The 137940-nt window shown below is 36.3% G+C and overlaps 13 protein-coding genes, 1 long non-coding RNA gene and 1 other non-coding gene across 27 annotated transcripts; 10 read left to right on the top strand and 5 right to left on the bottom strand.

The window, feature by feature from the left end:
• Window positions 1-2518: 2518 nt before the first annotated feature.
• LOC147544939 (uncharacterized) lies at window positions 2519-4630 on the top strand. The gene is made up of 2 exons (XR_015223093.1): window positions 2519-2911; window positions 4335-4630. It is a non-coding gene; the product is annotated as an uncharacterized LOC147544939 (long non-coding RNA).
• A 506-nt stretch (window positions 4631-5136) lies between these two features.
• Window positions 5137-10150, top strand: LOC147544940 (L-ascorbate oxidase homolog). Of its 2 annotated transcripts, none has more exons than XM_086632511.1 (8): window positions 5137-5863; window positions 5991-6100; window positions 6403-6673; window positions 8454-8556; window positions 8656-9001; window positions 9087-9455; window positions 9546-9624; window positions 9717-10150. In XM_086632511.1, the coding sequence occupies exons 1-8, from the start codon at window positions 5732-5734 to the stop codon at window positions 9915-9917; spliced, it is 1611 nt and encodes a 536-aa protein (XP_086488637.1). In that variant the 5' UTR covers window positions 5137-5731; the 3' UTR covers window positions 9918-10150. The 2 variants fall into 2 exon arrangements, with proteins under 2 accessions (XP_086488637.1, XP_086488638.1); XM_086632512.1 differs by having other exon boundaries at window positions 5156-5863; window positions 8463-8556.
• Window positions 10151-12922: 2772 nt separating this feature from the next.
• LOC147544941 (putative F-box protein At5g55150) lies at window positions 12923-18242 on the top strand. 3 transcript variants are annotated; one of them, XR_015223588.1, is made up of 3 exons: window positions 12923-13354; window positions 14707-14867; window positions 17258-18242. XR_015223588.1 is itself a non-coding variant. In XM_086635987.1 (3 exons), the coding sequence occupies exon 3, from the start codon at window positions 15909-15911 to the stop codon at window positions 16815-16817; it is 909 nt and encodes a 302-aa protein (XP_086492113.1). In that variant the 5' UTR covers window positions 12923-13354; window positions 14707-14867; window positions 15844-15908; the 3' UTR covers window positions 16818-17057. The 3 variants fall into 3 exon arrangements, 1 of the variants encoding a protein (XP_086492113.1); XR_015223587.1 differs by lacking the exon at window positions 17258-18242 and adding an exon at window positions 16504-17057; XM_086635987.1 differs by lacking the exon at window positions 17258-18242 and adding an exon at window positions 15844-17057.
• A 3754-nt stretch (window positions 18243-21996) lies between these two features.
• Window positions 21997-23440, top strand: LOC147544942 (F-box protein SKIP23-like). Its single transcript, XM_086635948.1, has one exon. The coding sequence runs from the start codon at window positions 22140-22142 to the stop codon at window positions 23319-23321; it is 1182 nt and encodes a 393-aa protein (XP_086492074.1). The 5' UTR covers window positions 21997-22139; the 3' UTR covers window positions 23322-23440.
• A 147-nt stretch (window positions 23441-23587) lies between these two features.
• On the top strand, window positions 23588-23745 carry LOC147544943 (U4 spliceosomal RNA). The gene has a single exon (XR_015224478.1). It is a non-coding gene; the product is annotated as a U4 spliceosomal RNA (small nuclear RNA).
• A 4079-nt stretch (window positions 23746-27824) lies between these two features.
• On the top strand, window positions 27825-32419 carry LOC147544944 (HMG (high mobility group) box protein with ARID/BRIGHT DNA-binding domain-containing protein). Its single transcript, XM_086635989.1, has 6 exons — window positions 27825-28487; window positions 28890-28968; window positions 29062-29224; window positions 29434-29568; window positions 31579-31973; window positions 32106-32419. The coding sequence occupies exons 1-6, from the start codon at window positions 28312-28314 to the stop codon at window positions 32208-32210; spliced, it is 1053 nt and encodes a 350-aa protein (XP_086492115.1). The 5' UTR covers window positions 27825-28311; the 3' UTR covers window positions 32211-32419.
• Window positions 32420-39297: 6878 nt separating this feature from the next.
• GGR (geranylgeranyl reductase) lies at window positions 39298-40911 on the top strand. The gene is made up of 2 exons (XM_086636720.1): window positions 39298-39879; window positions 40011-40911. Exons 1-2 carry the CDS (start codon window positions 39313-39315, stop codon window positions 40731-40733), a joined length of 1290 nt encoding a protein of 429 aa, XP_086492846.1. The 5' UTR covers window positions 39298-39312; the 3' UTR covers window positions 40734-40911.
• Window positions 40912-43291: 2380 nt separating this feature from the next.
• On the bottom strand, window positions 43292-47890 carry LOC147544946 (mechanosensitive ion channel protein 6-like). The gene is made up of 5 exons (XM_086673332.1): window positions 45508-47890; window positions 44896-45019; window positions 44510-44803; window positions 44204-44406; window positions 43292-44036 (listed from the first exon to the last, which is right to left on the bottom strand). The coding sequence occupies exons 1-5, from the start codon at window positions 47454-47456 to the stop codon at window positions 43748-43750; spliced, it is 2859 nt and encodes a 952-aa protein (XP_086529458.1). The 5' UTR covers window positions 47457-47890; the 3' UTR covers window positions 43292-43747.
• Window positions 47891-48721: 831 nt separating this feature from the next.
• STY46 (ACT-like protein tyrosine kinase family protein) lies at window positions 48722-69036 on the bottom strand. 3 transcript variants are annotated; one of them, XR_015239739.1, is made up of 17 exons: window positions 68419-69029; window positions 67910-68024; window positions 66786-66883; window positions 60379-60492; window positions 59697-59751; window positions 58817-58927; window positions 58155-58205; window positions 57637-57803; window positions 57451-57558; window positions 51469-51542; window positions 51181-51356; window positions 50961-51056; window positions 50278-50358; window positions 50099-50152; window positions 49827-49996; window positions 49451-49565; window positions 48722-49122 (listed from the first exon to the last, which is right to left on the bottom strand). XR_015239739.1 is itself a non-coding variant. In XM_086673333.1 (16 exons), the coding sequence occupies exons 1-16, from the start codon at window positions 68610-68612 to the stop codon at window positions 49502-49504; spliced, it is 1728 nt and encodes a 575-aa protein (XP_086529459.1). In that variant the 5' UTR covers window positions 68613-69036; the 3' UTR covers window positions 48722-49501. The 3 variants fall into 3 exon arrangements, 1 of the variants encoding a protein (XP_086529459.1); XR_015239738.1 differs by having other exon boundaries at window positions 48722-48999; window positions 68419-69026; XM_086673333.1 differs by having other exon boundaries at window positions 48722-49565; window positions 68419-69036.
• An 11878-nt stretch (window positions 69037-80914) lies between these two features.
• On the bottom strand, window positions 80915-83337 carry MEF9 (mitochondrial editing factor 9). The gene has a single exon (XM_086633437.1). The coding sequence runs from the start codon at window positions 83248-83250 to the stop codon at window positions 81160-81162; it is 2091 nt and encodes a 696-aa protein (XP_086489563.1). The 5' UTR covers window positions 83251-83337; the 3' UTR covers window positions 80915-81159.
• Window positions 83338-83485: 148 nt separating this feature from the next.
• Window positions 83486-96394, top strand: ATR (Ataxia telangiectasia-mutated and RAD3-like protein). 4 transcript variants are annotated; one of them, XM_086633441.1, is made up of 16 exons: window positions 83531-83751; window positions 83881-84025; window positions 84390-84502; window positions 85207-85532; window positions 85649-85745; window positions 85986-86130; window positions 86743-87166; window positions 87243-87315; window positions 87400-87469; window positions 87604-87910; window positions 88357-89604; window positions 90062-93455; window positions 93544-94113; window positions 94479-95102; window positions 95235-95429; window positions 96108-96394. In XM_086633441.1, the coding sequence occupies exons 8-16, from the start codon at window positions 87283-87285 to the stop codon at window positions 96273-96275; spliced, it is 6609 nt and encodes a 2202-aa protein (XP_086489567.1). In that variant the 5' UTR covers window positions 83531-83751; window positions 83881-84025; window positions 84390-84502; window positions 85207-85532; window positions 85649-85745; window positions 85986-86130; window positions 86743-87166; window positions 87243-87282; the 3' UTR covers window positions 96276-96394. The 4 variants fall into 4 exon arrangements, with proteins under 4 accessions (XP_086489564.1, XP_086489565.1, XP_086489567.1 ...); XM_086633440.1 differs by having other exon boundaries at window positions 83550-83751; window positions 85621-85745; XM_086633438.1 differs by having other exon boundaries at window positions 83486-83751; window positions 85621-85745; window positions 86743-87315.
• A 1157-nt stretch (window positions 96395-97551) lies between these two features.
• Window positions 97552-101321, bottom strand: LOC147544950 (Wound-responsive family protein). 2 transcript variants are annotated; one of them, XM_086633442.1, is made up of 10 exons: window positions 100901-101321; window positions 100275-100472; window positions 100110-100162; window positions 99974-100030; window positions 99558-99623; window positions 99347-99418; window positions 98827-98936; window positions 98315-98406; window positions 98049-98114; window positions 97552-97816 (listed from the first exon to the last, which is right to left on the bottom strand). In XM_086633442.1, exons 1-9 carry the CDS (start codon window positions 101184-101186, stop codon window positions 98062-98064), a joined length of 987 nt encoding a protein of 328 aa, XP_086489568.1. In that variant the 5' UTR covers window positions 101187-101321; the 3' UTR covers window positions 97552-97816; window positions 98049-98061. The 2 variants fall into 2 exon arrangements, with proteins under 2 accessions (XP_086489568.1, XP_086489569.1); XM_086633443.1 differs by having other exon boundaries at window positions 98329-98406; window positions 100901-101302.
• Window positions 101322-128475: 27154 nt separating this feature from the next.
• SMT3 (sterol methyltransferase 3) lies at window positions 128476-130059 on the top strand. The gene has a single exon (XM_086632743.1). It carries the CDS (start codon window positions 128666-128668, stop codon window positions 129758-129760), a length of 1095 nt encoding a protein of 364 aa, XP_086488869.1. The 5' UTR covers window positions 128476-128665; the 3' UTR covers window positions 129761-130059.
• Window positions 130060-130752: 693 nt separating this feature from the next.
• On the bottom strand, window positions 130753-132795 carry LOC147544952 (peroxidase 9-like). 4 transcript variants are annotated; one of them, XM_086632740.1, is made up of 5 exons: window positions 132396-132795; window positions 131941-132323; window positions 131657-131848; window positions 131393-131558; window positions 130753-131290 (listed from the first exon to the last, which is right to left on the bottom strand). In XM_086632740.1, the coding sequence occupies exons 1-5, from the start codon at window positions 132748-132750 to the stop codon at window positions 130872-130874; spliced, it is 1515 nt and encodes a 504-aa protein (XP_086488866.1). In that variant the 5' UTR covers window positions 132751-132795; the 3' UTR covers window positions 130753-130871. The 4 variants fall into 4 exon arrangements, with proteins under 4 accessions (XP_086488866.1, XP_086488867.1, XP_086488868.1 ...); XM_086632741.1 differs by having other exon boundaries at window positions 131941-132221; window positions 132324-132795; XM_086632742.1 differs by having other exon boundaries at window positions 132444-132794.
• Window positions 132796-133866: 1071 nt separating this feature from the next.
• CDSP32 (chloroplastic drought-induced stress protein of 32 kD) lies at window positions 133867-135247 on the top strand. The gene has a single exon (XM_086632744.1). It carries the CDS (start codon window positions 134224-134226, stop codon window positions 135148-135150), a length of 927 nt encoding a protein of 308 aa, XP_086488870.1. The 5' UTR covers window positions 133867-134223; the 3' UTR covers window positions 135151-135247.
• Window positions 135248-137940: the final 2693 nt, after the last annotated feature.

Consider the following 137940-nt stretch of genomic DNA (forward strand, 5'->3'; position numbering starts at 1 on the left):
ACATATCCAGTAGTATGCATGAAAAATTTAGTGGTTTTTGGACACCTCCTCATTAGGGAATTGAGAAAATATCATTAGATGTTATTTTCGACTATTTCCTTAAATCTTATTCTAAAGAGTGTTTTAGGAAACCTTTGAGAAGGTGTATTCTCATCAGGGTTCTATATAAACACTTTTAGGACAGAGAATAAGGTGTTGAATTTCTCTCTAAGCTTTCTTACTCTACCATATCAAGTAGAGAGGAGAAAGTGAGCCCATTCCCATTACCTATCTATCCAGTCAAGAAGAAAGGAGTTCTTCTTCCAACCACCATTGGTCTGCTAGCTAAACAATAAGGTGGGAGATCAAGTTGATTGCTCGTGTCCCAAGTAGAGGAGCTACGCTTGAAGCTCTTAGTCTTCTCATAAGCAATTGGAAAGGTTCGAGGGAAAACTAGCGAATAAGGTATTTATCTTTCTAGTTTTACTTAGTATTATTATGGGCTTATGCATGTGATCCTGGGAATACTAGTGTAGACATTAGATGTCTTATTTCCGCTATAAACACTAGTAGAAGGGTGTAAAACCCAACACTTCAATCACTCTCAATCTCTCTACATAATTTGTTATTAAATCACTCCATAAATCTTTGTTTTGATTTCAAGAGATTAAGAGCAACTCTAGTGTGGGTCGGGTTGAGGCCAAAATTTTAGCCTCAGCCCATTAATCCAACCACAGTCGGTAGGGCTCCGCCCCAACCGACTCCTTTAGTCGCCCTTAATATTAGGGGCGATTGAAGGGTCCCCAACGGTCATGTTGGGATGATCTTGGTCGTTGGATTATCCAACGGGCAGATCTTTTTTTTTGTAAACTAAAAATAACTTAAAAATTAAAACCAACATTAATAATAAAAATATATATTAATACAAACCGACTTTTGCATTAATAATCCAACGACCAAAACACATTGCTAATTTGATGTTTAGATCTTAAAATCTCAGGGTCCCTCTCTACGTCCTCTCGCTTCCTTCTTCCATAAACCCTAAAAAAGTTACGAATGGGAAGAGGGATTTATTTTGGGATGTGCTATAGGCGCTTGACTTTATTGCCAGAGGCACCCGATTTTATCGCTAGAGGCACCCCTCTGAGGTTAAAAATGTGGGTGCGTTTAGAAACTTCAATCGGATTTTCTCACCCTACCAAACAATAAAAATTGTACTTCTAACAAGAAAAAGATGGTTTTCTTTCCCACAAGAAAAAAACTGTTTGCCCATCCACGTGTTTTCTCACGTATTAAACGGACCCTAAAATTTATAAGTGAAAGGCACTTAGAGTGCCTATAATCAAATACAAAGCGCCAATAACCCAAAAGGAAGTTGTCAATAAAATCATCAGTACTAGTTCTTTTCTAGTCAGGAAGTTCTAAGGACAAGAGATGGTTTATTTCAACGAGTAACAGAGAGAGATCATCGGTTACGAAGGGGTTCCTTCACGGAATCTCCTTTACTATTGAGGGAGAGTTCCCTTATTTTAGTATTAATTTAGTTTTTCTTTTGTTTTTTACATCATTCTGAGGAAGAATAAAAGAGGCAATTTGGTATGATGGCGGTTCTTCGATCTTCATGGAGTTCTTCTTCTTCCATTTCACCAAATTGAAGATGTCTTACGGAAAAGAAAGAGAGATGGGCATCATACAACAATTTTGATTTGATCGTTAAACGAAAATGAAGGGAAAAGAAAAGATTGATATATCTTCGCTCAAGAAGATAAAGTTGTGAAATAACTCAATCTTCATCTTTAAAATCAAATGTCAATGTCTCTGGTGACATTCATAATTCTCCTCCAAGAAACTTGGTGGTGTTTTTTTATGCAAACGGCTTTCGTCTCTACTTGATTCATCCTTCTTCATTAAGTATAATAACGTTCACGATCTTCAGGGTTTTCTCATTCCTGATCTTTAGGATCATTTTATTTGTGACCTTTAGGATTCTTTATATTTATATTTTATTTTTGTAAGATTGTACTCTTTTCCCTTCATGTTGTCTTTACTTTTGTAAGTTTCATGTTGTAATTTACTTTAGTAAATCCACGTTGTATTCAAAGGAGTCAGGGTTTTCTCATTCCTGATCTTTAGGATCATTTTATTTGTGACCTTTAGGATTCTTTATATTTTTATTTTATTTTTGTAAGATTGTACTCTTTTCCCTTCATGTTGTCTTTACTTTTGTAAGTTTCATGTCGTAATTTACTTTAGTAAATCCATGTTGTATTCAAAGGAGTCAAATGACTCAAACCCATGTAATGTGTTGGATTTTGTTGGTACGTATGAAACTATGAATGAAATTCTGGGTTAACTCATAAAGAAAAAGTTAGGAAGTTCTAAAGGAGCCCATCATAATTGGGTTGGCGCCCAAATTACACATAAAGACGGAAAGACCCCACAAAATTTGCCTGTGAAGGGGTGCCAATAGAAGTTATTGAGGGCGTCTATTGACCCACCCGAATTTCATCTACACAATATTTCGGGAACTCATCTCTCCGGGTTTCTACTTTCTACGCAACTGAGGATCTGAGCCTCTGAGGTAATCGAAACTAACCCATGGCGTCTCCGTCGCCAAGCTCATCTTCAGGGTTTCAAAACCCTAAAAAACAAGTAGGGTTTATAGCAAACGCCATCAAAAGGAAAGACAGTTTCATTCAGCTATTCGCAATGGCAGGAATCTTACTTCTAAGTATGAGATCTCTTGGTCAAAAGTACCGTCTTTATGATCTTCAAGAAGATAACTATGCTCTTAGAGATGAACATGAAGCCCTTACTGAAAGAATGAAGAACATCAAACGTAGTCTTCTTGATGAAGCAGCTCTTGATCCTTCTGGTCTCTTAGCTTCCCGACTTCGCACCCTTTTTGCATCTGATGAAAACTGATCCAAAAGTGAGTCATTTTAGGGCTTTTCATTTTCTCTCCTTTAATGAACTTAGGGTTTTAATTGCATCTTTCATGAATGTAATGATACGTGATTCTTCACTTATTAAAACCTTTGAATGAAGTAGTTGAAAATTTTATAATAATTTGATGTCAGATTATCAATTGACCTGTTTTTTCCCTTCTAATTACATTGTTTCTATTAGAGTTTTATGCCCTTGATTATGAGTATTGAGTTAAACAATATTTTGAATAATTAGGGACAAAGTCATATCCTAACATTGATAAGCATTCAACTCAGATGGTTTAGGTTTAGGTACCTTATAGATGATAGAACATGAGTGCTTGTGGTGAAAGATTTAAGTTATCTTCTTGAATGAAATCGTTTGAGAGAGGCGAGGTTACTCATTTTCTTGACACTATATCCAATAATGATTCATGGGTTGTTAATCAATTATAGGTTGGATTCCTGATCATGAATTTCTTTGTGAATCCATGGGCTTCAAGAGAGTAATTTAACATCATTATGTGCTTAAGAAACGAAAGAAAGAACCCTGACGTGCATAATTAAGCTTCGCATATTTTGTAATTTTGTGACAGTTGGTTACCTTCTTGTTTGCAATTTGCTATACTAAAACTAGATGGAGAAAACACAAGCGAATTGAACTTGAAGTTAGAATAAGATCTTCATTGTTTGTCAATTGCTTTATCATTGAGGAGGATAATTAGGTGGAAACTCTTGAGTTAGCCCGAATAAGACGTCAAGCAAATAGAATTCAGGAGTTTATCTCATTGTGTTTAAATTCATTTCTCTGAACTTGAAATTAGTAGCTAATGCCTAATAGTCCGCATTCCTTCATTTTCATGTGCTATTGTCATTGTGTTGAACGTATAGTTACGCGTCTTTTCCTAGATCGTGAAAAGGTTACGAAGATGAACCCTGATAATTAATCACAGACTATTGATGTACAGTTTTTTGAAATGACGAATTAGTATTATATTAAAAAAAATGAGTATATACAAGTAAGAAGAAGTTAGAGAGAACTAACTTGTTGTAAACATAGCCTCCCGACTATAAACGAAATTTGGATAAGACGTTTTACCTCTACTCCTATAGTATAAGGTTCTCTTGATTAACAAAATGATAGGAGAGTAATCTATTGGTTTTCCTTCAAAGTAGCTTTGTTCCTTTCTTTCGAAATACACCATATGGTTGCATGGGGGATATGTTCATGCAGCTGCCTACTGCTCTTTGATGTCTTGATCTTCGTCCATTGAGCAAGTAGATTCTGAATATTGCCTGGCAAACACCACACACAATTCATAGTTTCAAAATGTGGAATTTGTCAGTCCTAGGTTGTATTTTCTTGGTTCAGATAAGCTTGAAGTTAAAGTTGCCTCTTGATCCTCTGCAACTAAAATTCTGTAGCAGGATTTCACCTGAGAAAAAGCCATACTGCGAAGAAGGGGTCCATGAGCAGCTATCATGGCTATTAGTTGGGGGAATACCATCAAGGATGCCTAGGAAGGAAGCCATAATCTCAGATTACTGATGTCCAGTTGATGTTCGGATTATTAGTAGACGATTATAATTTGAGGAAAGTTTGATAATCGTACATTTTGGTTGCAACAACTAGCGCTTGTCGATGATCACATTGTAATGCATTATCACTATAAAACTGTGCATCACATTTTCAGATTTCTTTTATATAAGTTTCTTTTTGTGGAGATCGGAGAATTATATGTTAGAAGATGGTGTCAAAGGCATGGCTTTCGCCATCCCTGCTGCCTCTCAAAAAGGTTCTATTTTGTATTCTGGCGCCACCGTCTTTCTCATTTAGGGCGTATTTGATTAGTAAAAACTATGTCTCTATATATTATGGGTGTCTCGCCTCCTCCAGCCACACACGGCCCTTAGTTTCCCACTCCTTTACCCCGCCATGTCTTTCTCCCATGACAACATTCAGATAATTACGTCTCCTGGCCCTAGACTCGTAGCTGACGACGGTGTTATGAGTATGGTCTATAAGTTCAATATAATCTTCTTGAAACTCTTTGTTATGGTAACTGTTTATATTATATAGATAGTATATATATTTGAACCAATCCACACATGAGGAATGGCTTGAAATGGTTACTTGTTTTTGTTGTTTATTTGGTGGTTGAGAGGCACAAACTCTGTGAATGTTTGCTTGATGAGTAAGGAACTCCTATAACTCTGTTCTGTTGAAAACAAACATTTCTCTGGTTAAAGTGTGGGCGAGCAAATGTCAACCGTCATCTCGCTCGGATTAATGTATTAATGTTCAATTTTTCGGGAATTGTAAACATCCTTATTGTTTTATACACGATTATAAACAATTGTCTTTTTGGCCATTTATACTACTTTTACTTATTTTGTTAATTTGTTCTAATAAGCACACAATATAACTACGTAAATACCCATATTTGGAGACTGGAGCGAACCACCAATATAAAACCGTTCGACGATTTGACGTCCACGCAGTGAAGTATCTTTTTATATGGCTAAAAATATGTAGGTATTTAATAGGTAGGATGAGTATGTTGGTGTAATTAGTCATTTCATACCAATGACACTACCCAACCGAAACCAATTTCCTTTCCCCACTCCTACTTTTGAACTGCATCTCAAATCATCTTCTCTCTAAACCAATTTTAAAATGCAAACTTTCCTGTTTTAAAGCATCTAATCTCTCATGATAAACAACCCACATAATTAACCCTCTTCTTCTTCTTCTCCTCCTCTCTCTCTCATTTGCAAGGAACCACCCTCTCTCTCTCTCTCTCTCTCTCTCTAAACTGAACAAGATGGAAGCATCCTCCATGGTGATTTCACTAATGTTGGTTTTACTCATAGTAGTGAGTGCAGAAGATCCTTATCGATATTTCGATTGGCGTATAAGTTATGGTGATATATATCCTCTCGGTGTTCGTCAACAGGCTTGTTTTCTTAATCTTTATCACTCAATTATTCACTTAAAAAATTCGAATTAGACTTCGAAAGTTTTATCTTTACAATCATCTTTTTTAATTTTATTTTAGAATTAAGTTTGTGGAATAAATGCAGGGAATATTGATCAATGGCCAATTTCCTGGTCCTGAAATCCATTCGGTTACTAATGATAATCTCATTATCAATGTCTTCAATGCTTTGCCTGAACCTTTCCTCATCTCTTGGTCTCTCTCTCATTTGAGCTTCAGTTATTAATTAGTTGTATTGGTAAAAAATAATAACTCCCTCCATGTTTAAAAGAAGTTTCTTAACTGCTAAATGGCACACTTAAAAGAAACATTCACTTTATTTTTCAAGAAATATTTGAGAAGCTCACTGAAAGCTAATGTGGCCGCCTCCCGCGGTTGAGGGATTTCCGGACTAATAGGAGTCGGCCACATCAGCTTTCAGGTTGTGGTCGTCCCCCATTTTTCTTTTCTTTGAGTACAAATTTTTCGCTAATAATTTGGGGATGTAATAAATATAGGAGTGGAATTCAACAAAGGAGGAATTCATGGGAAGATGGAGTATATGGGACTAATTGTCCCATCCCTCCAGGGAAGAACTTCACTTACAAAATTCAAGTAAAAGATCAAATTGGAAGCTTCTATTACTTTCCATCTCTTGATTTTCAAAAGGCAGCAGGAGGGTATGGAGCCATTAGGATTCTCAGTAGACCCAACATTCCTGTTCCTTTCCCTCAACCTCATGCTGATTACTCTGTTCTTATTGGAGATTGGTACTTTTATGATCACAAGGTCAATTTTCATCCGTAGTATTTATTTATGAGTTAATTCCTATATGGCCCCCTACTTTGTGACCAGCTTCCTTTATGGCCCCCTTTTTTTCGTAAATTCAAATATGGCCCCCTATTTTGAGGTAAATGTCCTGATTACCCTTCTTATTAATATTTTTTCAACATAAAAGAAAAAAAAAAATTTGAATTCCACCTCACTTCCTACTCCTCCACACATATCTCTCCACATCATCTCTCTCTCTCCATCTCACCTCTCTCTCTCTCCAACTCATCTCTCTCTCTAACTCACCTCTCTCTCTCTCTAACTCACCTCTCTCTCTCTCTCCAAGTCACTCCTTCTTCTCCGACCAAGGTCGCCGGCCGGAAAATTTTTCCGGCCGGCGACCTTAAAAAAAAAAAAAAAAAATTTTTTACTTCTCTCTCTCTCTCTAGAAACTCCGGCGAAGGTTTCCCCTTCGCCGGAGACGGTCTGTTCTTGAACAGACCTTCGTGGTCTGTTCCAGAACAGACCTTCGTGGTCTGTTCGTGAACAGATCTTCAAGATCTGTTCACGAACAGACCAGATCTGTTCACGAACAGATCTTGAAGATCTGTTCACGAACAGATCTGGTCTGTTCTTGAACAGACCTACTCCGGCGAAGGGGTTTCCCCTTCGCCGGAGTTTCTAGAGAGAGAGAGAGAGAGAAGTAAAAAAAAAAATTTTGTTTTTTTTTTTTTAAGGTCGCCGGCCGGAAAAAATTTCCGGCCGGCGACCTAGGTCGGAGAAGAAGGAGTGACTTGGAGAGAGAGAGAGAGGTGAGTTAGAGAGAGAGAGGTGAGTTAGAGAGAGAGAGGTGAGTTAGAGATGAGTTAGAGAGAGAGAGGTGAGTTAGAGAGAGAGATGAGTTGGAGAGAGAGAGAGAGGTGAGTTGGAGAGAGGGGTGACGTGGAGAGAGGGGTGACGTGGAGAGAGATGAGTGGTGGAGAAGGAAGTGAGGTGGAATTTAGGTTTTGTTTTTTATTTTATTTTGAAAATACATTAATCAGAGGGGTAGTAATGCCATTTGTCTAAAAATAGGGGGCCATATTTGAATTTACGAAAAAAAGGGGGCCATAAAGGAAGCTGGTCACAAAGTAGGGGGCCATATAGGAATTAACTCTTTATTTATTTATTTTTCGAAAACCAAAACTTGGATTTGAATTAAATAGGTTTACTTATTTGTGCACAAAAATCTGAAACCATTGCAGTTATATGCTGAGGCAAAAACGTTAAATTCCTAAAAATCTAGGCTTACCACAGGCCGAGAGTTAATGTGGTCGGCTGAAATCGGACGGACAAGTTAAAGAGAGAGAGAGAGAGAGAGGATCCCCGACCAATCTGGGCTAACCACATCAGCTCTCACTCTGTGGTCGGCCCAGATTTTTCGAGCCAATTATCAACTATGATACTACGGACTCTTGATTTCTTAGTGACACATTTCCACAGAAGGGAACTTATGTCGTCTAATTTTAAGTGACTCAGCCCCGCTTGATAGCTCGTGTGCACAAATTTTGTTGTGAGCGTCGTGTAACAGATAGTCAGCTGTGGTTGAAACACATTCAACTTAACTTTAGTGTTTTGGGAAGTTTCAACCTCTTCAGCTATAGTTTTCTACAAAGATTTACCCCTTATAAGTTTACGCCTAGCTCTATCAGATCAAGATTCATTAGTCATTAGGACCCCAAGAAGTCATTGTCTCGACTAGAATTACATTAATTTGCTAGATATAATTCCTAATGACAAAATCACTATGGCATTATAGCACTTGAAGGCAGTTTTAGATGATGGCATGCGTTTGGGTGTACCTAATGGAATTCTCATCAACGGCCATGGACCCACCGGTGAATCCTTCACGGTGGAACAAGGTACTTCAGTTGTTTACACTGAGAGTCATTATATTGATACAACAAAATTATTTTGAACCGATTCATTTTCACGGTTCGTGTTATTGGATATCAATGCAGGAAAAACTTATAGGTTCCGAATATCAAATGTGGGACTACAGAATACACTTAATTTGAGGATCGAAGGGCACAATATGAAGCTAATAGAAGTGGAAGGAACCCACACTCAACAGGTCACTTATTCTTCGGTGGATATCCACGTGGGGCAATCGTGTTCAGTTTTAGTGACAGCTGATCAACCAGTTAAGGACTACTATATTGCTGTATCAACTCGGTTCATCGGCACAGAACTTACTAGCACTGCCGTTCTTCATTATAGTAACTCTGTTATTCCAGTGTCTGGCACTCCCCCTCGTGGCCCTACCTCCAATTATGACTGGTCTCTTCGCCAAGCTCGCACTATTGGGTACCTCTTCTCTCTGTCATATGGAATTCGTCTCTTAGATCACTTGACTAATGTATATATGCACCATGTCTTATGTCTTGGCTAGGACCAACCTTACAGCCAGTGGACCTAGACCGAACCCACAAGGCTCATACCACTACGGTACTATCGACGTTACACGAACCATCCGCCTCTCAAATTCTGCAGGTGTAATCAATGGCAAACAACGGTACGCTGTTAATGGTGTCTCATTTGTACCTGCCGATACTCCTCTAAAACTTGCAGACCACTTCAACATTCAAGGCGTTTTCCATCTTGGAAGTATTCCTGATACCCCTTCCAACAATGGAATGATGCACTTAGACACATCGGTCATGGCTGCAGATTATAGATCATTTGTTGAGATTGTTTTTGAGAACCATGAAGGCATTGTTCAGAGTTGGCACCTTGATGGTTATTCTTTCTTCGTGGTTGGGTATGGACTTCTGTTTAAATACAGAGTGTATACATTAGTTTAATCATAATTGATTACCGAAGACATTATCGTTTGGGTTTTGTGATGCAGGATGGATGAAGGATCGTGGACTCCTTCTAGTAGGACACAATATAATCTTAGAGACGCAGTTTCACGCTGTACTATTCAGGTTCAATCATGTCTTAAAACTAAAAAATTATCATATTAGTACTAAACTATGCTAAATTTAACGACGGAATCCCAATTTTCTTGGATTTGCAGGTTTATCCAAATTCATGGACAGCTATTTATGTATCACTAGATAATGTTGGAATGTGGAACTTAAGAACGGAGCTTTGGTCGCGTCAATACCTTGGTCAACAATTTTATTTACGTGTTTATTCGCCAGTACAATCATCCAGAGACGAAAATCCCATCCCCCGTAATGCTCTTCTTTGTGGTAGGGCTACTCAGCTACTGTGATCCAAATTTTCGTCATGGTTCTAACTTGGAACTGTTTGAACGAATAGGTTACTCTTGTAAGCATAATTTGGGACTAAACTATCCTAAATCAAAAGGACGAAAAATGTAATTTTATAATAAGATGAAACCATTTTTAGTCATGGGACTACTACTTATGATTATAATCAGAATATAATTAGTTTGATATAATCCCTTAAAATAGAATTTGTGGAATAAATTTAATTTGACTCAAATTTTAGAATTTGAAAGAATTTGTATTATGTACAATTAGAAAAGAACATCATGATTGACACACATGTTATTACCTTGATAAAATATTAATTAGATTTCCTAATCAAGAGATACACAGGTTACTATCCAACTAAAACGGATTTGCTTCAAGAATAGGATGATAAGTATTTTTTCTAGTCAAGTATTATCACTATTTGACTCAACCTTGTTTAATTGAATGAAGGAAAATGATTGGGCTGCCAATGTCAAAACCAACTCTAGAAAGAATATGAAATCAACCATTCAACTATGGGTGGGTATGAAATCAACCATTCAACTATGGGTGGGAATCGGTCCAGGTCGGGCCGGTCGTATTCATATTATTCATTGAGTCGGGCCCATGGGCGGAGGTACTTGGAGACCATCCCTGACTGCAACCAGAGATGGTTTTTCCAAATATCTCAAAGATGATACTTAGTAACATGCAGCCAGGGATCCTTTTATCAAGTATCTCAAAAATTTCAGCCATGAAGTAAACAAATAGCTTAGTGGTGAAGCACTTACCGCCCACACATGAGGTCTTGAGTTCAAATCTCACCCCCAAATTCAAGTTTTTTTTATAAGAAAAGTGTTTCTACACTTATAAGTAATTCTTTTTACTAGTTATATTATTTCAAGTAATATTAAAGATAATTAAAACGAATAAATACTAGTATATATTTACATTGTAATATTTACTACGATCAATCAAGACTAATAAAAAGTAGTAGTATATTCGGCAGAGAGAGATGTGTGAAGATCAATTTTGTCAACTTTCAGTTTTGTTCCCGATGCATTAGTTCTTTAACGCTTTAATCAAAACTATATGCCGCTAATGAAATAAGATTGTACTGCATTTACTATGGATTCGTAAGGTTAACAAAATTACAGTAACGATAATCTCTACAGTTTAAATCATTGTTAAAAAATCCATTATTCTTAGGGTTAATAGAAGTTTTAGCGTTCTAAATTAATTACCGGCTGACTTTTGGCAAAAAATATTAGGATACATGCTCGTTAATTAACTTAGTTAGCCAATTGTAAATACACTAAACTTACGTCTTCCAAACAAGAGATCCACGAAAACAAAAAATTTCTTTTCAACCATTTGTTTTATAGTAATTTTAGGCTAGTCATGTGTGCTTTCAAATCCTGGCTCCGCCCTTGGTCGGGCTTTGAAACTTTCTATCCAGTCGGGCTTTCGCGTTTAATCGGGCGGGTTATTTTAAAAATCCTAGTGTCCAAAACCCGTCCAAGTCCGTCAAACTTTTCGGGTTTTTCGGGTTCCGGGCGGTCGAGTATCGGGTTTTCACCAGTTTCAAAATATCTCGGTCGAAATCACCAAAATATTTCTATTCCGATGGTACCGAAATTTCTATCGAAATAAAATTTAATTAAATTTCTCTTAACAATGTTGTGTCAAGGGCATTCCTCACTTGGACAACAATATATGTATATATATATTATACACTTGAAATACTTTAAAAATATATCTATATATATGTTATACATGCATACATTAATACATACAAGCAAGTATACATATAATGTGCATAGGTATTATCATATAAATGGATGACATTATTAAGCGGTTTATGTCGGGTAAAGATTATCGGGCGGGCTCGGGCGGGATGTCAGGTAGCATAGGCGGCGGATGTGTGACGTTTGGAGTTGTCGTTCGTGCACCTGTCCCCAATGGAAGAATGAGTGGTTAGTTCCCCTGCAGATCATGGCCTTACCACTCGGTCCCCGATGGCCAGCGGGGGATTCGGTATAGCAGCTCACGTTCGTTTGCGCTGCGCATTCCCGCCGTTGATTTTATCGGGTCGGTCGGGCTAAACCCGCCTTCGGGTTTCGGGTACCCGCGGGCTCTAACGCACTCGGGTACCCGCGACGGGTTTCGGGTTTGCGGACTTTTTCCCTTCCCTACATTCAACCGTCATGATTTGAGAGTCTATTCTATCTAAATTCGTGTATCACATCTCCGAAAATATTTTGACCGCTGATTTTCATTTTCTCTCCATACTCTTTTCACCTGTGGGAGGGTGTATGCCAGCAAAAATGATGGTATGCCCGCCAAGTATACCGGCGGGGGTACTTGGACGGGCATGATCTAGTGAGAGATTTGACTTCCTCTCACTAGATCATGCCCGTCCAATTACCTTGTCCGGGTTCGACCGGGGTACTTGTCGGGCGTACCATCATTTTTGTATTTTGTGATACAGGCACCCTCCAAAAAGTGAGAAGACTCTGGCATAGCCGTCCAAATACTCCGGTTGAGATTCGGTCAGGATACTTGTGGGGCGTACTAAGAGCAAGTCCAGCCCCAGCCGGCTGAGGCCATAATTTTGAAATTATGGCCTCAGCCACCCGCTCCAAGCCCAGCCGCTTGGAGCGGAGGCTGGGGCTCCTCCTTCAGTTGCCCCTAATGATAGGGGCGACTGAAGGCTCCCCAACATGACCGTTGGGGAGTCCCAACGGTCATGTTGGGGTGATCCTAGCCGTCGGATGAAATCCAACGGCTAGGATCTTCTCCAATTTTTTTTTTTTTATTTTTCTTTAATGTAAATAATAATTTTGTAATTTTAATTAGTTTTAATTCTTTTTAAAATTCTAGAAAAACTTAAATATTAATAATTAAAATATATCCCACCAAATGTCGGTCTCCGAATAATTTTTCAACCTTGGAAAAAAATTTATTTCGAAAATAGTTCAAACACGTGTTTTATATATACATAAAATCACACACTTTCTTCGCACACCAACTAAAAGTTCACACACGCGTTTCCCACATGAACAAATTTTTCGGCCTCAAGATAGACTGGAGCTGGAGCTGAATTTTAGAGGCTCATCTAATGTCAATAATTTTAGGTGAAAAACTGGTTTTTTCGGCCTAAGACAGGCTGGGATTGGACTTGCTCTAACACCGTTTGAATGAAATATGTATAGAGGATTTTTCCTCCTATCGTAATGGTCCAAAAACTCACGAAGTTGGTCGGAAGGAATTGTGATTTTGGTAGCTTCTGGGTAGATAATAATACAACCCACTGTCAAAATAATCCAAATTTTCATAGTTACTTTCCTTCTGTGTCTAGATTCATCTCTTCCAGGCTTCTGTGTCCCATTTACTGCTGACAATTGATTCTCTCTCAATAAGTTGGATCAAATGATTAAACTCAAAATATGAGGTAATGGAACTCTTTCCTTTTTTGGGTATTTGTTGTTTTGATGATTTTCTTGTTTCTTGGGTATTGAGTTTTCATGCCTTTTAAGTGTTTGATCAAATGCTTCAATGAAGTTATTACATGGTTGATTCAAGCTTATGAGTTTATCAGCTTGTTTTTGAATTATGGAAAGAACTGATAATTGATCTCCTTAAACCAAAATCTTTCCTCTGATTATCTCATTAGTGATTTTTCTAACTGATGAAATAATTGTATCTTTTACAAATGCCTAAAGTCTATACCATGAACTTTTGTGACCTCTAAAAAACAGAAGAGAAGAAGAAATGAATTGAGAAGTAGATACAGATACACAAATTGGGTGGAGTTTGTGTTTTTGGTCGTTTTCGAAAACCATGTTTACTTGTAAAAGTAGAAATAAAATCATTTATTGAGGCGATTCGTGTGATACAGTTATACACCATGTATCAATGTTGAACAAATTAATCTATTAGGAAAACTATAGGATGTATTTGCAGTTGTGATCTTCTTAACTTCTTGAAAGTAATAACAGGCTTTTGATATGGTGACCAGTCCTACCAATATCATATGAAACTTGTTTCACAGATTTGGAAACAATAAGTTTTAGCTTCTGGGCACTGGTCCATCCGTCCATGAAGATGGGACTCGAAGCGCAGAAACCTATTTAGAAAAAGAAAAGTGATTACTTCAAAATGAGCTAATAAAGTATAGTCCATGGGTTAGACACGAGTATGTTTCATGCTAACATCGTGACAAAGTTTTGTCCATTAAGTTCTACTCTTACTTATAGTGCAATCATTGTTACCGTGATGGTATGAACTGCATAATGGATGATGATATTCTTCGTTTTAACTTTAGACCCTCTGCAGAAGCTTGTTCTAATGCGGGGCGTTTGTCCAAACTCCAAACATTCCTCATACCTAAAATGAAGCATTTTTGTTTGTCGAACATGTGATCTTTTACTAAATTCTAAATTATTATCACGTCTCGTTCTTGATGCTATCTTTGAAATTGTCACTGTGCTTTTGTATTGTATCGGCATTAAGAGGTGATGGAAAGATAATATTGCAAATAACAGATCAACTTTCAACACAGAAATCAACAAGAATGCAAAGCTTATTTGAAAAGGATTAGTTTGTCTTCTTTTTTTCAAAAATGACTCTTAAAGAAGTTCTATTGTCCAAGCCAAAGGAGAATTGGATTTGGTTTTCGATGACTCTGATCATCTGTATTGAAAGCTGATTTGCTTATAAATCCCTTAAAGCGTATCTTTTCATCTAATGCGACTGGTCATTGTCACCGTATCTGATAGACTGATACCTCAAAAAATTGTGCAGGTGGTTGTTCGGGAATTGGATTCCTGAGCTTCATCCTTCTTGCAGTCTGTATACCAACCAACAACTTGAGTTAGCAATCTTTTGGTCATAGTCAAATTTCGCTGGTACAAGGGGAAAAAGAGTTCCTAGAATCCTAGTTGCTAATGCTGGAAAATCTACAGGTTAAGTTATTCAAGACTTTACCAAGTCCACAAAAAATAAAAATAAAATACATAAATGGTTCTCCTCTCACATCTTAATCATAAACTCTTTCCATTAGAGAAGGTTCAATTTCCCTCCGCGACTGCACAGAAACCAATAATTCTCGATTAAAAAAAGAAAATTTTTATTACAGCCACATGTAAGGGAAATCTTGAAAGAAATAAAGCTGGTCGTTGATTTTGTTGCTACTTTTAAAGTGGATTTTGATGAATTTGTTTAATCTTTACAACATTGTGGCCATATATTTATTACGTCCTTGGGCCAGTCTTTAAGATTATACTTTTAGTGAAATATACTTCACATCAACCTCATGTCTAATCTTGGTATTCCGGAGATATATATAGTAAATTATGTTTACAAACTATAGTTGTTTATATTAAGAAAAATGAATTGTAACCTTCTAGATGCATGTACCTTAATCGGGATTCTACCTACTGACGATATATATAGCACTATTGAGTTAGTATTACTAACTCCCAGTGTCAGTTGTTTCTCCTCCGTTTTGGTCGAAGGAATATATCTGTGGTTTGGGGTTAATGGCAGATTCGAATCGATCCACAACCAGTTGGTAGATCAAGATATTTTCTCTGTTTGCCCTTCATTAATCTAGATCTTTTCTCCTGATGGGTAATCCTCTTTCATTTACTGATTTTTTGAGCTCAATCAAGAAAGAAACCATGGTAGCGGATTTTTCTCAAACTCCACCTGACCTCTTAGATTTTATCTGTAATAAATTCACCAACTTAATTGATTATGTTAGATTTCGTGCCGTCTGTCCTAAATGGCGTTCCAGTACATCACCGATCCCCCGCAACCTACCTACACAAATCCCATGGATAATACTTCCATTTGATCCAAAAATTAAGAACTATCGTTGTCTCTTCAATCTTTCAGAAACGAGTATTTACTTGTCAAATCTACCGGAGCTATGTTCAGGTAGCAAGATTGCTTGCTGTGGGTCTTCGCAAGGGTGGCTTACTTTATTAGATATCGACGCAAACATGTTTCTCTTCAACCCCATCACAAGGAATCGAGTACAACTTCCACCTCTAACATCGTTCCCAAATATATTAGGTTTTGAAATTCGAAATGATGGTGGAGAGTACCTTCTCCAGAGTTCTCATTCCGGAGAAATTTATCCCCTTAATTTTTATGAGATGTGTGATGGATTCATTCAGAAAGTCGTTTTGTCTTCAAATCCTAATTCTTCAAACGAAGATTACATTGCTGTAGCAATCTTTCATTCACAGCGCGGACTGGCTTTCTGTAAAAAAGGCAGTGAAGTTTGGAACATGATACATGATGTTCCTGACAACAATTACATTCATGATGTCATATATTACAAAGATTTATTCTATGCTGTTTATCCTACAGGATCTCTAGTAACTTTAGATCTTATTAATGGGGTTACTAAACAAGTGCTTGTAAGATCATCACCAATCACGGGGTCTACTAGTGAGATCCTTTATCTCGTGGATGTGTTGGGAGATTTATTACTTGTTTGCCGGCATATTGAGAATTTACCTTGTAATAAGCTTAAGTATTTGCCTTTAGGCTTTGACAAAAGTTGCCTTAACAATTTTAGCTTTGAAACAGCTGGGTTTGATGTTTATACATTTGATTGGAGCGAGCACGAATGGGTAAAAGTTACCAACTTAGGAGATAGGGTATTGTTCGTCGGTGGTGGATTTTCGTCCATGTGTTTCTCAGCTACTGATAGCCCTGGATGTGAAGGAAACTGCATCTATTTCTCTGATGACTACTCAGGCATGTACGATGATGGACCTGGACACTATGATATGGGTGTGTTCAGCTTAGGGGATGGTAGTATTAAACCACTTCCATATCGTGTCCCCAAGACCTGGTTTAAAAGTCGTCCTCCCATTTGGTTTACACCTAATCCATGTTAAGTTTGAACCTTTGAAATTATGTTCATGGATGTTCGGTTCTTAGTCTCTAGCTTCAGATCTTATGTTGCGCTTCTAATAAATCAAGAAACAGCTTTCTTCATGTTGCTTAATTGTACTCTCTCTCTCTCTCTCTCATCAATTGAGTAATATGATGATAATCTCTGCTACCTGTTGTTTTATTTAATGAAGGCTGATGATTTCTTTAGCTGATTATACTTATTAAGTTAATTCTGATTGAAATGTTGGTTTGATTTTATTTCTAAAATTCTGTTTGTGCTAAAGGATGTTTAAGTCAATGAATGGATGTTATCTTGTACATGATCCTCCGGATTTCTCAGGTTTATGTTTTGACCCGAGTAAGCAGTTAGTACAAATAATCGTAGAGTTTGTTTATGTTCTCTAACCGACGCCTCAAGATGTGAAATATTTTCTACGTGCAGGAGATTGTTGTTGATATTGAGCTTCTACTTGCCAACAACATGAGACACCACCAAGGTAAGAGTTGAAGTTTCGCGTAAAAGCTTTAATATGAGATGAAATGGAGAGACTTCTCCCTACCCATTTTATCATTTTTCTTTGAATTGTGTCGTTATTTTGGTAGGCTGTTAGTATTGTGATCTTCTATATGATTGGAATATCTTATCTACGATCTAAATGATTTTGAGCGTTAGAACTTGGTGATATCGACTTTACTTGTGTTGACTCATTTACGAGGAACTAGATAGTGAGAATAGGTCTTACATATTGAGGACAACCAAGTTGGGATTTTCAGAACTTCCAGCTTATGAAACCATATTTGACGGTAAACAAACCGTTCTTTTTTATATATCACTTGTCTCACTACCAGTCATATTGTCCTTGATTTAATATTGAGGACAACCAAGTTGGGATTTTCAGAACTTCCAGCTTATGAAACCATATTTGACGGTAAACAAACCGTTCTTTTTTATATATCACTTGTCTCACTACCAGTCATATTGTCCTTGATTTAAGCCTCTCCGCCTTCATATGATATAAGGTTTTTGCCTTGTTATGAACTTGCGGCCGGAGGTCAAGGGGTTCTCTTTACCAATCTAGACGCCAAACCTACCTGAAAGGTTTCGTGAGTGTGTAACACAAGTTGTTGTGTAAGCAATTTAGGACTAAACGGCTTGGTTGTGAAAATTTTATTTCACTTTCTTGTTTTCATATTTTTTTTTCAATTTGATTTTAAAACAGTTTGTGTTGTAATTAGTAGGGATCTGAAATTATTCTCATTAGGTGGATTCTATTACATTAAAGAGAAGCGGTACAAGTATTACTCGAGATCTGAATTGACTCATGCGTTTAGTTTGTTAGAAGGGCTGAGTCAGGTCGATGTTCCTTCTAATATACTGTAAATGACTATTTTTTGTGAATCTAATTGACTATTTTGGGGGAGTTAAATTTGAGAATCAAAAACTAAAAAGTGAGAAAAAACATCAGCCTTGATGTCAAATTATTTGCTCTCCACTTTGAAGCCAGAGACCGACCAGCATTGATGACCTTTTTTTTTACTACGTCAAAAGCTATATCTTGTCTTCTTTCTCTAATTCTACTTCCTTTGTTGAAATATCTTTTTTTTAGGACCATTTCTAATTTGGTCCCTATTTGCGTCAGACTGAAAAGTTTGGTTCACATATTTGTCCAACAATGAAATTTAGTTTTGAAGATTATATTTTTGTTAGTTAAATTTAACTGTCAATGTTTTCTTTGTAGTTTTCCCTTGTCTGAAATTCTCTTGCTTGTTCTCTCCTTATGACTAAGCTCGAATGGGTTGCCAACCGATGGTTGACCGACCAACTTTTGGCAAGCTCTAATTTAAAAAGAAAACTCTTCCTACCATCACTACCATGGCCACCACAATATACGAGGAGAAAGAGAGAAATTAACAGTTGTTTTATATGCAATCCCACATTTAGATGGCTTATACTATGGTGGATACAAGTGATTGATAAGAGAACATTGACCGGCCAGCAACTCATAGTTCAGTTGGTAGGTCATGTATTTTGAAATTCTACAGGTCTTAGATTGGATTCCTAGCAGAAGTGAAATCCATGGCTTAGTGAACTTTGAATTATTAAAAATATAATGATGCATTAAATGTAATCTTTTATTTAGAACATCGTTGATGCAACAACATATTTTTGAAGTTCTGAGTGCCACGTAAAATTGTTTCAATCTTTTTAAAGTGAATTCTAATGTAAAAATCGATTTGGATTTGACATTGGTTAAATATAGATATCTAATTCATCATTTTTATATTTTGGATCAATAGGAAACAAAGTCTTTCATTTTCAAAACTTTCATCAAAAAAAAAGAAATTTGAAACACTAGCTGATTTTATTTACCGAAAATAAGAAGTTTTGCCCTTGTTTTACATAAACACCTTGATTTTCTTATGTTAGAACAACTAAGATAAAACTCTAGATAATCATTTTTGAGGCAAGAATTAAAGTAGTCGGCAATAAACTTTAGAGAGATTATCCTCAAAATATGAATTAGGGTAAGATGGTGACTCCTTTAACAAAAAGAAAAAGGTAGATGGTGACATTGCCTCTTCCTGTCTGGATTGCTCTTAAACTATATGTTGGTGCCGGCATTCTCCTTTGGCATTCTCGACCCAGACAAAATTGGAGATGGCTGTCACTAACAAAAACTAAACCCTAGACAAAATTGGAGATGGCTGCCTCTTCCTGTCTGGATTGCTCTTAATTTATTTTTTATTTTAATTCTTTATCTATCCCATGACTGACCTCTACATGTGATAATTATTCGAAGTGTAATGAATCTTTTTTTTCATTTTTGTCTTTTCTTTTGTGTTTTCGAGAAATATCTACATTTGTTACTACAAAACATTGATGTATCATCCAGATGTGATAAATACGATAATTGTCGAAATTAAACCACTTGGACAAATAAATATTGATATTTTTGTTGAAAGATTATAATTGTTATATATAAACGAACAAATTTCGACTTTGATGTAAGTCGTTTGTACATCTAGAAGCTAGAGAGACTGACTTTTTTGTATTCAAAGTTGAGAGACTGACTTGAGATCACTTACATACTCAATCGCATCGTTATCATATTTTTTTGGCCATTTTTTATATCAGATGTCAGGATATTATACCAAGACGGTTGAGATTGAAATCAATAATTTTCTTGCTTTAGTTTGGCAAAAATGATGGTAAACTCCAATATGTGGAGATACTATTCTCAAAACTTGATGAGTCACTCCAATTTGACTTGGTCCAGAGATAGAAGCAATCTCTGTAACTCCACATGTAACTAATATGCATCACAAAATAGATCATTGCAACAAAAAAACAAAAACAAAATAGAATCGCAAGATATCTATGAAAAGTCTTTCAAATTTGTGTGTTACTATCTGTCGGCAGCTGTCTAAATTTGCTTTAGTAAGTCGACAAAATAAAAATAAGAATGTTAACAACATTCTCACAAAAAATAGTTCTCAATACAAATCAAGTGACGTAGACACAATATATTTAAATAATTGAATTGAAATGAAAAACTGGATTAAAATAAAGAACATAATCAATATAAAGAAGGAAATTAAGAACTAAACTAAAATAAATAAATATGGTAACTGCAACCATGATAGTTTTGTGTTCATACATTTTATAGTCTCCCGAAAATCCTAATTGTAATCTAAGAAAATAGATGAATATAAGAACTTAGAAACAGCAAAACAATACAAATTTCTTTATTGCTAAACGGATAATTACTAACTTATAACACAAAAAAAAATCTCTTTACAGGTACGGCCAAGTTGAATGGCGTGTTAGACTTTTTTTCTGATAAAGGGCGCATTAGATGGTTTCCTTAATATTTTCAATTGATTTTAAGTTGGACATCTACAAACCTGATAATTTATGTGCTATTGAAACTAGGCTCATATGTGATATGTGGTATATATGTGCGAGGTTCAAAAGATGCCATAAATAAATGATTATGTAGTCTTACAAGGTCGTGTGGTGAGGATGCGGGTTGTACCTCCATACAAGCCCCCACCACATGTGGCTTCCAGTTTTATTCTTTGAGGTGTAGGTTTTACTGAATTGAGTCAAAAAATGTTACAAGTTAAGCATCAAAATGGTACTGATTCCATGGTTTGATGCTTACTTCCCACACGAAAGGTTCGTGTGGTCTCAGTTTGAGACCTACTATTGACGATCTTCTTTGTTTAAGAGCACGATATTTACCTGCTTGCTAGCTAGTTGTACAATATTTAATTTCATTGTTTGATTTTACACCCTAATTTTAGTTTGTGCAGCATTTGCTCATCAAATAAGGATTAAATACCTTAACAAAAAAAAAAAAAAAAAAAAAAAAAAAAAAGGATTAAATACTTCACATCATATATCCCTCTTCACTCTCAGTACAGCTCTCTATAAAACTTGTCATTTTTCATGCTCATACACTTCACATGTCTTCTAAATCTGTACTACGACAAAATCACAAAATTATAATTTTGTATAGTCACGCATTGAGAAGATGACAGTTCAATCTTTCGAATACCTCACCAGATATTAATATTTGATTATCTAACAGAAAGTTCTTTTTATCATCATAGAAAAAGCAAACAACCTTAAATGTTAATTTCTTATTTTGAAAGTTTAATTTTCATTTCTTAAATTCCACAATATTGTGCTATGAAAATAAAAGACTCGTCAAATAATAGAAATTTTATATGAAAAATGTTAGGCCAATCGTATATTAACAGCATACACTGAGTTTAGATTCATCAACAATTTTTATCTTTCTTTTATAGTTAAACTATTTTAAAACCGAAAAATTCACGTAAAATTCACGTATAAATGTTCTTGTGTTTTTCATACAAAATGACTATGGTTGGACAGCCGACATTCAGATTGTCAGACACGACCTTGCTTATTGTGTGGGATATTATCAAATCGAAGGGGCCGAATATTCTCTCATGTAGCGTGAACAAGTGTGCATCTTGTGAAGTGGAATTATATTAGTATAATATTTACAAAGATGAAGAAGCCACAACTACATTTTGAATACTCCAATATTTTTCACAAGCAAGTGGTTAGAATGGGGACCCTACCCTCCTAGACTTCAACTCATGTTCTACTCAATTAAATTCCTAATGAAATTACCTCATTTCATTGAATCTTGGAGTATTAAAGAAATTTCACAAAACCTAACCCAAGATCCTTACAAATACACAAACTCTCCTTCTTATAATACAATACACAAATTCTCTCTCTCTCTCTCTCTCTCTCTCTCTCAAACTCTGCAAATACAGATAAAACCATGAAGATTAGTTGGTCAGAACTTCAACCTGAATTGATTGAGATAATTGCTACTAAAATAACCAGATACATAGATTACATCAGATTTCGTGCTGTTTGTATGAATTGGTCTTCTTCTTTACCACCATACCCTCTTCATCTACCTTGTCAATTTCCATGGCTAATGCTTCCTTCCAATTCCCACAGTGGAACTCGTAGAGGTTTCTATAATCTTTCTGAGAAAAAGATTCATCATTTATATTTACCTGAATCACTTGGAACTCGTTGTTGTGGATCTTCTCAAGGTTGGGTTGTTTTAGTTGAACAAGATCCAAATATTTTTGTATTAAATCCTCTCACTAGAACTCAAATCCAACTTCCACCATTAACAACCTTCCCAAATAACCTAAATTTCAATATGGGTAGACGTAATTTGCATCATTTGCATGATTTCTTCATCAAAAAAGTTGTTTTATCTTCGATTTCTTCTTCGATCCACGAGAATAATGAAGATTTAATAGCAGTAGCAATTCTTACTCAAACAGGGGAATTAGCTTTCTGCAAAAAAGGAGGAGATTCATGGATATTGATTGAAGATATTGCAGAAGGTTACTGTTTGGATATAACATTTTACAATGACCTTTTTTATGCTATAAATCGAAATGGGTCGGTCACCATTTGTGATTTTAATGGTGGTTCTGGTTCTGATTCTGATTCCGGTCCGTTAGTGAAAATTATAGAACCACCATTACCAGTATTGGATGCAACAATACTTTATCTAGTAGCTTCATTTGATGAACTACTACTTGTTACTAGACATGTCGATATTCTAGATGAACCGGAACTTGATACTTTTCTTCATAAAACAACTAGGTTTCATGTTTTTCGATTGGATTCAAGTGAGTTGGAATGGGTAAAGGTAACAAATTTAAGAGAATGTATATTGTTCTTGAGTGCGAATTCATCTTCGTGTTTATTAGCTTCTGATGTTTCAAATGGTTTCGAAAGGAATTGTATTTACTTTACAGATGATTACTTTGAAGCAAGCGACGAAGGTATTCCTACTTATGATATGGTTCTTGTGAATAATGATATGGGTATGTATAACTTAGGAACTGGTAGTTTTAAACCATTACCATATTGTACGGGTAAGTATCGATTACTTTGGCCTACTCCTACTTGGTTTGTACCAAATCCGTGTTGAGATAGAATCAAATTGAACTTGTATTTCCGAATGTTTTGTTGTTTCTACACTTTCAGATGTAAGGTGTAAATTATATATATGTTAATCCACACTTACATTGATTATTCCTATTCTCAAAGTAATTTTTGTCAATAATTGTGAGCCATCTATTTAGATCCCTAAAAAGGTAATGAAGTGGTGTAAAACTTTAGTCCCATATCATAAGTTGAAGATATGTGACCAAAACTGGTAGGTTATAAAGTGAGACTTAGTGGAAGAAGTGAAGTATCTTTGCGCTTGGGGCAATGACGTAGCTAGTGAGGTAATAACCGAGGCACGTCAATTGCTGGTTGAAAACTATTTCCAAACTCCCTCCTCTGCCTTTGGCTCAGCCTGAGGCGGTCGAGAATTTCTGGAAGGGCTCCCTCTAAACAAGGGTAAAGCCCTACAATTCCACCAATCTAAAATTTGATTAAGGGAATGCTCAAACCTTCCTACCCAGCAGAAAATCTGCTCCTTTGTACACTTACCATTTTTACCTGCCACACTCTCATCTCCTTTGACTTCAACAAAAATTTCCATAGATGTAAATGTATATAACAAAAATGGTGAGTGCATTTAAAATCCCCCCACCCCCTTTGTATTGTGTATGAGAGGCCTGCTAAACTGGGCCCTCATTGGAATCACGTGACAGGGCCATAATGTGAAAGTGATATTAGCCCAACCCAAATATACCAGCCCAATGGTAGAATTCCCAGACCCCAACCTACCCACAACAATGAGGGTTAGTGGCTGACCCAAAATGTGCTAATTGAGGCAAGCAAAACTGCCCCACAATGTAAGACACCCGAGAAAAACATTCGTGGGAAAACCGGAGTTGGTAGTTGGTCTATGTTGTTTTTTTTTTTTTTTTTTTTTTTTTTGAGAAATCGACTAGGATCTACGTTAGTCGTTAGAAGGCATTGATACATCATGAAGATGTAATGAGCACGATAACCGCCTAAGTTAAACTATAATGAAAGAAGTCCAAAACCCGACAACATGAAAGAGCCTAAATCCCGACAACATGAAAGAGGCCTAAAGTCCGAGAACATGAAAAAAGTCAAAAGCCCGACAAATTTATTATATTATTTACTTTATATATTCCATAAATTGAATGGGATAAATCTTGATCGCAAACTGCTTCCACCGAGACTCGATCCACGGACCTCATAGGCTTAAGTAGGGGTGAGAATCGGGCGGGTCCGGGTGTCCTTTTTTATGGGCTCGGGCGGATCGGGCACAAAAAGGTGTAACCTGCCATTGATTGTCGGGTGGATCGGGTCGGGCATTTAGCCTCAATCTCTTGCCCACAACCTGCCCGTACCCGCAAGCCCGATCGAGCTTTAGCGGACGCGGGTCGATCGGGCTCCGGGTTGCCCGTGAAATCCTAGGGTTTGAACTTTGAGTCAGAGAGTGAAAAAAAGTTAGGGTTTTTTTAACTTGTTAATGAGATTCTATCTTATACTTTTACAGATTTAGTAATGAAAAGATCTATTAATAGATGAATAATTCCATTGTGTTGATGCACAAAGTTAAAGAGCTCATTATTCAAAATCCATTGAATGATCTAATGAACAACTATTACTTCTGATTCACTAACTAGGGTTGATCCGACCCGACTCGGATTTAACAGGCCTGGTCCTAGGTCGGATTGGGTTCAATAGTGTCATCCCAGCCCTGATAAGCAACACTATATAAGACGATTATTATCGGTCATCTTCGTTATATTTAGTCACAAATTTTTTTTTTCTTATTTCTATATTTTCCGTTCTCTTTTTGTACTTCGTCTTTCAGCGCATTCAACATGTTAGATATAGAGTCGTAGAGATGGATAAATCTTATTGTATGTTTCCAGTTTATCATGTTTCACTCCCTCTCACTGTCTCGATCTATTGAATCATCTTTCCACTGTTCATATATCTTACATTCAACTGAGCTAAACTATTCCAATAAATTGAGCTTTTACAAGTGATGAGCAGATCTATATAACAATAGATCTATTGAAATGATGAACAACTCTGTTCAATTGCAGTACTGCATAATCTAAAAATATCTGAATGTTAATCTTAAAGTTAGCAAATAATGTGGTGCGTTTGGTTGCAAGATTTCTGAGTAGGATTCCTACGAAAAATGTGGTTTGGTATGAATCAAGATTCCTTAGTCTATTTGGCTATCAAGAATACTAGGCCTCTTGAATCCTAAGGATTCATACGTGCAAAATTTGTATTGAACCAAAATTCCTCTCTCACCTCTAAGATTTGCTAAGATTTTCGAGATTAATAATCCCAAATTTCAAACTTAAAATCAACAAAAAAAAATATGTTCAAAATATATTCCCTTATGAACATATGTTTTTACAAAATAATTATTTTAAATATATATTTTTTCAAAAATCTTTTTTATTTTCAAAAGATGATTTTCGGAAACTTTTTTTCTTGAAAACTGTTATTTCTCGAGAATTATTTTTTATTTTCGAAACTGTTTTTCCCATAACGTGATTTTTCTTCGATAACCAAAATTTCATGAAAACATTTCATTAAGATCGTTTTTCCTGAAAAAAAAATCCAGGAAAAAACGGTATTTGGAAAAATAAATAAAAAAAATTCGTGAAAAACATTTTTCCGAAAGTTTCGGTTATCGAAAAAAATGTTTTTAAAAAAAGAAATTTCGGGAAAAAATAGCTTTCAGGAATAATGCTCTTTCTAGAAAAAAAAATTAAAAGAACGGTTCGAAAAAAAAAAAGTTTAGAGGAAAAGGGTTTTTCAACTTTTTTGAAAGAAGTGTTAAAAAAACATATAATAATAAATCTTAAGATTCTTATTAGTTAACAAACAAATAAAAAAAAATACTTGAGCTCATGAATCTGTGAAAATATGAACCCGAAGGACTCATGAATCCATGGATTCATGATTACGTTGTCCAAACACACCATCATCGTTTTCTTTTGTTAGGTATAGTAACTTCAACCCCAAGGTTAAATCTGAGTAATCTTATTGCCCGAATTGTCTGAAGCAAAATTATCTACATTAATTACGTGCTTGGGTGGTCTTTTTTTTAAGCAAGAAACTTTATTTTATTTAAGCATTATCATTTTGGATACAAGTTTCAATGCAATTCGGAGTATTAACCCTATTCCAAACACCATAGACATCGTTGTGTATTGCTAATGTTGTTAATTCATCTGTCGCCGTATTGCAAACCCTCGAGCAATAGCAAAACTGAACTGATTCGAAAGTAGCTTCCCAATATTGATATCACTGAGTATTACTTTTTTTGTTGAAAAAGTATTGGTTTAAGTTGCTAAGGGATGCTAGTGTCTTATTGGAGCAAGTCATTTATGAGTGATTGCGAGTCACTTTCTATTATGATCTATGTAAATTTTGAAACCGCCTCGTGATTTACTCGACTGCCCTAATAGCCGAAGAAGGCATATATCTGACTCTGACCCACCCAAATTAAACTACCGGTAGGGGTGTTCGTTGGTTCGGTATCTGGTATTTTGATGTCATCCGTTACCAAACCACTCGTGGTTTGGTTAGTGATTTTTCAAACCGTTACCGAACCGCTCATGGTTTGGTTCGGTTACTAACCAAACCATCATAAGCGGTTCGGATACAACTGGATACCAAACCATCCATAAAACAATTTGTTCTCCATAAAAATCGACGAATCGAGTTACTTTCTTCATACATTGACGTATAAAATCAAGACATCACTCCTTAAAAATTTGGTGAAAAATCAAACTAACATAATACGACGAAAAACATTTGAAACATTAAAGACATGTGCAGGTCACTGATCGAAATATTGTAGGAGCTGGTAACATTAATTGTACATAAATTATTTTAATCTAATACTAGTTAGTTACATTATATTGTAATAGTGTTGTTGTTTTGTATGGGTAGTAGTTATTCGTGTTTCTGGCAAGAACTTGATGAAAGATATGTATTTGTATGAAATTATAGAGATATAATAGATATATTTTAGAAAAAATTGTGTAAGTATATAATTATATATATTAATTGAACTTGAGTGGTTCGGTTTGGTTTTAATGGTTCCTAAAAATTACATCCACTTACCGAACCAAACCAGTTGGTTTTTGAAAATCTTCAACCATACCAAACCACTTGTTGTTTGGTTTGAAAACCGAATGGACCGATTTGGATCGGTTTGGTTTGATTGGATCGGTCTATTTTTGCACACCCCCTAACTACCGGTGAGGCGTGAGCGCCCCTAGCTGCCTGAGGACCCCTTTTAAAATCACCCACCTAAATTTCTACCAGAAGAATGGGTAAATTACAAAAGAGCTCTCAGATGTAATAAAATTTCAATTTTGGTCCTTCAAATTGTTTGAATGATATTTTGACCCTCTAACTAATGGTTCTGTTACAAAAATTAAATTCAATTTTCGGTTTACCAGGTCCCAAAGTTGATCAGAGAAAGGACTTTGAGGTACAATCAAGATCCGATTAGATAACATTTACAACTTTCGTCGTGTCAGTGGGAAAACCTTGACAGAGAAACAAGTTACAAAGTAAAACAAATTCTAGAGAGAGAAAGAGTCAGGTCATAGACTCATATAGCCCCCCCCCCCCCCCCCCCACAGCTTCCTTCTCTCTTCCCCCCCCCACAGCTTCCTTCTCTCATAGAGTAGATGAAGAAGTGGGTAATTCTGGGTTCCGCCGAATTTAATTAATTACTACTTCATTACTGATAAAAGAAGAAGAAGGAGACTGATTTCAAATCTGTATTTATTAACATCTCCATTAAAAGCCAATACTGTATAACCGTTACATACCACGTGTCAACTCTTTTAATTGCTTATCTTTCTCTCTCTCTCTCTCTAGTTTTTCTTCACTCATTAACCATTACCCTTTTTTCATTACTTTACCCACCAACCTAATTTATCTCTCTAAGTAAAAGTCCATCCATTTCTTCTAAGATTTTCCGGCGACGTAGTTGCCGGAAAATGTCTTCTTCTTCGACGGAAACAGAGCAAGATTTTGTGAATGAAAAGGAAGAAAAGGTTAAGGGTAGATGTTGTTATTCTACTCCACTTGCTTCTCATGAAGAAGTTGTAGAAAATCCAACTGTTTTCATGGATACTCTAATTCGATTTCACTCTTTAATGGGTACTCGATTCATGTAAGCTTGTTTAATCTTTAATGGGTTTGTTTTAATTTTGTTTTGTTTAATCATTTTGATTTTGTTCTAATTTTTTACAAGGATAGAAGTTTTGTACTTTTATGTGGTTCTGTTTTCATTTAATCCAAAAGATAATGTTTTTTCAAAAGAAGATAAATCTTATGAGTTGTTTCTATCAACCACAGTTTTAATCACTTCATCAAAAAAAAAAAAAAAACCACAGTTTTAATCCAAAAGAGAAAATGGGTTTGGTTTCTCTCTCCTTTTTAGAGAGAGAAAGTTCAAAAAAAAAAATGTCTACTTGTATACAAAATTGGTGGTTTCATATACCCACCACCCCATGTTCAAACACATTTTGTAGTACCCATTTTTAGGGTTTTAATTCTTTGTTTGTTGTTTAAGGGTTCCAATAATTGGAGGAAAAGAGTTGGATTTGCATACTCTTTATGTGGAAGTTACTAAAAGAGGTGGTTTTCAGAAGGTAATTTGATCTTGAACTACCCAAACTCTGTTTTTTTTTTGTCAGTTCAAATTGATTCAAGAATTTGATTTTTTGTTTGTGATGAAATTGAAGGTTGTAAAAGAGAAGAAATGGAGAGATGTTGGAAATGTATTTAGATTTGCACCAACAGCAACAAGTGCTTCTTATGTGTTGAGAAAACATTATTTGAGTCTTCTTCATCAGTATGAACAAGTTCACTTTTTTAAGCTTCAACCTCATTTATTCACTCCAACAGGTATACATATACTATAATAATAAATGTACTTTCTCTCTCTAAACCCCATTTACTCTTTCTTTAGAAATGGGTATGATTCTTTCTCTCTCTAGATTGTCACTCTAAGACTAGAAGATTGGTAGTTTTTCTTTGATGGGTTTCCTGTTTAGCTTGTTGAATCAATCAGTTACAGTGGATTTATTTGAACTTTTTTTAATTAATTCTTTCAGTGGGAATACCAGTAAATGAGAGTGGTTCGACAAGCAAAGTTGAAAGTTCTGAGCCAAAAGTTCTTTCTGGTCATCAGTTCATGCAAATAGTTCCAGAGAAGAAGACAAATAACGCTTCTGATAAACAAACTGGAGGTAAAAAAAAAAAAGTAATTTCTATTTTGAAAACAAAAATTTTATTTATCTCTCCATTTTGGTCCCTCCCCCAACCCTCTGCCGATGTGGCGACATACCACTGGAGTATATTTTCTCACAATTCTCTCTCCAATTGCTCTACACTCAAGTGATATGTTGTCACATCGGCGGAGGGCTGGAGGAGGGACCAAAATGGAGGGATGAATAGAATTTCTCGAAAAATATCCATCAACTTTTAAAACCAGTGTGAATGTCTTGTTTTTCCACTTCTCTTTTACCCCCTGCGTAGAGGGATATCTAGATATCCCTATTTTGTTCTCCAGAGTTAAAACCCGAATCCTATCTTTTTCCCTCTTGCATTACTATAAGCTACCCAAGCTTTGGTTCGTATGCTTGTGGATAAAGAAGGCCGAAATTTCTTTAGGTAGTACTTTTAAAAGAGAGATCTGGCCTTTTAGAATCCATAACCGTTTGACACAAATTTTGGTAGCTTACAATGATGCAAGAAAGAAGAAAATAGTAACTCGGTTTCGGTAAGAACGGGATTGAGATCGAGTAGTTTCTTGTTCTTTATTCTTTGGCTTGGGAAGAAATTGTAGGAGGGAAGAAGTTAGGGTTCGGGTTCGGCCGTAGAGAAAAAAAATAGGGATATCTAGAAATATCCTTATATACGGATGGTATGAAAGTAACAAAAACAAAACAATCTCACAGTATCTAAAAACGTTGGAGGATATTTGTCCGAAATACTACCGACCAGGGGTATTTATCAAAATTCCCTAAAGAAAATGGGCGTGCTTCCTCTTTCTTTGTTTTGATTTGTTAGTTGACTCAAACTGAGGAAGGGGGATGGGAATTTAGGCGGTCATGATACTTCGGAAAATGCACGTAAAATTTTAATACTGTGAAAGTTTTTTTGACATTTTTACCCCTGTGTAAAGAGATATCTAGAATTTTTAGGTATCCCTTTATTCTCTTTTAGCCAGCTGAACCCGACTCCCTCTTCTTACCTGTATAGGGAGGCATAGGGTTCAGCTGGTAAAGGGCAAAATAAGGGAATATCTAGAAATTCCAGGTATCTTTTTATACAAGAGTAAAAGAACATAAAAAATGATACTTAACAGTATCCAAAATTCCAAACTAGGAGGGCATTTGACCAAAAAACCCCTTGACCAGGGGTATTTCCTCAAATTTCCGAGGAGGATTCTCTCAACCAAACTCGTCCTGGTCAAATAAAAGGTTAGGCTTGAGACACTAAGTAATGGTATGAGATAATTAAAAAAAGAAAGATAATGGTATGAGATTAATTATGTGACTACTGTATATTTATGTAAAGTGGATGGTGTAGGATCAGTTCATTTGATCAACTTTCCGTTCTTGACTTTGAGTCTTTGACCATTGCGGCTGCAAACTATAAGAGAGTAATGTTTGAACATTTTTGTTGAGAGTAGCATGTATCGCTAATGCGAGGTCGTCTATCAAGGAGCACTTGAAGGTTGAGGGTCTAGGGCTTAAGGAAAGATGGGATTACTTAAATCTAGCCCGCTTACAATTTGTCTTCAAGGCGAGGGCTAGTAGAGGAGCCCTATTCGGATTGCTTACTCCATCCATGCCTTAAACCCTCGAAAAGAAAAACCTTATTTGAGCTTCCCTGAGAAGAGTATGTTTGACATAGGACTTTACGATACCAAAACATTAAAGTGTTCACCATGTATCCCTCCAAAAGGGCTATGTATCAACGGCGATAAAGGTCTAGGGTTTAGGGTGTAGAAAATGATGTGATCACTTAACCTAGGCTTGTAAAAGTTCACCACACTTTCAATTGACAATTGACCCGATTGGCGCGAAAATAATCTTCAGGGCTGGAGATGTTAGGCCCTTACAGTTATTGATAGCAAGGCTCTAGTTACCATGCTACTTCTGTCTTGCTTTTTCAAAAACTTAATTCTCGAAGATAGAATTCCATCACCATCTTTACTAACATAGATATAATTTTGATCTTATTGATTGCAGTACTACCCACATACTATCCTGTGTTTGGAACAATCGACGGTAAATTTGATTGTGGTTATCTAGTTTCAGTAAAGCTTGGGTCGGAGATTCTTCGTGGAGTACTTTACCATCCACCCGAGTTTGATTCTTCTTCTTCAGCTGTAACTGAGACCGCCATTGTCCCTTACAACCCAAGTGCTCTCTTGAATTGTAATAGTAGTACTAGTAGTAGTCGGAAGAGGAGGAGACGGAGAAGGTTCGAGGATCCGACACGACCTAAACCTAATAGAAGTGGTTACAACTTTTTCTTCTCGGAGAAACATTCGAAGCTTAAAACTCTTTACCCTCACAGAGAAAGAGATTTCACTAAAATGATTGGCGAGTCTTGGACTAGTCTCAACGCCGAAGAAAGAATGGTTAGTATAATTTTCACGCCTGCGAGTATTTATCTATATATGACGAGAACATTTCTTTCTTCTAGAGTATCACTTAGTCTTACTCAAGCAGATGTTCGAATTATTGGCTTATTTGGTTTTGAAATTTTGTAGGTTTATCAAAAAATTGGGCTGATGGACAAGGAGAGATACAAAAGAGAGTTGAAGGAATACAAAGAAAGGTTGAAGCTTTCCCAACCCACTGGGACTAACAGTTAGAAGAATCAAAGAGGATACCTAAAAATCAAAGAAAAACAAATTAACCTGGAACTTGTGTATTTGATGTGTCCTTTTTACTTGCGTTAGAAATATATATACTATTTGGCCCGGTGATGCTTTGTGCATATACAGATGACTAGAAAGATATCAATGGTTGGACCTAACTCTTTTTAGTCAAATTAGCTCAAAAGAAGTTTCAAATCAGTCAATCAGATGAGTAGACATCGTGAGTTAGACAAAATCAAACAATCCCAGATTGGAATGTCAACTGGGAATTTAAGGCATATTTTAGATCTATCTTGCAAAAAAAAAACACACTACAAAAATGTACATATGCATTTGGCGTGGTCTATGAGGAAACTAAGCATACACCAAGGGCAAGTAGTGTGCCATCCAAGACTATCTTAAGATCTCTCAAGTTCGAAGGGGTTAGATACGTCTCATCTTTGACACCCATATAGAAGATGAAAAATCTAATCAGGAGACGCTTTAGAAATAAGATGAAAAATCTAATCAGGAGACGCTTTAGAAATTGTTGATCTCTGAATATAGAAAAGTAAGGCAAAATGCAGACAAATCAAGTATTTTCTCTTCTTAGTATACTTGTTTATTTATTGATTGGGAAGAAAGGTTTCTTACTTTTGTTCAAAATTATCTTGGACAATAGGAATTTGGGTTGGAGTTGCAGGAGAATGTTTATGCAATGTCTTTTTCTATGTTACAAGTTATTGTTGAAAATGTATCAAATTTAGTACAAACTTGGCCTCTTGGCCCACCCCATTTTTTTTTTGGTTGAAAGGGAAATATTACTAAAATTAAGCTAATGGTTTGCAACAAAAGAAAAAACTAAAGTGCATGGTTACATGTGAAACAAAATAAGGCTGTTTTCTTATTCATTTGGTTAGTTTGTCCGCTGAAATGTTGAATTGTTGTTTGACCTGTTGATGTAGGTGAATTTGATGTCTTTAAATTCAGGGATTACTTTTTTTTATTAGCTTAATGTGGATGATAAACTTCCATTGTATTGTTTTCCGCTCGTTATGCAGTCTTTGGTTATCACTCTTCGATTATCACTCTCAATGATTAATTTATAGTTTAACTCTGTTGCCAATCGTACACTCATTAGAGTTGTCTTGGCTTCACTTTCTTCACTGGTTTTAGCTCTGAAATAAGATGTCTTAGCTACTATGAACTTTGTCTGATGATCATGTATAATTAGATTGATGTCAGTACATTCATTAATGTTAGTGAACGATGCATTTGTATTGATTTTGTGATAAAATCTAGGGCCCGTGTAGCCAAGTTCCAAAAGAAAATCCAAAAAGGGAATAGGGTCATATCTCCCAAAAAAAAGTATTTTTAGTTCTTAAGCACTTTGAACCCTATTACCCTCATAGACATTAAACATATTCCGACCCAGTCCTTCCTTAATTCCTGCCCAAATTTTAGAGAGCAAGACGCCCTCAACCCATCCAACCAACCGAAACGTGTACTAAAACCCCTTCATTTAAATGACATTACAAATCTTTTTCTCTCACTTTAACAGTTTGTCTTCCTCCCTGAAACCCTCGAGTTTCTTCACCTGAAGTAACTCAAACATAACTCTTCTTCCCTCTCTAAAATGCTCTTACCTTCCACAACTTCATCTCCATCCATTTATTTTTCACTTTCAGCCGTTGTAGTCGAAGATCAAACGGTAGATTCTAAAGGGAAAGCCAACCAGAACCGTCAAAGGTTACATTAATCAGGTGTTACCAACCGAAAATGTGAAGTATTTAAAGGCCTTAACATGTTTAGGATCTGTTGTATGATGTTTTGTTATATACTTGGGTAAGTTTTGCTGATGGTGTTTAAGGTTTTAGGATTTTCTTGACGTACGGTTTAGGGTTTTAGGTTAGTAGTCATTTTTTTTCCAACCAAATCTTGTTTTGTAAGATGGAAGGTTAAAAGGGGATATGAAGAAACAAATTATTAATAGTTTGTTGAGGATTTCTGAAACAAAACAAGATTTGTTTGTGGTTTTTTTGTTTTGCTTAATGGAGGTTGATTGGGAGAAATTTACCCGATTAAAAAGATTGTGTTTCTATATTCAAGAAACCAGATGGAAACTACACAATGGTTGAAGATTATGCTTCACAACATATGCTTTCTTTAAACCGGAAAACTTATATTTATGAAAGATTTTGAAATATATGTTTTTCAATTTAAGTTGTTATTTTCCATTTAACTTTCACCTAATAACATAGTGGAAATCGAAAAAATTATTGAAGCAAATTAGGTTTTTTCTTCATCAAATAGTAAAAATGACATTCCACTACTTGTTATTTATTTAAAACTTTGAAAATTTTATTACAAAAAAATGGTATATGTGTGTGTGCAGGAAATCAAAGAAAATGTCACCAAAGAGCAAACCTACAAAAAAGCATGCAAAGGAGACCACACCCACAAGCAAAAGCCCAATGAACAGAAAAAGCATTATCATAGAGGAAGATCAAAGAAAGAAATCAAATAGTACAAGTCTGGTGATAAAAGAGGTAATGTGTTGTGGTAAAAAGTAATTTTGTAATGACAAAATATATTTTCTACGCACAATGATGCCTTGCTAGTTATTGTGTTGGATATCCATGACCAAAATTGTAATTGTCAGTATAAAATTGAATTATGGTGTTTTTTTGTTGAACTTCTGAATTATGGTGCTAACGGAAAGCAAAAGGAACAATACAAAAATCATTTACGTAACATACAATATGTGTAATGTTAATGAAATGTCTAATGTTTACGGTAAATAGCTTATTTTCTTGGAAACAAAATGAGTTGTATTGATTGTCTGCTTCATAATGTTTATGGGGACCAAAGATATAACATAGTTAGTACAAATACTAAAATATAATTTTTGGGCTTATAGTTTAAAAAACGGGTCCTAATAGCAGATATAGTCCTCTCTAATCTTATAAAGGGTTTCAAAACCAAAAAATAATATAAATGGATATCTAGTCCATTTGGTCTCATCTAGAGAGAAAACACAAATCCCTAGATTACATATTAATTTATAGGGTTAATTCCGTTTTGGCCTCCGATTTGTGACCAACTGGCCGTTTTGGCCCCGAATTGTGTCCGGCAGTTCGTTTTGGCCCCAAAAAATTCCTAAATGGCCCCAAATTTTTTCAACCTCCCAATTTTACCCCCATGGCATTTCTGTAATTATCTTTTTTTTCTTTTTCTTTGTCCACCTCATCTAACAATCACCACATCACTCTGTCCACCTCACCCTTCTTCTCCGGCGAAAGGTTGCCGGCCGGAATAAAAAATTCCGGCCGGCCACCTTTACCAAAAAAAAAAAAACTTTCTTAATCTTCTTCATTTCTCTCTCTTCTTCATCTCCTTCTTTCTCTCTCTTCTTCATCTCCTTCTTTCTCTCTTCTTTCTCTTTCTCTCTAACCCCTCTCTCTATAACTCCGGCGAAGGGGCGGAGCCCCTTCGCCGGAGAACCAGACCTTCAAGGTCTGGTTGTAGAAACCAGACCTTCAAGGTCTGGTTGTAGAAACCAGACCTTCAAGGTCTGGTTGTAGAAACCAGACCTTCAAGGTCTGGTTGTAGAACCGGACTCGATCTGGTTGGAAACCAGACCGAGATCTGGTTTCTACAACCAGTCAACCAGATCGGGATCTGGTTATCCCGATCTGGTTTCCAACCAGACCGGGACTGGTTGTAGAAACCAGATCTCGGTCTGGTTGTAGAAACCAGACCTTCAAGGTCTGGTTGGAAACCAGACCGAGATCTGGTTTCTACAACCAGTCAACCAGATTGGGATCTGGTTTCCAACCAGACCGGGACTGGTTGTAGAAACCAGATCTCGGTCTGGTTGGAAACCAGACCGAGTCTGGTTCTACAACCAGACCTTGAAGGTCTGGTTCTCCGGCGAAGGGGCTCCGCCCCTTCGCCGGAGTTATAGAGAGAGAAGAGAGAGGGGTTAGAGAGAAAGAGGAAGAAAAGAGAAAGAAGAAGAAGAGAGATAAAGAAGGAGATGAAGAAGAGAGAGAAAGAAGGAGATGAAGAAGAGAGAGAAATGAAGAAGAGAGAGAAATGAAGAAGATGAAGAAATTTTTTTTTTTTTTTTTTTTTGGTAAAGGTGGCTGGCCGGAATTTTTTATTCCGGCCGGCAACCTTTCGCCGGAGAAGAAGGGTGAGGTGGACAGAGTGATGTGGTGATTGTTAGATGAGGTGGACAAAGAAAAAGAAAAAAAAAGATAATTACAGAAATGCCATGGGGGTAAAATTGGGAGGTTGAAAAAATTTGGGGCCATTTAGGAATTTTTTGGGGCCAAAACGAACTGCCAGACACAATTCGGGGCCAAAACGGCCAGTTGGTTACAAATCGGGGGCCAAAACGGAATTAACCCTAATTTATAATACCTATACTAACCTTCTTTATATATAAAATCTGATTTATATTCTAAAATCCAAAGTATCTTTTTTCATTTTTATCTCCACATTCTCTCTCCAATCACGTTTAAATTCAAAGTAACCACTATCTTCAATATATTCTGTAACTGAAATCTGGAAACTTTCTCTCTCTCTAAAAACGAAAGCTCCAATAAACCTCCATGAAACTCACCAGCAGCAGTACAAACTTCCATTGTTTCATCTTCATTACAGCAACAGTCTAAAAACCTCCATTGTTTATCAGGTTTTAAACTGTGAAACTGTTTGTTCAAACCATTGATAAGATCTAATATTGCTTCTCAGGTTAAAGAATCACATTCTCTCCCTCTCTCTAAAAACATCAAATTGACAGAAATCTTGTTTGAATCTGTTTAACTTTGATTACTATTTTCATTAACATACTCGATTTGTTGTTTATTTTCTCTCTCGAAGATATTCATAACTGTTTATGATCTTGATGTATAATCCTTCTTTACTGATTCCTTCAAATCGATTATGTTTTCTTTTCATCCGATTATTATATCATTTTTCATTAGATTTAGGTTTAAGCTTCTTGATTTTCTGATATTTCTCCACCTCAGATCTTTGGTTTCGTACAATTTTATGAACCAGGTGTTATTTCGTACCTTTATCATAACAGAATATACAATATAGGTAATTTACAGTAAATTTTCATACTTTCTAGTACATTACGCAAACATCTTTCGAACCATGTTTTTATAAGACTATGTAAAATATGCATAATTTGTTATACATTATATATAATTTATAATAAATTCTAAAACATTGTATATGTGCACATAAATTATGTATTATTTATTTACCATTACGCGTACTTTTCACACAAAACAGTAGCCTTGTTAAGCTTACCAAACTACTCAAAACCTTCAAATATTGTCAAAATTTGACAAACATTATACATAATTTACGGAACTGTGCATTTGGTTTATAATACAATGTATGATTCTTTTTTTAATGTATGTGTATTTATGTGTGTAGATTTGATATAACAGATGAAATTTCAAACAGAAACATCAAATCAAAGTAAGTCAACGAAACTAAAACCTGATGGCTCGGATAAAATATTTACTGAAGTTGGTCAGTTGTTTCCTGGTGGTGCAAAAGCAGTTGGATATGCTCTTCGACAATATAGTGCAACGGTTGTTTGTTCTGCTCAAGACTACAAATGAAGAGTACATGGATGAGCACCATTTTTGAACCAGAGAAGATTTTGTACGTTTTTTTAGTAACAAAATGTAAACGATGTGTAATGTAAAAGAAATATGTGTAATTTATTGAACAAGACCCACATACATTTGATAAATTACGTTGTATACATGACAAATGATGGTTTCCTCGTCATAAATAACACATAATTTACGTATTTGTTTCATAATTTGTATTCGATGTTTATTTATGTATGAGTAAAAACGAAAACAAATGTTGCTTTAATGTTCCCAGAAAATATACTATTTCCAAATCTGAAAGTTAAGTGAGAGAAAGTGATATATATATATATATATATATATATATATATATATATATATATATGTTTTGTATATTAACTCCCAAATCACGCTAAATTGATCCCAGAAAATATACTCTTTCCAAATCTGAAAGTTAAGTGACAGAAAATTGATTTAAATCGAAAAAAATAATTTACACAGTAAGATAGAGAAAAATGATTTGGTTTCTAAATCTGTAAATAAGAGAGAGAAAATTGATTTGGAAATATCCGTGGTGATTGCGTTTTGTTTTGGTTGGGATTTTAGTTTCTGATTGATTCGGATAATAGGAAAGAGAAAATTTGATTTCCAAATCTGCTTAGAGGAGAGAGAAATTATGATTTGTTTCAATAGATTTTTTGCTAATAAATCCCCCAAATCACGCCCAAATCTATCTTTCCAAAACGCGCGAAATTTGAGCGTGGGACATTGACGGTTCTATGTTTAGAAAGTGAGGGTGTTTATGTCCATAATGTAAAAGGACTAAATATCCATATTTTGGGAAGTTTGGATCATAAACCTTTTTTGAACATTATTTTGGTCTATATACTCATGGACCCACATTAAAATATTAGTCAGAAATGATATTATAAGTATAAATACGTGATTTTTATGAATCAAATGAATTTTGTTATATAGAAAATTTTGTTAGTGAACAAACTGAATTTTGTTATACATAAAATACGTTGCGTATCATACATATGTTAAGATATTTAATATGTTTGATCAAATAATCAAAATTAGGAAAAAAATTCTATCCATCACACCAAAATTTGATCAAATCTTAGAAAATTAGTCAAAAAATAAAAATCTAGTCCAACAACTACCTATTTCCATAGAAGTGGAAAATTTTAAGCTAAAATTAAGGGGTTAAATGTGGGTTTAGGTGTCATGGAAGCTGATTTTGGTTTAAAATTTTCCAAGATTTGTATGGAAATGGGTCATTTTGGACAGATTTCTACTTTTAAACCAAAATTTTCCAAACCTACCAATTTTCAATTTAATTTTTTAATTTTCCACTTTGCTTTTAGGTGTGAATGACAACTTTGTGCAAAGAAGAATTCTATTATAAAGGGTAAAATTGGAAAACTTTCCCATCCATTAAACCAAGATTTGATCCAACAATCAAAATTAAGAAATTATGTCCTAAATTGATGATAGTCCTGTATACATCATATAACTACCCAAATACCATGTCCCAAATCTCATCTTCTCTTTACTCTTCCTCTTCACCACTACGACGATTTCGTCTCACTCAGACAGAGAAACTAATACCCGCCATTAAAGCTCGATTCCCACCTTCAAATACCCATTTTCAATTTAGAGAGAAAAAGATTATGGCTTTTCCAACTCTACTCTTTTCTTCTTCTCCTAATCTCTACTTGAAGAACCCAAAACGCCCAAATTTCTCAACCCAACGACAATCGATTCGTTGTTCTTCTTCTTCTTCTTCACTTTCAACAACTACATCACCAAAAACTTCTTCCAAGCAGATTCAATTTGATCTTAAAACTTATTGGATAACCCTAATCAAAGAAATCAACCATGAATTAGAAAAAGCTATCCCTGTTAAATACCCAGAACAGATCTATGAATCTATGCGTTACTCTGTCTTAGCTGAAGGTGCTAAACGAGCTCCACCTGTTATGTGCGTTGCTTCTACTGAACTCTTTGGTGTTCCTCGTCGAGCTGCTTTCCCTACCGCTTGTGCCCTAGAAATGGTCTGTAAATCTGCAACCCTATCCTTGTTTTTCCCCCCCAAAAAATCGAATTTTGATTGCTACCCATGAAAAATTTCATCCAAATTTATTGAAAAAAAAAACAATATTTTTTGTTGGATTTGATATTACAGGTTCATGCAGCTTCATTGATTCATGATGATTTGCCTTGTATGGATGATGATCTTTCCCGGCGAGGACGACCAACTAACCACGCAATTTTCGGCGTAGATCTAGCGATTTTAGCCGGAGATGCACTTTTCCCTCTCGGATTTCAACACATCGTTACAAATACTCCGTCAGATTTAGTCCCTGAATCTCGAATTCTGCGCGTAATTGGGGAATTCGCACGCGCCGTCGGATCTACCGGAATGGCAGCCGGTCAATTGCTTGATCTAACAACAAGTGGTGGAGAGAAGAATTTAGTTGAGTATGTACAAGAGAAGAAATTTGGAGTAATGGCTGAATGCTCCGCCGCGTGCGGCGGAATAATAGCCGGAGCTGAAGAAGAAGAGGTGGCGAGATTAAGAAGGTATGGAAGAGCCGTGGGAGTATTGTATCAAGTAGTGGATGATGTGTTGGAAGCAAAACAGAAGAGAGAGAAAAAAGGGGAGGAGAGAGAAAGTGAGAATAGTTATGTTGGTGTGTATGGAATTGATAGGGCATTAGAAATGGTTGAGGAATTAAGAGTTAAAGCAAAGAAAGAATTAGATGGATTTGAAAAGTATGGGGAAAAAGTTGCCCCACTTTATAGTTTTGTTGATTATGCAGTTGAAAGAGGATTTGCTCTTGGTGAGCAAGTTGATGATGAGATTGTAGCCATTGATATACAAGATGATTGTATTGCTGCTTTATAGTTTTGAAGTTACAGTTATTTTTTTTTTGTTTGAGAGTGAACTTGTACACATTCTTGGATCTTGTCTGTTTTGTTCTATTTGGTTTTTTTTGTTGGAGAGAAATATATTACTAAAACTTAAGAGTACAATTATGATAATTATATGAAATAAAGTTCCTAATGTATTTTTCTTTTGTAAAGACGTTAATAACCAGAGGCGGAGCCAGGAATTGATTGAGGGACGGGCTGAAATCTTAAGTACATATTAACCATATAAATTTAAATTTTTTTTTACGTAACTTTCCTGCCACTAATTGGCGGAAAGTTAAGGGAGAAGAGGGTAAAACGTGAAATTTTCGTCTGGTTTCAGTAGGGTTTGGGTTTGCTTTCATGGAGCTTCACGTTTCATCGAGTTGCTTTCATGGAGCTGTGAAATTTTCGTCTGGTTTCAGTAGGGTTTGGTTTCGATTTAAGGGAGAAGAGGGTAAAACGTGATATAGGTCAGGATTTAGTAAATGGGGTTTTACGTAACTTTCCTCCCACTAATTGGCGGAATTCCGTTAAATCTAACGAAAGGTGGGGGTATTAGTAATTACAATAAAAGACAGGGGTTTCAGTAAACGCATTATCAAAAGATGGGAGTTTCAGTCATTCTCCCTAACCTAAATGCCAAAAATAATCAATATTGAAGTATTAGAGGCTTTAAAAAGAATAAGAAAGAAGAGGGAAGAAATATCACTTACCTAGATGCTAAATGGTAGATAACAAAGTTTTGAATCCCTTGATTAGTTGATTTTATTTTTGTTGATAAGAGAAAACATGAAGAACTATAAATTTCAGTTTGAATCTTCACTTTAAACCCTAATAATTATTAGAGAAACTGAGAAAGTGAGAGGGGGGAACTGAGATGATGCAGAAATTAGTGATTAGAGAGAGATGATGAACAGGCTACCTCTCGATCAAGACTCGGATAATCGGAGTCCTCTCGGTCACGGCTCTTTCTCTCTCTAGTCGATTTTTCTTCCAAGCGTTTTTCCTTCAGTAAAAGAAAAAAACCCCGTCTGCAAATACGAAAATAACCCTACCTCTTTAGAAATGTAACGGAACTACCTGTGGCTGCAGCCAGGAGTAGTCTGCTTGTGGCTCCGCCCTTGCTTAGGTTATGTAGGTATTGAATCAAGTTGTTGTTTTAACTTTCGATGATAATATAGGAGCGTTTGAGTTTAACGATTTTTTTAACTCCTAATTTATAAGATAACTTTTGCCGCACTTTCTTCACTGGTTTCTAAGAGTTGTTGCTTTCTTTCAATAAATGTTGCTTGATAATCATGAATAATGATACCAATACAAACACCTTGTTTATATTTAATTTAATATTTTTAAAAGAGACATCGACGTTAATCTTGTGATACGGGTATTCTAGGAGTACCCAATTAGGAGAATTAACCTCCCCAGTTGTTTCATCATGGTGAGGTATGTGGGAAATTAAGGATTTTTTTAATTACCTGAGATGGAAGTATAGTTGTGGAGTTGAACATAGATCACATCTCGATTTCAATATAAACCATAAACGGAAGTGCTAGAATCACAAAAGATTTTGACAAAAGAAATTTCCCAGCTGATGTGGCGGTTGTGATATTCATCTCTCAACGGCCTAGATTTAGTCAAACTTTCAAACCACAACCGCCACATCAGCTGGATACCTTCTTTTGTCAAAATCTTTTGTGATTTTAGCATTTTCCATAGTAGAATAGTGCAAGTCCATAACTGAGTGTTGAGTAAGCTAAATTATTGTTCTCGTTCCATGACGTGATCCATTCTGGTGAAGAGATAACATTCGTGGATATAATGTTAGTGTAGAACCATTCATTTTTTTTGGCGAATTGACAATGAAGCAGTGCATGCTCTAAAGTTTCAATATTATTGCAAACATGACAAATATACTGATTTTTCAAACAAGTAAAATAATAAAAGGAAAATAATAAAAGAGACTCCATTAGATTAACATCTAATGAATTTAAAATCTAAAAGATCCTTTACAAATTTAAAATCTAAAAGATCGTAAAAAGGAAAATAATAAAGGAGACTCCATAAGTATACATACCCAAGGCCTACATATGAATCAACTTGTTAACGAGAATGAAAAAGTTTATCAAGAGAAAGAAAGAAAGTTGATTAAAAAATGAAAACCGTTAATTTCGTGTAGGTATGAAGTAGAATTTGACTTCTTGTAACGTTACTCTTCTTCTAACGTTACTCTTATAGTAACCTCCTAATACCTAGTAGAACATGCATTAGGGGACAATTTAGAGAGGCTTATTCCACCACAATATCAGTATCTGTAGTTAAGATTTCTTTTATGCCAGCATAAAGCTAACTAACATGGTGAAGGTCCATTAGATTAACATCTATAAGCTAATTCTCCTTTATAAAAAGAAATGTACTTCCCATGACTACATTATAACCTTCACAATCAACTATGATATATTGTTCAACAAAAAAAAAGAAAAACTATGATATATATAACTACTACGAAAAAAAGAAGAAAGTTAAGAGTCATTAGGGAGTAAAAAATCGAACTTTTCATTATAAAAAAAACCCTTTCTTATTTGTATTAGCTGCCAAAATTTTGATTCAAAATTAAATAAGAAAATGTAAAAATACTATTAGTTTGAAATGAATAGATTAAAAAGATAAAAAGAAAGTGGAAGCTCAAATTCTACTTGTAGCTTCCCTTTTCCTCTTTAGAGTAATCTAAGAGTTCACTTCCTAAAGCTTCATAGCAGAAAAAATGTGATTTGGCTTCATGTAATAAGGCAAAAAGAACAAAATTCCCCTTTGGAAGGCAGAATGGCAAAACAGAATCATCATTCCCATCCTCGTCAAGCTAAATTTCCCGCTTCGTTCGTGTCATCCTCTGACAAATGTCACAGTAATCTTCTCTTTATTACTCTTGCCGATGTTTAAAACGTCTCTTAAACGCTTAAGCGCCTTGTGGGTACTATCAAAGTGGCAACAAATTCATGAATGAGTTCATCAATTTGTACAAGCAGTCCAATTCGAAGGAAGTCGATTTGATGTTAAAGTAGGCATATTTCGGACGTTGATGTCCAATGGAAGCATTCTATACTCAACCTCAAGATCTTTCAAGATTCTAATCAACTCTTCAACCACAAAAGCTCTCCTTACCCACCTCTCCCCCATATCTTGGTGGTTCATTCTGTGTTGAAACCATATTGAGATCTTCAACCTATTCATGTCATCTACATCCCTCACAACAAACATTGGACCTAGGTACCAATGGTCTGTTTTCCCCTCGATATACCTACCGAAAAGAAAGAAATAAACAGTGAGAATGCATGAAAAATGTGATAGAAAACAAACGGTTCTAACAAAAAAAGTATAAGGAAATTTAGTTCATTTTGATTGGTAGTTAAACAAAAGAGATTTTCGTATCTACATTACTTATCAAGATGAAGAAAAAGATGATACCCGGAAATTCTTTGCTTTACTAGGGCAATCTTTTCAGCTGGTGTAGAGACATGGATACAGAAGTCGATGGTTTCTCCCATATCCGGACTTCGGTAGTAATTACCAACGGGCATTGTAGCAAGAACAGTATTTGGGTATGTTATCTTTTGATTATCGAATCTTAGAAACACCGTTGTTAGAATATTCATCTCTTCTACTATCATCTGAAACCCAAACAAGTACATATAATAGGTAAGTATCTCCTGAAGAAAGATGGAAAAATCTATATATGTATATATATATATATATATGTGTGTGGCAATGTACCTGAACTCCATCAATTTCACATCTATCGCCAACGTCAAATGGGTGCATGACGAATAAAAAGACTATTGCTTCAAACGTCGTTTTGCAGGTATTTCCAAAGACGAAAACTACCATGAGAAGCTGAGAGCTTATTATAACCAAGATGTGTGTAGTAGTAATTTCAAGAATGAGAAGCCAAAGAACAAGAATAATGATCCCGACAACAAAATTCACTATATGATGCAGTTTTCTAACTGCAGTTTTTGTATCTGTTAGTGTCAATGCAAGTGCTCTTCTTTCTCTGAATGCATTAACCTGAAAACCATAAAATACATTACCATTTCAACCCATATTTTTTCGTGGATATCGATATTTAACCATTGTTTATTCAAGTTCAAGATTAGTACCACCCAGTTCTTGAGAGATTTCTTGTTGACTCGTTTGTTTTCGTTCGCTCCTTCGAAGAGACTCATTGCTTTCACAGCTTCATCGTCTCTCATAAACCGCTGCAGATCTTGAAGGTAAATGAATCTGTGATATAAACACATTAAACAATAAGATGGCTAGTAGACCACAACACTGACGTCAACTAACGAACTGAAACTCAAACCAACTATACATTGAAAAAGTGTCTTGACTATGGGTCAATTGAGAAGCTGAAATCAAATTCAAAATCCGTTTTGTGGTGACGGGTTGGGAAGCTATCAATGTATGGGGTGGGATTATGTTTTTCGTGTTGGAGATGAACAAGGAGGTGTAGAGTTATAGGGTTATCGAAAAAGAGCTCTTTTGAAGTCCTATTCTTATTCTTCATATACAATGAGAAATCATCTAGCCATTTTCGCAGTAGAGTAGGTCTTTCTAACTAAACTACAATCTCTTTCGTTCTTGTGTGATTGGTTATTGCATTGTTTCTTCTCTAGTTTACCTTAATAAGGTTTATAACACTAACAATTCATCCAACATTTACACCTCAATATAAAAAAAAAAAGTAGTACAAGGTACCAAAAAAAACTTACTTGGACTCGGACTTAGCTACATTATTGAAAATATTCTTGGCAGCAAGCTTTGCTTCATATTCACTTCTTATCAACATTTTTGCCTCTTCTTCTTGAGTTGAATCTAGAATGCTTTCATCCAATGTCGTTATAACTCCATGTCGAATTATATTTATCAACCTTTTCATGTTCCAAGCTGAAATGTTTTTCTGGTTGAACTTGTGTAAATGATCAATGGTAATTCCTTGCTCAGGTTGTTGCTTATTAATCACTCCAGATACCTTCATACTCTTTCCAAACCTACTACTTCTTTGAAGTCTTCCACTCCCTATAGCCCTCCCATTGGCGAGTTCTTGAAAGGCAGTCGCCTTAACGTCGGGTGCGATCTTAGCGCCTGCATTTTGAAGCTTTTGAACCTCAGACTCGGTATTCTTACTTTCTTCTCGCTTCTTCAACATCTCAACTAATGGAGAACCCGAAAGGGTTTGAATCACATACTGATTAAACAAAGATTCTTGAATTCGATCGAAATATGTACTCATATGAAAAGATGAAGCTAAAACTTTAACAAAGAGTGTTTTCACAAGCCAAACCAAAGTACCAACCAAAAGACAAACTATAACCTTTGTCACATAAGGCAAAACTTTGTTCTTAACTTCTCTCTCGACTTTCTTATCGAACATGAAATGCCAAGCCGTTAAAACTAAACCTAACCATAGACAATTTTGAACAGCTTTTCGCACTCCGTAAACGAAATACAATACCCGTTTTCGTAACATGAAATTCCTTTCGATAAAGAAAACTATGATTCGAATTCCCCAACCAGATAGTAATCTTCCACAAATTAATACTAAAATCAAAAGCTCCCATTTCCAAAGGTGAAGCTCCCAAAGTGTTTTCTTTACTGCAGCAGGAATCAAAAGACTACAGATAAATGCAGTCACAATCAAAATAAAACTTACCCATTGAAGAATTGTTAATGCACTTAAATTAGCTTTCTTGAATTCACCAGGAAGATCTTCAACGGCGAAAGGATCTTCATCGTCTTCGTCCACACCTTTTCCTGTATATCCAGATAGTAATTGTCCTGATTTCCTATATTGTTGTTCATCAGGAGGTGGATCGATTAATCTTGATTTCGTTTTAGTCCTTAATAAACTAGCATTAGTTTGAAATGAAATATTAGATTGACATCTTATAAATGAACCTCTTCCTGTTCTTGAACTAACACCAATACCGTTGAAAATTGAAGATCCAGCATTATAATTCTGAATTTCCTCTTCATGTTCTTCATCATCTTCATCTTCATCATCAAATGATTGATTTTTAGTATCATTCAATCTACCAGATACTTCAGTTATACCATCACTATTAAGAGTACTACTATAATGTTGAAACGAAACTCGAAGATCTTTCGATATTTGTGGATTAGGACTCTCTGCTATAGGTGGTAAAATTCTATCATTTTGAAGTTCATCCATTTCTAAATCTAAATCTAATGAAATCTTACCACTTTCTTTCTGTTTATTCAGAAACTGTTTAAGCAATGTCGATGCTGGATCGCTTCCTCCTCCCCCTTGTTGTTGTTGTTGTTGTTGTTGAAAATAAAACCCACCACCACCACTTTGGGCTGCCACATTTTCCTCATTCCAAAAACTTTCATAGCTAGGATCTCTCCAATAAGTAGTATTATTGTTAGTTGAAGTAGAACAAGATTGATCTGCAACAGAGGAAGAAAAGCTAAGATCTCTTGGGGTGTTAATGGAATCACCATTGTTATTATCAATCTTGACAATAACATCTCCATGACTATCTGAAGAAGAAGCTGATTTAGGTGTATCATGATCAAATAGAATTGGTAGAGCTTCATGTGATTCATCTGAATCACCTCCTCCTCCTCCTCCTGATGACATTCTCCTAGAATGTTTAAGAGAATTCTGGGATTTCATTGTTTTTCTTAGAGAATCCATAAAATTAAACAAAACCCAGAAACAGAATTAAGAGAATTTGGAAATCTATGAGAGAGAGAAAGTGATTATGATGATGATTAGTAAAAAGGTGTGTGAAAACATTAGATTGATTAGGACAAATTGATTTTCTACTATTTGGGTCTGTATGTTTTTTTTTTCTTAACTGAATTGAGAAAGACGCGCTCTTTTAGCAAGTGAAATATAAGCACGTATTGGATTAGTATTTCAATCTGACGGTTTGGATTTAAGGAATGAATATGTGAAACTTTCTTTTAGACAAAGTTACGCGGCAATCTGAAACTGCCTTCAGCTGCTTTTGGAGCTCGGCCTAGGGTTAGGTTATGAGTAATGACCATTGACAAGTATGAGAATATGAACCGAAATCCAACATAGGTCAATGCAAGTGAAGCTGTAATAATGCTATTGTCATGAACAAGACCTTCAAGGCATTACTTGGAACTTATAACTCTCTTTTTAATAACCAACCCTCATTAAGGATGCTAACACTCAACTAATCCAATGTGTCAATTATGAATTGACATTCTCTTTCATATATCACACTATTGAGATCTTCAATTCAAAATACTTCTCCAATGCAACACTCGAAAAACCAAACATTTACTTTATGTTTACTTTTGTTTTTTTACTATTTTAAAACTATATAAAATGATGATGTGGATCAACTGAGATGCAACAATAAATGTGAGACACTCAAAAGAAAACTTAATAATTATTTTTTTAGTATATTAACAGTTATTGTTGTCAAATCATACCGATATTCAAGTTAAGTGTTGTATTGAAGAATGTTTTTTTATTAAAAACTCAAGTAACCCTAGGTCTCAATTTGAGTTTTTCAATAATTGAGTATCTCAACTTACTATTTGCTAACTTCAAAAGTTTGTATACCATGGTAAACAAGTACATTGGGTAAATTATAAGGGGCTTCGAGCAGTCGAGCTAAAGCACTACAAGGACGATCTTTGTACTAAGCAATCACGTGTCTAAACACACATACTAACCTAATTTAACGAGTACAAAAGAGATTTATTTGAGATTAACCCCAACCCGAGACAATCCTGCATCCAAATACTAATTTTTGGGGTGCTTTCATTATGGAAGAATTGCAATCACAATCACTCAGGCTCCAACTTGTCGTGAGGTTCAACATTACTCTCAGGACAAGCAAATAACAAAGCATAATTCTCATGCCCAATTTTTGACCAAATCATTTAGAAATGTTTGTTAGAGAGAGGTCATGTAATCTATTTAGAAACTAAGAATCTTATAAATATTTCGTAAAGAGTACAAGAAAAGGTTCTTTCAAACAATGATGTTTAAGCCATTTTCGTGGTTTGGGAGAACCACCCAATCATGGTTACTTCCTAACCTTAATGATACACTATTGGGCTATTACCACCAATTTGCAGTTGCTCGTTTTGGTGATCCTGAACTAATCCCAAGCTGCAAGTCCACAACTGAGCGGGGAACCATCTCTACTCTGTGGTTTCTTTCTTTAACTTCTTTGGGACCGAGGAGACTTGATCTGCGTAATGAGCTTAGGATTAGCTCCGACTCTCAAAGTAAAACATCTTCTTAGGATTAACTACATAGTAAAGGGGAAGCAGATGAAGAAAATCCTTCAAGATCAGAACTGCATTGATCATAGCTATAGAATAGAAGGTGAGAAAGGGGGACAATTTGGGATGAAAATAGATACTGTACAGTGCACAAATGCAGGAACGAAAATTCTATTGCCACCACGATTTGGCTATACGCACCCCCAGAGCTTTTGACTTCATACCCCAACCTCTGTAATTTGTTAATTTAGACAAAGTCTAGGGGTCGGTCCAGTAAAGTGGGTACCCACCACAGTTGGGTGCTCAGATGGACCTAAGCGGAAGGCGCTCAGAGGTTCTATTACCAAATCGGGGTTCCTATAAAATTTTGGACGGAGGGAATGGAAAATGGCTCAGAGGATTAGAGAGCACACATACACAATTATAAACAGCAGTAATTGTTTTTCTAGTTCTGAGGCTGAACCCTTTTTAACACTGAAAGGTATGCAGCTCTTGTTTTATCCTTTCGTCTGTTCCTTTCGTCTTCCCCAACCTGTTTGATATATGAATACTAAATACAGTTAAAATCAGTTGATTGTTCTATTACCAAAGCCTAACCACTTTCAGTTTTTTCATTATTTTAAATATCATATAATTTTTCATGTGACCATATATTAAATTTTTTTTCTCATTTTCTCAACATAAATAATTTAAGAGAGAACCCTTTTGATCGTTTTTCTGAAGTACGTCATTAGACCATAATAACGACTGTTTCTGTAGTTAAAATGGTAAAGAACTATGATTACATAATTACCTTTGTTCAAACATTGGTTGAGTGTGTTCTTTTACCTCCTTGAATATTTCTAGTAAGATTTCTATGATTTCAGAGAAATCTGGCCTCAAAATTGGATTCTGCTCCCAGCATCGGTCAAGTAGTTCGATAAGCTTTGGATGAGTGTCTCTTGGAATTGTCGGCCGAAGACCCTAAAAATACACAGCAGTTCCTTTACATCTTAAAATCCGTTTACCGGTGAATGAGTTTTAGTGAGATTTGATAAGAAGAGTAAAATTGATAAAAAGAAAAACCTTTTGGACTACACCAACTGCCGCTTGTAAGGGGGTTAAGTACTGGTAAGGAAGCTGGTCAAAGAATCCACGCCATTGTTAGAGGGAAAAAATCAAATAGGAATTTCAGAGATCGACATAAAATATATACAACCAAAAGGCTATTCATTCAGTTTCGATGAAACTCTAAATGACTTTACCTTTCCAGTTAGCAGCTCCCACAGTACAATTCCGAAACTGAAAATATCAGCCTTGTGATCATATGGTCTGTGTTCTATGACCTACAATGCATAAATACTTGTAAGACAATGCCAATGAGGTGGCGAATCAAAAAAGTATTGACTTGAAATCTGTGTCGTAATATCGTTATTTTTTAATAGCTATGCCATTTTCATACATGATCAACACCAAGAATCACCAATACCCTATTGCACATGCATTTTTCTATCAAAAATAGAGATGATGTGAGGGTTTAAGGGGAAATTTGGTCAAAACTCCCTACAAAATTTTGTTAGTTTTGGTGAAAAAAAAGATCACTCAATTTTTTTTCTAGTCTCCAGCTCCCTAAGTATTTTCGTAATTTGTAACAACTTGCAAGAGGTTTGCAACAGCTTGCAAGAAGTCCGCAAGACCGCAACAGGTTTGCAACCAAGAGGTTTGCAACATCATGCAAGAAGGTCGCAGCAACTTGCAAGAGGGTTGCAGCAACTTTGAGATGTCTAAATGCTAGAGATTTAACTGTAGTGCAGGAATCAAGTTCTGGGAAATATGGGAGATGTCTAAATGCTAAGTTACAAAATGAAGTAAACAATAGTTCCTATGCGAGAAGACTGGTATCTGCTAAATGTTGTCTGAGACTACAAGAAATGGAAAGAATGCCCACCTCAGGAGCCATCCAGCGATATGTTCCAGTCTCTGCAGTCATTACTCCAGATTGAGTTTGCACCCTAGCAACTCCAAAATCCGCAACCTTAACAACCTGAAACATGAAATCGAATGCATCTAAGGGTAAAGGAAATAGCTCATGACAAGACTATTTATTAGTCATGCCAACGTTATAAATACATTTGTGGCACTTTGTTCGAGCATGCAGAAACTCTTACTTCATTTTCATCCATTAAAAGATTAGCAGATTTAAGGTCCCTGTGGATGATATTGTTTTGGTGCAAGTAGTTCATTCCCTTTGATACATCAATTGCTACTTTGAGTAAGGATGCAAGATTAAAGAAACCCTTTTGTTTGTGTAGAAAATCATACAAGCTACCTCCGCACATGAATTCTGACGACATAATAAAAGCGTTGCTAAGAAATTTAATGACTACGAATTTTGAACTATGGGACCTGATAGTAGATATAGGCTGCAAAAGGTCTCAAGAAAGTGATGGTTTTACCTGTTACAATGCACAAATTTGGGGCTCTGGTACATGCACCAATGAATTGCACCACATTCTTGTGCCGGACTTTCCTGCAACTCAAAGAGATAGAGTTAAGAAGAGAAGACTCCAACTTGAACAAAGAGAGATCTTGGCATTCTTTTAACGAAGATATGCAAGGTGATGCTCTCTGACACAAGGATATCATGAGAAAATTTCATTAAGGTTTTCCTGAATGTGAATGTAACGAGAGAAAGCACTAGAACGGCAAGCAGAAAAGCATAATTGATCACGACAGAAACAATAAAGTAGGTTCTTCATGGTACATTGTTACTACAACAAACAAGTGATTTGTACTCCTGTGCTAATGTATTTATGAATTATTGTTATAACTAAAAGTCGCGGAAGCTATCGAACCTATCCTAGAAATTGATCCGATTATGAAGATTAATCGAAAAGCTAAGTCAAAATCAAATATGCGAACAAAATTTAACGAGGTTCGGCTTTAAAGCCTACGTCCTCGGGCGAACAAGAAATCTTTATTGAAGGATAGATGAAGACGACTAACACAACCCGCAAGTTCGTCCCAAGATGGTACCGTATAGTAATAACCTTCTATACTAAATCTTCGACGACCGAGAAATTTAACACCGCTCAAAAACTATGAAAAATTTCTCTCACTCTTGCTCTCTCTCTTTAGCTCTCTCTAAAGAAGAGTTGTTGTTGCTTGTGTTGGTGTGGTTAGATTGGACCCAAGACCCCCTATTTATATTATAATATAAGCCGGTGGGGGAACCAAATTTTGGAAACCAAAATTTAGAAACCATCCAATTTGGAAACCCAAATTGGAACCGCCTATGAGCATTCAAACCGCCATAATTCAAAAAAACCAATTTGAAACCAAAATTGGAAACCTCCTTCACAAACCATCCATCACCCAAACCGCCTCTTACAATTCTCCACCTCGTACACAATTTGATATAAACTTCAAATTTTGGACGAACACCAGGATACTCCTTGTAAGATATATTTGCTTCTTCTTGTAACTTCATCCGACTGCGCCATATGACCATGGCTGCCTACGTACCCTTTTACAGGATCAAGCCTACCGTAGTTCTACCAACCCTTCACATAAAGAAAACCTTGTCGCCGTTACGCCCTTTCGGGCAACTTAACACGAGCCGATTTGTAGCAATTCCAGACAATGCTGAAACTTGCTACATGTCACCACTTTAGTCAACATGTCCGCGGGATTCTCATCTGTGTGTACCTTCATGAGAGAAACATCACCTTCCTCTATGACATCTCGTACAAAGTGATACCTGACATCGATATGCTTAGTGCGAGCATGATGAACCTGATTCTTTGCCAAGTGAATCGCACTTTGACTATCACACCATACATCTACGCTCTCCTGCTTAATCCCTAGATCATCTAGAAGACCCCACAACCACAATGCTTCCTTCACACCCTCGGCCATAGCCATATACTCGGCCTCCGTAGTAGATAACGCAACTGTAGATTGTAACATCGATCGCCAACTAACTGGAGCACCATGTACCTTAAACACATAACCAGTAGTAGATCGTCTTCTATCTAGATCGCCAGCATAATCCGAGTCAACATAACCGCTTACCTGACATGTGTCTCCACCAAAGCACAAACCCGTATCAACAGTACCCTTCAAGTACCTCAAGACCCACTTCACAGCTTCCCAATGTGTCTTCCCCGGGTTTGCCATAAACCTACTAACAACACTGACCGCCTCTGAAATATCCGGACGAGTACACACCATAGCGTACATCAAACTGCCAACTGCACTAGCATACGGTACACGATCCATATGATCCTTCTCCACCGTAGTAGTGGGAGATTGTTTTCCCGAGAGCCTGAAGTGTGGTGCCAAAGGTGTTGACACCGCCTTCGCATTCTGCATCCCAAATCGAGAAACTACTCGTTCGATGTAACCTTTCTGTTTCAAGTACAGTTTCTTACTTGACCGCTCTCTCTTAATCTCCATTCCCAGTATCTTCTTTGCAGCGCCCATGTCTTTCATCTCAAACTCTTGACTGAGTTGAGATTTCAACTTATTTATCTCCACCATGCTTCGAGAAGCAATAAGCATGTCATCCACATACAAAAGGAGATAAATAAAGTCACCTTCGCGAAGCTTTTTGATGTATACACAACAATCATAGTCACTTCTGCGAAAACCATGCTTTAGCATGAAAAAATCAAATCGTTTGTACCATTGGCGAGGGGATTGTTTTAATCCGTAAAGAGATTTTCTCAAACGACATACTTGATTTTCTTTACCCTCAACCTTGTATCCCTCAGGTTGAGCCATATAAATTTCTTCTTCCAAATCACCGTGCAAGAAGGCAGTTTTAACATCGAGTTGTTCCAGCTCAAGATCACTGTGAGCAACAATACTCAATAGCACCCGAATAGAAGTATGTTTCACGACCGGTGAGAAAATCTCATTGTAGTCGACCCCTTCTTTCTGTGCATAACCCTTGGCCACTAGTCTTGCCTTATACCTTGTACCCTTGATCTCGGAAGAATCCTCTTTCTTCTTGTACACCCATTTACAACCAATAACAGACTTACCTTCGGGCAATGGGACAACCTCCCATGTCTGGTTCTTGTGAAGAGACTCCATCTCTTCTTGCATAGCAACCAACCAACTCTCTCTTTCCTCCGCGGTAATAGCTTGTTTGAAGGTGACCGGCTCGTCGTCTTCCACCGAGAGTGCATATTCAACCAAATTTGCCTGCCCGTAATGCCTAAGAGGTTTGTCTGACCCTAACCTCTGTACCGGCTTATATAACCGTTTCGGCCTAGTGTGTACCGAAACATCCTGCTGTTGTTGTTGTAAAACTTGTGTACCTTCCCCTTGAACCTCCTCATGATCAGGTTCATCAATTTCCTCATCCTGAGTATTATCCTGATGCTCCACCTGATCATGATTCCTAGAAACCCGTTGGTCTTCGGCTTCTACTTCCACTACTTGAGCTTTAGTAGACCCAACATCACCACAACTAGGCACCGTAGCTTTCGCCATAGCTACAATAGATGACTCATCAAACACCACATCTCTGCTGATTACAAACTTCTTGTCTTCCGTACACCATAGCCGATAACCCTTGACTCCTGTAGCATATCCTAAGAAAATTGCCTTCTTTGCTCTATTGTCAAGTTTGTTACCTTTAACATGGTAATAGGCCGTACAACCGAAAACCTTAAGTCTCCCGTAATCTGCATGTTCACCTGACCACACCTCGTAAGGTATGCCGCCATCTAAAGAAGAATGTGGAGACCTGTTCACTATATAACAAGCTGTAGCAACAGATTCTGCCCACCATTCTACGCCTAGTCCCGAATTGGAGCGCATACATCTAGCCTTCTCAAGTAGTGTACGGTTCAATCTCTCTGCGACTCCATTCTGCTGAGGTGTGTTTACTACTGTCCAGTGCCTCACAATGCCTTCTTGATTACAAAACTCCTTGAATGCCCCATCCGTGTACTCGGTCCCATTATCCGACCTTAACGTCTTCAGCTTTCGACCAGTTTTGTTCTCAACCATTGCTTTCCACACCAGGAATGTGTTGAATACCTCATTCTTATGCTTCAGAAAATAAAGCCAGACAAATCTCGAATGATCATCAACGAATGTAACAAAATACCTGGAACCACCCTTGGAAGGTAACTTTGCCGGTCCCCAGACATCGGTGTGTACGTAGTCTAATACCTCTTTGCTCCTGTGCTTGCTTGTAGAGAACGTCACCCTGTGTGCCTTCCCGAACACACAATGCTCACAAAACTCCATGCAAGGCTTCTTCATGTCCTTCAACAAGCCTTTCCCGCACATCAGAGATAGACCCTTTTCTGACATATGCCCAAGGCGCATATGCCAAAGCCTCGTACTAGCCGTTGGATCCCTTCCACTGATTCCTACTGCTACATCTCCCGTAATTGTTGTCCCCAAAAGTTTGTATAAATTTCCGTAACGAGTACCTCTCATTACCACCAAAGAACCCTTAACGACTTTTATGGAGCCATTCTCTATAATTATCTTACAGCCGTTCCGCTCCAACACACCAAGGGAAATTAGATTTTTCCGCAAATCGGGTATGTGTCTTACGTCCGTCAATGTTCTCACCACTCCATCGTGCATCTTGATCTGTATTGTTCCGAGTCCCACAGTTTTACATATACTATCATCACCCAGTATAACTGTACCACCATCTATACTCCTATAGGTAGTAAACAACTCCCTATTTGGGCACATATGGTGTGACGCCCCTGAATCAAGCATCCACTTATCGAAGATCTTCTCAGACACCTCTGTCACCGAGAAACATTCGTCCGCCTCTTCTGACACATATCCCGCCTCTTGCATCTCTTGTTTCTCCTTGTAGCCTTCGTTCTTTTGCTTCAACTTTCTCTTTGGACAAGCCGCTTTAAAGTGGCCAAGCTCACCACAACTAAAGCACGTTTTCTTGAAAGAGCCTCTAGATTTGGATCTAGATTTCCCGCCCTTTCCCTTTCCTCTTTCATTACTCCTCCCCCTTGTTACAAACAACCCTTGTGCTTGTTCCTTGTCTACTCCACCCGACGCCATACTGCTAGTAGCAACCTTACGAAGGTCATCCGCTAATAGCGAATTTCTCGTCTCTTCCATGGTTAGACTATCACCAACAAGCATCAAAGTTTGAACAAGGTTCTCATAGGATTTAGGTAATGAAAGTAACAATATGAGGGCTTGGTCCTCATCCTCAACCTTAACATCAATATCCTTCAAATCTGAGATAATCCTGTCAAACCTATTCACATATTCCTGAATAGAAGAACCCTCTTCTATTCTACATGTGAATAATTTGGATTTTAAGTAGACCCGATTCGTTAAAGTTTTCGTCATGAAACTGCTTTCTAGCTTTAACCACACACCCGCCGCCGTTGCTTCTCCGTCTACTAGGAACGCCACGTCCCTCTCAAGACACAACATAATGGTGGCCCGTGCTTCGAGATCTAACTCCTCCCAATCCTCATCTGACATATCTCCTGGTTTCTTTCCCGTCAACATCTTGTGTAATTTCTGCGAGATTAACAGATTCTTCATCTGCATCCGCCAATAAGAAAAATCGTTTTTCCCATTGAACTTCTCTATCTCATATTTCCCTGATTTGACCGTACCACTTCTCGATCCCATCTTCTCTTCGTTCAATCTCAACAAGGCTCTGATACCAATTGTTATAACTAAAAGTCGCGGAAGCTATCGAACCTATCCTAGAAATTGATCCGATTATGAAGATTAATCGAAAAGCTAAGTCAAAATCAAATATGCGAACAAAATTTAACGAGGTTCGGCTTTAAAGCCTACGTCCTCGGGCGAACAAGAAATCTTTATTGAAGGATAGATGAAGACGACTAACACAACCCGCAAGTTCGTCCCAAGATGGTACCGTATAGTAATAACCTTCTATACTAAATCTTCGACGACCGAGAAATTTAACACCGCTCAAAAACTATGAAAAATTTCTCTCACTCTTGCTCTCTCTCTTTAGCTCTCTCTAAAGAAGAGTTGTTGTTGCTTGTGTTGGTGTGGTTAGATTGGACCCAAGACCCCCTATTTATATTATAATATAAGCCGGTGGGGGAACCAAATTTTGGAAACCAAAATTTAGAAACCATCCAATTTGGAAACCCAAATTGGAACCGCCTATGAGCATTCAAACCGCCATAATTCAAAAAAACCAATTTGAAACCAAAATTGGAAACCTCCTTCACAAACCATCCATCACCCAAACCGCCTCTTACAATTATACTAATATCAAAAGATTCAAAACTAATAATTTTTTACTTACACCTAAAATGTAACTATTGAAAATATTCTAAGTGACATAGACACCACTGCTGTACCGCTATCCAGCACCGGTGTAAGGTGTCAAAGGCGGAGCATCCGAGCATGAAAGGTCAATTTGAAAACTACAAAGTTACCTCATAATATAGACTTCTTGAGCAAACTCTCGTTGCATTTCTACACTTATGCGTTCAGGCTTCAGGATTTTAATAGCCACTTCCTGGCTGCGATAAATACCTTTGTACCTAAATGAATTGAAACAAAAGAAATGAGCAAGCATTACATGCATTTTTCTCATGGCCCCAAGACTCAGAAACACTTACAGGTCTCCAAATGACCCTGACCCAACTTTATGTTCAAATTTCAACAGCGCAGCATCAATTTCCCAGACATCAGTTCCATCACAAGGTATTGTTACATGCTGAATGATAGGGTCAATCCCGGTTTGCCCATTAAATGACAATGGAAGAGGTTTTGGCCTAGATTGTTTCTGCAACGAAAGTCACAGTCTATATTTAAAAATGACTACATTGCCATGATTGAAGTAATCGGAAAATACGTACGTGTTTGAAAAGACAAGATACAGAAGACCCAGAAATTGTTCCAGATGTTTGAATGTTCTTCAAGAAAATGAAGAATCTCCAATAAAACAGAGAGATCGGTATATAATTGAAAAGTCATTTCTTTACCAACCTTTCACTTTAAAAATGACCAAAGAAGACTGTAACTGAAGCACAAATAAGAAACAAAGAAGACTGTAATTGAAGCAAAGAAGACTGCGCTTGATTTGCATGAACTTGAAACTTCAACCGTGACAATAATTAAGAAGAACAAAGATTACCTCTATCTTACGAATTTCCATTTCCAGCACAGATCTAAGCTTCTCCGTTTCCTATAAGTTTGCAGAAAACAAATGTATAGTTGACATACAAAAACCTAATGGCAATAATACCCTAACTCATAATAATCCGAAAGAGGTGACTAGATATCACATGATAAATTAGATGAACACTTTCCAAAAAAATTGTTAGAAAGATAACAAGTAGCTATTTATCTCGACTCCTCGCCTTCCAATATTTTTTGTTTCTTTTATCACCAACTAAAGCAATTTAGTACCGACCAGATTTGATATTTTCCTTGTACTTCAATATGATTTGTAATTACTAAAGGGAAAAAAAGAAAGTGAAAAGATATGGAAACACCGACACAGGAAACCAGCATACTCAAATTCTTTCATAGGATTAAAATATAAAAGTAACTTGTTTGAACTACAATTGAAGAACTAGTTAGATACACTGAACTAAGGAGGCAGCCAAGCTGAATCCAATCATGTTAAAGTGACAGCTGATCCTGAATCGATAAACAAATTTAGGCTATTGTGTGAACTGTGAAGCGGTATGCCAGACTGCCAGTAGTGCCAAATGTCCAAGCTATGGAATATGGATAGCTAAAAACTTTTTCCTTGAGAGTAGAAGATATTATTACGAATTGAATGTGGAATACCTCATATGGCCAACCAAGGACAACAAATACATCCAAGGAGAAACCATCTGTTGTTGAAAACGCATGTGCTTCTTGGATGTCGAGACCAATCTCAGCAAGTAATGAAGTTAACTGGAAGTACAACAGGAAGCAATTCAGGAGATTATACAAAGTATAGCAGAAAGAATAAAAGTAAGGACAAAAAATCATTTACTCCAAACTTTCATGCATAATTTCAAGCCTCTGTATTCATACTATGAGCAGTACAGCAAACTAGAACGCCTGTATCAGAAAGGATAGGTCTTAAATGCGTTGACTTCTCCCGAACACATGTTTTCAGGAACTGTGAAACTCTTAACTCTGCCCAGTATCTAACTGAAACTGAGATGAACAGACCATGTAAAACTAACTTACTATGATGACATACTACGAGTACTGAGTCGTCTGGTCCACTCTTTTGGCACTAATTCTTTCTAATCCTTTTTGGTGATTCCCACAATTACTTTTGAGCACTATTTTCATCAATTGATAGATGAGACAAAAATATCTTTGCGAGACAGGAAGCAAACTGGGATGCGGCTATTGTCGTAGGAGTACCACGTCTACTTCGTTTACGGACAAAAAGTGACATGATGTAAAAATGGATTCAACAGACATAAGATAAGATGCCATCAAAGATTCTACAACATGATTTGTGATTTTGTCAATACGTAACAGCGTTATATTCTCAAAAGATATCGGAGTGAATTTACGAGAGCGCATATAGCATTAAATGAAAAAAAAAATTACGAAATAGAAGTATCATCCTCCTATACTCAAAAAAGAAAACTAAAAGCTGCCTTGTTAGGACTGCCGAGTCACAGTGCTATAGCACATTAAAGTAAGTAACCGAACTCTATACCTGACTGAGAAGTTTTGGTTTGTCATCCATTGAAATGGTGATTTCATGCATAGACCTACATGGATTGTCATACATATGCATGAATATCAAAAGTATAAACATGTAATCTTATTCAAATAAGAAATAGTAGAAAATCACACACTCAAAAAAAATCACGCAACCCTCTGCCAATGCATACCACACTGTTTTTGGAAAAACCACACAACCCTATGGCCACCAATAAAGCACATAGTTTCAGAGTAGTCCCACATGGGAGAAGGGCGATCCAGTAACCAAATATATGATGTCTAGGTCTTCTCCACTCATAGAATTAGTTGAGTTGCAAAAACTACAAACTTCACATGGTGCTAGAGCTAGGCACACATGTGATAAGTTTAAAAGCCACATGTGTTCCACGTCATCCGAAAAGAAAAAAAACACGTGTTAGGCTCAAAGAGTGCTACGTGTGAGGGGGCGTGTAAGAATAGTCCAACGTAGGAGAAGAGTGATCTAGTAACCAAACATATAATGTCTAGGTCTTCTCCACTCATTGCCAATTAGTTTTGAGTTGGATGATCACAGACTTGAGACATAGAAGCACTATGGCATAGCTGAAGGACAGATTAAAGAGATATTCCAAACGACGTTGTGTGACTATTCTATAAAATTAATATTTTGAGCTAAATTTTCATAAAGTACTTACTGAGCAAAGCCTGGATTGACTTTTACAGTGCTGTTTCCCGACGGATCATGTGCTTCGTCAGCTACAAGGCCTTCGAGATTATGTGATGAACCAAAGGCGGGTGCTGCGTCAATGCTGAAGAATTAATAGAAGATGAGCATTTGCACAGTTAGTGAAATCAAAAGAAATGTGGGTGAAAGAAGGAAATCGTATTCGACCTTGAAAGCTTCTTTAGATTGTTGTAACATCAACATTCTATTAGAAACTAATAACTTTGACATTTTGACTCTATGAGACTCTGTTCTTTGTCCCTTTAGATCTAATACTTACATTCTAGCCCTACCTGCCGTATACTTTTCTTACTTAATTTTCAAAAGAAGCCTCTTCCTCTCCTTACTCTCCTCTGTTAGGAATGTAAAGATACTTTGTTTGAAGTTTGAGGTGGCATCAACAAGCTTGTGGTGGCATTAACAAGCTTGAGGTGGCATCAACCAAGCTCTTGGTGTCAACTACCATGTGAGGTGTCAAGCAACATGAACAAACTATTCTAAATGAGACATCTCACCTTGGTGATAAGTCTCTTATCTTTTGAGGTGGCAATTTATCAAGTAGACACCATGAGTTGGTGAGACACCTCATTTGTTGAGGTGTCCACACCATATTTCTCCTCCAACACTATAAAAGGAGATGGAGAACTTCAATTTGAAATCATCCCATTCTCATCCCACCCATTCCATCTCATAAGCAAGCCAAGTGAAGAGAAAGTGAGTTAGTATTAGAAAGAGAGTTTAGTTTCTTCTAAATACTTGTCTTTCCTTTGGTAAAGAGAGAGTTGATAGTATATCTCCTAGAATAAGAGAGAGGTTGTTCATAATTGTTATCTCCTTATTTAGAGAGAAGAAGTTGTAAGTAATTCATCTTTAAGTGTAAATCTATCTACAAAGTTATTCATCTTCGTGTTATTCGATATTCGACTTTAGTTGCAATTGAGTGTCTAAGACTCACAACCTTTCTAACAGTGGTATCAGAGCCCAGGTTCTTGTCGGTTTGGTTAGTGGAAGAAGACACCAAAATAATGGCGGCAAAGTACGATATAGAAAAATTCAATGGGAATAATTTCTCATTATGGAAAATGAAGATGAAGGCAATTTTGAGAAAAGATAATTGTCTGGCGGCAATTGAAGATAGGCGGGTTGATATGCTTGATGACGCTAAGTGGAACGAGATAGATGGCAATGCTATTGCAAATCTACACCTAGCACTAGCCGATGGAGTATTATCAAGTGTAGCTGAGAAGACGTCAGCAAAAGAAATATGGGATACTTTAACAAAGTTGTACGAGACCAAATCACTACACAACAAAATCTTCTTAAAGAGAAGACTCTACACTCTTAGAATGATGGAGTCAACAACGGTAACAAACCACATCAACACCCTTAATACTTTATTCTCTCAACTTACATCAATAGGGCATAACATGGACACGGTTGAACGTGGGGAAATTCTACTTCAAAGTCTACCAGATTCATATGATCAACTCATCATCAATATTACCACCAATATAGAAGTTCTGTCCTTTGATGATATTGCTGCTGCAGTTCTTGAAGAAGAAAATCGACGCAAAAACAAAGAAGATAGACAAGAAAGCTCACAACATGTTGAAGCTTTGACGATGATGAGAGGGCGATCAATGGAACGTGGCTCAAGTGGGAGTCAAAAGCAGAGTAGATCAAAATCAAGGAGTAAGAAGAATGTGAAGTGTCACTATTGTGGAAAGAAAGGGCATTACAAAAGGGAGTGTTGGAATCTCAAGAAGAAAGAAGGAAAAAGTCCTGAGCTGTCAAACGCTCAGGGTTGTGTAGCAGGTACCTCGGATGAAGGCGAAATTTTATACAGCGAGGCAACAACAGTTCATGAAGGCAGAAGAAATTTTGCTGAAGTTTGGCTAATGGATTCAGGAGCCACATGGCATATGACCCCTCGGAGAGAATGGTTCCATCAATATGAACCCACCTCTGGAGGATCTGTGTACATGGGAGATGATCATGTTGTGGAGATTGCTGGTATTGGGAGCATCAAACTGAAGATGTATGATGGTACCGTTCGCACTATCCAGGAGGTACGACATGTTAAAGGTCTGAAGAAAAATCTATTGTCTGTAGGACAATTAGATAGTCTTGGGTGTAAAACCCATATTGAAGATGGGAAAATGAAGGTGATCAAAGGTGCGCTTGTGATCATGAAAGCGGAAAAGATAGCTGCTAATATGTACATGCTTCAAGGAGAAACACAACAAGAGGGAGAAGTTTCAGTTGCATCAACAAGTTCGATAGAAGAGTCAACAAATCTTTGGCACCAAAAACTCGGTCACATATCAGAACAAGGTATGAAGATTCTCGTCGAACAAAACCTTCTTCCAGGGCTCAAAAATGTTTCCTTACCATTTTGTGAGCATTGTGTTACTAGTAAGCAGCACAGATTGAAGTTCAGTAGTTCAAATGCTAGAAGCAAGACTATCTTAGAACTTGTTCACTCTGATGTATGGCAATCACCGGTTATATCCCTAGGAGGTGCAAGATACTTTGTATCTTTTATTGATGATTACTCCAGGAGATGTTGGGTGTTTCCAATCAAGAAGAAGGCAGATGTATTTCCAGTTTTCAAAAATTTCAAAGCACAAATAGAGCTTGAATCTGAGAAGAAGATCAAGTGTCTAAGGTCAGACAATGGAGGAGAATATACTGGTATTGAGTTTGATACCTTTTGTCAAGAAGAAGGCATCAAAAGGCAGTTCACAGTGGCGTACACTCCACAACAAAATGGAGTAGCAGAGCGGATGAACAGAACCTTGTTAGAAAGAACAAGAGCAATGTTGAGAGCTGCTGGAATGGACAAATCTTTTTGGGCGGAAGCAGTCAAGACCGCGTGCTATGTGATCAATCGGTCTCCATCAACCGCAATTGATCTAAAGACGCCAATGCAAATGTGGACAGGTAAACCAGCTGACTATTCTCGCTTACATATGTTTGGAAGCCCGGTGTACGTGATGTACAACACCCAAGAAACATCAAAGCTAGATTCGAAATCCAGAAGATGTATTTTCTTAGGGTATGCTGATGGAGTGAAGGGGTACCGCCTGTGGGATCCCACTGCCCACAAGGTAATAATCAGCAGGGACGTGATATTTACAGAAGACAAAGTACATACAAATGATAGCACTTCAAAGGAGAAACCAGAGACTAGTACAGTTCATGTTAGATATGAACAAGAAGATCAAAATTCTTCTGAAGCGGAACTAGAGCACGAAGAACAAGAAGAAGCTGAGACTGAAACTCCACTAATTCGACAGTCAACTCGGGAGCGGAGAGAACCAGCTTGGCACTCAGATTATTTTATGGAAGGGAATATTGCATACTGTCTGCTAACGGAAGATGGAGAACCTTCAACTTATCATGAGGCTATAAAAGGTCAAGAAGCTTCTCTATGGATGGCGGCAATGCAAGAAGAAATAGAAGCTCTCCATAAAAATAATACATGGGATCTTGTTCATCTACCACATGGAAGGAAAGCTATCGGAAACAAATGGGTCTTCAAGATCAAACGGGATAGCAATGACCAAGTGGAGCGGTATCGTGCTAGACTAGTAGTGAAAGGGTTCGCTCAGAAAGAAGGTATTGACTTCAACGAAATATTCTCACCTGTTGTACGACTTACAACAGTTCGGGTAGTCCTGGCGATGTGCGCTACATATGACTTGTACTTGGAGCAGTTAGATGTGAAAACTGCATTTCTTCATGGAGAACTTGAAGAAGAAATTTATATGCTCCAACCAGAAGGTTTTGAAGAAAAAGAGAACTTGGTTTGCAGGTTGAACAAATCTCTATACGGTCTCAAACAGGCGCCGAGATGTTGGTATAAGAGATTTGATTCCTTCATTACGAGCCTAGGATACAACAGACTTAATGCAGATCCTTGTACTTACAACAAGAGATTTGGTGATGGTGATTTTATAATTTTGCTGTTGTATGTAGACGACATGTTGGTTGCAGGCCCCAGCAAAGATCGTATTGAAAATTTGAAGGCTCAAATGGCTAGGGAATTTGAAATGAAGGACTTGGGACCAGCAAACAAGATTCTAGGGATGCAAATTCACCGAGACAGAAGTAATAGGAAGATTTGGCTTTCTCAAGAAAACTACTTGAAGAAAATCTTGCGACGCTTCAATATGCAAGATAGTAAGTCAATCTCTACCCCTCTTCCTATTAATTTCAAGTTATCTTCAAGTATGTGTCCTAGCAGTGAAGCAGAGAAGATGGAGATGTCTCGAGTACCGTATGCATCAGCAGTGGGTAGCCTAATGTTTGCCATGGTATGTACAAGACCAGACATTGCACAAGCAGTGGGAGCGGTTAGTCGGTATATGGCAAATCCTGGTAGAGAGCATTGGAATACGGTGAAGAGGATCCTGAGATATCTCAAGGGTACCTCAAATGCTGCATTATGTTATGGAGGACCAGACTTTCTTGTTAGAGGCTATGTTGATTCGGATTATGCAGGTGATCTTGATAAAAGCAAATCCACCACAGGGTATGTGTTTACTCTTGCTAGAGGAGCAGTAAGCTGGGTTTCGAAACTGCAGTCTATCGTGGCCACTTCTACGACGGAAGCAGAATACGTGGCAGCTACACAATCTAGCAAAGAGGCAATATGGTTGCAAATGTTATTGGAGGAGCTTGGACACAAACAAGGGAAGGTAACTTTGTTTTGTGATAGTCAAAGCGCTTTGCACTTGGCAAAGAATCCAGCATTTCACTCGAGGACGAAACACATACGAGTTCAATATCACTTTGTTCGTGAGAAGGTGGAAGAAGGAAGCATTAGTATGGAGAAAATCCATACAAAAGAGAACCTAGCAGACATATTAACAAAGCCAGTAGACAGTAACAAGTTTATATGGTGTCGATCCTCCATCGGCCTAGCAGAAAACGTGAGCAGCATAAGAGCAAAGTAGATAGGATGGAGAAGTTACAAACAAAAGTAACTTTAAGTGGGAGAATGTTAGGAATGTAAAGATACTTTGTTTGAAGTTTGAGGTGGCATCAACAAGCTTGTGGTGGCATTAACAAGCTTGAGGTGGCATCAACCAAGCTCTTGGTGTCAACTACCATGTGAGGTGTCAAGCAACATGAACAAACTATTCTAAATGAGACATCTCACCTTGGTGATAAGTCTCTTATCTTTTGAGGTGGCAATTTATCAAGTAGACACCATGAGTTGGTGAGACACCTCATTTGTTGAGGTGTCCACACCATATTTCTCCTCCAACACTATAAAAGGAGATGGAGAACTTCAATTTGAAATCATCCCATTCTCATCCCACCCATTCCATCTCATAAGCAAGCCAAGTGAAGAGAAAGTGAGTTAGTATTAGAAAGAGAGTTTAGTTTCTTCTAAATACTTGTCTTTCCTTTGGTAAAGAGAGAGTTGATAGTATATCTCCTAGAATAAGAGAGAGGTTGTTCATAATTGTTATCTCCTTATTTAGAGAGAAGAAGTTGTAAGTAATTCATCTTTAAGTGTAAATCTATCTACAAAGTTATTCATCTTCGTGTTATTCGATATTCGACTTTAGTTGCAATTGAGTGTCTAAGACTCACAACCTTTCTAACATCCTCTTCCCCTACCAAGTGTCTTCGGGAAGCTCAATCTCAGATTCTCAGGCCAGTTTGACATTTTAGTGAGCATTGACTTTTTTCTCTTTTGAAACTTAGTAAACATTGATTTCAAAATGAGCATTTCTGTTTCATTCAACAAACACATTTTGTAGCAAAACTTGCCAAAAATATCGATATCAAAACAACTATTAGTCAGTCTGAGATTTCCATTTTTCTCATTTTGCTGGTCTATAAACAAATGAAATAAATTTCTTTGTACCTTAAGATTTGCATATTTAAGCTCTCATTGTTCTCATTCTTGCAAGTTGCACAACTTACTAACTACTCTGATACTCAACCAGTGACAAACTGTTTATCTGTTATCATTTTTATACACTATTTCCTTCATCGCACTAGACTTCAAAATATTTATTTATTTTGCTTTAGCTAGCATGTCTTCTCACCAAAATTCTTTTCCCCAACAAATCCTGTGGAAGCCAAAGCCATTTTAAATTACTAGACACCGTTTTACTCCATCAAAGTGCTACCACCTTAATCTTGAGCTGTCGACCACCTTGATTTCTACCTTGTCAGTCATAATCTATCTCAATTACAAACACATAAAGAACTAAAGGATGTTGGTTTCAGAATTTTTCCACTCTTGACTGCTTAATTTTCGTTCTAAATTGGAAAACTGTATTTCAACCGATAGTCAATGACTCTTCAAGTTCATCAGACAATACATGAGTCTATAACATAAAGAAGACAGTATACCTTTGTCCGATAGAGTGATTAGAAGTTTGAGCGTCCTCTTCATTCATAGAGCTTGGAAGAGAATAGTCTATAGAGTGTCCATCAAAAACAGGAGGAACCTGTATAAGAAAGACATGCACAATTTTACACACAAAATACTACTAGAGAGAAGGAAAATAAACCATTCTAGGTAACCCAATTACCATAGCATCTTTACATAAATAACTGAAAATTCAGTATCAAGACAGTTAAGTTCAACATCAAACAAATAATATACATATGAGCTTTGTAAGTAGATTTCTAACTATGAAGCCTATCTTAGTCTATCATTGTTAAGTTTTCTAATTACGATGACATGAAATTCATACGAGGCATTCATATACAAACTATGTTTTCCTGGTTCGTCTTCAATCTCCTCGACCTACATAAAGAATAACAGTTTTTAAGTCCGGCCAAATTCATTTATGTTTGTCTTTCTCCCATTATTTTTTGTTCTTTTGGAGAACAATGTCTACCGCGCACCTAGGAATAAGAAACAGGGTTTTTCCGAAAGAAAAGCATCTCGTGAAACTCAAACCATTGTGCTAAAATGAAATAATCATGGATGTGATGATCATAGTATTAGTGGAGCATTCTCGCACTCACTGTTAACTGCTACCATCTACTGATCACATCTACAGAAGCATCTAAGAAGCCTGCTAACAACCTTAAATTAGGCAAAACCCTGAAGAACAATAACCTTGTTTCTGAGATCTAAATTGGGTAACATAATACTCCATATAACAGACTTCAACTAGCAAACCCTTAAGAAAAATAACCTTAAAGACACCCAAACTTCTCAATTATGTTGCATGTAGATAAGCATGTACTATGAGTACTCAGGGTTTTGCCTTCTTCCTTCCTCTTCCCTATCTTGGATCTAATTTTATTTATTTTGATGTATATCAGTCTATCCTACTGTAAGTACTGATACTTTGAAGTCAAGTTTCTTCAATTAGGACACCATCACATTAAAATCACTTCCACATCAAATTGCATCAAATTTACATTACTAATTCAGTTGCATATTTGAAACTTAAAAGACAAACATCGGATATGCAAAGGTTAGTTGATTATTTGGTAAACAAAAAAAAAAATATCTTTACTTGGACGAGACGGATTTCGAATGCTGGCCTGTTAGCAGGATCATGAGCCAGTTGCAGTAACCTCTTGTGCATGAGAACATCTTCAGCTCTCTCCACATTCACATCCAGAGCATACCTAGAATGCTCAACCTAGTAAGTTAGTGACTTTATCATAGCTTAAACTGTGAATAAGGCTAGTACTTGATCAATTTTCACAATCACAACATCAGCTAATCCACTTTGGAACAAAATCCACAATCAAAAGAGTAGAAAACCTAAAAAGAGCATTTATCTGACAAAACATGAATCGAGAAAACCTAACAAGATCTTAAATCAAAAGAAATGAATGAAAAATTAGACTGGCGCCAAGAGAAAGGTGAACTGAGAAGCAAAATTGAAAATCTCAAATATCTTGCTAAAGAAGCAAAAGTATCGCAAACAAAAAAAAAATTACAGAAATTTGATTAATCAGAGAACAAATAAAATTAAATTTGATTAATCAGAGAAATTAGAGTCTAGGTTTGAAATACCTAGCCGGAAGACGATTAAAATGAATCCAGAGCTCATCATCAAAATCAGGAAGATTCGCCTCTTCAATATCAGAATCCTTAAGTCGACGAAGAACTTCGTTGTATATTTCAAGCTTTTGTCTCTGATGCCGATTATTCGTCGGCAATGATTCCACAGTTCTACTACTACAACTCTCATTATCATCCGTCGTCATTAAATTAAACTCTTCAACAACATTAACAAAACAGATTCTCTCTCTCTAAGATTAGGAACAATCGTCAACGAAGATTGACAAAATTAGATAACTGTCTCTCACAACAATCCAAACGAACCAGAGATTTAGAGAGAGAGAGAGAGAGAGAGGGAGCTAGAGAGAGAGAGAGAGTAAATAATTTGAATGAAATCAAATAATAAAGGTGAAGAATCAAAAAATTGAAACTTGTTATTTTCTAATTTGATTCTTAACCTCTATATATAAGGATAGTACTTGGTCTCTTTTCATAAGAATGGAACTATGGCCGTACTTGTTGTATACAGAGTCCTCTCTCTCTCTCTAGTCTCTATTTTATTTTCTCTCTCTAGAACTGAGAGAGAATGGCGATGTGTTTATTTTAGTTGGGTTTGGCGGAACAATGTTTAACGGAAGACGAGCCCATTACGCACCCATCCAGATCCAGTCACGTCTGACGTGGATTCAACCGGTCTCCAAATAATTAAATGAAATTAAAAAGTTAAAAAGACAAAGATACATCATAGTCATTACCTCATAGACCAACATCATAAATCAGTGTTTAAGAAAAAGGCCAAGAAAAATGACTATTATTGCCGGAAAAAAAAAAAAAGTATGATTGTTGAAAAATAGTTGTTAACATATTCTCTATAAAGAAAATTATATAGAATAATGGTTGTAAAATTATATGTGTTAAGTTTGTGGCCATCCAACTCAAAACCAATTGGCAATGAGTGGAGAGGACCTATACTTTATATTCTTAGTTGCTAGTTACCCATTCTCCAATGTGGGACCATTCTCACACGCCCCCTCACGTGTGGCGTTCTTTGAGCCTAACACGTGTCTTTTTTTTCTTTACGGGTGACGTGGAGCACGTGTGGCTTTTAAGCCTATCACGTGTTGGGCCTAGCTCTGATACCATGTTAAGTTTGTGGCCATCCAACTCAAAACCAATTGGCAATGAGTGGAGAGGACCTATACTTTATATTCTTAGTTGCTAGTTACCCATTCTCCAATGTGGGACCATTCTCACAATATGGGTTCTGAATGATCATTAGGTCCTTAGAGCATCTCCAATGCAACACTCGAAGAGAAAATTTCAAAGTGCCGCCTAGGTTTTTTTTAGTTTTCTTTTTGTAAAAACTCTCTCCAATGCAATACTCAATTTGGATCTTAAAATGACGTGGCATCATTTAATGTTGAAATATCTCAAGTAGAAACTCAATATTTGAAATTTTTTTGAAGATCTCAATTGGGCATTCAATATTAAAAGCAAATCTAACCATTTAGGAAATGACACCTAAGTTATTTTCAAGTTTTTAGAGTGCTTCATTGGAGATGTCTTTTGAATTGGGGATCTCATGACATGTAGGAAAGAGAAACTCAATTGAGTTTTGACACAAAAAACAATTTGAACTTTTTTTGAGTTTTGCATTGGAGATACTCTTAGACTACCTATGAAATTAATTGAGTCATGCATGAGTCGAACTAATAGTAATAGTTTTAGTTTAAGAGTTCTTAAAAGCATTTCCTATAATGTTTAATAAGTTTAGAAAATAAAATATTCGGTGATAAAAACGCAAGACAACATGAACTAGTTCCTATAACTAATTTTCTTTAACAATAAGATACGAGAGTTCATGACACATTATGAAATAGAACACAAGACGGTATGAACTAGAACAATAAAATATGAAAGTTCACAAAAAAAAAAATGTGAAATGCTAACGGATAATAACGCATTGTGTAAGTATCGCAACAGTAACTTAAGACTACACTTCGTTTTGTCAGAAGAGGGAGGACGACGCCAAGTGGATAGAGAATATGTCTAGTTGTTAGATAGAGAAAGTGGAGTGTCGCTCTAACATCTAGACATACGTTAATATGTGATGAAGATGGAGTGTGGATTGATCAGTTAAAAGAAAAATCACAAACATGAATTAATATAGGATGCACTAAACATATGCGTGGTAAGAACCTTTACCCATAATTGACAATTTGGGTTTGTTTCCAAATTTCACATTTCTCCGTTTTGATTCATCTAATTGGTAAGATAGTTTGTTATGTAGTGTTGATAATGAATTTTATAACTGATGCATTTGTTTGAACCATATGTAGTTGTAGAGTTGTAACGGTGATTCTTGAGCGCTCGACACCTCTCAACTGTTCTGTGTTTCGCTTTATTTTATTTCATAATCATTAACTATGTGTTGTTTCATTTTTAAGCTTTCGGTTACTTCTTGGTGTTTTTGCTTCACACTATCAATATTTGCAGATCGTCATCCGATTATCGAGACTCCGTTATTTTGCTATCTACGCTTGTGTGTACACTTTGTATTGGTAAGAGTCTACTCACCCAAATAAATTAGATTTGTTGTGGAGTGGATGTACCCCTCCCAAATGTATGAAGGGGTTATCTTAAAGGACTAAAAGAGAAACATATATTTACAGAGCAAGGAAAAGCAATTTACAGAGCCGGTTATTTGTAGATACACTTTTTGGTATTTACAAGGAGCTTGACTTTATTACAGTTTATTAGATATTTTGAAGTAGACCTCTATTTTAGAGATAGGTCTTTTAATTTAGAACCCATCTAAAACCCTTCACTCATAAATGTTCTTCCCTCAAAAAATCCTTAAAACAATTAGTTCAACTTTCCATCTTCTTCACGGAGATGGGCCCTCTGATTTATCTCGATGTATTAGGGTTTTATGGCTTCTTGAAGTTAGTCTGATTATGTATTATTTTCGTCTAGAAATCTTAAATCATATACAGTCATGGATGTAGATTTCTCTTTAGCTCTTTAGGTAGGAATTTACTAGTTTTAGCTACGCTTTCGTAGCTTCTTTTACTAAGTATTAGATTCTAGTAGGATTTTGAGGATGATTAAAAAAATTGGTTGAAATGCATGGAAGAATATGAGGTTTTGTTGTTAAATTTTTTGTTGGTTCTTTACGAAAAAAAATTCGGTTTAAATTCGGTGGGCGTTCCTGCCAAAAATCCATTTTGTTGTCATATTTTGTTTGTAGTTTTTGTTGTTTGTCACAATTTTGACTAGATCTTCACTGTTGTTATCTTCATCATCGGCTATACTGTTTTTGCCTCCATTTTCATTAAGATTCGGCTAGATAAAGTGAAATGCACAACAATTTTAAAGTTCGAGAAAAGTATAAATTGCAAAATAAGCAAGTAGTTTTCTGAGAAATTTTTGGTACCACATTTTTTTGATAAAAACGTCACTGAAAGTGTTCATCGTTCTAAGTAGTATTTGACCGAAATTTTGGTCGTTCATAAAAATGAGGAAAATTCTTTAACTAAAATTTGAGTTTTTTTTTAATAATCACCACAAATTAGTTTATCTTAGCTTTAAAGTTATGTTTTCACTTAGAATGTTGTTATATGAGTCTAATGAAGAGTTATAGTTGAGTTCTTTGATATCAAACGCTCATTCTTTAATGAAGCTTCTTGACCACCAAGCTCCTTCATTAATGCACATTTCTCACTGATAGTTTCTTCCATTACTAGTGTTTGTCATAAGTGACTATGAGTTGTTTGTTCATAGTTGTGGTGGTGATTGTTGGGGTGGTGGGGTTTAGGGATGTAGGAGATAAAATATTTTTTACTCTATAATAAATATATAATATATATATATATATTTTTTTTTAATTTAGTCTTTACCAAAATTTTATTTTAGTCCCTTCGTACTTTATAAATTACAAAGTCTTATTTACAGAGAAAGTGGAAAAGTTTCAACTTTTGAGCCCTGTAAAGAGTCGAAGCAGCTCTGTAAATATCAACGACCTACCATAAATATCTTCATAACTCCAAACAATTGATGGGTTTGATTCTTCTGAATAAATCAGACAAAAAGCAATAGAAATGGCTCAAAATGAGGCCGACCACAACACAAAATTTGATGTGGTCAGTTCCCATTAGTCAATGTAAGAGAAAAATATCATGACAAATGAGAATTGGCCACATAAACTTTCAGATTGTTGTTGACCCCTATTTTCGGACTAAATAGTGTTTCTCTTATAAAATTAACAAAAGAACGTCTAAGGGGGCATCCCTAAATTGTTGTAGGCGCCTCCCAAGAGGGTTTGACCGTGGTCAAACCCCGACAGTTGTAGGCGCCTCCCCTCGAACTGACCAGTCTGAGGCCCAAACCATTGTCTCCGACTGTCTTGTTCGAAAGGAGTCGGGTTGTCTAGTCCGATTGGTTTCAGACTGGGCCAGTCCAAGGCCATGCTTTGGGTCTTGGACTGACCAGGGACATGGCCGAGAGTTTTTCATCCTAAATTTCACAAAACTCGATGGCTTCATGTTTCATCTAGGCTTCTTTATCCCCAAATCTAGTGTTGATTTCTTCATCCCCTATCTAGGATTTCTTCATCTCAACAAAACCTAAAACCCTAAGCTTGAAAATTAATGTGTTTTTTATTTCCGCAAACTTGAAGATTTTAAAGAAATCTAGATTTTTGATATCCTTCGTGATGTTTAATATTTGATCGATTAATGAGTTTTTATTGATAGATTAATGGATTTTGTTAGGTTTAGTCTTTGATTTATTTTTAGATTGAAAATAGAGAGAAAATAGAGAGAGAAAGAAACTAACGTAGAAGTGGAAAAAAAGTTTGTGGAGGCGCCTAAACAATTTTGGGAGGCGCTTACAGGGCCCTAAACACTTCTGGAAGGGGCCTATAGCTGCTCCCAATTAACAATCCGTCATCCCTTCATAACACCAAACATTAGAATCTTCTCACTATATTTGACCAAGATTTCTAATACTATAATTAAATATTTAATTTGAATTAAGAAATGGATTAACTATTGAATCAAAATAAATGACAACATTCAAGAACTATAATTTATTATTTAATTTGAGTTAAGAAATGGATTAACTACTGAATCAAAATAAATGACAACATTCAAGAAGGATATATTGATATACTTATAAGTTATAACAAAGTGAAGTGTGACATCATGAATGACCTAAGATATTGCAGGCCACCACTTCGGCAACTTAAGACCCTCAAGATTCTAATGTAAGATATGAAGTAATTCATAATAATTAAAGTCCACCACCTCTGATGGAGTGGTTGGACATTCCATCTTAAGCCCATAAAGTCTAGGGGTCGAGATTCGGCGGAGGTAGTTTACCATCAAGATTTACTCCATGTAATTCAGACAATAAATAAAGTAAATGTACGATGAGATAAACTTTCAAACTTCCGAAGATTGTCATAAAGATCTTTATATGCCTTTTAGAGTCTTAAATGTCTTAATTGACAGTTATAATTCTCATCCAAATTTATGATATATTGCATATTATAGTCATTATGTTCAATCTCATTCAATAATGATTGGAGTCCAATCTCAAAAAAATCATAATGTTAAAGATTCCGTGAATTTGACGAAAGACAGATATATGAATAATGTTGAACTACTTCAAAATTTTAAGTTAATAAAAAATAATGAGCAAAGTAAGGTCACTATTCAAACCAAAAAAAAAAAGGTCATTATTCAAACCAACCCGATCAAAGCTAATCTATATCCCCTACTAAGTTTTTTTTTTTTGTAGGAATTTTAGTTTATAAGGTTATCAATAGTAGATGTGATATTAGAATATATCCACATTTGAAGTGGACAAAATACTATAAGGTAAAGTGACGAATATAGTGGAATATTTGTCAGTTTTGTTGGGGGATTCTCTATTTCCTCCACATAGTTGGGAGTAAGGTGTTGTTTGTTTTTTATTTATTTTCAGATCTGAAATATGAAATGATCCCATTTCAGATTTCAGATGTTTGTTTTTCTTATTTAGGAAAATCTGAATTGTTGGCTGAATTAACTCAATGTCTGAATTGGCTGAAAAAATGCCCACATTATTGCCAAAATCTGAATTGTGTTCACCATGAATTAAAAAAAATCCACCAGAACCACCATCTCCACCACCATCACCACCATCTCCACCACCATCACCACCATCTCCACCACAGAACCACCACCACCACCCACCACAGAACCACTAACCATTACTAACCACCACCACAGAACAACCACTAACCACCACCACATAACCACTTCTAACCACAGAACCACCACTAACAATAAAGCAGCCGCCACCACCTACACAAACCACCACTTCAATAAACCACCACCTACACAAACCACCACTTCAATAAACCAGCCGCCACCACCACTATACAAATCGCCACCAAGAACTAGCCACCACCACTATACAGATCGCCACCAAGAACTAGCCACCACCACAACAAACCAAACCGCCACCACAAACCGAACTGCCACCACCAAATCAAATCACGACAAACACCATAGCACCCCCGACCACTACAACTCGAAAGATGTTTCTCTCTGAAATTAAGGTTTTATTAAGGGAAGAGAGAGAGAGAGACAGAGAGAGAGAGACTCCTAACTGTTAGCTAATGGTAGAAGAGAGAGAAAGAGCAGGAAAGTGGAGAAGATGTTTGTCTCTAAACTTAGGGTTTTTTTTTTTGCAGGAATAGAAGGAGACAAATAAACTTGCAAAATTTTGGGTTTTTGGGTTAAAAAGATGAAATGAGGGCATAAATGTCAAAATTCTAATTCAGACATAGTAATTCAGATTTAGAAAACAAACATCTAACTTCTTAAATAATTTGGCTAATTCAGATTCAGTCAATTCAGATTCAGTCAATTCAGATTTAGTCAATTCAGATTCAGCTAATTCAGATTCAGACACAAATAAAAAAACAAACTCAGATTCAGACACAAATAAAAAAACAAACAACACCTAAGTCACATTAACCATGCATATTTATACTTCAATAGAAAAATAAGAGAATTGAAAAATTGATGGATGGGTATTGTATGGCCCTTTAGGTATAAATAGGATAACCTATCTATCTTCTAAGTATGTGGGGCTAAATTGTGAGTACTTTTTTAAATATTCTAATGGCTTCCTTCCATATAGCTCCATGATCAATATAAGATCCTTATCATATGTTTCCTAAGACGCTTGGCGGCTACCATAAAGAAAAAGTGGGCAGGACTACTCATTTTTCCGCCTCCAGGTGATTTTTTGCTTATAGTATTTTGATATCAAAAGTTCTAAAATGTACATGCCTCTTACAGACGTTGAGAGACCAACAGTATTTTATGACCTGTATGTGAGATTTTTTCAAGACATTAAATGTGTTAAAAATCTAACGAACATATTTATGTCATATAAATATGTGCTACGCATAGTACACCAGTAACAGTTTTTCTAAAAGGACGCACTCTATATAACCGTACTTCATTTTCAATTCTAACATAGAAGAAACACCATAACGAGTGCAATACAAATATACAATGAGGAAAGGTGAACATTAACTTGTCAAAATTTAGAGGTAGAAAGAGTTTGTGACTAAAAGACACACGTGAGAAGAAGCAATGAAGAATTGAACAAACAAGGGAGTAGTTAGGTGAACAATAACAACTACCAACCGACAAGTTGACTTGTTCATCAAGGCAAGAATATACCACAGTACATGACCGACCCCATGGACCCAAACGGAACGACAAGATTCAGATTCGGATATTATCAACACAATCACACGTGACCTTCTCCAACAATTTTGAGAAAGAAATGATGGAGCGGCCTACCTACTCAATTGCTCTTACTTGGACTAATCATACACAATTGTTTAACATAAATCCCTTACTAGTCAATCTCAAATTTCTACATCAATTAGAGGATTCCAAAATCTATGTTATTAACAACATCCGGTGGCCGACAACATTTGGTTGGAGTAGTAAGAGGTTTAGTCTTCCGTATTAGACATCAAGAATTCGAAACATGCTGACAACTCGAAAAAATAAAAAAATTCAGACCGCCTAGAACTTAGTGCAATAATAAGATAAATAGTTTATAGGTAGTTAAGATGTTCCTCTAGAAGGGATAGATAGATTCTTCCCTAATCCCTCGTAATCATTGGGCCTTAAGAAAATTATTTAGTGAGATCATTTTTGTCGTATGGACTCACATTTCTTTGATGTTGAACAAGAAATATCTTTGATATGAGTAATGAGAGTATATAACAAAAATAGTGAGTGCATTTAAAATTTCCCTTGGTTAGTTAAGCTAGTTATTTAATGGTCCTTATTTAAATCAATTATTTAAAAGCTAAAGGTGTAAATCAATTATTTAAGTCCAAAAAAAAAAATTCATAAGGCGATGACACTCTGCCCAGCTACATCTTGACTGAGGTATGTGACTGAACACACATTCATTTTCAAAATCTTGTGCTCCACCAAATTTATACTAGGTACTATTTTTAAACGCCATATCAATTGTTTAATAGGTTTTGCTTAAGTTTTTCATCATTTAAGATCTCACACTCTAACATTAACTAGGTCTAGGTGGAATAGATAATTTTTCATTACTTAAGAAAGAGAAATCCTTGTGTATGAAAAGAAAAGGTAAATAACAAATTTACTTCAATAACTCATTTCAAATAACATAGGTGGAAATAGATAATGTTTTCCTGAAACAACAAGATTACATGAGTATAATAGACCGATATGCGTCTTTTGGCTTAGATACATCATGAAGATAAATATATGTCTGTAACTATCATAACCCGTCTTAAAGACACTCAAACACCCTAAAGACCATACAAACTATTTTGCAAACCATTAATTATACTTTTTACTAACATAAAATCAAAAAACAAGGACAAATTATAGACACTAAACAACATGTTTTCTTTTAGTTGAGTTTTTTTTTTTTTTTGATGAAAGCTCTTTTAGTTGAGTTGATTAAAAGATGCAAGTGTCCAACTTTGGTTTCCAAAACTGTGGTGTCTTTTAATTCAACAAATCCTTATTTACTTTTACAAAAATTCATTGAATCCACAAACTTAATTCTTCAATTTGCATTCAAGTACTAAAAATGGATAAATCACCAGAATTTTCCATCGAACACTATGTGAAGTGGTTCCACTACTCACTTTGCATTGTTCATGACATCTAAAATGCTATCTTTGGTACCTTAATTGTTGATTAAAAGTTAATTGTTGATTAAAAGCTTGTTGAACTTTTCTCTAGCTAGATGGTCAAGCAAAATGGATTGATTTAGAAGTTTGAGCAACTATGCAAACAAAAATATGATATAAAAGTTAAAAAGTAAAGATAATGTCTTTTGAGTTTGATGACAAAGTGAGTGACTTTATATTTTGGATTTTTGGGGGTAATGAGGAGGCAAACTTATAACAACTTCTATAGACTTGTACCCATTTGTATTTCTATTATTGTTACTTTTCCATCCCATATGGAACCTACCCAGATACCCATCTCTCAAAAACAAAAGAAAAATGAATAGTCCAATATGTCAATGTCTAAAGATTCCCATCTCCAAAGAAGGTAGAATCATATTAGCCATTATAATAGAAAGCCCAATGATATAACAATTACTAATTGAAAAGAAATACAGTTGAAAAATAGAGAAAAATAATAAAATATCATTTGTAATTTTTTTTTGGATTATTAAAAATAAATTTGATTTTTTAACTATTAAAAAACAATCATAACGTAAAAAGAAAATGATCGATATACTTAAAAAAGATGTTTTAAAAATAACAAAAACATAGTAATGCTTTCTGGTCGTTATAAAATTACCTAATTTCCAAAATTCAGACACAAAGATTCCACATTTAAAAAAATGATGTATGATGTTGACCTGAAGATGCATGCATCAAGGAATCTGTGTGTTTAGAAGATGCAAGTGATCAAAATGAGATCTTCAAAAGATAAAAGTAAAAGTAAAAAAAATGTTATACCTTTATATTGAAGATCCCACTAATATTTTTTGAGCACTTGATCATATTTATGACTGAAATAGTGAATGATTCAACTCTTTTTGTTCCTCGTAAAATCAAAGACATGAGCATGGTTAAGGTATCCCAATCAATATGTTTGATAGGCATGGGTACTTAAAACAAAAAAAATAGACATGGATACTACTTACTGTTCCACCAATCAATGCTTTATAGAGTAATAACATATAGCAATATAGAGCATTATGTTGTAGACTTTTTGTTTGATTCGTTGAAGGTTCCTTGCGCCATATTTTCAACAACAAAAAAAAAAAAAAGGAAAACCCTACGGCCATAAGTGCCAGTTTAATTATACCAATTTAACATCCAACCGTTGTTGATTTATTTGTTTATTTATTTATTTATTAAATCCAAATGTGAAGATATGACATTTGCCACAATAAAGACTCTACAAACCAACCTTAACATTAATCAAATTTGAGGTGGCATTCAATTATTCAAATATGAGGTTATGGAAGGTCACTTAGGGATTAGGAATCATTATATTTCTCTTTTTTTTTTTTTTTTGTTAAAGACTCATTATATTTCTCTATCATCACACGTGAGAGGCTAGCTTTCGACTTTCATACCTTGTATTATAAAGAGTATGATACTAGTTCAATAGTTCTAGTCTAAATTTTCAAAGATTATCTCCTTTTCTATCTCCATGGCGAAGCTTGACTTGTCCATGACTTCCTTTCTCACATAATACCGAAAATTGGTATCGAACAAAAAATAAGGATGACAAATGCCTAATATTTTTAATTATCGAAAATAAATAGATAAAAGAAATAATTCTGGGACCATTTGCATATTGAAAAATAGCCACATAAAAAATAGAGTACCCATTCACAATCCATTCACATAGTCCACTTCTAATCAATAAATAAAGAAACAATGATGTGGTCACAATCCATAGACTCCATAAACAAGGGATGTTTTAATATTTGAACACGAAAACATAAGAAAAACTAAGGGATAATTTATTGATGTGATGACATCAACATGTGATTTGGACTAACACCACTTGTATTTAGGATAATGTTTGTCCTGTCAACTATATCCTAAGGATCTAAAATGTCTATTTTATTTCTGCTTTATTGGATTCTTGTATCAATTAATGTTGGAACATAAAAAAGAATGGGAAAGTGCATTATGCTTAATTTTATGTCTAATCTATGAGTAAGGATATTATTGTTCTTGATTTGTTGGGTGGATTTAGATCTCTTGATATGTGCATAAAAAAAAGGCTAGTGCTTCCCATTCAAATTGGTCAAAATAATCAGAGGTTCCTTTTCCCAGTATTAAACCTTGTTTCTTTTCCGTTGGTAGCTTATTTGAATGTAATTTCAAAAAAAAAAAAAAAAAAATCTTATTTGTATGTACTAATACATACATATATTGATGAATTTGGAGAAAGTAAAATTTGAATGCTCACACATTTTCCTTTTTAATTTGAATCATGTATACCACGCAGTTGATTTACATTTTTGCAATTTAAATCAATTCAAGTAGATGTTTACGAACATAAAGGGTAGAACTTGGACTCTTGAGTCTTGATGACTAACTACGATCTACGTTAGTCGTTACAAGGTATTGATACATCAGGAAGATGTGTAAACACGATAACCGCCTAATTTAAACCATTAATGAAAGAAGCCTAAAACTCAACAAATTTATACATTGTTTACTATATATATTATCTAAATTACATGTGATAAATATTTATGACAAACTGCTTCCATCGAGGCTCGATCCCATAACTTCATGGGTTTAAGAGGGGTGTCCAACCAATGCACCAAAGGGTGGCGGACAACATTTATAGGCACGTGAGACGAAGTACCCCTTTTCGGATGGGGGTGCCTTTACGTCGGTCTCCATCGTATAAGCAAGCAAGCCATGTGGTCTTTAACTACCCTTTTTTTTGTTGAAAGACTATAACTTCCTCTTAGTTTTTGTAGAAGGACCTTCTGAAGGCACTCTTAAAATTTTGAAGGAAAACTTTATATACACTTCCAATTCTTTTTGTCACACTCTCATTCCACTTTACTTGGTCAATTTATTCCGATCAAGTTAATTTCCGTTTACACCCATCCCCAGTACTCCAACCACCAACATGTTCCTCTCTCACTCTCTCCCTCTCTCAGTTTTGGCGAAGGGGATCCGCTGTTCTTTTACGAGGATAGATAGATTAAGAGAAGAAAGAGTAGTAGGTAATGATATAGTCAGGGAGATGAAAACGATAAAGATGAGGTTTAGAGGAAAATTTTTGGCTTTTTTATTTGTTTTTGGGAAGATGATCATGAAGTGGCCAGCGGTAGTGTTGACCGGAGGTGGTGGTGAATATGTTATGTGAGCATTTGAAGTATGAGTGTACAAGGGTTAAACTAGGTTAAGTGGTAAGTGGGAATAACACTAAGTGTGAGGCTGTGAGCGAAAGAAACAGTATGTGTATATAAAATTTCGGTATCTCATTTATTTTCTAGCTTCTAGAAAACTTTTTGTTTCTTCCTTTGCTTTCGTCAACTTCTTAGTATTCATCTCCATCTTGGTCTTATCTGCCTTTGATGTGCCTCTTAACTAACGATTAAACTCCTACCTTCTTCTCAAAGCGAGTAGAGTCTAGAACTCACAATCTATTACTTCAACTCATTGGATAAAAAATGCACTTGTAATCAGAGAAACTCGAAATCTTTGATTATTAGATTAAAACTCTCAATCAATTCGTGAATCTCATTAGCAAGAGGATGAGATCTATCTGAAGCAATAAATACATGAACTTTATTCTGTAACTCAATCCAACTATACCCAGGTTGTTTTTTTACCTTATTACTTCTCATCATTCTCCTCACTCTCGTCGCCTCATCCCATCTCCCAGCATCAGCATACATATTATACAACAAGACATATGGGGCCGAGCTCTCAGGCTCAAGCTTCATCAAAGCTTCACCTGCAATCTGAGCAAATTCTACATTATTATGAACTCTACAAGCACCAAGTAATGCACCCCAAACTGCTCTATCCGCTTCAAATGGCATAGATTTGATCAAATCCATGGCTTCTCCAATATAACCATTTCGACAAATTACATCCACTAGAGAAGCATAATGCTCTAGTCGGTGTTCAATGCCAAAGTCATAGAGCATGGACTTGAAATGTCTTCTAGCTTCGTCCACTAATCCAGCATGAGAACAAGCATTCAGAACCGAAACGAACGTTATATGTGTGGGTTGCACTTTCTCTTTCTTCATCTCTCCAAAAAGCATTAGAGCTTCCATGGCGAAACCATTATAAGCATATCCTCCTATTATTGAGTTCCATGAGACTACATCTCTCTGTAGCTGCATCTCGTTGAATACAACGCGAGCCTTTGTTACCACTCCACATCTTGAATACATTGTTATGAGGGAATTGTTTATCGGTGTATCTGCAATAAGTGATTTCATAATTTGCTGATGAATCTGCATTCCTAAGTGAAGAGCTGAAAGTCCAGCACAGGCACTCAGAATCGAAGATAGTGTATGCTTGTCAGGTCTGTCACCTCCTGCTTGTAGTTGACAGAATAGTTGAATTGCTTCTTCGTATTCTCCATTTTGTTCGTATCCTGATATCATAGAATTCCACGATACCAAACTTTTCTCAGACAGTTTGTCGAAAAAATTACGAGCAAGATCCAAGTTCCCATTCTGGGTGTACCCCAAAATCATTGAATTCCACGATTGGGCATCAGGATTTGGCATTTTGTCGAAGAGCTTTGATGCTTCTTCTAAATTTGATTCATGAACATACCCACTAATCATTGTGTTCCATGAGATGACGTCCCGTTCAACCATTTCATCAAAAAGCTTCCGAGCTGAACAAAGATCTCTTACTTTAACATAACACATTATCATAGTATTCCATGAAACAACATCCTTTACAAACCCAACTTTTCGGACGTCTTTTCCACTCATTTGTGAAGGAATTTGATCAAACAGAGTTCGAGCTTCATCTATCTTTCCCTTCTGACCATACCCAGCGATTAACGTATTATAAGCAGGAACCAAATCACCATTAACATTACCCAAATTTCCAATTTTGAGCAAAATATTTGTTGCTTCATCCAATTTACCATTTTGAATAAGACCTGAAACAATAGTACTAACAGAAGCTGAGTCCCGTTCAGGCATTCTTTCAAACAAGTCGATAGCACCTGAAACATCTCCATTTTGCAAAAACCCAGTGATCATCGCATTCCAAGAGACTATATTTAGTTCGGGCATCTTTCTAAAAAGATAGAAAGCATCATCCATCTTTCCATTCCTTGCGTACCCACTGATCATCGTATTCCAAGAAACTAAATCTCTCTTAGGCATTTGATCGAACAGGTATCTTCCCTCTTCAATTTGTTTGCTACCCCTACATGAAACATACCCTGATATCATCAAATTCCACGATACAACATCTCTTTGAGGCATTTCATCAAACAGGTTTCTCGCCTTTGATAGCTCCCTATTTCTAACATACCCAGTAATCATGGAGTTCCATGTAACTGTGTTTTTGTATTGCATCGTATCAAATACTCTCCTTGCTTCATTAATTCGACCATTTCGAATCAAATTCGAGATAGTTTTGTTCCATTTACGAAATGATTGAGCTTCATGAGTATGGGTATCATCTTTGGACTGTGAATTGAAGTAGCGAGAAAGTGGAGAGATAATGTTGAAACAACAATGACCCTTTTTCCTTAATGAACATGAAACCATGGAGCTGCTGAAACTCCTCATCTTCCTTCCTCTGACCGACCACTTCCGCCATGAAAGTACTGTTTCTCTCTCTAGAGTTAAGAGAACAAAACCCTGATACACGTTCGATTCAAATGATAAACCCTTTCAAAAATCCTAAAGAAGAATTGTAAGAAAAGACCCCTACTTTTAAATGATATTCAACATTGCCCCCTAAAATTTCGAAACGTTGTGATTGTGTGTTATTCACCCGCGGGTGAACAAAATTATAGAAAACTGAAAAAGTGAACTTTCTTTTCATTTGGAGGGAAAACCAGAGAAAGGAAGAGTGGGAGAGAAGAGAGACATTAGACATAGTTAGAGAGAGAGAGAGAGAAAGAGATGCCATGGCGAACCTCTCAAGCCTCGTTCACGAGCTTCGTGAAAGAATCGCAGCTTCTTCTTCTTCACCTCCGAACAATGGAGACGACGATCAACTTGAAAATAGATTCCGTACCGTTCTCCCTAATCTTCTTCAAGCTTACGTCGTTCCTTCTTCCACAGGTTTCATTTTCTCTCTCTCTCTCTCTCTCTCTCTCTCTCTCTTTCTCTCTCTAATTTACGCATATCTTCTCAATCACTGTTTATCTACACTTCTATTTGCCTATTATCATCTGCTTTTCCTCATTGTAGCGAACGAAAGAGAAGTAATCGCAGTTTTGAAGCTTGTATCTCACACAGCAAGAAATTTCCCTGGAGTGTTCTTCAATGGGAAGGCTAGTGCTGTTCTTCCAATCATAGGTCGCGTCTTACCTTTCTTTGCTGAACCTACTTTCCGGTTAGTATTTTAGAGTTTCCGGTTTTTTAGGGTTTATGCATTTCTTGTCTCATTGAAATTTAATATTGTGCTTACATTTTCTTATATACAAGTTAGTTATTTGTGAGAAATTATCAATAACTGTGAATTTTTAGGTCATAAGCTTGAACTTTAGATTAGTTGAACAAAAATGCTTAATTGGTATAGACTATTTTTAAGCAAGACATTTTATAGGGAGATAGTCTTCTCATGCTTTAAGAGTCTCGTTGTCTCATTTTCTATGTTGGCCTTTTTTCATCTGTCATATTTCATTATTCAATGCTGGTCAATAGTTTCCTAGTCTCTCATACGTGTCTTTGGAAGATAATGTGTGTCGGTCTTTCAGATCGCGTCATGGGGTGATTTTTGAGACAGTTGGATCCCTTTTATCCTTGCTGCGTACAGGAGAACGAGAAGCATATCGCCAGTTTTTCTTAGATGCTATGATGGTAGTTGAAGGTATGTTCTATTATGCTTATGTAATAACTATGCTTATATATGTGTTTGTGTTTGTGTGTAAAATGTGAGGGCAAATCAATTGCACATTATATGAGACAAAGATAGCCTGATCATGCCATATAATTAGTAGAGGTTAAGGTTATTGAAAACGTACACGCAACTCTTTACTGTTAGGGTAGAAATCTAGAAGGGGCAAAGAGCCTATCGTATACTGATTTCACCCTGTCTTGTAAGGCTGTGATGGAAACATTGTAATATTTTTTCCAGCGGAGACATCTTGTCTGCTGCTAATACTTCCATTTTCCGTAGGACGTATTAGCCTCTCTGTGCAATTCTTCTTTCCTTTTACTTAATTCCCCATAAAGAAACTACTGGAGGTTATTGGTTTTTAACTTTAGATAATCAACTTGTATTGGCTCAAGTTGGATCATTGCACTTCACTTTTCGACTCAGAATCAACTCGGCCCAGTTCGGCTTATTTGTTCATGCCTTTGCGGTCTATGCATTCACTTAGAGAGTAACTATTGCATGCGTTCAGACTGTGAATTTTTTTTGTAAAGAATGGCCTACTCATCAGCAAAAAAATAGATCATATAGTACATCGGAGGTGTTTTCAGTATTGAAGGAAAAATTATCTCTATTTATGTATCATTTTAATTCTTTTCCTTTCAGAATATTGCCATTTAATCTTTACCTGTTTTCAGATCTCTTATATATAGCATCAATATCTGCGGACAGTGGAGCTCCCTCTAAAGTGACGTTGAAGTGTTTCCATGAATCTTTCACTGGAATATCCAATAGTTCAGTACTTCTTAGTGACATTCCAGCATGTTGCAGACCTAAGGATGGTCCTGGTATCTTGATTGATCTCACAGATAAACCGAGGTGGCAGCCTTTTGTCACTTGGACTCTTAAGATAATTAGCAAATGCCTTACTGAAGGAACTCTATATGTGGAGGGACTTGTCAATGTTTCATTTGTATCTGCTGCATGTACTCTTTTATGCTACGGGGATGCTGCTTTGCACATGGTGGGTAACATCTTAAGTCTTTATGGCGTAATAATTTTACTTGGTGCATTTCATTTCACATGACTGATGACTTTCTATTTTACGAAAGGCATGTTTTGACTTTGCACGAATAACAGCAACAGTAATTGATGCTGATATTGTTCCAGTGGAGAAGCTTATTCGATCAATAACATCCATATTAGGTCAAAAGGAGAAGAAACATCCCTTATTAAGGTATATCTTTGGATTGGAATACTTATTGCTACCTTAATTATAAATTAATGTTGTTGACGCAAAAATATAAACTCCTCTATTACTTTATCTCTCAATATCTTCTTATTCATTCACCATTGAAATTAATATTGTTGCAACTGCCTTGCTCTTAATACTTATTTTGGATCTGCGGAAGAGCATACAGATTTCTTTCAAGCTTATTCTTTTTGTCGGAATTCCACTGATGGATGTATTTTGCAGAGGCGATGCTTATGATTCCTGCGTGGGTGCTTGTCTTCATTTAGTGCATTCAAGTTGTCCGGTGGATGTGGTTGAGCTCACAGCTTCAGATTTTGTCAATGTTTTCCCACAATCATTGAACACCACGGAAAGCCATGAGCTTCAGGTTACTTTTTGTCTTTTTCTTACTTTTGACAAGCATGTCCAATTCTTGTATTGATTTGCAAGCTAAAGATGTGTAAAATATAATCTGCATCCAACCACATGAACAAAAACATAGAGATGAAGAGAAGATATTGAAACAGATGGGATGTGAAACTTCATGGCTCCGTTCCTCTTGATTTCACATGAATTCCTCTATTTAATTTCTTAAGAACAAGAGGTGACATCTTGTAAACAAAAATCTTCACAGAACAAAATGTAATACGGAACAGCATAAGATGGTAAAAGGAGTGGAGGACATGAAAATAGTTCCTAAATATGAGAAGCGAAAATTATAATAGGAGAACTGGTATCAGTTCAAACTTAGCGTTTGTACCTCCTATGAAATTATTGTAACTTCTTATTTTAGATCCCTGAGACAGTACCACTTGTTCCTAAATACAACGAAATCAGTCTTCCAGGCCAGGACCAACAAGAATACGTTTGGATAGATTCTACATGAAATGATTGAATCTTATTGCAGAAGTACAATTTTATTTTGTTAATTTCTGTATATTTGTTCAGCAGAGAAAGCAAATTTACTTCCATTTAGTAATAGTAAATCTGGATTATACAGGTTGCAATGTGCAGTGCATATATGCGGATCACTAAAACCTGCCCCCCACATGTCTGGAAGCCGAAAACTCTTGTCGATATGTTGTATTCCTCAAAACCTTGCTTGCTAATAATAGATTGCATACGAGTAGCTGTAGATATTCTGGGTCCTGATTGTGTTGGAGGGGGAACCATGCAGGACTGTAATGGCGGTGTCTTGTGTAGAAGTGATCATGTTGCTGATAGTCCAAAAATTGGAGAAAAGAGACCTGCTTGTAATCTGGATACTTTACATAATAAGCGTCAAAAGATAGAGGAATCAATATTTGTTTCTAACACTTGTCTGGGGCTCGATGTTACCTGTAAATTTAAACATGCACAAGACAAAGAATATGCAGATTCTATGCGGGAATTGCTTTCATCATTCATTCATATTCTTAAACCAGGTGCAGCTAAGACTTCTACTTTGACACCACAAATTTCATTAACAGCGCTTAGCATGCTTTGCATTGTCTTCTGTAGCTACCCAAAAACCTGTATTTCACATACCATTTTTCAGCAAATGTGTGAGTGGATCCCTTGGATATCTGAACAGGTATACACTTCGCAGTAATCAGTAAGGCTATTAACATTTCAAACAACCCTTCCATTTTAGTTAATAGAAATCAGTGACTTGCAGGTGCTCAGCTCAACAACGTTTGATTTATCTATCTATTTGGAAGCAGTTAACAGCATATTACTTTTGCAATGTAAGATGATAAAACTGGCGTTTTGTTCCAATCCTACTTTTGGTATACGGAAACATCATTTATCTTGATAGAAAGGAAAATAATAACATTGTTTTGTACCCAGCTCCAGCTTACCAATCTTGATCTTTATGTAGGTTCCCTTCCCCTGGAGAAAAAACTCTTCAAACATATGGATGATAATATCAATTCAGTGTTAATGTTTCCGTGGAATCATTCACTTGTTGTGGCTGAAGCTCATCCTCCATGGAGAACAAAATGCCTTTCTGTTCAAGTTTTATCCAAAGTTGGCAGCTTATTAAACCCTGATAGCATTCTTAAAATCCTCGATTTGGCTCTTCATGATGAAGCTGAAGAGGTTAGAGCTGAAGCAGTTTCTTCTATACCAATGATTGTCTTGAGCTATGGTCTTGGTTTACTAGCACATATGTTTGAACGACTCGAGTAAGTTGTTTTTGTTCACATATTTTATTAGACCAATAAATTTTCTTCCGGATATATTATGACACTAAGACCTTTATGTAAGAAAAGAAATGGAGGATTTGAAATTTCAGCTGCTCAAATCCCGTGAGTTAACTTCAGTAGGTCAACCTTCCTAGGCTGTTTTTTTATTTTTACCCCAAATAACGTCGAATTCTATAGAGTCCTTCTGAGCTAGTGGCTGGCTCAACAAAAATTACTCTATATAGTAAATTGTATGTGTAATTAGTGGATAAGAATGAGCAACTGCCCTAGATACACCTTTGTAGTAATTTAAATGCTTTGTATCTGTTTTATAAGATTAAAACTTGAAACCCCTATGAGCAGCAGTTCTAGATAGTAGACACATCTTCGTTGTAATTCTTTCCCTTCATCCTCTTAATAAGACTTAAACTTGGCATTGTCTGCAGGTTCTTGGAGAAAGAAAAGTCTACCAATGTTATTAAAAATATCCCATTATCTGTCGGATACTTGGCATGCCTTTATGGAGCTTCGGATGCTAATGAAAGTGCCAGTGCATGCAAACTATTTGTAACTGACACTCATGATAGTCACAGTCAGACATTAGATGTTCTTTTCCGGGGGTTTTGGTGTCCTAAGTGTGATAAACGATTTAAGTGTCAGCGCGAGCAATATTCTAGAACAGTTATGCATGACGTGAATAGCACGGAGGACTTCTCAGACTGCCATCTTGATAATCTAATGTCCATCTTTTTTAAGCTTCTATATGATGATTCATCTGAAGATGTTCAGGTTGCATGCGTAGGAATCATTCCGCGTATCCTCATGCATGGGACTGAAGATATCCTACTTCGAACAAGATCTCAGTGGATTGAGTGTATTGATTTTCTACTTGATAATAAGAAGCTAAGTGTTAGAGAAGCATTCTCCAGACAGATCGGCTGCTTCCTTGAAGGCCACATATTGAATAGTTTATTTGGAAATGTGGAGACATCAAATAAAACGACAGAGCAAAAATTTCTGGACAAACTCAAACATGCTTTTGCAGCAACAAAGGATCCTCAGGTCTTTGAGACTCTTCTGCAATCAACTGCAGAGATCATGAATACTGTTGATATCCATGGGCAGCTTTTCTTTTATTCACTTATTCTGCTAGTTGATCAGCTCGATAATCCTCATATGATTGTGAGAATGACCGCATCAAGCTTAATACAGAAATCATGCCAAATCCATCTTAAAGGAGGATTTGATCTACTCCTCTCTAAGGTTAATCATATTAGGTCTGAGCTCTTTGATTATTTCTGTGCAAGGGTTGTAAGCCGCCCCGCAATAATTCGGGAGTTTGCAGAGGCTGTTGTTGGTGTTGAAACTGAGGAACTTTTCAAGAAAATGGTTCCTGTTGTCCTTCCGAAGCTTGTGATCTCTCAGCAGGTTAATGATCAAGCATTTGTGACATTACAAGAGTTGGCTGTGCATTTAAATACTGATATGGTGCCATTAGTAGTTAATTGGCTACCAAAAGTGCTTGCTTTTGCCCTTCTTCACGGCGACGGAGAACACTTAAAATCTGCTTTGCAGTTTTATCATGTGCAGACTGGTTCTAACATTCAAGAAATTTTTGGAGCTGCATTACCGGCTCTACTTGACGAACTTGTGTGCTTTCTCGGCGATGGTGCTTCAAATGATACCCCAGAAAGGTAAATCTGCTACTTCAATCTTGTACTTTAAGGCGTAGCTTCTAAGGCAAAGCACGATCACTTCTTCAGCAAGTCTCTCGACGTGTAGAATTTCCTTCAAAATATTTTCAAGTCCACCATTTTGCCAGGATTAAAAATCGGCTGTTCTTGAAGTATTTCCCGAATTTGTCTAGTCAGTAGAACTTCAAGTTAGTCAAAATGGGCTTTTCTAAAACTTGGATAAGTTTAAGGGTCACTCTTCTGTAGTTTTGGGTTTCTCAATCATTTTATTATTTGCCCGTATCCATCACCTTATATTAACTGACACTTGGGACAATTTTCTGTGACTAACCCCAAGTTAATTGAGTTCCTTCTGTTGCACCAAGAATTTGTAGTTAACATTATTATGCTAGAAGTCAATTATATGGTTGAACCAGAACGAGTTCTCAGGTCTCTTGGTTTTTTACTTGGCTTGCAGGTTAACAAGAGTGCCTCAAATGATACAAGAAGTTGCAAGAGTCTTGACAGGCTCGGATGATCTTCCTGGATTTCTCAGGAACCATTTTGTTGGTCTACTTAACAGTATTGATCGGAAAATGCTTCACGCGGAGGATCTATCATTGCAGAAACAAGCCTTGAAGCGTATAGAAATGCTGATAAAAATGATGGGTTCTCATCTTACTACTTATGTTCCTAAAATCATGGTGCTTCTCATGCATGCTGTTGAGAAAGAGAGCCTCCAAAATGAGGGTCTCTCTGTCTTGCATTTTTTCGTCAAACAATTGGTGACAGTGTCTCCTTCAAGCACTAAATATGTGGTCTCACAAGCATTTGCTGCTCTTATCCCCTTCTTGGAGCGTTATCAAGAAAATGCTTCTTCTCATTTGAGTAAAGTTGTTGAGATCTTGGAAGATCTTGTGGTAGAGAATAAGACTATCTTAAAGCAACATATTAGGGAGCTTCCTCTTCTACCAAGTATTCCTGTCCTAGCTGAAGTCAATAAAGTTATACAAGAAGCGCGGGGATCAATGACATTGAAAGATCAACTGCGAGATGTTGTCGATGGTCTAAACCATGAGAGCTTGAACGTGAAATATATGGTGGCCTGTGAGTTGAACAAATTATTGAATTTACGAAGAGAGGATGTAACAGCTATCATATCTGGTGAATCTGGTTCAGATATGGATGTTTTGACATCCTTGATTACGTCCTTACTTAGAGGCTGTACAGAAGAGTCGAGAACTACTGTGGGTCAGCGCCTGAAGTTGGTCTGTGCAGATTGTCTCGGAGCACTTGGAGCAGTGGACCCTGCCAAAGTAAAGGGAATTTCATCTGAACGATTTAAAATTGAATGCTCGGATGATGATCTTATCTTTGAGTTGATACACAAGCATTTAACAAGGGCTTTTAGAGGTGCTCCTTACACCATTGTTCAGGATTCCGCTGCTTTGGCCATACAAGAACTGCTGAAAATTGCAGGTTGCCAGGCATCACTTGATGAGAGTATTGTAGGTCAGACATCTCAGTTACGCAAGGTAAAAGAACTGCCAAATATCCCTTCATCTGAGAGTAGGAGTATAGATGATTGTAGTGAGATGAACAGGAGGGGCCAGAGGCTGTGGGATCGTTTCTCTAACTATGTCAAGGAACTGATTGCCCCATGCCTGACATCAAGATTTGAACTTCCAAACGTGGCTGATTCCACATCTTTAGGCCCCATTTACAAACCTTCTATGTCATTCAGGAGATGGATATTTTTTTGGATCAGAAAGCTGACATTACATGCAACTGGTTCACGTGCAAAAATTTTCAACGCTTGTCGGGGTATAGTACGGCATGACATGCAAACAGCTATGTATTTGCTACCATATTTGGTCCTGAATGCTGTCTGCCACTCTACTGCTGAGGCCCGTCATGGGATAACTGAGGAGATACTCTCTGTCCTCAATGCTGCAGCATCAGAGAACGGCGATACAACTGTTCAAGGTATCATGGGGGGGCAGCGTGAAGTCTGTATTCAGGCCGTCTTCACTCTTCTTGATAATCTTGGGCAGTGGGTGGATGATGTAAAACAAGAAATTGCTCTTGCTCAGTCTCTTCAGCATGTGGCTTCAAAGCAACAGGCATCTAAGTCAACAAATCGACCTAAAGGTTTTCCAACGGGTCAGGATCAGCTCCTACAGTGCAATAATGTTAGTGAGTTGTTGGCTGCAATCCCAAAGGTTACTCTTGCCAAAGCTTCGCTACGATGTCAGGCTCCTGCACGGGCCTTGTTGTACTTCGAATCTCACGTCCTTGCGAAATCAGGCTCCTTCAATCCTGCGGCAGAGAGAAGTGGCATATTTGAGGATAGAGATGTTTCGTTTTTGATGGAGATATATAGTGGCTTGGATGAGCCTGATGGTCTCTCTGGCCTTGCGCATTTGAGGAAATCATCAACGTTACATGACCAGCTCCTAATCAATAAAAAAGCAGGCAACTGGGCAGAAGTTTTAACTTCTTGTGAGCAGGCCTTGCAGATGGAACCCACTTCTATCCAGAGGCATTCAGATGTTCTTAACTGTTTACTGAACATGTGCCATCTTCAAGCCATGGTTACTCATGTTGATGGATTAATCTCAAGGGTTCCCAAATATAAGAAGAGTTGGTGCATGCAAGGTGTACAGGCAGCTTGGAGGCTTGGGAGGTGGGACCTGATGGACGAGTACATCTCTGGGGCTGATGAAGAAGGTTTGGTCTGTAGCTTCTCTGAGAGCAATGCTTCCTTTGACATGGATGTTGCCAAGATTCTGCAGGCAATGATGAAGAAAGATCAGTTTTCAGTCGCCGAGAAAATTGCCCAATCTAAACAGGCTTTGCTTGCTCCTCTAGCTGCCGCTGGAATGGATTCGTACACGCGGGCATACCCTTTTGTTGTAAAACTTCACATGCTAAGGGAACTGGAAGACTTCCATAATCTCCTGGTTAACGTTTCTTTCTTGGAGAGATCATTTGATCTGAATGATCCAAGATTTGTAAAAGTAGTGAATGACTGGGATAGTCGTCTGAGATTTACACAGCCATCTCTCTGGACAAGGGAGCCACTTTTGGCCTTTCGGAGACTTGTTTTTGGTGCCAGTGGTCTTGATGCTAATGTTGGAAACTGCTGGCTTCAATATGCAAAGCTTTGTCGATCTGCTGGTCACAAGGAAACAGCCAATCGAGCAATTTTAGAAGCTCAGTCATCTGGGGCACCAAACGTTCACATGGAGAAGGCTAAACTTCTGTGGAGCACCAGAAGGTCGGATGGCGCCATTGCAGAATTGCAGCAGTCTCTCCTCAATTTACCAGTGGATGTTGTAGGGTCTGCTGTGATTTCATCACTTACTAATCTTTCGCTCGTTCCACTGAACCCAACTTCCCTCTGTGTCACTCAAGCTTCAAATGAAAATAGAGATGTTGCTAAAACCCTCCTTTTATACTCAAGATGGATCCATTACACAGGACAAAAGCAAAAGGAAGATGTTATTGGTCTCTATTCGAGAGTGAGGGAAATGCAGCCGAAATGGGAGAAAGGATACTTCTATGTGGCGAAATATTATGATGAGGTGCTTGTTGATGCCAGAAAGCGTCAAGAAGAGAACTTTGAACCACGATCCAGGGTTGTAGGATTAACGTCTGTTGCTTCGACTGCAAATATGAATATGGAGGAAAAGGCTTGGTGGTCTTATCTTCCAGATGTCCTACTATTTTACGCGAAAGGGCTTCATAGGGGCCACAGGAATCTTTTTCAAGCACTCCCAAGGTTGCTAACCCTGTGGTTTGACTTCGGGAGCAAATATCACAAAGAGAATTTATCATCCAAGAAAGAAATGAAAATTGTGCACCAAAGGGTAGAGATTTCACTTTTACAAATAATTTTATGCTCATTTCTGCTACTGTGTATGAACTTCGGATGTTATTAATTATATTTTTTTGTAGATCATGGGTATTCTGCGAGGTTGCATGAAGGATTTACCAAAATATCAATGGCTAGCAGTGCTACCTCAGCTGGTTTCTAGAATTTGTCATCAGAATGAAGAAACTGTTCGCCTTGTCAAACTCATTATCACCTCGGTTCTTCATGAATACCCACAGCAAGCTCTTTGGACTATGGCAGCTGTTTCAAAATCTACAGTTCGTGCAAGACGTGAGGCCGCTGCTGAAATTATACAAGCTGCAAGAAAAGGCTCTCGTCAAGGAAGTGACGGCAGTAATTTGTTTATGCAGTTTGCTAGCTTGATAGATCATTTGATTAAGTTATGCTTCCATACGGGCCAGCCAAAGGCAAGAACAATCAACATCTCAACCGAGTTTAGCGCTTTGAAAAGGATGATGCCACTGGGAATTATAATGCCTGTCCAACAAGCTCTTACTGTCACTCTACCAATGTATGATAGTAATAAAACTGAACCGCTGAAGATTGATATCTTCTCAGCTTCAGACCTTTCAACTATATCAGGAATAGGAGATGAAGCTGAGATCCTTTCATCTCTTCAGCGGCCCAAGAAGGTATTTCATTTTACTTGACTTTGTTATCTCTGTTACAGTTGGCTAGAACACGTTTCTTCCATCTCTTCTTGGTGCGTTTGTTAGGTTCGGGGGTCAGCATCTTTTCATGAATCTAATAACATTTTGAAGATGGTTCTAAAAAGTTGGTTGAGCCATTGTATATTTTTTCACAAGTCTCTTTTAGTGTTGATTGTGTCAAATTGATTTGAACAAACAGTCACAGAATTATGAGATGACATTGCCTTTTTTTGCATCTCTTTGGTCGGGATGACGGATATGAACTGGGAACTGGTAGTGCATACACTATAAGTTTATCTTTCTTTTAGTTTCATTCATATAAGTGCAACTACATTCTGGCTTCGCAGGTACTTTTCCTTGGAAGCGATGGAGTTGAACGCCCATTTCTCTGCAAGCCAAAGGATGATTTAAGGAAAGACGCCCGCATGATGGAGTTTGTGGGGATGATCAACCGTCTGCTAGCCAAATATCCTGAAAGCCGTAGGCGAAAACTCTATATCCGTACATTTGCTGTGATCCCATTAACGGAGGACTGTGGTATGGTAGAATGGGTACCCCATACCCGTGGCCTCCGGCATATACTACAAGACATCTACATTGCTCAAGGGAAGTTTGATAGGCAGATAACAACTGCTAAGATTAAGAAGATTTATGACCAATGTCTGGGCAAGACCTCAGAGGAAGAGATGCTGAAAACCAAAATTCTTCCGATGTTCCCTCCAGTCTTCCACAAATGGTTTTTGACTACATTTTCTGAGCCAGCTGCTTGGTTTAGAGCTCGAGTTGCTTATGCACACACTACTGCTGTCTGGTCCATGGTTGGGCACATTGTGGGCCTCGGGGACAGGCATGGTGAGAATATCCTTTTTGATTCTACCACTGGTGATTGTGTTCATGTTGATTTCAGTTGCTTGTTCGACAAGGGCTTACAATTGGAGAAACCCGAGTTGGTTCCTTTCAGACTAACCCAGGTAAAAGTAACCAAAAATGGAATATAAATTAAAGACATGAAGAAAGCTAAACAAATTCTCATATCGTGGTGTTCCCGTTTACATAACAATGTAGATTGTTTTCTGATTGATACTATTTGTTTTGATTGACAGAACATGATTGACGGCTTGGGCATAACCGGATATGAAGGGGTTTTCTTGAGGGTCTGTGAAATAACACTGACTGTGCTTAGGACACACAGAGAGACCCTTATGAGTGTTCTCGAAACTTTTATTCATGATCCGCTTGTAGAGTGGACAAAACATCACAAGTCTAGCGGAATTGAAGTTGAAAATCCACATGCTCAGGTTTGAATCACTTTTATCCAATTTGTTTGTGAACTGCATATACCAATTGTCTGTCCAAGACCAAGTAAAACGTCTTACTCTTTAAGCCTTCAACATCATTATCATGCGAGTAATTGCTTAACTAAAACAGTTATGCCATGTCTAAAATTCCCTTTAGTATCTGGCTAGATGCATCTTTCCTCAACCAAGTGAATAACTTATTACCCATGTGATGCAACTAGCATCCATCTCAATACTAGCCATATTATCCTGACTTGGCTCTTCCTAGACTCACTTAACCCAGTTCCACATGATAGTTTGTGCAAGGTTTTCTCCTGGCACGGAGCTACCTAATCCACCTCAGTCTTCCCCACTGGTTAGTCTAGGTGCCAAGCCCACTTAAAGTACCCATCCAATAATATACTGCAATGTGCTACCTTATGCTTTACGACCCTTTCCTGGAAAATGTAATGCATTTCTCTCCTCCCTATATTTTTGCATTTCGCCATAAGTGATCATGACAATGAACTTCTATTATAGTTATCGATTTTAACATCCAGCATTGCTGTTGAATATACATATTTAACACCATACTGATTCATTTTTATAATGCTTTGAGCTGAATTTGTTGGTTTCTTGATTAAGCAAAGCATTTTTATCAAAGTTATCTACTAACAAACTAACATTTGTAAAATGCAGAGAGCAATCGGCAACATAGAAGCACGACTACAGGGAATAGTGGTAGGTGTTGGTGCAGCACCGTCTTTGCCTCTAGCTGCAGAGGGTCAAGCTCGACGTTTGATAGCTGAAGCTATGTCGCACAAAAACCTCGGAAAGATGTATATATGGTGGATGCCTTGGTTCTAAGAGTTCTGCTAACTTTTTGTCAAGTATATATATTAAAAGTCGAAAGGTCAGTAGTCAGCTATAGCGTAACCGTATATCTGTTATTCTTCTTTTGATTCCAAGCTTACTAACTAGCAAAATCTCTCCCAGCTCTGATATGTTTTTTATACCTTCAGGGTCAAATTTACTGAGAAAAAGACTAAAAGAGGTAAATAGAGTTATGTCAATAGGGAAAAAAATTGTTACTACAAATTTAGGCAAAAGAAATCCAATTTTGTTTAATCATGGCCATCTTATTAGCTCCATTAGGTTAACATTATTTTATTTTAGTGTACGGTTCCGACTGTATTGTCATGGATCCGGTTAGGTTTTGGCAGTTCCAAAGAACATCTTGTACTTGTATCCTGAAGAAATTCAGGTTTCTCCTCTCTGGACACTTCCAACTATCCACAAAATTGGGAGAAATCAAATGCAGACACCTCTTGGGGATTGTTTAACCTGTGCTCAGCCTCTTGAAAGGGGTCAGGACAGGTTCAGCTATGAAGCCTGGTCTAGAGACCAAATTTACCGTCTGCAAGTATCCATATTAAGTGAAAAGTAAAATTTGTCTCTGGAACAAATGAACACACTACTCACACTTGGATACTGAAAATTGTATAGACTTTATCAAATCTATGGATAAGGATTCAATACAAGTGAAATAATTCTATCCTTTTATAGGAGAATCATCAGTTATACAGAGAGAGAGAGGTTATTAGGTTTTAGAGAGAAAATAAAACTCATCATCTTGTATGTTATTCGTTACAGTGTAAATAATGTAACTGTTATTTACTTGCAGTCAGTTTAAGCTGAGAGGGCCTCCCTTACACCCTTTCGTATTATACTTACACCTCCAACTTCATTATCAAGTCAACTTTTTAATTTTACCCTTGACCTGGAAGACTAAACCTCTTACCACTCCAACAAAGGTTGTTGGCTTCTCAAATTTGACTTGCCTTACTATCTTGTCCTTCAAGGGTTGTAGTATGGTTTTGAGGCTACATAGTTTGGTATCTTATTATATCTTCTCTTTATGAAATAAGCTGAAGAAGATTCATCTAATTCTTCGTTAACGAACCAGTGTTCATGATGAAACATCTTGGATATAAGTTTGGGAACAGTAATTGTTCCTTCTCTCTTGTTAATCGAAATAACAAACTGTAATCTCTTCCTAAACTAGTTAAAGCAACTCTAAAGTCTGCATAATTCTCTATCTGAGATTTTAAGAAAAGCCTATAATGCAGAATTAGTCTTCATATGAAAGGAAAAAATATGGATGCAGAATCCTGGCATTCAGTTGACACATAATTATTCATTTACCACTCACATAACAACCATTTGATATATATACATGCGGTTGAAAATGAAGATTTGACGAAGAGAGTCTCATACGACATGATTTGAGATTTACATTAATGGTGACACTTCACTAATCTAAAGTTACACTTCGTTTCCACACCATCATTTTGGCGTTCCATTATTGTGTTAGGGATGGATCCTGAAGCAGGTTGAAACTTAGGTTCCTATACAGAGGGAAGAGACAATGTATTAGAAACCCAATAAGTATATGAATAGGCAACTTGTTTTACTTCTGTGGAAAAGCACATGAGGTCTATATCTTATACGATTTCTCAAATTGAACAAAAATGAACAGGGAATTATTCCCTAGATCAATAAGAAAAGAACAAACAATGACCACAAAGGACTGAATGATTGAGTAGAATAAATTTCAGAAGGAAGAATGAGAGTTTTCACCTCAAAATATAAGCTAAATTTCATGTCTTGATGTGCATAGTTCTCTGAGTTTGTCTCTCCACATCGCTACAAAAACCAGTTACATTTTAGTGCAAGTTCATAAATCAACAGAAGTTGGCATGTTTAAACTATGAAAAGCCAATAAAAATGGAAAATGAGAATATATGGTTGGTACTTGGTACAAAAATATGAAAAGTACTTTACCCTTGATCGACAATGCTTGTAAATGAAATAAAAATATATAAAGGTTGCCGTATGTTAAGTACCTGCATCTTTATACCTCTCCTCTTTGGCCGCTATATTCATATTCGTCACAATTCCAAGCTCCTCAGATAGTATATCTGGACCTTCTGCAGCACTAAAAGATAAATCTCATGGTTTAGAACAAATGAGGAGACATTTAGAAGAAACAGATCCCTTAATACCGAGAGCATAGAGCCGTATGCTCTTCTAAGCACCTTTCTAAGTTCTTAACTTAGATTTCACTTACAAACTCTGTTTTGTTTATATTTCCCAACATAAATCATTTTTTTAACCTAAATCTAATCTCAGCAGAATTCTTGATTCAGAGAGCCTGAATTATAAGAAGAGCACGTACTATCCTAGTGCTAGTAGTACCTCCAATATAAGATTGTGATTTTTAATTTATCAGTGGTCGGCAATGCCTAAGTTTTTACGGAAGACAGATAAAGAAAGTGGATTAACAGCTTAGGAAGCACGTGAGGAAAAATAACAATTTTCATGACAACATAGTTCTAGAATAACAAAAGATCATTACCTATCTAGAAATACATCATAAGCTGGCTTTGAGTTACTTCCTCTTCGTCCACCATAGACAATTTTAATGGCATCACTCATGACTATTTGCTTGTTTATATATATAGGAACCTGCATATATGGAACAAGGGTTTCAGCCCAAACACATAAGAAACAATTATGAAATTTTCTAGTGGCATTCAAGCATCTTATGGTACCAAACCAAAGCAAACTTAGATTTTGACGGTCCAGCTTTCCAAATTTCGAAAAGCAAATGAAACTGGATAATATGTACTATCCAAATGACACACTTAGTTTGCAATTTAAATTCATCCAAATAAAGAATTGGTTGCCCTTGTCCAGTTTGACTCATTCATTTGTGACTTAAGTCCTGCACTTTTACCATAAGGCCTAAAGTAAACATCCTATACACAATTTAAGTATTTGTTAATATCCATAGCAAACAAGATACTATTGGGAATCTGAATAGAGGTTTTTCATTCCAAGACAAAAAGAGAATATGTTAACATCAAGCACTTTACCTTGCATCTGTTAGCTAAATTTATGGCATCTGATGGGCGTGCATCTACGCTTAGAACACCTTTCTCTCCTGGCTGCAGATATAAAACCCTTAGTAAAGAAGATCATGACAATGAATCTCTGAGTGAAAGGCCGAAGTATAACAAAAAGGCAAAATAGACTAAATACTAACAAGTTTGGAGACAACTATTAACAAGATAATGAGCTGATTACCTTTCTGAAAAATATTCTCGCATAGTAAGTACTAATTACTCTTTCTGTTATCTGCACCATTTCTATCTGAAAAAAAAAAGATGAGGACGGTCATTCAGTCAGATAACAGAGTTCAAAACTCCAAGGTAAGAAGCAAAGTTCCAAACCGAAGACAATTGCTAGATTTCTCTACAAAATCAAGTAAGCTGTCACTAATACCAATATCAATCATCCTATCCATTATATTATCATGATTCATCCAATGATATCTTCTTCTTTTTATGGGTGATTAATCGTACTAAGCTGTAGTCTGTTGCTAAAGTTTCCTCAATAAGAAAACATATGATGAGAGTATGGCAAGAAAAAAAACTGCAAGGGGAGATATATAATAAAATGAACCTAACTACGTCTACAGTTTAAGAGAATTAGCTCCTTACTTCATATCCAAGTTTCTCTATAAGATTTTTCATAAATTGGAAGTGACTTGGGAAATCCTGCAAGATACATCATTTGTGTAAATTCCTGACTAAAGAATAGTAGAGATAAGCTGAATAATGATTAATGGAACCTTACCCCGTTCTCCTTTTCCCTTGAGGCATCTATAAGCTTTTCGATTGCAAGCTCCCCTGCACTAACAAAGAGTGGAAGTTACTTACAAATAATAAACTTAAGATTGAGAACCATGAAAAATTAAAACTAAAACACAAGAAATATACACAATGTCATACTAAAGCCTACCCACTATAATTGGCAACAAATAGTCTCCGTCACAAGCAACCTTAAGAAAAATTGTGGGACTCTGAAAGCGGCGGAGAAACCCTTGTCCAATTGATCGAACATTTATTCTCGATTCTGTCGTTTGTTTAGAAAAAGGAAATAACTTTTTCTCTTCTTCTACATAACCTTGCTTGCGCAACTGGTAGTGTCTGGAAGTTTCTGCAACAGTCAATTTTGTGACCCCAAGTTATTCAAATGTGAAGGGAAAATTTGGAGAAGGATTAGTCCAAATCATGCTAACCAAATTCAGGAAAAGGAAAAAATTGTCAAAAAAAAAAGTAACCTAAAAAGAAACCACATGACTTTCAAGTTTGTGATTAGAGATGCCATTCTTTTCATAATCAACCAACTTGAAAGCTGAATCTGGTATAAAAGACAACTCAAAATTAGGTTTACGATTCTATCTGATTCCTTAGCAATAATCTAATACATTGATTGAGGCATGACTAAAGAGTAAAAACAACAGATAGAACTCATCGGAGTTGACGGAATCAGCAAATCAAAACTCAAATCAAATAACAAGATCGATCAGAAATAATTAAAACTGAAGAATTTCATAACAGTTAAAAGTAGTGAAGGAATCGGACCTGAAATCAAGACAGTAGCTTCGATGTATTCATCATTGCGTTCATCACCACGGCCGGATCTTCGTTGTGAGTTACCAGGAGAAGCTTTACAAGAAATTAGAATCGATCTGATTCCATGAGACTTTCTCTCTCTAAAACTTAATTGAAGTGATAATGAAGAAGAAGAAGAAGAAGAGCAACTGAGAGAAGAATTAAATACTAAAGGACGATGATGATCCACCTTCTGAATGTCGGCGGAACTGCCGGCGACAGAGAAGGTATGAACTCGGTAATGTACTACAAACATTTTCCGACCAGCGATGGCCGATCAAGAACAGAGAGAGAGAAATGAATTTTATTAAAATAATAAACCTCCTGAGAGAGATGATTCAGATGAACGAGAAAAACGTTGCAAATGAGAACATTTCTTGCCTTTAAGAACAGAGTTGAAATACCGTTTTTTATTTCTAAAATACCACTGGTATTTCGTTATTGAATCCGATATTCGGAGAGTTAGGGTCCGTTTGATTGGTGGGAAAACATTTTGGTGGTAAAATTTATGAGAATCTCTTCGCACCTTATTTTACCATGGGAAAGAAAATCATCTTGGGGTCCGTTCAAGCTTCAGTGAAAAGTATATCGGAGGAGGCCCTAAACGAATAAAATTTAAACAATGCAGAGGGTAGGAATCGAACCCTTAACCTTTTACCCAAGATCTAAACTCCTAACCACTAAGCTACGCCTTAAATTATGTTTGGAATTGGTTCAAAGTATTATTAGTTTTTCGAAAGTTACATACGAAATAGGAAACATGAGGCCCTTGATTATTTGGGACCCGAAGCGACCGCTTTAGTGCCTTTGGTCACGGGCCTCCCCCGGTGAAGGTTGCAAGATTTACACTCCATCTTCTCTCTTATTCATGATTATTTACAGATCTGATAAAAAGCTTTATGGAGACGGAGATCGTGAGAGCGAGCGTTGCAAAGATGAGCGAGCGAGAGAAGTCTTTAAGAGAGAGAGAGGGTCGAGTTTGAGGGTGAGGTAAACGGGAGTGGGTGAGAAACGAGTTTTACCACGTTTTTGGTGGTAAAATTTATGAGAATCTCTTCACACCTTATTTTACCATGGGAAAGTGGCTTTAAACAGTAGAAAGTTGATTTTCCCGTGAAAATCGACTTTCTAAACTTATTTTCCCATGTAACAAACGGACTTGCATACTTTCTTATAGGCTTCCTTCTTGAATCTCTATTTTACATAAATAAGTGTTTTCTTTACTGCATAAGCGTGTTTGATATAACTGAATAGAGGCCATTATAAATGAGATAGAAATCATTATAAAAAAGTTACTATAAGAAGTGTTTACTATTTTGTTTTTTTTGATGATGGAAGAAGTGTTTACTATTGGCATACAAAATACTATCATTTTCTTCTTGTGTTGAACTCTTTATTTCAACAGAATCATTTCCTTCTTTCAACAAAAAAAGAAAAACAGAATCATTTCCTTTGTTGTCTAGATTCAATGAACTTAAATTTTGACTAGGTTCAATTTGGTTCTGTTTGGAAATTTACCAATGACAATTGCATAATTATCTAGGCTCCAATAGATGAAGGATACATCATCATTCAATGCCACTTCACTATGGTAGTGACATTTTGTTCCAAGAAAATGCTAAAGGGTCTCCGAAAATGAGCAGACTACAAGCTGAAAATCTTCGTGGTTGGTTTTCATTGGTTGTGTCGTTTCTCTCTCACCAAGGCTCGGCCAATGAGATCCGATTAAGTCGGCTTTCAGCTTATAGTCGGCTCATCTTTTTAGATTATTTAACATTGTCAAAACCGAACCTCTATAATTTGTAACAAGTACACTTCAGATAATGTACATATAATTGAGATGCCACATGTTATATCTAATTGATTTCTACATTTTCTTGTAAACTAGTATGTGTCACGTGTCGTATCATAAAGCCGTATATATCATATAGTAATTGAGTTCATGTTAATCGCAAGGGTGCTTCTAAAGGCACCGGCCCGAAAGGCTGTTAACATCCAAAAATTTTATTGATTCGGGTCAATGGCCATTGACTCGAGTTCTCTATAAGCACCGGTTTTTAACGTGGGTGGGTGACGTTCACCTTTGTTTGCTTCTTCCATCTTCTTCCAAAACAAGAGAGAGGGAGAGAGAGATGTGGGACCTTAACGCAAAATATAAACCAAAATTATATAAATTCAAAATTTCCCACTGAACTTCATCTATGAACTAGAAAAGGAGGAACCCATAATTGAATAGAAATTTCAGTAAATATCAAACACAAGATAAATTTCAAACCCAAAAACAAGATAAATTGAAGAGATGGGTATTGATTGAAACAGATTACCTGTTGAGAACCACCTCTTTCACCAGGGATTTGATTGAGCAAAGACAATCTACCCTTGCCACATGATCAACAAGAGCAGAAGGTTGAAGTCCTAAGATCAAAGGAGGAGATGGGGGAATAGCCTTCAATTCATTCTTGGGTAGGGAACTGGTCAAGACTTATACTCCCATTCCGAAATCTCACTCTCTTTCCTCCCAAGATTTTTAGAGGGAGAGAGAGCAGGAGAGAGGAAGAAGAAGAGAGAGAAATTTTTTTTTCCACCAACTTGATTTTCTCCATCTTCATGATCGTCACCATCTTCATCATCATCATCTTCAGAATCAAATGATAAATTTCCACAACTTGATTTTTGTTATCGTGTGACCGATTCATATCAAAGGTGTTAACAGTAGAGAGATGAAGCACGACTAGGGTTTCAGTAAAAGAGAAAATGAGATTAGGTTTTCTAAGAAAACATTATATACATCAACCCTAGTCAATCGGTCAAAGTCAATCAGCCGAGACTCAACTCAAGTGTGTCTTGTGAAGACTAAAGGCATCCACTCAATGAAGTCTGGAGGCAACCACTCAATGAAGTCTGGAGGCAGCCACTAATCTGAAATGATTAAAGAGTTGGTTAGTAATTAATAACTAATTCTAGTTATAGTTTAGATAGTTATAACAAATTCTGTTAACATAACAAAATTCTCTCTTTCCTCTCTCTAATGTGTATAAATACATATTGTAATCACAATTACAACTATTGGAAATAAAATTGGAGTTTGAGTAAATCTTACATGGTATCAGTCTAGTGTTAGATCCTCATTTAGGGTTTTTGCTCAAGCTCAAGAACAATCACAAAATTTAACATCTCGCAAGATCAAACATCAACAAAAGAAGAAGAAGATCAAATCAATCATAAGATCATAAAGAAGAAGATTGATTTACAAAATAATCAACAAGATATCAAAATTAAAGGTTACTTACTGTTTTTTCGTCAAGATCACTAGCATTCATCAATGGCTTCCGCGATTCAAGGTATTCCTCCTACCTATTTCTGCTGTCACTAACTTCATCACTGAAAAATTAGATGATTCTAACTATCTCATGTGGCGAGATCAAGTAGAAACAATGTTAAAACCTATGAACTCATAGGTTTTGTTAATGGTTCAATTGAAGAACCACCTCAATTAAAGTTCATTCAAGGAATTGAACAGGTGAATCCTGATTTTCAACAATGGAGATCAAGAGAAAGTTTTGTCATGTCCTATCTTAAAATTACTCTTTCCAAATCAATCTATTATGACATTTATGGTTTACAATCTGCAAAAGATATATGGGAGTATCTTGATCTAACTAATAATGAAGGACTAGAATAAAAAAAAGATCAATTAAGAAGAAAACTACAAAATTTAAGGAAAGGAGATGTTTCAATAGCTGAATATTTGAGAGAAATTAAACAAATATCATACTCTTTAATGACAGTTCATGATAAAGTTTCTGATTCAGAGTTAGTAAGAATAACTATTCATGGTCTTCCATCTGAGTATGATCAATTTACCATTGCTTTAAGAGCTAATAATGAGCTTTTATCTCTAGCTCAACTAAAATCCAGACTTATACAACATGAGCAATGGCTATCAACTAAGGATTCTATTCATGAGGTTTATTATATAAACAAAGTGAATCAGAAACAAGTCTCAAGGGGCAAACCCTCACCAACATTTTATTGAAATCAGGTTTATAAGAAGGATACCTCTGCTGCTGCACCAACAAGTACTCAAAATAGGAGTAATAGGGCAGAAGATTTTGATTTTACCTTTATTCCTTGTGGTATTTGCAAGAGATGGGGTCATTCAGCTGGTGTCTGTTACTTTAGATACAAACCAAACAAAGCTCAATCTGGATATCACACTGAAGAACAACTATCATCAAAGATCATATTATTGATCCACATTCTATGGATTCCACATCTTTTCCTTATGAGGAAGAGTCAATGCAACAATGCTATGGTTTTCAATTATGGACACAGTGATGATGATGTATTTCAAGAATGTCACACTGCCATAGAATGTGCTTACTTTGAAGATATCTTTCTAGATTGTGAAAATTTTGATCTTGACTTAGATACTCATTCAGATTCATGCTATGTTGCAAGTTCTCAGTCAAATTTATCAATTTCTAAAGACAGAACTTGGTTGGCTGACACAGGAGCCAGTAGCCATATGACTTATTCTGCTGAAAACCTTATTTCTCCTCAAAATTATAAAGGGTCAGAGGCTGTTATGGTTGGAAATGGTAAATTTCTCCCAATAGAAAGCACAGGTACTTCTAAGCTTTCCACTTCCACTTGTGTGTTTGATTTAAATAAAGTATTATGTGTTCCAAATCTAAAAAGGAACCTACTCTCTATTTCAAAGTTCACAAAAGACAACTCAGTCTCTGTTGAGTTTATGCCATGGGGTTATAGTATTAAGGACATTTGGTCCAAAAGAATTTTGACTGAGGGACCAGTAAAAAATAATCTCTATCCTATTGAAGTTCAACAAAATTTCTGTACAGATAGGTCTGAGTCAGCTCATTTAACTCAGACTGCATTGTCTTATGATACCTGGCATGCTAGTCTAGGTCATTCCCATCATGGTATTCTGAATCAACTAAGTAAGGAAAATAAGATAGTGCTATCCACAACAAGTATTAAGAAATTTTGCAAGTCATGTGGATTGGGAAAGAGCAAGTGTTTATCCTTTTCCACCTCCAGCAGCACCACCAATACTCCTTTACACTTGGTGCATTGTGATATTTGGGGACCAGCCCCTATCACTACTCCAAATGGTGCCAAATACTACATATTATTTTTAGATGATTTCAGCAGGTATAGCTGGATTTATGCTAGAAAGTCAGGTCTGATAGTGTGAAGTGTTTTCAACACTTCAAATCCACACATGAGAATCTTCTCAAGGTGATTGTATACTTTCAATCTGATGGTGCTCCTGAACTACAAAAGGGTGAATTCTGATCCTTTTTGGATTCCAATGGCATTATTTTCAGGAGTTCATGCCCTTATACTCCACAACAGAATGGCAAAGCAGAGAGAAAACACAGACATATCACATAATTGGGTAATACTCTCTCTTTTCATTGTTCTTTACCAAAACATTTGTGGTTTGATGCTTTCAACACTGTTGTTTATATCATTAACAGACTACCCACACCCACACTTCATGGTTTATCACCTTTTGAAGCACTTTTTCATATGACACCTGATTACTCAATTCTTAGAATATTTGGGTGTGCTTGCTATCCTCATTTAGGTGATCTTAGAAGGGATAAACTTAGTCCCAAGAGTGTTCAATGTATCTTTTTGGGATATAGTAATGAGCACAAAGGGTATAGGTGCTATGACCCTATCACCAAAAGACTCTATATTTCAAGATATGTTACTTTTGATGAAGGTAACTTTCCATATACCAGCATCTCTAAGCAACAGTCTAGGTGTGATCAGAATATTGAGCCATTCATTTCACTTTCACTTCCACCTCTGATTACAGAACAACCCTCAAATCATGAATTAGGTTCATCTAGTATATTTCCTAGCCCACCAGCTAATTCTGGTTCTAGGGAGCTACCTACCTATGAGATAGGGACACCTAACTGTTCAGCTAGTACACCAACTATCTCACAAGGGCAACTTAATGCTGAACAAATCACCACTAGAAGCAGAAATGGAATAATCAAGTCAAAACAGTTACCCTCTGATTTTGTGGCTCATTTTTCCTCACCTCACACATTAAATGTAGCATATCTATCAATTTTGCAACTACCCACTGAACCCAACTCTTATAAAGAAGCAGCAAAGCATATTGAATGGTGTAAGGCAATGAATGATGAGTTCTTAGCTGTACAGCAGAACAAAACTTGGTCTCTTGTACCTTTTGACAGTAAAATGAATGTTTTGGGTTGCAAGTGGGTCTACAAGTTGAAGCAAAAGAGTGATGATGGGCCTAGAAAGTTTCCTAAATAGGTCTATACCGCAAGTGCACGGTGGTCAAGTAATAAAATCCCGGTAAGACCGGGGTCGATACACAGAGACTAGTCAAACCTATTCTAAGACTTGGAAGTATCACGGTTTTATTTTTGCAAATTTGGTTTTCGGTGATTTGAATAATAAAATATTAAAACGATTAACGAAAATGAACTCAAATGGGGGAAAAGTCTAGAGTTCGGATTCCACTGTAAGCTATCATAAATGATTTAACTCTTTTCTTAACATGATTATCTAATTTTATAACTCAACGTCTAGTGAAGTAGTTTTACCTAAACATCGGAAAATCAAACATTTGAAACAAACGTATTAAGAAGAACTATGCTAAATTCAAATCCTAAATAACTATATCCCAACTATCGCCTATCAAATTTCAAGCATAAATCATCAAAGAAACTTACTTCTAAGTATGACCTATCAAGCTATAAATATAAACGATGAAGCTACTATCGTTATTCAATGGAATCGAAGTAAAAACATAATTAAACAATTATGGACGTTAGTGAGATTCATGACAAGAGAACGATTAAATTATTTACTCATATTCGAAGCTTCATCTTAACTCTAGAAAAGAAAACTTAGCTACTCATGTTTATTGAAGAAATCATAAACATTTACATGAAATAATAATTGAGATTAAAAGAAAAGAAATCACCAAAATGATAGCTTTGTTGTTGGTGATGAGTTGATGGAGGACTTTGATGGTATGATTCTGAATTTTCGATCAAGTCTTCTCACAAAGACATAAGGAAATTTAAAGAAACACCATTATACAATATACTCTGGTTCTTCCTCCTTCTCTACAACTTTTCCTGATTCCTTCTAAAATATTCTCTCTTTAAAAGTTTTTCAATAATTCAGAAAAGAAGAACAAAACAACATCCATCCAAGAGAAGCTCTCTCACAAAGAATCTCTGGACAAATCTTTCTGTAATTTTTATTTCATCCAATCAAAATTACAACTTCCTCTCTCTCTACAATCACTCTCTGGAAATTCAGAAAAGAAGAAAATGAAAAACATATGAAGAGTACTTTGTTTCTATCTCTCTACTCTGTTTCTCTCTAATATAACAGTAAAAGAAGAAGATAACTCCTCTCTGAATTCTATCTCTCTCTAAAAAATTATAGCATTGAAGCACAAAGAGAAAGAACAGAGAGATGATTTCTCTATGAAGTTCTCTGTTAATTAGTTCCTGTCCCTCCAAAGATGACCTCTCTCCTCTTCTGTTCCCTGTCTTATAAGAGAAGTAGGAAAGGTATATCCTCGAGAATTGCACTTCTAGAGATAGGAAAGGTATATCTCTTCTCGAGGATATACCTTTCCTATCTTTCTTCAACATAATATATCCTCTTCTGTCCCCTGTTCCCATTTTTGTTGGATGGCCAGCTATTACATTCAAACGGCTGGCAATCAGGAGCTGATTTGGTGCTTCAAGGGATAGTTAAGGAAATAATCAAACCGTTGGATCGTCAGCCACGTGTCAACTAGCTGATTTGGTCAAATGATTTTGACTCCAACTTTGACTTGGACTATCTCCCTGATCCGGATTCCGATTCTAGTTCCGCTTTCGCCGATAGATTCGTATTGGACTCTACTTTCACATGAGCACTAATATTGACCAGAATACCCTTGTCATTAAAATGACCAAAATGCCCCTCAAGGATGTCTTTATCACGATGCTTTCGCATCGAACTCCGTAAATGAGACCTGAGAAAGAAAATCAAACAAATCATCAGAGTAACCGCTCGAACTGGACTAACTAACCCGAGTTAAGAGATTTAAATGAGACATTTTCATGTCTCATCAAGTGATGGTACCATTGAAAGGTACAAGGCCAGATTGGTGGCCAAAGGGTTTCATCAACAGGAGGGTGTTGATTTTGCAGAAACCTTTAGCCTTGTTGTTAAAGCAAGTACTATCAGGCTCATTCTTACTATAGCAGTCACTAAATCTTGGTACATCAAACAACTTGATGTTTCAAATGCTTTTCTTCATGGTGTCTTAGAGGAAAATGTTTGCATAATTCAACCCCCTGGTTTTATTGAAAAAGGTAAGGAGGATTATGTCTGTCACTTGCACAAGGCTCTCTATGGTTTTAAGCAAGCTCCTAGGGCTTGGTTCAATAGGTTTGCAACCTTTTCATATCATTATGGTTTTCAGAAGAGTAAAACAGATCACTCTATGTTTGTTTTTCATTCTAACAAGGATATGCTAGTTCTTTTACTGTATGTAGATGATATAATTCTCACAGGGAGTTCAGCTTCTATGATTACACAACTCATCACTGATCTCAGTGTTGCATTCAAGATGAAAGACTTAGGGTCTTTATCTTACTTTCTGGGCATAGAGGTCTCTCATGATTCCAACAACAAAAGCATGCTATTAACTCAAAAGAAGTATACTCTGCAACTACTACAGAAAGCTTCTCTACTGGATTCCAAGCCATCAAAATTACTTGTGTCAAGTGGTCAAAGAGTCTCCATTTCAGATGGTGTTGAGCTTTCAAGTCCTACTGAATACAGAAGCTTAGTTGGAGCTCTTCCGTACCTCACCTTAACTCGGCCTGATATCTCCTTTGAAGTGAATTACACATCCCAATTCATGCATAAACCAACATATAAACATTTGGTTATTGTCAAGAAAATATTAAGATACTTAAAGGGTTTTATGGGTTCAGGTATTAGATTATCTTGAGGAGATTTATCCATGTTTTCAGCATATTCTGACCCTGATTGGGTTGGATGTCCGTATTTGAGAAAATCAACAGGAGGGTTTTGTGTATTTCTCGGTTCGAGTCTAATCTCATGGAGTTCTAAGAAACAGGCTACTATTGCAAAATCATCAACTGAAGCAGAATACAAATCATTATCAACCACTGCGACAGAGTTAGTATGGATTTCTTACCTTATGGTTGAGCTTCGATGCTCTTTGCAGAAGCCCTTTCTTCTTCACTGTGACAATATAAGTGTGAAGCACCTAGCCTCAAACCCCATTTTTCATGCTCGTACGAAGCATATTGAGGTCGACTTCCACTATGTCAGAGATCTCATTTCAGATGGTTCTATATTTGATTCAATACATCTCTACCAAAGATCAACTCGTAGATTTATTCACTAAGGGATTATCTCTCGAAGTTTTCTCTCATTTAAGGGACAAACTGATGGTTCATTGTTCTTCTTCACCATCGGTTTGAGGGGGGCTGTTAACAGTAGAGAGATGAAGCACGGCTAGGGTTTTAGTAAAAGAGAAAATGAGATTAGGTTTTCTAAGAAAACCTTATATACATCAACCCTAGTCAATCGGTCAAAGTCAATCAGCCGAGACTCAACTCAAGTGTGTCTTGTGAAGACTAAAGGCAGCCACTCAATGAAGTCTGGAGGCAACCACTCAATGAAGTCTGGAGGCAGCCACTAATCTGAAACGATTAAAGAGTTAGATAGTAGTTAATAACTAATTCTACTTATAGTTTAGATAGTTATAACAAATTCTGTTAACATAACATAATTATCTCTTTCCTCTCTCTAATGTGTATAAATACATATTGTAATCACAATTACAACTATTGGAAATAAAATTGGAGTTTGAGTAAATCTTACAAAAGGAATCATCAGATACATACATCGAGATCTGACGATCAGTACGACCTAGTGTTTTGCTATGTGACGAGCAACAACTATTAACTTATCTTCATCATTTTCCGCGATTACTTATATGTGTGAATTTCAATTGTGTAAACAGGTTAAGTTGTTATATAGGTTTGATTTGATTTAATTAGGGGTGGTGAAGGTAGAAAGGAGGGCATCATTGTGTAAACAGGTTAAGTATTTTGGTACAGTTCATCTAGTATGTCTTAAGGCATCATTGTTTTGTCTGAAATTATGGTTGGATTTTGTGAGAGATGGATGGAGGGGTTAGGGTTAACTCCACTTCACCGGTGCCTACATAGTTGGACGATGCTAATAGAGAAAGAAGCGGTTAGGCCTGGTGCTAACAGAGATGGATGCTAACAACCTTTTGGCCCGGTGCTTTTAGAAGCACCCTAATCGCAAGAGTACACGAACTTGAAAGCTTTGATCTCATAAATCCTCCCAAGAATAAATTTTCTAAGAGAAAGATATAGAATATTTATGTCTTTCCATTAAAACAACGCAGTCCCTTAAACATTATTAAATTATACCCGGTAAATTTACATCTCAAGACATAACTTATACATGGGAATTAACCATGAATGCTAAAGAATGTAACTCTGAACCAAAGTCTTTTTGAAGTAAAAAGACTACTATTTGAAGTAAGAAGACTGTATTAATCAAGCGCTAATACATGGAAAGAAAGAAAAACGACTGCTTATCGATCATATTCTCTCAAGATTTGAACAAAAGATAAAGGAATAACTCTCAAAGTATCTTGTGGGCATTTTTCAATAATAAATCAATGCCTTAATCAACATAATAACTCTTTCATGACTACACTGCACATTGCAAACATAGGCGATTATTTATTCCAAACCAAATGTTCCACCAAAAGCCCTATTATGGAATATGGACCCTAAACAAATGATGATTATACTATTAACCAAAAAATATGATACGACATATCTATGACAAAAAAGTCTTACAATGGCCTACTCTTGGTGATAACATAACAGTAAGGATGATTATACTAAAAACAACGTTGTAAGTATTTACTTTCCTCAGAAGAAAAATGGTCTTTGAAATGAACAAAAAAAGGTAAAGGTGAGAGACAACATTCCAATACATAATTGAATTCCAAATTTCAAACATGATGTGAGATACCAAACAGATACTTATCTCCAGTGGCGAGGCCAGAAAATTTTATGAGTGGGGGACTTTTTTTGTTATAGTTAGTGAAAGAATTCCATAGTATACGATCCGGCTAGAATCAAAAAAACAAAATTTCAACAAAATTTTATTTATAGTTCAGATATTCGATGGTAATTTTGATGTACAACAAGCAATAATTTTCTCATCAATATGGTTTGGGAATCTTTCCCCCAACTGCATTCCCAAAAAATATTAAAATAAAAAACAAAGGAAGGGATGAAGAGATAGTGGTGAAGATTACGAAAACGATGGTGGAGATCATGAAGAGCAAGTGATCGTAATGGAAAAAAATAAAGATAAACTTTTCTTTCTAATAACATGTTTACTATAACAAACGTGTAAAAAACAATCTTGAAGTCCAAAATACAAGTCACAAAAAAATCAGACAGAATCAAAATTAAGGGAGTTATTTAGAAAACTCATCATCTCTACGAAGTCGTGTTATTAAGTTGATACTTTTGAGGAGGCCAAAATTGAATTAGTTGAATTCATAAGAATCAATTTTAGACAAAACATGCACTTTATAAAGTATTTTCAATAAGCAGTCATCTTAAACCAAACAATACTTTCAACTAATGTAAATAGTAGACATTCTACGAAAAAAATGTAAGTAGTGGAAATTCAAGAAAAAAAGGTGTTGTGTGTGAGTTGATCCCAAGACCTCCACAATGTAATCCAAGCGTTTCACCATTTGAGCTAGAGAAGAATTCTATTTAAAATGTGGAACTATAGATTCATAATATAATGACAAGTGTAACTTAAAACATACGAGTCACATTAGGGTCGTGGGGGCACGCGCCCCCACGGCCCCCTATGTGGGCTCGCCCCTGCTTATCTTATGTAAATCTCAAAGAATAAATCATGGGCGAATTGGAAAGATTAGTTGTAGTCGAATATAATATCAAAAGGCAAATTGTTTATTAAACATATGGAGCACAAGTTTCTATTAAAATTACTTGTTTATGTGAAACTTATCTCTATTGATTTATTCGCTAATCCACTAACATGCTATCTTATCCTAATATTAAAATATATGTTTGACGAACTTACTGGGTTCTATTATTTGCTATAAATCAAGTTTAGTCTTTTCGAACGCACCTCTCTAACAAGATCAATTTTTGTGTCACCAAGCTGGCTGTCTTTTCGATTTTCTCTTATCATTTCAATTTCTTTATTTAAAATAAAGAAACAAATAGAGGGAAAAAGAAAGAATCATCACGCCCTTTTCTCGACTACAAGAGAGGGCCGCCCCTTCCAACGACAAGAGACAGTGGGCGTCGACCCCTTCTTGGAGAGAGAAGAAGAAGGATAAAGAGAGAAGAAGAGTGAGAAAGGAGAACGCTGATGACGGCCAGAGTTAGTGATGGAGGTGTCGCTAGCAGGGCCGTGCGGTGCCCAGTGTGGGCAGGGCGCCCGCACTGGGCCCCTCACTCACGTGGGGCCCCCCCGTTTTTGTTAAAAGGCCTCCCCGCTAAAAGCGCCCCTCATTATAACCTATTTGGTTATAGGGCCCCCTCTACAAAAGAGCACCTCCTTCATCAATATTTGACCTAACGACAAAGTTAACGCCGTTAGGTCAAACTTAACCCAAGACCGGTGATGTTGACCACGCCACATCATCATCTTCTCCGGCAGGGGACCTTAAAATTTTTTTTTTTATTCTCTCTCTTCTCAATCTCTCTCTAAAAACAAAATTTTTTTTTTTTTTTTTATTTAAACTCTCTCTCTCTACAGATCTAGAGAGAGCAGATCCATTGAAGGTCTGCGAACAGACCTTCAATGGATCTGCTCTCTCTCTCTCTAGATCTGTAGAGAGAGAGAGTTTAAAAAAAAAATTTGTTTTTAGAGAGAGAGAGAAGAGAGATAATAAAAAAAAAAAATTGAAGTCGCCGGCTGGCCGATGACCCTGCCGGAGAAGATGACGATGTGGCGTGGTCAAATGATGTGGCAGAGAGAGAAAATGAGATGGAGGAGAGAAAATGTGGGTGAAATACACCTTTAAAGGGGTTTTTTTCACCCATTCAAAGAGGGGGGCCCTTTAACCAAGCTAAGTCAAAGGTTTTTTACTAAGTCAACGAAACCATGGGGAGGCCTTTTAACAAAAACGGGGAGGCCTTTTAAAATCTCCCTTTTCATATATCCATAGTGTGTAGTCTGTTTTTAATTAAGAAAGAAAAGTTTGAAATGGTCAAACTTACAAGAAAACTGGGGCAGTTTAAAAAGGCCAGCGCTTTGGGGAAAGCTAAATAGTTTCCGGGGTGTAAAATTTTAAAGGGAATATGTATAATTTTAGAGATTTTCCGGGGAAATAAATTTTAAGGGGAAATAAAAAAAAACACTCCACCTCACCTCAATCTATCTCCACCTCACCTCACTCTATCTCCACCTCACCTCACTCTCTCTCCACCTCACCTCTTTGTCTTCTCCGATTTGGTCGCCGACCGGAAAATTTTCCGGCCGGTGACCATTAAAAAAAAAAAAAAAAAAAAATTTCACTCTCTCTCTCTCTCTAAACTCCGGCGAAGGGGTTTCCCTTCGCCGGAGTCCCGGTCTGTTGAAGAACAGACCGGAACTGGTCTGTTCTTCAACAGACCGATCTGGCCTGTTGAAGAACATACCCGATCTGGTCTGTTCTTCAACAGACCAGATCGGGTCTGTTCTTCAACAGACCAGATCGGGTCTGTTGAAGAACAGACCAGATCGGTCTGTTCTTCAACAGACCGGAAGTGGTCTGTTGAAGAACAGACCAGTCCGGTCTGTTCTTCAACAGATCCGGCCTGTTGAAGACCGGATCTGTTGAAGAACAGACCGGAACTCCGGCGAAGGGAAACCCCTTCGCCGGAGTTTCTAGAGAGAGAGAGAGTGAAAAAAAATTTTTTTTTTTTTTTTTTAATGGTCGCCGGCCGGAAAATTTTCCGGCCGGCGACCTAATCGGAGAAGATAGAGGTGAGGTGGAGAGAGAGAAGTGAGGTGGAGAAAGAGAGAGGTGAGGTGGAGAAGCTATTTTGCTTTCCCCTAAATAAAATTGTCAAACAAATTTGACCAATTTTTGACCAAGTCTTCACACCCCGGAAACTTTTTAGCTTTCCCCAAAGCGCTGGGCCTTTAAAAAAGAAGAAATATAGGGATATTTAGTACGTATGGGGCCCACCGCCCACTCTCCCACATCGGTATTTTCCGTTCTCTCTCTAGGTTATTACCCTTTCTCACTCTACTTTCCTTTCTCTCTCCACCATATTATTCTTTCTCTCTCTAGTTTTTTATTGTTATTGATTTTATTCTCTACCTTCCAAAACCACTTTCCTAGAGAATTTTTTATTGAAAAGCCCAAAAAATGAGGTCAAATACTAAATTAGGCCCACCATAGATTAATAATGCCTACAAAACCCATTTTTTAAAAAATAAACCAATATCAAACCCAATTTCGGATCCCTAGGTACATTTTCCCATCTCTAGGAACCCATTACTTTAGGTAATCCCTATTCTACCCTTTATATATAACTCCCAGATTAGAGAATTTCTTCCCCTCATTATTTCCATTATAAACTCAGTTTTTCTTTCCTTCTCCAAAACTTTCCTTCATCTGCTCTCTCCTCTTTAACAACAAAAAAACTTTCCTCCATTATTCCCTCTCTCCTCTCTCTGCTCTCTCTCTCTCTCCTTAACAGCAACGAAATATTAGCCGAAAATGTTGTTTGATTTGGGAAAGATTTTGGTCATCTTCAAGCTTCATCTTCTTCAACAAAATCATCATCTTCTTCAACAAAATCGTCATCATCTTCTTCAACTCATTTGCAATAACAGTCAAGGTATGTCCATCTCCATCTTTAATCTTTTATTGCAACTTAATGAATGATTACTTGTTGTTTCATCTTCCTCATTTCTTCAAACTAAAACATATTTTCTCAATTTCATCTTCACTTCTTGTTTTCTTTACACTTTCTCTCTCTATTCATCTTCATTGCATCTTCATTTCATATTAAGAATCTCCCTCTCTCTCTGTTCATCTTCATTTAATGAGGTTTTTCTTGATGTTTTAGAGAAAAAATTCAAATCTAAAGATTTTAAACACCATTAATGAGGTTTTTCTTGATGTTTCTAGAAATTTCATATCTGAGTATTACTTCCTCATTAATTAATTTCTTAACATGGGGAACAACTTTTACAGTTTTTTTTGTTTAAGAACTGAAAAAGTACAAACTTAGATCTATTTTTCGGCTTCTCTCTCTAGAAATTACGTTTTAGTAGATATTGGTGATTAACAGACAAATTGACAAGTATTGTAAGCATTTTAGAATATGTTGTTAGCACGATGTTAATACAACGAGCAAACTGAAAAATGTTTTCTGTATTTTTATAGTTGTTACCATCAAAATCCAGATTTTGTGTCTTACAAAAATTGATTGGTGTTTTAAGCATTTTAAATATGTTGTAGAAACAATGTTGATTCAGGGACCAAACTCGAAAATGCTTGCTCCAAAAAAACTCGTTCACATTTTGATCTTCCGTACATGTTTCTCTCTCCTATGTTTTTTTTTCTACATATTCACTTAGTGATTGTGTTTTTTAACTTGTACAAATATTTTCGGCAATGATGATTTTTTGGTTGCAGTTCCTTGGTTGATGTTTGCAATTCCTAACTTGCTATCAACATCTTCTTAGATGTTTATGTTTTTGCAATTATGCTTTGAGCACGAAACTATTATTAGCAATAAAGATTTAATTACTTCATTTGTCATCCTTCTCTCTGCAAGTACATTAATGTTCCCAACAATTTCAAATATGTTTTAGTTATACCAAGGGTTTGGTTTCTTTTATTAAGTTGCTCTCTGATAGCTTTTATTTATTTGGGACATATTTTAAAATGTTACTGCGCGTTTTCAGAATAATAATCAAATTGTGAAATGTTGACAACATTTATGTTTGTGTCCAAGTTTGCATGCTATATGTTTTCGGAAAATTTCTGAAGCTGATAACAATGTTATAATTGTCCTATGCAAGGAACCATTTGCTGCCATAAAGCGGAAAGAAAAGGGAAAAATGAGAAGGAAACAAAGGTGGTTGAAGGAGTGGGGAAAAACATCCTTGGGATAAAAAAGTTGTCCAGATTAAATGTACCTTAAAGTCGGGCTAGAAGAAACTTGCACAAAGAAAACGGGCAGAATTGACAACTTTAACGAAGATTGGAAAATTAATGAAAATAATTGTTTTCGTGTCAACAAAACTCTAAATGTTTTGGATTCTTAGAGTGGGATTTCTGCTGTAACTACATGTTTATATAGGTTGGATTTTGTTGTGAGGAAATTTGCAGATGCTTTTGCAATAAGCTTCTTTTGTTTATTGCAAAACCGAAAAAACAAGAGCAAATTTGTTTTCGCTTTGAACAAACTGAGATGTGTCAGAAGTATTTTGATGTGTTGTATTTGTCAATATGATTTGTTCGATAATAGTGTTCTGTTTTATTTTATTTTTTTTGTTTGCAAAAAAATGGATGTTATCTTCGAACAAAATCGGAAATGTCGATAAAACTGACTAAATAAATCAAACATTTTCGAGTTTGCTCGTTGCATGAACATTGTTTCTAAAACAAATTTAAAATGTTTAAAACATCAATCAATTTTTTTTTGAGGCACAAAATCTGTATTTTGGTGGTAACATCTATAAATATAAATAAAATATTTTTAAGTTTGCTCGTTGTATAAATCGTACTAACGACATATTTTAAAATGTTTTAGTATTTCTTGGTGGCTTTTAATGTTTATAAATTTTCACAACATTGATGGATATTCGAGTGCATATTTTGCTCGTTGTATAAATTTTCAGATGTTGTGAACATAATTAAAAATGTTCAGTATTTCATGGTGGCTCTTAATGTTGTTAACTTTTGACAACATTGAGGCTTATTTGGTTGCATATTTTGAGTTGTTTTCATCACTTCTTATTATTTGTTCGCATATTTGTGATTGCTCTAAGTTATTTGGTATTTGTTGTGAACATTTAGTTAAAAATACTAGTAGTATGCTCAATGTAATAAGAGATTTGATTATGCTTAAGCAAATACAAAATTGTTCTAAGATAGGATTTTTATGTTACTTACAAACTAGAAAACAAAAGAGCAATTTATATGTTGCTTAGAGCAATGTGATATTTGTCGGAATTAATCCGGTATGTGTTGTATATAATCATTATTTACAACGTTTGGAAGAATTTGAATATATGAATACAAAAACGATGTTTCTCATAGCATTTTATTTAATGTTTTGTGGAACTTCGATAATGTTGAAACCATTATGAGATGAGTAAACAACAAAATTTCAAGTATTAATAACAAAAAATTTGTAACAAAAATGTTTACAAAGTTCTCCAATCTCCTTTAAATCCTATTATCTTCAAGGATCAAGAATGTCATTTCTGTCTTTTTTTTCTGGGTCACTTCTTTCTTTTATGATTTCAACTCCCCACCTTCTTTCTTTTATAATTTCTTTCTCAGACTTCAATCTCCTTATCATCTGACTTTCCTTTTCCATTGTTCACAGTATACACACCTTTGCATATGACATTTAAAATTATGTTAGCATCACAATCAGAAAGGACATCGACATTCTAATATCTATTCCAAACATATATTAAATTGTGAAAGCAATGAAATCATTTTCAACCAATTTTTGACATGCAAACACAATTATATTAAAAGTCTAAACATTTACTAAAATGTTCACATCATATATAGAATGACACAGAGCACTCATAAATGTTGTGAAAAGTTATTAACATTAAAAGCCATTATGAAATACTTAAACATTTTTAAATATGTTGACAACAAAATGTAAAAAGACTAATACCAACAAAAAAAAAAACCAGGTTAGTCTAAAACATATGAAAAAATGTTTACTACTAAACACCAAATTAGAGCAATCACAAATATGTAAACAAATAATGCTAAATGTTGAAAACACATCTCACATAAAATGCAAAAGTTTTTTCGAAACATTTTCATAAATGTTCACAAGCACTCAAATTTCGAAAGAACCATAATTATCCATGTTGTAAACACCCACGTCAAAAATCCACCCTTTGTACTAAAATATTTATGAATATGTTCATTAAACCAATGTCTTTGCAACTAACAGATAGAAAAGTGTCACCATCTTTCTGAATCGTCTGCAGACGAAGAAATGTTAAAGACATATCTTTAAGAATCAAAACAAATTTTGACATGTAAACAAATCAAACCGAAAAGTTGAAAAAGGAGACAAACTTTCATGGTGAATTCTTCAAAAAAAAAATTTGTGAAAACACTTATATTTTTCGGAAGATCTCTTCAATATTTCTCAAACGCCAAATTTTTTTAACAATAAAGAAGAACATGAACAACTATTTTTTTCCAAAATATTTCATGATTCAACAACAAACCTATTGTTAAGATCAAAACCCAACTCTTAAGAACAAAAATTCTATATATTAGATAACCTAGCTTCTTGAAGACTATGAATGAAACAATGCTAATTAATCTCTTTATGAAGAGGGTTACTCAAGAAATGTAGAAAGAGAAGAAGAAGATGCAAGAGTCTAGTATTAAAATGTGAAAGATAAGAAGAAGATGTAGGTTTATTTTGGAAAAGAATGAAGAGAGAGAAAGTAAAAAAACTTGGGTTATATGGGGACGATTTTGGTCTTTTAATTTTTGGGAAAGTAAAGAGAATGAAGAAAGAGAAAGTAAAAAAGAAATCTTGGTTTTTGTAAAAAGAAGACTGACCAAATTAAATTGGATGAGAAAGTGGGTGGGATTTTATGGGGACGATTTTGTGTAACAAAGGGTAATGTGGTACTTTTACAGAGTGGGTTTTTTTCTCATTAATATTTAAGATCGGGCCTCTTTTCTATTATCCCTCATATTTTGGGGCTTAGAATAACGGGCCCTTGTTATTTTTTATTTTTATTTTTTTTATTTTATTTTTTTTGGAAGACGACTACGATCTACGTATGTCGTTGCATTTGGCATTGATACATCAAAGATGTGATACGCTCAATAACTGCCCACTCAAATTGAAACAAGACCGGGCCTATAGCCCAACAAGACAATTGCCTAAAGCCCAACTACATTATTTACACCCTAATAATCCCAAATCAAATAACCAAAGATTCCACCTTCTCTGGGATTTGAACCTGAGACCTCCAGGGATTTCTGAGTTTTTTTTATAAATGGTGGGTGCAACAAGTTTTTATTATCCTACTCAAGTCTTCCAAATTACTACTAGTGTATATATTGAAGTTGAAATAATTGTATCAATATCACCATTTAATATATTTTTTTTTGCTATTTTTATTTCTCTTCTTGTTGTTATTTAGTCGTTATAATTTGTTTTTAATGAAACTTGACAATCGTCTTAATTTATTAGCTACTAGAGCAATAACTCATTGTTGACTTGTTACATCAGTCGCTTTAATTTAGTTGATGATTTTGCTTCAAAAAATGTAAGGAGAAAAAATTTGAAGTAATATTTTTTGCTTCAAGTACTTTTTAAATACATTTTGAGTTGATAAATAAATGACCAATTATCTTTATAGTCAATTATTTTGAATTCGTTATCATTTTGTGTGTAATTTTTTTTATATTTTGAATAAACGAAGGGCCCAAACTGAATTTTTGCACTGGGCCTCCAAATTCTCAGGCACGGCCCGAGTCGCTAGTGGGAGGGGAAGAAGCTGAAAAATATTAAGGGTTGTGGGTGTTCGAAAGAAATAAAAAGTTACAATTTTTTATTGTTTCTAGTCTAAAATTTGTATACCAAAAACTTTATTTGTTTTCTCACGGCAACTTTAAAAACACAGAAATGCTAGGTCCCGTAACAAAATGACGAAATGAATTGCCAAACGACCCGCCTCAAACCTTTCCAGGTCATTCCGACAATTCCTTTCATCATTTTCTTAGGGGAACCTAGCATTTCTGTTTTTCTTGATGAAATGACCTAGCATTTCTGTTAATAAAATGTTTTACGCACAAAAAAATTTTGCAATAAAGAAAGGGTGAAATAGGTACTCACACCTGTGTAGTCTGTTTTCATGATGTAAAATATATAATTGGAAGTCTAAATCAGACAGCTGTAGATAAGATAGTTGCAGTAATCGATACAAGACAAAACTTTCTCTTTTGGACAACAGAGGCAAATTTTGATTGCTGTGAGACTGTGAGACTGTGAGTATGGGTCTAGGTTCTCTAGAAGCAATTGTGGTTATATACCCTAAAACTGTTCAACATTCAACAATTACTTCCCTGAATCTGGGCTTAAGAGTCCTTCTCCTATTCCTGGCCCATAATCTCAAAAGTGTAGGGAAGTTCTAGAGAATTTTATATGGCAGCCTCTTTTCGGGGACAGAAAAGAATTTAGGGGTACAAAATTACGAGAGAAAAGAATGTGAGTTTTGTCAAATTTTTCGAAATAAAATAGCTTCTTTACTCGTCTCCTCTCATTTCTAACCACCAACTCTGCCTTCTCCTCTGACCACCGCTATTTTTTCTCTCTCACCTCCGACCACCACCATTTTTTTCTCTCTCTCTGCTAAGTTCTCTTTTAGCCTCCCCGAAACTTTAACTTTTTCGTTCTCTAAAGCATAAACTTCATCTTTCTCTGTCAGGCTTGTAAGGTAAGCCATGATTTTATGTGGATGTCCCATAATGTAGTACAGGGCCGTAGCTGACAATTCAGAGGCCCAGTGCGAATGAGCTAAAAGGTATTTTGTATACGGAAAGTAATAAACAAAAAGTAAAAGTAATTTAACTTTGGAAAAAATAGTTTATCGCTGGTGAATCCAAGTTTGACGTATGACATTACTATATAATTGACTTTGTATGTTTCTAAGTAAATCTTATCTGAACGTAAAATTTTTTATTTTCTTGAGGTATTATTTGAAATTTCAAAAAGTAAACATCTCGGGTAAAGAATGAACATTTAGTTTAGTTTCTTTTTGCTCGTGTGAAAAGATTTAGAGAGGAAATCAATATTTTTCATGAAATTTTTTTTTTATTTTTATGAGATTATCGAATGTAAGTAGGCAATAAGAAAATTAAACTCTCTAGTTCCGATCTATGTCAGTATCTGACTCTTACAACAACCTAGAAGAAAAATATGAAGGTAACAAAAAACTATAAGAAGAAACTAAAAATAGAAGCCATCTATACCACTCGAACACAAGACCTCTCATATGTAATTCAAGGAACCACCCAGTTGGGCTATTAGTTGTCTGTTGTTTATGTTTTAGCTGCGGATTTAATATACCCAAGATAAGTGATATTAAAAGACAAGAAGAGAAGTAGCCCGCACTGCCCCATCCACGGGCCTGAATTGTAGTAATTAGTAGTGATTGCATATTTGCATTAGACCTCCTTATTATATAAGAATTTTCAGATCTGTTGTTCAGAGATTGAGGGATGTGAAAATGATTAGGAGTCATTTCTAAATAGTGAAAGAGTATCTAATTAGGTTTTCAATGTATGTGTTAAAAATAACTTGATTTTTATATCTTCATATATTCATACGTTTGCAAACATAACTTTACTATAAAAACTAAAGAAACAAAACGTCATTCATTGATCGATTGATGTTTTCTGCCATGCACATACAAAATATAAGTAGTATAAAAGAATGGGGAATCCTATTAATAGAGAAAGTGATGCAACCGAATAGACTGATGGTATTTACTTTTTCTGATGGAGACCATCAAGATGGGCCTCATGGTCGAGTCCATTAGGGTTAGAGTTTAGGAGTTTTCATGTTTTAGTATTTCCTACTAAGTCTAGGTTTAGAAGTTTATATATTTGAGTATCTTTGATATTTAGGAATCCTAATTTGAGTCTATCTAGAAGTTTCTAAGTTCCTATAAAAGGAAGTCAGGTCTGTCCTTGTTATTCAGATCAGAGAATATTATCAACCAAGTTTATTATTAATCAAGTTTATTGTTTATCGTTATTTTATCAGTTTTATTTCGTTAGTTTAGTTTATTAACAATGGTGGATTCCATTACTTTTACGCTTCCGCAACAATCTACATCAGCTGGTGTTCAGAGCATGAAGAATCTGGGAATGAAAGATGAATTTTTTTTCATGGATACATCTCTCCTTGAATGCTGGAATTTTTTTCCACGTTTAGGTTAGGATCCCTTTCGAGATTCAAAACAATTTTATGTTGATCGAAAATATCAAGAAAAAATTAATACCGTTTCTAAAATTCCTCTATTTGACTGTCAATATCATATAAATTTTTGGATTCAACATATGGAAGATTGGTTCATAAACCAAGATATCCATGATGAAGATAAGGTTTTTCTCATTGAACAACATATGTCCGAAAGAATCTATGAACAATTCAATGCAATGCAATGGAGACTCATTAATCAAGGAAAAAAATTCGTCGACGATTGGACTACATTGAAAAACATCTTTAGGTATGTTTTTCTTTCTTTAGATGAATATTTTTCATATGTGGAGACAAAGATTGAATCCAGTAGACAGTTCTCGAATGTTACTTCGGTCACCGTGTTCGATGGTATTGGAAGAAGAAGTTCTTGACAAAAAGAATAAAATTTTCTCAATGACGGAGGAAAAAGAAGAACAAAGTGAATTATCCTCTTTTAGCTTGAAAATGTCAGTTCATTCTAGTTTAGATTTGATTAAGCCATATTCGAGTTTGGTTTATAAGCAACACGAAGATGAACGTGGGAAGATCGTTCAAGTGAAGAAATTCAAGGTTGATTTTTCCATAAAATATTATGTGGTGTTTGTGGTCTTCTTCATCAAATTAAAAGATGACGGGAGATGTTGCAATTTGTTGGAAGTTTCTTTCCTACATTTATTTTTGCAAGATTCTTTGCACTATGAGATTGAAGCTAGTGATTTCGTCCAAGTGGGTGTCCTTCGACCCCAATGCACCGTTCGCTCGAAGTGGGAATTAAGGATTGCATTGTTGAGTCTCACTTGAGGGCAAGTTCATTCTCGGTGGGGGAGTATGATGGAGACCATCAAGATGGGCCTCACGACCGAACTAGTTAGAGGGCCTCAAGGTCGAGTCCATTAGGGTTAGAGTTTAGGAGTTTCCATGTTTTAGTATTTCCTACTAAGTCTAGGTTTAGAAGTTTCTATATTTGAGTATCTTTGATATTTAGGAATCCTAATTTGAGTCTATCTAGAAGTTTCTAAGTTCCTATAAAAGGAAGTCAGGTCTATCCTTGTTATTCAGATCAGAGAATATTATCAACCAAGTTTATTATTAATCAAGTTTATTGTTTATCGTTATTTTATCAGTTTTATTTCGTTAGTTTAGTTTATTAATAATGGTGGATTCCATTACTTTTACGCTTCCGCAACAATCTACATCATTTTCTTTAGTGTCACCAAAACGTTCAATTAATAAGCCTATCAACAATTACAGAAGTTTTTGGAGGAAGCATACTTAAAGTGGTATGTCTTTCCTCTAACTACACCAAGCTTTTGCCCAACCACTCTATCGACCCAAATCTCTTAGGAGACCCGACCCATGGTATTTATTATGGATAACATACCGACTCGACCACCGACTCGATTCGTCCCATACAACCGACGTCTCATGGAGAAGAGAAACCCACCAATCATCACAAAGAGAAGATCCTTGGAGATCTTGCTAACTAACTAGTTGATGTTTATCTTGTATTCTTTTATGTTTATCTTACTAACCTTAAAGTGTAAACCTATATATACATTTCATTGTACATTAATAAAATCAAGAAAATTAGTTCTTAAAATACTATTCGCTCTCTCTCTCTCTTTCGGCTATCTTTCTTTCATCTATGTCCTCCGATCTTCTACTAGCATAAGAGGTATTCCCTCTTCACATGGTATCAGACCCTTATTTTTTTCTCGAGATATCTTTCGCCGATGATGTTACCTCAAATTTTGCTCAAAACTCTCAACTCTTTGATGTTCATCACTCTGATTCCCCTACCACCTACCACCGTCCTAATCACTCCACTTCTCACTGGAGATAATTATGCTTCCTGGTCCAGAGGAATGATGAAAGCCCTTCGAGCCAAAGATAAGCTTGGTTTCGTTGATGGTATATTCCTAAACCAACCTCTCATGTGGAATTACATTCATGGGAACGATGCAACGATCTTGTTGCTAGTTGGATCATTAATTCGGTTGCTCCGGATATTAGGTCTTCCATACATTATGATGCTTCTGCTGCCAATACTTAGAATAATCTACATGATCGTTTCTTGCAAAAATTCGAATCTTTCCATGATTTTAGTGTGGCTTTTAGTGAAGGAGAAGAGATGTGTCTGGTGATCTCAGAAGATACATCTGGTGAACAAAAGATCATAAGTCAGTTGAGAAAACAGGAAAAACAGTGTGGCTATAGGCGTGCGGAGGACACTAATAAATTTTGGTGATCCAACGGTTGATGATAGTGTTGATGTGGGCCAGACAACTAGATTTATCCAGGAGTTTGTCCCAGTCAGCACTCATTCACCTGTTTTATTATATAGATTGTCGATATTAACGATGAAGATGGAGAAAATTGAGGGTGAGTGAAGAGAATTAAGGGTAAGGACAATTACTGAACCAACTGTGAGATCTAAAACTAACTGTGTGATTCAATCTATCTCTCTAATCTTTACCATACTCCCAATAAAAACGGATGGTCAGACTTATCTCCTATGTAATTGATTGAATTGTTTTATTCTAATATATTTTTAGTCTAGATAAGCCCTTCTTTGTGTTAACAACACATCCATTTATTTACTCCCCAAAATTTAGGAAATAGTTAAAGATACTCTCCAAACAAGCACTCAATCCTTTGTGTTTGGCCAAAAATTGGTAGTTTTGAACCGATTTTAAAAGGGCAAAAAAGCATTTCCTCGTTTTCTACTTCTTCAGTTCTCTAATGCCCAATCGTTAAAATTACAAACTTCATTTTTGCTCGCTTGAAGTTCGATTCTCTGTGCGATAAATCTTTGAAAACTCTCCACTTGAAATAATCTTTGGAACCTCATTTTCTCTTTCTAAACTCTTCACCAGATGAATCCAAGTTAGACATTTTCTGTAGTTTTTATTTGAGTTAGGGTTTAACAGTATGATCATATCATTTTTCAGTCAAAAAAATTGATCAATTTGAATTGATTTAGGTTTGTAAGTCGGTTAAATCCTATCACCACTCCTAAAAACACTTGAAATCAATTGAATCAAACCGATTTTGGTTTACAAAATTGGTTCGACCTAACTAAACAGTCATTAATGAAATAGAGAGGTCTAAGCTAATTGATCACATACCAAGGGAGTGGAGGCGCTATTAACACAAATGTCTGATCCCAAATTTAAACTTCTCTTGTGAAAAATTATAGAGCTCCTAAGAGCAAATCCAGCCTGTGCCTCGCTGAGGCTAAAAATTCGAATTTTTGGCCTCAACCAGGCACTCCAGTCACAGTCGGTCGGGGCTGAGCCCCAACCGACCACTTCAGTCGACCTTAAGATTAGGGTTGACTGAAGTTCCCCAAAGGTCATGTTGGGGTTGATCCTAGCCGTTGGATTTGGCTAGATCTTCTCATTTTTTTCCTTTTTCTTTTTTAATTTTTTTACAAATTTTAATTAGTTTAAATATTTTTTTAAACTCTACACATTAACAATTAAAATGCATCCCACCAACGTGTCGGTCTCCATATAATTCTCTGATTTTGGAAAAAAAACTATTTCGAAATTAGTTCAAATACATGTTTCGCTCATACATAAGATAACACACGTTTTTCACACACCAACAAAAACCCACACATGTGTTTTCCACATGCACAAATTTTCGGCCTCAAGAGAGGTTAAGGTTGGAGTTCAATTTTTGAGGCTGAAAATTTTAGATGGAAAAGTGATTATTTCGCCTAAGACAGATTAGGGTTGGAGTTGTTCTAAGAGCATCTCTAATGGGACACTCTAACAAACACTCTATAAGTCCTAATTGTCAAGTGTCAATGAAGATCTCTCTCCTAAATGTTAATATAGAGACACTCTAATTTTTGTTGGTCTCTAGTGGAGATCTCTAAAGTCTCTACACTTAATACACATGTCTCTCTTCAATCCAATAGATAAAAAGTAATTGAAAAGTAAGGTTTTCTATTGGTTGGAATTATAAAACAACACTCTATAATAAATGTGTCCACCTCATGTTAGAGTGTCTAAGAGCATCTCCAATGGGACACTCTAACAAACACTCTAAAAGTCCTAGTTGTCAAGGGCCAATAGAGATTCTCTTTCCTAAATGTCAATATAGAGACACTCTAATTTTTGTTGGTCTCCAATGGAGATCTCTAAAGTGTCTATACTTAATACACATGCCCTTCTTCAATTCAATAGATAAAAAGTAGTTTTAAAGCAAGATTTTCTATTGGTTGAAATTTAAAAGTAACACTTAGAGAGTCTCAAATAGACACTCTCATTTTAGAGTTTCTCTCTCTAGACATTCTATAATAAATGTGTCCACCTCATATTAGAGTGCCTAATAAAGTGTTCCATTGGAGATGATTTTTTAACAAAAACTCCAAAAAATCTATGTGGCACTCTAAGTGTTAGAGATTGAGTGTCCCATTGGAGATGCTCTAACAAAGTGTTCCATTAGAGATTTGGAGATAGTTTTTTATCAAACACTCCAAAAAGTCATATTTGACACTCTAAGAGCAAGGGCTCCCAAATTCAAATTTGGGAGCCCCAGCCCCATTACTCCAACCCGGGAGCCCCTCAGCCCGGGCTCCCAAATGGGAGCCTGGGCTGGGGGGCTCCCAACCCCTAATGTGACCGTTGGGGTGTTCCCAACGGTCACATTTGGAGTGGATTCCCTAAAAAGGGAATCCACCCCACTTTGTTTTATTTTTTTTTTAAATTGATTTTTTTTTTATTTTGTTATTATTTTGAGTATTTCTTTTAAATTATTTTTCTTCTAATTTTTTATTTTTTTTTGTGTTTATCTTTTTGTTTTTATCTCGACGGAATAATATCACATTTTAATTCATAATCGAAATCTAATAATTCATAGTCGAAATTTAAAATCAAAATTTCGCACACGTACTTCGTACACGTGTATTATTTTGATTTGGGAGCCCCGGTTGGGAGCCCGACGTTGGAATCGAGAAAAGCCCCGGGGCTCCCAAAATTCAAGGGCTCCCAAAATTGGGAGCCCGAGCCCCACATTGGAGTTGCCCTCAGCGGTAGAGATTGAGTGTCCCATTGGAGATGCTCTAAGGTGAGCCAACAACCCAGCCGGATTCGCACTTGGACACAAACACTAACCATATTAAGGAAGCCAATAAAAATGGTATGAATTTGTCGTCAATCCTCATCCAACGCATTTCTGGATCATCGGTTTTCATTAAGAGAGAGAAATTGACGTGAATCCAACCGTTGGATTGGAATCAACCCCAAATTCACGCCACTTTTTTTCGTTTTCCTTAAACGTCTTAATAAATATCTCCCATTTATTGCATCTCTCTCACTATATACCTCCCTCCCCACTTCATCCCCCCAAATCATCATCAATGGATTCTCTGACTCTCTTCTGTACAGCTGCTCTCCTCGCCGGAGGTCTTTACTGGTTCGTTTGCATACTCGGATCAGCTGAACAAAAAGGAAAGAGAGCCGTAGATCTTTCCGGCGGATCAATTTCAAGAGAAAAAGTTGAAGATAACTACAACCAGTACTGGTCTTTCTTTCGTAGACCTAAAGAAATCGAAACAACTGAAAAGGTACCAGCTTTTGTTGATACTTTTTATAATCTTGTTACTGATATTTATGAATGGGGTTGGGGTCAATCTTTTCATTTCTCACCTTCAATTCCTGGTAAATCTCATAAAGATGCAACTCGTATTCATGAAGAAATGGCTGTAGATCTACTCAATGTTAAACCAGGTGATCGTATCCTTGATGTTGGATGTGGTGTTGGTGGTCCGATGAGAGCAATCGCTTCTCATTCTCAGACAAATGTCATCGGAATCACCATTAATGAGTATCAAGTTAAAAGAGCTCAGATTCATAATAAAAAAGCTGGATTAGATTCACTCTGTGAAGTTATTTGTGGTAATTTTCTTGAAATGCCATTTCCTGATAATACATTTAATGGTGCTTACTCAATTGAAGCTACTTGTCATGCACCTAAACTAGAAGAAGTATATTCTGAGATTTTTAGGGTTTTGAAACCTGGGTCTTTGTATGTATCTTATGAATGGGTAACAACAGATAAATATGAAGAGGGTAATTTAGATCATGTTGAAATTATTCAAGGGATTGAAAGAGGAGATGCTTTACCTGGGTTAAGAAGTTTTGATCAAATATCTCAAGTAGCAAAGAAAGTAGGGTTTGAAGTTGTTAAAGAGAAGGATCTAGCTAAACCACCTTCAAATCCATGGTGGTCAAGATTGAAAATGGGGAGATTAGCTTATTGGAGAAATCATGTATTGGTAACAGTACTTTCATGGTTAGGGATTGCTCCTAAAGGAGTTGTTGATGTTCATGAGATGTTGTTTGTTACTGCTGATTACTTAACCAGAGGTGGAGAAACTGGAATTTTCACACCAATGCATATGATTCTCTGTCGAAAACCAGAGTCTCAGAGAGAGAGAGAGAGAAAGATATAATATATTAAGAACCCTCAATGGTTTATGAAAGGAAGAAGGTACTCACAACTTCTACAACTCTCTTAATCCTACTATTATTTATGTTCCATCAATATCTAAGATCTAGGGTTCTTGAAATTTCTATAATTGGGTATGTTTTTTCTTCATTGGTTTTGGGTTTACTTTGAATTAATTTTGGTCATCTCATGAACTCCATTATTATTATTATCATCAACTCTGTAACCAGTTATTATTAGTAGTAGAAGAGGAAGTGATAAAGTTCTAACTTATCAGTAAAAGTTCTCTCTTTGTTTTAGAAATTTTGAATTCCATTATGTTAGATTGCTTTCTTCCTTTCCTTTCCTTTCATTCTTAAAAGTTCAAATTTTGCCATAAGAATTCTGTCATAATTTAGGGTTTTTGGTATATTAATAGTCCCTTCCATTTTGGGTTGAATTTTTTTTCTTCCAAATATTCACATCTTATTTATATAGAACTGTGCTTATAGAAGTATCATCTTATGGACTTATATCCGCTTGGCTCACATGAATCCAGTAAATATCGTTGTCGTGATTTGCAGTACCGATTAAAGTCATTTTATTTCGTCAGATTGACGCGGACTAACTGGAAATCGATGAGACTAGATACATCATCGTACCATAATTAGAATATAAATATTTGCAAACTTCTCATGATGTCTACGGAAACTTTAGTTTTAGGCTTTTCATAAAAACAATTGGCTGAGAAACTATGCACCCCATATCTATTTTAGGTTATGTTATGTGATTTCTTCACCCAACCCCTACACGAACTTTAAATATCTTTATATGTTTGTGTATGTGAATTTGGTACTGGTTGGACTCACCAACTCGATGTACTTGGTTCATCGGTGATTCACGGACTCGAGTAGATAGATTACTTGGCTCGGACTACCCCCGATTCAAGTTGCATCTCAAGAATCGGTTCGTGGCTTCGAAATATGGTCTAGTTCAATGCATTAGACACATTAAGAGTAAGAAAGAATCAAAACCCAATTCATTCATGATTGATGAACAACAAATAACAACACACTTAACCAGAAACTAAAACAATATAAATAAACAGACATCAACCAGGGTAAACCTTACTTTTCTTAGTTAACGAGGCGACAATTCTTCCTAATTTCTCCATTGTTACCAGTCAGAGGACTAATATTTCCCATTTTCACCATTGATTGAGCAAAATGTTCGAAAAACAGAGCTTCATTTTGAGCATAACTTTTAACCAATTCCATGGTTTTTGTGTTTCCACCATTTCCTGTCAGAAGAACTTGATCTGAATTCAGAAGCCCTTTACCCCATAATATCAACTTGAAGTAAGCATTGTTGAATTTAGTAGGAGATGTAAAATCCAATGGGGATATTATGTTATCATTCCCTGATTTAGGGCAAACAGATTTCAACTCATTGTAGTAGTTCCTTGCTAGAGTTATATCTGGTTGATTATTGCCGTTTTGGTTGTATAGTCTTTGCCTGAAACTAACACATCTTGCTACTCCAATTGTATGGCTCCCTGCACAAGTGTAGATTCAAACCAATAGTTAAAAGGATTGAATGACGTTTATAACAAAAATTTTGTAACGACAGAGAACAGTTACCCAAAACAATGACTCACCTGAAAGTGCTACAAGGTCTACCTCGTCGAGACCTTGACGGTTAAAGAGTGTAATGAGGTTTCCAATAGTTGAGTTTGGTTGTGGAATGTTATTGTTTGAGGCACTAAGACTCGCTGTCTTTGAGTCTCTCCTTCCTAGTGGAACCTCCCAGTTAGGCCCTCCACTCTGTTTCACCAAATGAACATAAAAACTCATTAGTAACACAACACAAATTAGGTCTATTCATGATTGAAACAACCTGTTTTGGGGTGTTTCTTGTTTACCAGGACAGTGGAGCCTCTAGCAGAAAGTGCAACAATGTCTGCACAAGAGACAGTTTGAGGACATGTTGCTTCTAACTTAGCCTTAATCTCGTCGATAACTTCAAATCCTCGGATCGAATTCTTGTTGGGGTTTGAGTTCTTCTCGCTTACTATTTTTGAGCTATCATCCAACAAGATTGACGCATCACAACCCTGCACCAACATTTTAACCTAAGTGAGCTGAGATGAACAAGAGAGAGAGAGAGAGAGTGAAGGTAAATGTAGTGATTGTAATTGCTTTTAACCTGCACAAAACAATCATGGAAGTGAAGTCTAAGCAAAGATGCAGCCATTCTTGGCTCTCTAGTAATTGCCTTCTGCAAGACTGACATTACTATGTCATTAGCTTGAGGGCATGAAGAGTGGTAAAATTCTGGGAATAGACCAGAATGTTGTCCAGTTCCACCACCACCGACATTCCCACTTCCACTATTTCCACCACCAGTTTTCCCACTTCCACCACCACCAACATTTCCTACACCACCGTTCCCGCCACCAACATTCCCAACACCACCATTTCCACCACCTACATTTCCAGTTCCACCATTTCCACCAGCAGACCCACCTCCAACGTTTCCAACACCGCCATTCCCACCACCAACACTCCCAACACCACCATTCGCACCACCTACATTTCCACTTCCACCATTTCCACCAGCAGACCCACCTCCAACGTTTCCAAGACCACCATTCCCACCACCAACATTCCCAACTCCACCATTCCCACCACCTACATTTGCACTTCCACCATTTCCACCAGCAGAGCCACCTCCAATGTTTCCAACACCACCGTTCCCACCACCAACATTCCCAACACCACCATTCCCACCACCTACAGATCCACTTCCACCATTTCCACCAGCAGACCCACCTCCAACGTTTCCAACACCACCATTCCCGCCACCAACACCAATTCCACCTCCACCACCACTATTCCCACCAAAGCCACCCCAGTTATAAGGAAAACCAGGGAAACCAGGAAAAGCAATGGAAAGAGTAGAAGAAGAGAAGATAACCATAACCATGAAAACAAAAGAAGCTCTCACTTTAGCCATTGTGTCTTAAACTGTTAGTATGTTTCTTTTAGAAGGTGATGATTTTCTTCTCCATTGGTCTTTGCTTTATTTATAGGGTTCAAAAGGTGATGTCAAGATGTCGAAATTAACAACTTCACTCATTCCTCAACAAATCCCCAGAGATTGATCAAGTGAGTTAGGTTGACCTTGTCAAATTCTTGACCCCACCTCTTGTGGTTGGTCATTGGTGTATTTTAGTTGGTTAATTTCAAAACCTTGAATTATAAGAAAAATGTATTTTTTTTTGTTGAGGGAAAGAAAAATGTACTTGATATATGAGATGGAACAATTAATGATATGTGTATAAATTAACAACCAACAGTCATAGAAATAGCCATAGTCACCCCCTCTTACAAGAGGATTTGGCCAAGTTAACATAGACTTTTGGTGTCATGAGGTCTAGATGTACAGACAGATTGGTAAATTTGTAACAATAGTAGCAAGGTCGACTTGTGGCCAACTTTTTATACATACTTCTTATGTATGAGGTATATGTGTACAAATACGTCGGCAGATGGGTAATAGTAGTAGTACTAGAGTCAATATGCACATATATACAGATTGGTTGTTTGTACATAAAGAAATTTTGTCATGAGATGGGAAGTTTTCTTTTGACCTGCTCCAAGAATCTATTGCATGTGATCTTTGATTTTTAGTGGAGCCTTTTTAAAACAGAAACCTAGACTATAACAACTCCACAAAATAAGAGACAACCCTCTCAATATTCATATTCTCCCAAAATGTAAAAAAAAAAAAAATTGACTAGTTCAAGAGTTCATTGCACAGATAATGCAAATCTATTTTCAATTTTTTATACAGAAAAATGATAGAAGAAGTTACAGAAGTAGACCTACCTAAAAGTTAAATAGCAATCAACTGTCTATTGAGAGTGGAGAAGTCTATCAAGAGGTAAGAAGAGTTCACTTTGAAAATAGAGACCGTCGATTTTGTGTAGGTCTTGAGTAAGTTTCAGCGTATATCCTCTTCTAGCATTATTTCATAAATAGATCAATTAGATGTGGTATGACTGTGAGTAAACCTGTTAAATCTATGCGATTCACCAAAGAGTTGTCCATGCTCAAGGAAAGAAAATAACATAATGGTGGTGCCTATAGAATTTACAAATAAGATATACAACACTACCAAGTGGTCATATCAAATAAGATATACAACTATCAAGTGCTAGAATGTAGCTGAGTATAATTCTATCCACCAATAGATCAAATGTAGCTCTCAAAAGTTCAAGAAAATCCCAATTGTGTGGATAATACTCAACCACAAAACCAATAATAAATGGATAATGTTTATGAGAATCATAATGCACCCATACAAAATATCCACTCCCATCTTCTTTCTTTTTCCTAGGTCAGTTTTTAAGCTCAATTGCATTCATCCCCATACTCTAAAACACCTGTCTATACTGATTTCATACTTACACAAACTCCAAAGTCCATGGCTACTACTACTACTGCCCTAAAAAACTTCTTATTCAAACCATCTTCTATTAAAAATGATCCACTTGTTTCCTCCATTTGTTGTACTTCTAGTAATCTCTCTTTCTTCCCCACATCAAGACCTCTCCCAAAAACATTAACAACAACAAGAAGAAAACTCATCACAAAAGCTTCCTCCACAGCAGCAACATCTGAAGGTAATAGTACTTCCAAGAAACCACAAACTTCAGATGAAAGAGTACAACAAGTTCATGGCATCGAGGAATTCGACGAAGCACTTCGAGCGGCTAAAAACAAGCTTGTAGTTGTCGAATACGCGGGTAGTCGTAGTTTTCAAAGTAAAAAGATCTACCCGTTTATGGTAGATCTAAGTAGAACATGTAACGATGTCGAATTCTTACTCGTTATGGGCGATGAATCGGAAAAAACAAAAGAACTTTGTATTAGAGAAAAAATAGACAAAGTCCCACATTTTAGTTTCTACAAAAGTATGGAAAAAATTCATGAAGAAGAAGGAATAGGACCAGATGAATTAATGGGGGATGTATTATACTATGGTGATAATCATTCAGCGGTAGTACAATTACATTCGAAAAAAGATGTAGAAAGTTTGATTGAAGAACATAAGATTGATAATAAATTGATTGTTCTTGATGTGGGACTAAAACATTGTGGTCCTTGTGTGAAAGTTTATCCAACTGTGTTAAAACTGTCAAAGCAAATGGTGGATACTGTAGTTTTTGCAAGAATGAATGGAGATGAAAATGATAGTTGTATGGAGTTCTTGAAAGAGATGAATGTTATTGAAGTTCCTACATTTTTGTTCATAAGAGATGGTGAGATTTGTGGCAGATATGTTGGTTCAGGAAAAGGTGAGCTTATTGGCGAGATACTTAGATACCAAGGAGTTAGAGTTACTTACTGAGTTAATTAATTATTACTACTAGATTAATGCATAATTAAGAGATGTAATTAACTAATTATTTGAATAACTAGTTAATTAATTGAGTTTATATTTCTAAGATTTTCTTGCTTTTATTAAATTATTAGTAGAACTACTCAGAGATTTAGCTGAGGTATTGTTTGTTTTAGAATTTTCGTTTTACTTAAATATAAGTAGACTTCTTAGTAGTGAATGAAAAGTAATGTCACACTAGGAGCGATAAAGATCGCAAGTATAAGCCCATCAACAATAACTTTTTGTTCTCTCACCCTTAGGAATGGATAAAAAAAAAGTAGTAGTTAATATAGTAACTCGTTAGAGGCTTTTAGCTACTGCAAATGTCGTCACTTATTTTCATCTTTTAGGGGTCATTTTGGTGAGTTGGTCATTTTTAAGGGGCCAAAATGAGATTAACCCATTATTTTATCACTAGTAAAGAGTAAAGACTATGTTAAGCTGGTAGAGTGATGGGGAGTCATGACTAGGGGTGGGAAAACGGTCTGGGAACCCGAGACCCGACCCGATCCGCCCGAACCGTTTACACCCGAAAACCGACTGCTACCCGAGTCGGGCATACCCAGCCCGATGGTTCGGGCTTACAGAGGCGGGACTCGGATAGCCCCTCATATCCGATTTCCGACCCGGTCTATCCGTCCGATACCCGTCCGCCTTTACCCGCCCGCTACCTGAGTCCCTCCCAAACAGAAACCCTAAAAGACTAACCCTAATCACTCTCTCTGCCTCAGTCTCTCTAACTCAAACAGAAACCACATACCTATCCCTAATCTTTTACTTTCTGTCGAGATTGGAAGATAAATTTCTTCATATTCTGATTAGAAATATTGTTCCTCTTGATGCTAATAAACTTAAAGGATCAATTTGAAATAGATCGAATATTCTGATAAGTTGATTGAGACTCCTTCTTTTTGTTCCTAGCACCAGCTCCCGTTCCTTGCTCTTGTTCCTGCTCCTTGCTCCAACTCCTGATTCCTGGAGAGAAAACCTGCAAAGGGTTCGAAAACCGCTCCGACGCTCAAGACAAGCAGGGTGTTTTTTGCAGTAAAAGATTGAATATTGATTGAACCTTTTGGGGGGCGAATTATGGGAACTTGTGTAAGGGGTGATCTTTCTGGTTGAGAGATCGTGTTAAAGCTTGTCGAGAGTATGAAAAGTTTGTCCTGTAGAGGACGATGGGGGGCCCTTTTATAGGCTTGTGGGGTGGTTGCGATTCACCGTTTAGGGAAGTTTCCCACTGTTCGCCCTTGTAGTTATCTCGTATCTAGGATAAATGAAAGTTCCTAAGTTCAAGGATCCTTCGTAGATATCTTGCCAAGGTGATATATATTCTAGAACATGTTTCCTCCTTTGAGACTCTTGAAGTCCAAGCTTGCTTAAACACTTAAAATCTGTAGCCAACTAGAATCCTTAAGGAGATTCAGGGATTGAGTCGGTAAGCTGTTGGCACGCTTCTGCCTCCCAGTTTAGGGTATGATGCATCGGCCTAACTTACGTGGACCCCCCTAATTCCTTTGGAGACTCCAGAGCTGATCTGTTTGTGTCGAGGGTGGAACATGGTTGTTACCTCTAGCTGACCTCCCAGTTAGGGATGTAAGTAGCAGAGCGTTTGAGGGTTTAGCTGTTCTGTTGCCTTAAGTCGGGTTGACCCGTTGAACTTCAGGTTTGTTCTTGACTCTTTGACGTTAGTCAACGTCTGGACAATTTATGCATCATCAATTTTTGTTTTCCATGGTCACTTTATCACGATAATCTAATTCACTCAAGATCTCAAGCAGTTTACCATAATATACAGAGGGTATCTTCCCATTCTGTTTGGGGGAAAAAGCTATTTGATTCAATGAGAAGACTTGCAACTCATCGGATCCATCATAAAAAGTTTTAGATAAAGTTTTCCAAATATCACGAGTTGTTGGTAAACGAATGTATCTCTTCATAATTTTTGGAGTCATAGACATCAACAACCATCTCTTGACTTTTTGATTTTCTGCATTCCACTTTTCATATTTAACGTCATCTTCAGCAGGTGGTAATGAATTACCTCGAATAAACGAAAGTTTTTCTTTTTCAACAATATGCATCTCCATGATTTGAGACCATATATCATAATTTTTTCATTCAATATAATCACTGAATCAAAAGATCCTCTTGACTGAAAAATTGTACCAATTGCCTGGTCCATCTTTTCCACTATATTAATTATAAGGAAAAGTTTATATCAGAAAATTTAAGAAACTGAATCTCTGAGAAGATGTGTTCCACTAACTCAAAGCCTTGTAAATTGTGAGACAATATAAATCACAAAATAACAATTAAAGTTATTGTTTTGTCTTTTTTTTGCCTTCTTTTTAATACCAAATTAATTTCTCTCTCCTTAAAATAAAAACTGATGAAGGTTTTTTTTTCCTTCTTTGGAGCTAAGATAGAAAAAAGAAGATGAAGGTTCTTTCTCCTTCAATCGACAAAAAATTCAGAAAACAAATTTAAGATCGTTGGTTCTGATACCAAATTCAAAATGATCAAAGAAATTGTTTCATTCCTTCATGATTTTCAAAAGAAATACAAGACTCTATTTATAGAGTTAGAATACTACTAGTTTCCAATTTATTAGTTGTTAATATCTAATAGTTTCTAATATCTAATACCTTCAAATATCTTTACTAGTTTCTAATATTTGCTATATCCAAATATCTCAATATAGGAAAGGTACTATATGAAATATTTCAATATAGGAAAGAATCTCAACACGATTACCAT

The sequence above is a fragment of the Eschscholzia californica genome, unplaced genomic scaffold (genome assembly GCF_041429995.1).
Source record: "Eschscholzia californica isolate CP2 unplaced genomic scaffold, dmEscCali1.0.p SCAF_4, whole genome shotgun sequence".
NCBI classification, from domain to species: domain Eukaryota; kingdom Viridiplantae; phylum Streptophyta; class Magnoliopsida; order Ranunculales; family Papaveraceae; genus Eschscholzia; species Eschscholzia californica.

Excerpts from the sequence above, each read along its gene's own strand:
- LOC147544940 (XM_086632511.1), top strand. The coding sequence starts at position 5,732 with ATGGAAGCATCCTCCATGGTGATTTCACTAATGTTGGTTTTACTCATA. Across the intron at positions 8,557-8,655 it reads ATCCTTCACGGTGGAACAAG|GAAAAACTTATAGGTTCCGA; the intron begins GTACTTCAGTTG and ends ATATCAATGCAG. Across the intron at positions 9,002-9,086 it reads CGCCAAGCTCGCACTATTGG|GACCAACCTTACAGCCAGTG; the intron begins GTACCTCTTCTC and ends TGTCTTGGCTAG.
- LOC147544941 (XM_086635987.1), top strand. The coding sequence starts at position 15,909 with ATGTTTCTCTTCAACCCCATCACAAGGAATCGAGTACAACTTCCACCT.
- LOC147544942 (XM_086635948.1), top strand. The coding sequence starts at position 22,140 with ATGAAGATTAGTTGGTCAGAACTTCAACCTGAATTGATTGAGATAATT.
- LOC147544944 (XM_086635989.1), top strand. The coding sequence starts at position 28,312 with ATGTCTTCTTCTTCGACGGAAACAGAGCAAGATTTTGTGAATGAAAAG. Across the intron at positions 28,969-29,061 it reads AAAGAGGTGGTTTTCAGAAG|GTTGTAAAAGAGAAGAAATG; the intron begins GTAATTTGATCT and ends ATGAAATTGAAG. Across the intron at positions 29,225-29,433 it reads TCATTTATTCACTCCAACAG|TGGGAATACCAGTAAATGAG; the intron begins GTATACATATAC and ends TAATTCTTTCAG.
- GGR (XM_086636720.1), top strand. The coding sequence starts at position 39,313 with ATGATAGTCCTGTATACATCATATAACTACCCAAATACCATGTCCCAA. Across the intron at positions 39,880-40,010 it reads CCGCTTGTGCCCTAGAAATG|GTTCATGCAGCTTCATTGAT; the intron begins GTCTGTAAATCT and ends TTGATATTACAG.
- LOC147544946 (XM_086673332.1), bottom strand. The coding sequence starts at position 47,456 with ATGGATTCTCTAAGAAAAACAATGAAATCCCAGAATTCTCTTAAACAT. Across the intron at positions 44,804-44,895 it reads AATCTCTCAAGAACTGGGTG|GTTAATGCATTCAGAGAAAG; the intron begins GTACTAATCTTG and ends TATGGTTTTCAG. Across the intron at positions 44,037-44,203 it reads GTAAAGCAAAGAATTTCCGG|GTATATCGAGGGGAAAACAG; the intron begins GTATCATCTTTT and ends TCTTTTCGGTAG.
- STY46 (XM_086673333.1), bottom strand. The coding sequence starts at position 68,612 with ATGACGACGGATGATAATGAGAGTTGTAGTAGTAGAACTGTGGAATCA. Across the intron at positions 59,752-60,378 it reads GTCAATCCAGGCTTTGCTCA|GTCTATGCATGAAATCACCA; the intron begins GTAAGTACTTTA and ends CAATCCATGTAG. Across the intron at positions 51,057-51,180 it reads TTTTAATGGATGAAAATGAA|GTTGTTAAGGTTGCGGATTT; the intron begins GTAAGAGTTTCT and ends TTCATGTTTCAG.
- MEF9 (XM_086633437.1), bottom strand. The coding sequence starts at position 83,250 with ATGAGGAGTTTCAGCAGCTCCATGGTTTCATGTTCATTAAGGAAAAAG.
- ATR (XM_086633438.1), top strand. The coding sequence starts at position 83,595 with ATGGCGAACCTCTCAAGCCTCGTTCACGAGCTTCGTGAAAGAATCGCA. Across the intron at positions 83,752-83,880 it reads CGTCGTTCCTTCTTCCACAG|CGAACGAAAGAGAAGTAATC; the intron begins GTTTCATTTTCT and ends TCCTCATTGTAG. Across the intron at positions 85,533-85,620 it reads GGGATGCTGCTTTGCACATG|GCATGTTTTGACTTTGCACG; the intron begins GTGGGTAACATC and ends ATTTTACGAAAG.
- LOC147544950 (XM_086633442.1), bottom strand. The coding sequence starts at position 101,186 with ATGTTTGTAGTACATTACCGAGTTCATACCTTCTCTGTCGCCGGCAGT. Across the intron at positions 100,473-100,900 it reads AGCTACTGTCTTGATTTCAG|AAACTTCCAGACACTACCAG; the intron begins GTCCGATTCCTT and ends TGACTGTTGCAG. Across the intron at positions 99,419-99,557 it reads CGAGAATATTTTTCAGAAAG|CCAGGAGAGAAAGGTGTTCT; the intron begins GTAATCAGCTCA and ends TTATATCTGCAG.
- SMT3 (XM_086632743.1), top strand. The coding sequence starts at position 128,666 with ATGGATTCTCTGACTCTCTTCTGTACAGCTGCTCTCCTCGCCGGAGGT.
- LOC147544952 (XM_086632739.1), bottom strand. The coding sequence starts at position 132,750 with ATGGCTAAAGTGAGAGCTTCTTTTGTTTTCATGGTTATGGTTATCTTC. Across the intron at positions 131,849-131,940 it reads TCCATGATTGTTTTGTGCAG|GGTTGTGATGCGTCAATCTT; the intron begins GTTAAAAGCAAT and ends ATGTTGGTGCAG. Across the intron at positions 131,291-131,392 it reads AGACCTTGTAGCACTTTCAG|GGAGCCATACAATTGGAGTA; the intron begins GTGAGTCATTGT and ends ACACTTGTGCAG.
- CDSP32 (XM_086632744.1), top strand. The coding sequence starts at position 134,224 with ATGGCTACTACTACTACTGCCCTAAAAAACTTCTTATTCAAACCATCT.